Source organism: Pagrus major, chromosome 9 (genome assembly GCF_040436345.1).
Source record: "Pagrus major chromosome 9, Pma_NU_1.0".
NCBI classification, from domain to species: Eukaryota; Metazoa; Chordata; class Actinopteri; order Spariformes; family Sparidae; genus Pagrus; species Pagrus major.
Window position 1 is genome coordinate 4,654,089 of NC_133223.1, and position 144,179 is coordinate 4,798,267.

At 40.6% G+C, this 144,179-nt stretch overlaps 8 protein-coding genes across 8 annotated transcripts; 4 read left to right on the top strand and 4 right to left on the bottom strand.

Annotated features, from left to right (window-relative positions):
* Nucleotides 1-1,882: 1,882 nt before the first annotated feature.
* Nucleotides 1,883-20,657, bottom strand: armc8 (armadillo repeat containing 8). Its single transcript, XM_073474150.1, has 22 exons — nucleotides 20,373-20,657; nucleotides 18,748-18,824; nucleotides 16,324-16,395; nucleotides 15,604-15,746; nucleotides 15,395-15,492; nucleotides 14,063-14,155; nucleotides 13,873-13,953; nucleotides 13,675-13,750; nucleotides 13,396-13,486; nucleotides 13,250-13,310; nucleotides 12,951-13,151; nucleotides 11,479-11,574; nucleotides 10,190-10,272; nucleotides 9,692-9,773; nucleotides 9,435-9,521; nucleotides 9,243-9,335; nucleotides 8,843-8,992; nucleotides 6,577-6,672; nucleotides 6,180-6,275; nucleotides 5,951-6,023; nucleotides 3,366-3,459; nucleotides 1,883-3,277 (listed from the first exon to the last, which is right to left on the bottom strand). The coding sequence occupies exons 1-22, from the start codon at nucleotides 20,415-20,417 to the stop codon at nucleotides 3,244-3,246; spliced, it is 2,022 nt and encodes a 673-aa protein (XP_073330251.1). The 5' UTR covers nucleotides 20,418-20,657; the 3' UTR covers nucleotides 1,883-3,243.
* Nucleotides 20,658-20,947: 290 nt separating this feature from the next.
* Nucleotides 20,948-28,172, top strand: dbr1 (debranching RNA lariats 1). The gene is made up of 9 exons (XM_073474151.1): nucleotides 20,948-21,079; nucleotides 21,643-21,980; nucleotides 22,062-22,186; nucleotides 22,276-22,356; nucleotides 23,408-23,493; nucleotides 23,645-23,869; nucleotides 24,021-24,098; nucleotides 24,190-24,335; nucleotides 26,388-28,172. The coding sequence occupies exons 2-9, from the start codon at nucleotides 21,784-21,786 to the stop codon at nucleotides 27,151-27,153; spliced, it is 1,704 nt and encodes a 567-aa protein (XP_073330252.1). The 5' UTR covers nucleotides 20,948-21,079; nucleotides 21,643-21,783; the 3' UTR covers nucleotides 27,154-28,172.
* Nucleotides 28,154-36,441, bottom strand: rab5b (RAB5B, member RAS oncogene family). The gene is made up of 6 exons (XM_073474152.1): nucleotides 36,357-36,441; nucleotides 35,154-35,449; nucleotides 34,434-34,585; nucleotides 33,202-33,324; nucleotides 32,515-32,608; nucleotides 28,154-30,533 (listed from the first exon to the last, which is right to left on the bottom strand). The coding sequence occupies exons 2-6, from the start codon at nucleotides 35,317-35,319 to the stop codon at nucleotides 30,418-30,420; spliced, it is 651 nt and encodes a 216-aa protein (XP_073330253.1). The 5' UTR covers nucleotides 35,320-35,449; nucleotides 36,357-36,441; the 3' UTR covers nucleotides 28,154-30,417.
* A 209-nt stretch (nucleotides 36,442-36,650) lies between these two features.
* Nucleotides 36,651-43,961, top strand: lcmt2 (leucine carboxyl methyltransferase 2). Its single transcript, XM_073473691.1, has 15 exons — nucleotides 36,651-36,845; nucleotides 36,946-37,061; nucleotides 37,742-37,866; nucleotides 38,382-38,463; nucleotides 38,610-38,790; nucleotides 38,923-39,079; nucleotides 39,475-39,664; nucleotides 39,869-39,976; nucleotides 40,107-40,194; nucleotides 40,347-40,574; nucleotides 40,828-41,073; nucleotides 41,185-41,282; nucleotides 42,898-43,085; nucleotides 43,230-43,365; nucleotides 43,561-43,961. Exons 2-15 carry the CDS (start codon nucleotides 37,014-37,016, stop codon nucleotides 43,723-43,725), a joined length of 2,040 nt encoding a protein of 679 aa, XP_073329792.1. The 5' UTR covers nucleotides 36,651-36,845; nucleotides 36,946-37,013; the 3' UTR covers nucleotides 43,726-43,961.
* A 120-nt stretch (nucleotides 43,962-44,081) lies between these two features.
* On the bottom strand, nucleotides 44,082-45,761 carry crygs2 (crystallin, gamma S2). Its single transcript, XM_073473883.1, has 3 exons — nucleotides 45,750-45,761; nucleotides 45,132-45,374; nucleotides 44,082-44,354 (listed from the first exon to the last, which is right to left on the bottom strand). The coding sequence occupies exons 1-3, from the start codon at nucleotides 45,756-45,758 to the stop codon at nucleotides 44,082-44,084; spliced, it is 525 nt and encodes a 174-aa protein (XP_073329984.1). The 5' UTR covers nucleotides 45,759-45,761.
* A 2,041-nt stretch (nucleotides 45,762-47,802) lies between these two features.
* On the bottom strand, nucleotides 47,803-55,043 carry tbccd1 (TBCC domain containing 1). The gene is made up of 9 exons (XM_073472986.1): nucleotides 54,956-55,043; nucleotides 54,234-54,297; nucleotides 53,878-54,144; nucleotides 53,455-53,613; nucleotides 53,234-53,350; nucleotides 52,281-52,530; nucleotides 51,888-52,074; nucleotides 50,962-51,492; nucleotides 47,803-50,009 (listed from the first exon to the last, which is right to left on the bottom strand). The coding sequence occupies exons 2-9, from the start codon at nucleotides 54,294-54,296 to the stop codon at nucleotides 49,796-49,798; spliced, it is 1,788 nt and encodes a 595-aa protein (XP_073329087.1). The 5' UTR covers nucleotide 54,297; nucleotides 54,956-55,043; the 3' UTR covers nucleotides 47,803-49,795.
* A 355-nt stretch (nucleotides 55,044-55,398) lies between these two features.
* On the top strand, nucleotides 55,399-63,478 carry dnajb11 (DnaJ heat shock protein family (Hsp40) member B11). Its single transcript, XM_073474023.1, has 10 exons — nucleotides 55,399-55,582; nucleotides 56,053-56,209; nucleotides 56,846-56,943; nucleotides 57,943-58,075; nucleotides 58,745-58,887; nucleotides 60,370-60,452; nucleotides 60,536-60,593; nucleotides 60,720-60,831; nucleotides 61,021-61,180; nucleotides 62,337-63,478. The coding sequence occupies exons 1-10, from the start codon at nucleotides 55,509-55,511 to the stop codon at nucleotides 62,399-62,401; spliced, it is 1,083 nt and encodes a 360-aa protein (XP_073330124.1). The 5' UTR covers nucleotides 55,399-55,508; the 3' UTR covers nucleotides 62,402-63,478.
* Nucleotides 63,479-102,408: 38,930 nt separating this feature from the next.
* On the top strand, nucleotides 102,409-139,434 carry satb2 (SATB homeobox 2). The gene is made up of 13 exons (XM_073474089.1): nucleotides 102,409-102,580; nucleotides 108,309-108,494; nucleotides 116,813-116,939; nucleotides 118,379-118,502; nucleotides 119,162-119,264; nucleotides 120,803-120,853; nucleotides 120,940-121,526; nucleotides 123,678-123,890; nucleotides 124,074-124,160; nucleotides 124,975-125,127; nucleotides 128,690-128,884; nucleotides 138,588-138,791; nucleotides 138,940-139,434. The coding sequence occupies exons 1-13, from the start codon at nucleotides 102,409-102,411 to the stop codon at nucleotides 139,432-139,434; spliced, it is 2,697 nt and encodes an 898-aa protein (XP_073330190.1).
* Nucleotides 139,435-144,179: the final 4,745 nt, after the last annotated feature.

A 144,179-nucleotide genomic window follows, 5' to 3' on the forward strand; every position in this document is an offset into this window, starting at 1 on the left:
CTCAGGACTTCTGTACATATATTTGCTTTGGTGAGGTGCTTTGTGCACCAAATGTTACTTGTAATATAGACAGTCAGATTTCTGGTTTCTATTTTCTGTAACGGGAGCAGGGGAGGGACTACCTGGACTCTTTACACACTGAAATAGATTCACTGAGCAGAATTCACTGTGGAGTTCTGGTTCTGTGGGTTACTCTGGGGTGGGGGGTGGGGTCTTGGGTAGACAAAAGGGTTTTTAAATCAAATGCATGTCACAGCTTTTTTGCATGAGGAATGTGCCTGCTTTTGAGTTGTAGAGGTCGGAGGGCTGATGGGAGTAGACTGACCTTGCCCTATTAGAGGCTGTTGGGTTTCAGATGTGTTTTATTAACAACTGCTGTTACATAAAAACTTTACCAGGATTACATACTGTACAACAATAAAGAAGTGTTGTTTTGTACAATCTCTGACTCTTTTGTTGCTACTCTAGGGAACCATTAACCCCAGCTTGTGCTGAGCATTACGTCACAGAGGTAAGGTATGTTCTCTGAAAAAGAAATACGGGTCGTATAGCAACACTTAGTGGTGTTCTCAAGATGTTTTTAGCCTCTAACCATCTGGATGAAAAATATTATGTCTGCTCCTGGACCAAAAAGTGATGTTTGACCCATTACCTGTATCCCAGTTGCTGAAAATGACTTGGTCTTTTTGTGAATGCAAGACATACATAAATGCATTAACTACCGTATTATAAAACATACAAGAAATAAAAAGTAGCAATATAAATAAATATGACCAACAGTAATTTAACTTTTTAGTTAAAATTTTATAAATTAAGCAAAGACATACTGTGGGGTCCAAAAGTCTGAGACCACTTTTAAAATCTCTATTAATGTCACATACACCTGGAAATTATCAAAAAATATGAGGAAACAGAAAGTAAGTGAAAGTGTCAGAAGTTCAGGGGGCAGTGCATGGAACTTGACTCGTCATATCCAAAGCACGATCAGGCAGACCCAAAGTGACCACACCATCAGAAGATCAATACATCAAGCTTAGTTCCCTGAAGGATAGAATATCACCTTCATCACAGATACAGAATTTGCTAAATAAACAATGCAACACTCCAAACACTTGAGGTGGGCTAAGAAATACCAGAATTTGTTGGATTCACTGGATTTACTGATGAATACAAGTTAGAGATTTATGGCAGTAACACATGGGCGTATATGCGGAGATGAACAGGAGAGAGAATGATACCACAGTGTTTCAAACCAGCAGTGAAACATGGTGGTGAGAATATTCAGGTCTGGAGCTGTTTTGCCTACTCTGGAGTTGGGCACCTGCTCCAAACTGACTACACTCCGACCAAGGAGAAGTACCACTAACTTCTTCAGACATGCTCCACCCTCTCTTCACCTCACTGAACATTTATGGGGCCCTTGAAGACTGAATGAGCCAAGCATTCTGTGACATCACAAGAAGCTCTGTGGAATATCATGCTGGGATAACATGATTCAGCAGGTTGAGTCCATGCCAGCTCAATATTATTTTCATTTTATTTTTAGATGTAATTTACTTTTTTATCCAGGTTGTTAAATGAATGTTCTGGGCATGGTGAACTACCCTCAGAACAATGGTAACTGTTGTATGAAAAGTTCTCATGGCTGTGTTTATTTTTTAGACAAACTAATTATCTTCGTCACCCAAACTCAGTGATGAAATATGAGGCAACGTGAATCCTCATTATAAATGACAGCGCATCAAAAATTAAACTTTGGATTTTTATCCTTTGATAATCTGATTGCTGTGGCTAAACCCCACAGTCCTCTGCTTTATGTAAACTGGTATTTAAGGTGAAACATATTGTAACAAAGAATAAAGAAGACGCAACACAGAGGAAATCCTTCTTCAGGTCTGCATATATTTTCCAATGGTAACATTCATTCTATCAGAGTTTCCATAAGGTTTGAAATCTCAGGGAACAACACTTTAGAAATATCCTGATGGGAGAAGAAATTATATGATAGAGGGATCAAACACAATGTAGCACTTGTTTCTGCTGCAGTGGGTGCACTTTTTGTGCCCTACCCTCCAGGGGCCAGTCTCAAATTGTTCTTCCTTTATTCCTTACATCTACTCTGTCCTCGCTCGCTTCTCAAAACACATCATAGGAAAGAAACCCAGGAGCTTTCATTTATCCCTTTTGACAAACACACACAGAAGGAGGGGGCTGCAAAAAACAGCAACAGACATTAAATCTTATTCAATAGAGGTGTGAGGATACATGATTCCTCCCATCTCTGGTGTTCTGTGTACTCATGCCTGTTAATTAGTAACTGGGCAGGTCAGAGTGAGCACTCTGGAACTACATTTCCCATTGGGATCATAAGGATATTGGACAGAAGTGACAGGCTCCAGTGCACGCAGAACCACAACAGTGAGGGAAAAAAAAAACATGTGGGAAATTACATTTCTTTTCCTTATTCTCCTGTATAGACCATGTTCACCGTCATATACATACTGAATCAGACTGCAGTGGATTCACCCTACTGTGCCAAGAATCATGGTTCAGAGAGAATGAACGAAAACAAATAGAGGGTCAGGGAAAAATAAAAATCCAAAAATATATATTTATGTTTATATTTATATATATTTATATATTTACGAGGTATGTATCCACAAAAAAGAAAACACCCATTTCAAAATAGGCAGTCTGTGTTTTTCCAAATGTGTCCTTGCTTGTGATGCCTTTAAAGGAAACATTAATATTAAGAGTAATATTATTTAAAAAATTTAAAAATAAAACTGGGAAGCTTTGCTGTCCAACAGCCCGGATCTTGTATCAAACCTTACAGTCCGGTGCTCTGAGACCAGAATCTCCACCACTGGGAGTCCAAAAGCACCAAGGTGGCGCTGGTTTCAGGCTGCTGCACTCCAAAAGAAAAAAAAACAAAAACACAAATCTCAAATCACAAAGTCCCAAAGGAAAAAAAATCACTTCATTGATTTCCCGACAACCGCGGTCTCAGAGTCTCCAAGATGAGGTTTGGAGGGAACAAAACTGTTGAGGCTTGGCTGAGGTGGTAGTTTTGGGTGGTGGGTGGGAGGTGAAGGGAGGCCAGCCACAGGTCCAAAAAAGGTGTCTTTGTGCAACAAAACAAGCCTCGACAATAAACAAAACGAGAAACAAAAGGACCAATGGCAGGCGTCCTCCTGGCGATTGTTAGTTAGGCTGGCAGTAGGGTATCTCTCTCCTCTGTAGTCATGCTAGGTACTGCTGCATCGCCGTCTTCGCCCTGACAGACACATACAATCAGTCCACCCTTCTCAGCAATTTTAAAAATGAGAATCTTATGTGTTTTATGATTCATTTTTCTGACTCACCTGTCACTGAGGTTGGGGTCAGAGGCCTGGGTGAGTTTGTGCAGGATGTCCACAAAGCCCATCTCCCTCAACTTGTCCTGACGCTCCTGAGAACCTGAGAACACACATGAAAGCAGATGAGAAAATTCAGTCATTCCAACATTTCCTAGTGTCTGCCAACATCTTAAGTCCCATTTAAACTTTGTGCTAAATGATTGGAGTTCAAAAGGGTTAGTGTTTTGTAGAGTTCAGTTTGCCTCTGTAACATATATCTCATCATCATCATCCAGAGCAGAAGCCACACCATCTTTTTGAGAGCTGTAAATATGAATGGTTGAGAAACAGTATCTCAACCATTGTCACTCTCAAGTATTGATACATTGCTGTGGAAAAACAGCTTTTCTTGCGAACGCCTCAATCATCATTGTGTTTAAAGTGTTTTTGCACCAGCTCTGTGCGGATTTCAATCTTGTGTTGAGTGGAGTGGGGGTCCAAAAGCTCACATTTGTTGAACTTTGACCTTAGCTGTGCTGACCTCTGTGGGTGCAGCCAATCACTGTTGACCACTGCTTTGACAAAAAGATAAACGAAAAACTCATTGTGTTTCTGAATGTCTGGAACAGTACAATAATACGTTGAAGACTGAAGCAATTTAAAGTTGAATTCCCCTTTTTAAACCTGGACACTACATTTACATGTTTTGGTGTGCAAATGATTCATGCTTACCAAAAGTTTTGGAATCGGTCCAGTCAATTGCTTCACCTTGCAGCCGCAATACAGCTGCAATGTAATGTGTAATGTGTTTGTGGCAACTCCAACTGTCAAAGTTGCGTCCTCTAAAAGTGCTTGTTTTTTGCCACTGACAAGCTGAGGTTGTGGTTCTAAGTGTCTGACAACATTACAGAAACAACTCCGACAGGTAGACCTTTTTGTGAAATAAGATCCAAGTCTCGTTAATGAAGAAGTCTCACTCAAGCTTGTTGCCTCATCTAGACTGTCAAAATCAGTTAAATATTCAGCCATGACTGAGACTAAAGTCTTGCTGGCAGTTCCTCTAGATAAAGCCCATACTCCACTCTCCAACTCTGACTCACATTTCCATCGTCGTCTTCCTGCAACAACTCACCTCTCCTGAGTTGTCAAAGCAATATTTCTCCTTGAATGAGACTTGTGTTTGTGGTGACAAAAAGGATCTTATTATATAACACAAAGGTCAATCTCCGTAGGAATCATTTCTGTGATTTTGTCAAACACTTGGACAACCTCAGCCTGTCAGGTGAGGCAATTTACTGGACCGATTCCTAAACTTTTGGTAAAGTCATGTAAATATAATGTGCAGGTTTAAAAATAAAATAATTCCCCTTTTGGTAAAAGGTATTAAGTGTGTTTTTTGGAAGAAATAGCACACAATACTGACATATATTATTCAAGTGAATAAATTCCTGACAGAAACATGCTGTCTTCATTGAGAGACTATTTTTATGGAGGAGTACAGAGGACTGATGGAGAGCTTCATCACATGGTGCAACAATCACCTGAAAATCTGTATCAGCAAAACCCACGAGCTTGTGCTGGACTTCTGCTGTATGTCTATTAGTGTGTAAGTTCATCGAGAGAAACCAAAAGAAGGTCAAATTCCTTGTATGTGTTCACATTTTGGTCAATAGATCTGATTCTGACAGAACACAAAGAAGCTACAAATTCTAAAACGTGGATGCTTCACACACATGTTGAACCTGCTGCACAGATCTCTACATTCAGCATTAATTAAGGAGACTCTGGTGAGCCACACACTACTGGGCACTACTAGCTTGCAGTCAATCCCTCTCCAGTCTGTTTGTCTGTCTTGTAATCTTGTCAATATATAGTCAAGATGGCACTCAAATTTTAAAAAACGATTATCTGGTCTCTCAGTCACTGTTTAGTTACAGATCAGGACTAATAGGCTGCAAGATTAAAAGCAATAGATTGATATTGACTTTTGACTATAGCTTATAGGCTTGTGTTAACATTGTATAGCCAGAGCTGTGCAGTAGAGTGAATTGTGAGGACTGGACTAATCAGCTGGCAGCAGAGCCAAAGCTTAGTGTTGTAGTGTATTTGATTTTTTTCTACATTTTATATTCTCCACAGTTTCTCATTTTATGGTCATGTTATTTGTGAGATAGCCTCTTAATTTTTCTCTCAAAGTGCACCAGATTGATACATTTAACTTTAAAATGTGTACATTGTCCCTTAGAGGGTCCAAGGTCACACACACTTTAGTCTCACGAAACACTGAGTATCTGACTAAATGTGAAATATGGTCAGAATCTCCCCTTCTGTTACCGAGTTATGGTGTTGAATAATGGTGAGAAAAGTGTTTTTGTGAAAAACAAGTGGTTGTGAAATTTGAAGAAATTCCCTCAAGGCAAGAGATATTGTGTTCAAAAATAGGATGGATAGATGGAAAACCAGAACACATAAAGCCTCCGGCCACTGCTATTGCCAGCGCTAATGTGAATACGCTGTAATGTGAACACACCAGACCTACAACGTTTCATCAGACATGACAAAACTTCAGCTTTCCTCTCAGCCTCCTCCCACTTGTGTGGTGTGCCCCTTACCGTCTTCTTCATTCCAGATAAGGTTTGAGATACAGAAGGTGGCAGCGAGCTGCAGTTTCACATTCGAATGCCCCTGTGGGAACAGCAAAAGTCAGACAAAGTGAGGAAAAACAAAACAAAAGCCACATGGTCTCAATGAGATGTTTAACTACTAAATAACACAACAAACAGTGTGATCTAATAAATGAGAACAAGGGTGAGTGACAGTAGATGGTATTTTATACAGTACCATGTAGTATTTGATTTTCTGGAGCATGTCATCATTGGTCATAATGAGTTCCTTGGCTGTGTTGCCATCGGCGATGTTGGCTAGGATGCACAGTGTCTGACAGATAAGACAAGTGTGTTACGTCACTGCTGCTATCTGATCATTTTGTTTTTGTGATACACCAAAAAAAATCTAAATTGCCAACATTCTTTCTGATGAGCTTCTAGCTCAACAGACAGCACTACACCAGTGAACATGCCCAACTGAATAAAGACTGACCCCAGGTGGACAGCGTATCATCACACCTGCAGAATGTTAAAACTACTCTGCAATGCAGGCTTTTCATGTAGCTGGAGGATGAATTCTGTATGACAATCATTCGTAAGCATTTGCAAGCATAAGCAGAGAGCGAGCTCACCTGTTCTTTGACCTCTATACTGTGCTCTGCTTCCAGGATGAGGGTCACTGCCTGCATTATCTGCTTCCCATGAGAACTCATGATCTGGTCTATGTGCTGACATCATGACAGTTAAGAAAAGAGAGTAAGCAGGAGAGAATCAGTATGCATGCTGTAGATTTCTGGAGATTTTATGCAAAAAAAAGCTCATACCGGTGTTTTAATATCTGCAGAGTAGGTAAGAAGGTAGGCAGCATTCAAGGTTGGTGCTCAGGTGTATTACTACAAATTTTCTATGCCATGCCATTAAAGTCCCCATGGAACATCTCTGACCGCAGTACTGAACAGAACAGTTCTAGAAGCAACCTGCAGACCGAGACCGTCTACACTCAGACCTGTTACAGCACTGGAAAGAGTGCTCATTTGCTCCTTAGGGTGCTTTGTTTGTGCACACTACTGTAGAATGTTTTATATGAGATGGATTTGTAAAGTCCCTCTGGGCCTGTCACTGACTACATTCTGAGCAGTATACACTGTATCTAAGGAGAGAAGGATCACAGTAACCAGGGCAAAAAACATATGTTGTTTAAAGGTGTCATTTTAAAATATGGCCAGAATTCATAGGTAGCTCCAAAACTATAGTGGCCAGCATATCACCTGAGTATCCGACAACTGCTGCTCTCTGCTAGCTATCCTTGGCTGTAGCTAGCTACGAATAGCTAATTAGCTCATAGCTCAGGTAGCCGTAGAGCCAGTTGCCCTCAAGTTTGCCATAACCAACACCTCAGATCACAGGGAGTCACCAATGGGGTTCAGTTCAACTGGATTTGGCAGGCTGTGAGTGAACATGATCATCAGTTTGAAGACAGTTCGAAAGTGATTTACAGCAACTCTGACCAGTGGGGCTTTTCCATACACGTGCTGGCTCTGCTTGACTCGGTTTGACTCGACAGGGATTTGCATTTCCATTACATTACTTTACATTAGATTACATTACATTACATATCTTTACTGATGACATGCTTGTCTTGAGTAGTGGGCAAGGAAGCGGCTGTAATTACTCTTCCTCACCTTGAAAGTGAACATGATGAAACAGTAAAATACAGCAGAAGTCTGAAAGTACAAACATGGACACTGGAGAAAAACTACATTTCAAACCACAGATATTAAGAAAGAAGCTACATAATTGCCGGGAGCTGAACAGAGACATTTAAAAACGTCTTTCTCTCTGGTCTTCTGCACAGACATGAGCTGTGTTTTGCAACACACTCCTGTTTGAGGGGGTAACGGGGGTCAAAATGGGTTGGCCGCAGTCGTGAGATGTCCCCATGCTTTGGACCCACTCTGGAGAAGTTGATCTCGGGAGTGGCTTGGCTTAACTTTTCGGGTTAAACTGGTAATGGAAAAACAAACCACAACGGCACAGTTTGACTCAGCGCAGCCAAAAGTGCCAGGATTGTGACTCTGGGGACTAGAAGACACCACAGGCAGAGACATGAAGAGGGCGTCCAGTGGGAGAGGAGCGAGAGACAGTCAGATATCAGCAGCAGCTGAATACAGCATGTAAAGCCAGGATATTTTCACATCTTACTTAGTGAATTGATAATTGAGGATGAGTTAATGACGCAATTAAGCTCGTCTTAGTTCAGTAAAAGAGAGGAAACTTGAATTCAGAATGTTTACAGTTTTATCTTCTGTTTATGAAGTTTATTTTGTTCATTTATTCCAGTAAAAGCTGACAGCTCCCAGCTGAGACTACAGGGGCTATGACCTCTCAGTGTTCCCCGCAGAATGGCTGTGTATTTGTGGCAGGGGCAAAAACAATGGCATAAGTAGGCCTATATTAAATAGGAGAGGTCGGATCACAATCAGTGCCATTACTAATCGAATGAGGATGGCGTTGTTCTCTCAGATGGAGAGGAAAATAAAACTATAAAATGCTAAACTGGGTTGCCAAATATACTTGGGCGGGTGTTAATATATGTAACACTGTGATGCTACCCTCTCACTATTACAAGACACTGCACCATCAAAATTATTTTGAAGCTGTTATTTTAAGGTAAAAAAGTTACATAATGTTGCTTTAATACATATTAAAGTCAGATTAATATCACATCTACCAAGACACTAATATTCTTGCAATTCGATGATCAGTACACTCATTCATTCAAGTCTATTAAATCCTTACTTTTCCAGAGGATTGTCCATACAGTACGAACACAAGGCAGCACTAATGTAAATGTTTACTGTGTATTAATAATGTTGTGAGTATGTGTGTGTCTCTCACTGGGCGTGTTGACAGCAGATTGCGCAGCAAACCGAGGGTCTTCATCAGCACATTGGTGTCGGGGTCCGATAGCAAGCGGAACAACTGTTCTGTCCCCAAACACCGAACAATCTCTCCCTTCACCTTCTGATCTGCCTGGAACGCCATGTTCTTAACACACACACACACACACACACACACACACACACACACACACACACACACACAATTGTAAAACTGCAACCTTATACGTATAACTTAATACACAGTTTGGCAGTACATGGCAAAGAACCAGAAAAAAATCTGTTTCATTATATCCAAACTTGTACAGTGTTGGAAAGCACAGATTCAATTCACTTCCCAGGATTTTGATAGTTGTAAGAAGCCTACAAGTGTAAAAAGTGTAAACTCATCTTCTTACCATCAGGGCCCAGATCCCATTGACCCTCAGTGCAGGACTGTCACTCTGGGTCAGACTGCATAGTAATTCAATCACCCCTGACTCCAGGATGGGCTGTAGATCAACAAGAATCAAATGTTCTCAATTTACAAGTGATAAAATCAATTCTCTTTGTTGTGTTACATGTAATTATAAGTTTGTGTGAGTGTGTACCTCTTTGCTGGGTGAGAACTCCAGCAGTAGATTGCATAGTGTAGAGGAGGCCATGACCAGGACTTCATCTGGTGCGTTCTGCAACAGCTACATACAGCAACAGCAACACACCATGTTAATCAGTATGCTTTTATTTTCACATTCAAACACCTGCAGATACAGTATGCAGAAATATGTGGTATCCAAATACAATCTCTTCCCCTACAAACACGTAAAGAGGTACTCACAAAAACTAGCTTCATTCAAACAATACTGACCTTCATGAGGGGTTTCCACACCGCATGGTCATGGAAGCTGGTCCTCAGCTGCTGCACCGACCGCGAAAGACTGTGAAGACACCTGGACAGAAAAACAATAATGATTGGACACACGCAAACACAAGCGGAGTTTAGTTACAGCTGCATATTTATTGAATCAAACTTTATATTTATTCAATTCAACCAGTTAAAAGTTTGGTTTGATGCATCATCCAGATTTCATATTATCTTAAAATTTGAAAAAAATACAAATGAAAAAGTAACACACAGTTATTAAGACATTCAGAGGAAAGCCATTACAGCACAGTTAAAGTTAAATATAAAATCAATGCTGATCAAATTTTGTAGAACTTTATTTCATTTCACACGTCAGTTAAATCTTGGTACAGCGACTAGAAGGAACTTATAATGGAACAATTCACAAGTCATGTCAGTGCAAGTGTGTCATCATCAGCTAGGGAAGCCAAAGCAGAGCATGAGACTCGCTTCACACCATACCTGACAGCTGCCAAACGGACTTTAATGCTGGATTCTGATAGACCACTGACTATCCTGTCCATCATGTTCTCTGTCTCTGTGATCTAAAGAGAAAAAAGGGGGATATTCATTAGAAACAAAAAACATGTATGCTAGGGCTGCACGATTCATATGCAATTATCATGGCAGATAATATGATTGCAAGATTATTCAGGAATAGTGGGAATGTACGGAAGCCCTAAAGGGCCATGCATTCATACATTTTATTTCCTCCGTTTTCCCGTGATAAGGAGTTAATTTCATTTGTTTTCTCGAGATCTCGAGTTATTATCTCGAAATAACTACTGCCGTTTTCCCGTGATAACGAGTTAATTTCATTTGTTTTCTCGAGATCTCGAGTTATTATCTCGAAATAACAACTGTCGTTTTTCCCAAGATAACTGGATCATTTTCTTGAGATCTCGAGATAACGAAACTTTGTTTTCCCGAGATAACGATATAATTAATTCAAGATCTCGAGATAATGACTGTGATATGATAGGCCTGAGATTATGGAGACGCCCGGGACCTCGTAGCTGGTCAGCTATGTAGTTAACGACGACATCAGGCTCACTTAGATTGCGCCGCTGATATAGCTGAAGCCTTGCTAACCGTCTTTTTAAGATTACGCACATTAATGTGTATATTATCTGTAATAGCAAGGCATAATGCTATTTCAGCCTGTGTCAGGCCTTGATTGAAAAGATATGTGACGTGGTGATCAATGTCAGAGGAGCAGGAGCATATCGATCACCACGTCACATATCTTTTCAATCAAGGCCTGACACAGGCTGAAATAGCATTATGCCTTGCTATTACAGATAATAGCTCCTGCTCCTCTGACATTGCTACACTGAATGATGTTTCCTGCAATGATTTAATATACTACACTATCGTTTTGTTATCTCGAGATCTCGAATTAATTATATCGTTATCTCGGGAAAACAAAGTTTCGTTATCTTGAGATCTCGAGAAAATTATCCCGTTATCTCGGGAAAACGGCAGTTGTTATTTCGAGATAATAACTCGAGATCTCGAGAAAACAAATGAAATTAACTCATTATCACGGGAAAACGGAGGAAATAAAAAGTATGAATGCATGGCCCTTTAGGGCTTCCGTATGCAGCACTACCATACTTCATTATAATGCTGTTTGGTCACGCATTTGACCTTTCTCATAAAATTGCTGCTTTTACAGTTTGGATTTGTGCAGCCCTAATGTACGCTCACAATTATAGTTGCAAACTAAAATACATTGGAGGGAAGGTCACCTTTTTGCGGATGTCCTCGTCGTTGGAGCCTAGTGAGGCATAAAGTTTGAAAGCAGCTTGTCTCAGCTCATGTGCATGCTTCAGGTCATGATCCAGCTGCAAATGACAGAGTGGACAGAAAGTGAACTGGTGCAAAATGTCAGCAGGTGATAGAACCTTTTCACAAAAATGATGATAACTTGAACACTGAAAGATTATCTTGTCATAGCTGATTATGGTAGCACACTGGCCAAAGTGCCATCAGAAGGTCTGAGCAAAACAGTCTGTGCCTTAGAATAATTGTGATTATCATTTTTAGCCATGCTAGTTGCTTGGCTCAGTGTTCACGTTCAGTTTCTCTTTCTGCCACTTTGGTCCACACTGAAATATCTTAACAACTATTGGATGGATTTCCATGAAATGTACAGTCATCCATGATCCCCAAAGGATGAATACTACAGATTTTAATGATCTCCTGACTTTTTTTGTCACACCACCTTGGAGGTTGCCAAATGTGGTCTTGAGTGAAACTGATGCCATGGAATTTGCTACACACATTCAAGACCATCTCAGGATAAACTGCAATCACTTGGTGATCCTCTGAGTTTTCCTTAAGCGTCACAATCAGGTCAAAGTTACAAGTAGTCCAATACTTTGGTTTACTAAAACTTTGTCTTAATATCTGTGAACCTAATGATTGTTAATGCATGCTAATAACATCATCCAACATTGTGAACATGGTAAAAATTAGGTCCGCTTAACATCACTATATTAGCATTGTCACTGTGCGCATGTTAGCATGTTTCCATTAGCATTTAGCTCAAAGTACAGCCGCATAGTGAAGTTTAAGCTCCAGGGTTCTGGCCCTGACTCTCCAGTCACCGGTGGGCTTTAGAGATGGTTTAACAGTTGAGCACCACCTTGCCTCTGATCTGCAGCTTTTTGTCAAAGAAACAATCCAGGAGTACACCAACAACTCGCCAACATGTGGCAAACGCTTGCTGGAGATCGAGCAGGCTAAACATTTGGTTGACATTTTTTGTTTGTTTGTTTTGTTGTTTGTGTTTTTCTGTAACTGTTGTTGTGGCGCACTTTGTGACGTTCTGCTCTTGAAAGTTGCTATATAAAAAAACATATTATTATTATTATTATTATCATTATTATTATTGTTATTATTATTTAAATGCCGACTGGTTCAGGAAGCCAGGAACGAGCTACAGCCAATGAGAGCAAACCCTCCTCTCTGAACCCAGTCTTATCATGCCTCTATGTGTTTCTCCCGATTACAAGACAGAAAGTTGTGTTGCTTCAACAGTACAGCAATCTGACAACTTTGTAAGTCATGTAGTATGGCCAAGGCATAACATGTCCATAGACTCTTAGTCTTCCAAGTCTAACAGTACAGCCCAATCACATACATTAAACACCTGCCCCTCTTCATCTGGCTAAAATACTATTACATGAAATGGTCCTGCTCAGGCCCACTGACCCACCCTCTTGATGTCAGTGATGGCAGACACAGAGCTGGGGTATTTGAAGTAGTCAGCCAACATTGCCACCAGGTGGTCGGTGGTGCTTGCGATCCTCTGCAGCTCCACGTCGGGCTCCATCAGGTAGGCCAGCGTCTCTGCACCCTCCACCCTCTCTTCAAGCAAATGCTCTTTACTGCACATCCGCACGAGGCACGGCAGAGTCTGGATGAAAAACAGGAAGTCATATGAACTTGCATTAAAGAAGTGCCACTGATATCATATAGATATATATATACACAGCAGTCTCAGACAGGGCTAACCTTTAGGACTATGCAGCCGTCATCTGTCCTGATAGCACCCGCTCGACACATGTAAGTTAGACTGGGAAAGAAAGAGGTCACATTCAAGGAAGAAGTTTACAGAAAAATATATGCATATATCCTCAATATGGTTTTATGTCACTCACCATTTGGCTGCTGTTAGCTGCATTTCAATGGGTTGATCCCTTTGCATCATTCTGACAAATACCTGAGAGAGCAGCTCACCATCCACCAGCACTAGCAACAAAAACAAAAGATGGATGGGTTTAAAAGTAAAGCTCATGAGAGGAGAGGAGAGGAGAGGAGAGGAGAGGAGAGGAGAGGAGAGGAGAGGAGAGGAGAGGAGAGGAGAGGAGAGGAGAGGAGAGGAGAGGAGAGGAGAGGAGAGGAGAGGAGAGGAGAGGAGAGGAGAGAGAAATCCTCACCATTCACCAGTGTCATGGAGACCTGAGTGTTCTCATAGGCCAGGACTGAGAAACACTTTAACGCCTGCATCCGGACCTGGAGAGCCAATGGGGTTGAAGGAGGAGAGAATATAAACACAGGTTAATTAGTCCTAGGACGGAATGGTTGCATCATTGAATTGGGCAAATGCATATGCTTACAGAGAGACAGTCATATACCTTATAAGAGGGTGAGATAAGTAGAGGAGCAATGTTCTGGATGGCGCCGTGGTTGAAAAGAACTGTCTGGTGCTCTGGGGTCTGGACACAACAAATGTCCTGTCAACAATCAATCTTGGTCTGGCTACAAGTGTGATGGACTCCGTGTTTGTGGCACTGTGTTTGTGTGTGAACAAATACCAACAGATACCTTACAACAGTGGGAGAAGATCTGTGTGATGTACTCCTGGGTTCTCTGTGAGCGGCTCAGTAGAGACATTAGATGAGGAATCACAGTGGAGTCCTATAAAAACCATGAACATACACAGTGTAGTTTCACATAATTTCAAGATGGGAATGTTAAGAATTGACCTTATAATAATAGTAAAATTATTCATTAGAGGTACACTGAACTGTTTGTCTGAAACATCAATAGCAGCACTATTACAGCCTATATGTACCTGTACATTCATTTGTTTGTTTCAAATGCCGCAGCAAACACTTGGACATGTAATTTATGCAGTAAAATCTATATTATTCAATATTTTTGATATTATCATATCATATTATCAAGTTTTGATTGTGTAATATGGAAGGGTGGTTCACTGTACCATAAAGACAAGAATCTACAACTGAAACTTCGTCTCTTTTAGCTAATGCTTTGGTTTCACAGCTTGCACAATGACTGAACGACTGAGTCTTGGCCAACAGGTGACCAAAATTCATTGATGCAGCTTTACGTTTTTATTAGTGTACTACACAGGCTTCTCCATTGTTTTGTCAGATCTAAATATTTTAGATTGTTGACGCATGTGTTTTGTGATAATTACATTTACAAGTGTCATTTGTAAGAAGGTAGCTCCGAAAACTATAGGGGCAGCAGCGGGCAGAGCTGGAATATTTTCACATCTTATTTTGATTTAATTGAAATAAATCCTCAATTCACAGAGGTGATTGTGTAAAGACAAACCAAAAGTGTTTGGTGAGATTTATTTAGTTTAGGTCGAGTTTAAATGAAGTGTGTTTTATGATGAGTTAACGAGAAACTTGAATTCAGAAGGTGTACGGTTGTATTTTTCTGTTTAGTAAGGAAAATAGGTGTAAAAAAACATTTCCTTTATTGACATTTTGTGAGTTTAATTTGTATCTTATTATTAACGTGCCACTTTTACATCTCCCAGCTGAAACTACATGGGCTGAGACATCAGACAAATCCCCTTTGGTTGTATTAAGAGACATAACGGGTCTGGGCTAACAGGTTAGCTTGCTAAGTACAAAGATGTCTTTCATATAATGCCGACACTGCTGTTTCTTAACACTCTGTTGATAATGTAAGTTCATTTTTTGAATGTTTTAAACTAAAATTCTGGCCATATCTTACAAGTTGTCCCTTCAGTGGTATAATGACACTACATGTGGCTAATTACAGAAACATGGAGACTGGTACCCTGCACCCAGTGTGCTTGCTAATCAGACAAGTTATATCCAAAAACGTACTGGTGCTTATGTATATAGATGGCAGAATATGTACAAGATAACCTACAGTATAGAGCAGCTGCACAGGGGTGACTGGACTTATGAAGACCGTTCTGAGACATCTAAGACAAGCTTCAATGAAGATCAGGTCCGGACACAGGAGACCTATGAGCACAAAACACAGGTGTTGTATAGGTGTGTGTCTCTGCAAGTCAAAGATGTTGTCCCCCGCAGGAAGTATTTGCATGCAGGAGTATGTGTGTGTACCACCCCAACCTTGAAGAAGGGCAGGGATGATGTGACAGTCCACCAGGGACTTGATGTTGTTCTCGGTGCCCATGGCTAGGCTGCCTAGCACCACAGAACACTCTGTCCGCAGCTCCAGACTGGACGAGCTCTGCTGCAGCAGGTACAGTAACCTGGAGCCAACGATCAAACACACACACTGAAGCAAGAGTACTGTAAAGGGTGTTAAGTAACCTGTAAGGTAGGGCTGCAACTAACGAACATTTTCATAGTAGACTAATCTGTAGGTTAACAGATGAGTTGTTTGGTCTTGTTTTGTCCACAATACAAAGATACGCATTTTACTGTCACAGAGGAGTAAAGAAACCAGAAAATGGTATCGCAGAATTTTGTAAAAAATTACTCAAACAGGTAACTTGATTATAAATTACACTATTCAAAATAGTTGGTGATTAATCCAATATTTGACAACTGATCAATTAATTTTTGCAGCTCTACTCTCGGGTGCAGGGTAGATGATGCTGAAGTAACACCTGAGCTTTAACAGTTCTGCTGTATTTTTATTCCAGGTTGTTATAATGGCATTGTAATTTTTCATTTACTGTCTACTGAACAAAAATGTGCCATGTAGCACCAGTGTGCTGAACAAAGTGAGCGCACTTGAACAGAATTTTAATTGTCAGAAAATAAGAAGTAGGAACAAAGGCAAAGTGAGAGGTACTGGAAGTAGAAAGTTGTGCAGAGACATACCTCGGCACAGCTCCGAGGACAATCAGATTGGCCTTCTGTTTGTTGTTTCCTATGACTGCATTCTTCATGTCACTGAAGTAGAACAGATAAAGAAGATCAAAATCACCCATAACAATCTATTTGAGGCAAATGTGACAAATGTAACTCGCTATCATTAACAATGTTGGAGAGTCGACATGGTAATTCTTCAGATTATGGCTGGCAGCACGCATCTTAATTTCTATCCAGTTTACAGTGTAATCTCTTGTACAAACGGTGTGACAGTTCAGCATGTACATATTAAGGTACAAAGGAACAAGATGTGAAGTTAGGTAATAAGGGGTTAAAAGAATTAGGAATTAAGAAAAAACAATTTAAGCTAGGGATGCACAATACATATCGGACAGATAAATTAACATTAAGAGGGAAAAAGTCTTCAAGTTTAACCATAAAATCTTATCACAGCTATGGAATATCAAGTAAACCATCTTTGCCTTTCTGCACTCAGTTGTGCAGAAAAAAAAGCATTAAAATGCTGGTTTCTATTATCGGTTATTTTATCAGTATCGCTATGAGAGTCATCGGCTCAAAAAAATCCATATCTTGCATCCATACTTTAGATATAAATAATATGTGCACCTATTTTTATATTATTTTATATATTTATATTATGTTAAGTATGACCTACTTAACAACACGACACACTGAACTGACATCACATAAGCGACAACAACACTTGACTGTTGCACGTCGTCAGTGTCTCAGCCAAAAAGCTGCACAGCTGACGGCCAGCTAGCTTCTACATTCTGTGCCTGCAAGAGAGGAAATAACTCTCTGTCCCATCAGGTGGCAGTAGTCTGTATCCAACTCCCAACTCTCAACTGTAGGTATATAAAAGGTTTTTTTGAAAGAAACGGGAGTTTGGAAATTGGTCAGAAATTGGAAAGGACTGAGGTGTCCAGATTGGGTTTTTTGATCAGAGGTTGTACTATTGAATGCTTAAAGGTTGCTGGCACAACACCTGCAGACTGCTGTTTATAATCATTGGGATGTTTGGTCCTATAGTCTCACAAGTATCTTTTACAAAAGTAGGTGTAAGTACATACTGTAGTGGTGCGCCATACAAAATATTACACTATAAATTGGGTAGAATCATGATGTCTGTTACACAACATCATGTTAAGTATTCTGGTCCCTATATTTTATTAACACTTTATAATAACCATCCGTAATAATAGGGTAATTTATAGTTAATCAAACATGAGTTAATATTTATTTCAACATTAACAAACCTTTTAACTTAACTTATTAAGCAACTGCTCATTGTAAAGTTGCAACTGATGTTTATAATTCTTTGTAAATGGTTTATCAATACTGTGTAGTTCATCTATACACGTTATTTGGATAGCCATTATAAATTTGCAACTGATATTCATCAACCTTTGCTTAAGAAATGGTTTATAAAGTATTTCACTGTTTGGTAACTGTCAGATTACTACTTGCTAAGTCAAATTTTCTATAAATGTACCATTTAATAATGATGGTTATTATAATGTGGTACCTATACTTCTGCAAAAGGTGAGACAAAAAGGAACTTTTATTCTAAAAATAAGAAACATACTTTAAGTACAGCACATATTGTTTAATTATAAATGCATTTCCCCCAGTGGTGTCCTATTAATATAAATTAAGCTAATAGTACTCAGACAGTTCACAGATTTTCAGAGGGAGTCTTCAGCATAGCTGAGGTCATTAGCTAGATCATCTGAGAATTTACAAAGACACCAGGCACACAGAGGTCAGCCAGACCCACATTTCCAAATTGGGGAACAGAGGGTTTACATCAAGCAGATGCACCACAAGGTCTTGAGGAAAACAGAATGAGCCAATTCATTTGTATTCACTGCATTTAGTTTCCCATGCAGTGTTTCCTCTGCTCTGCAAGGGCCCCAGATGATATCAAATAGCAGGTGAGTGAGGCTAGTGGAAAAGTACTGCTACAGCAGGCAGTCAAATTAGTCAGGTGCTCCGCTAGTGGAGCGCTACAAGCCGTAACCAGAGCTAGTCTCTTCAGAAGTTAAAAATAACTATGAAATAGGCAGAGTCCAGGTCACTGCAGTTTAGACAGAGAGTGAGAGTGAGAGCGTGTGAGTGTGAGAGGGATACAAGGTGTAACTGAGGAGTGAATTGCATTTTGATATAGACGTCACATGAAAGCCTGAGCATGTAAACAGAGTCCATGCTCACTGAAGAACACCACATCAGTTATGTTTTCTACAGAGTTAAGTGTATGTTTGATATTCAAAAGAAGAACTTTTATCAGCAAATTTTATCAGCAACATGTGAAAGACAAATTGAACAGATTTCAGAACAGGACTGCTTATCAAAAAAAAAAAACTTTTACTTTACTACAATGTATGGAAAGGTAACATTTGCTGAACTTACATGACTCCCTGCAGCACTTTCTGTGGGTCGGGGTCGAACAGTCTGTCAACATAATGGCGACTAGTGGCAGTGACTTCCTGCATAAGGACAATAATTACAGAAACACTGGTGACATAATTCAGTGACATTTACATTTTTCAGCTCGGACTAGCTTGCTAGAAAGTTAATGAGAGTAGATCTTGCTCCAGCTCTCTCTCTCTCTCTCTCTCTCTCTCTCTCACACACACACACACACTCACACACACACACACACACACACACAAGAAAACAGCAAATGTATTCTGTAGATTTCAAAATAGCAAGTATCTAAAGGACTACAAAAAACAACAGTTTAGACGATTGGTTTTTGTTAATTTAACTATAACGAATGCTGTCTAGCTGCTTGCAGACACTGACAGACCCAGTCATGCACACTGACACACACAGCAGCATCCATGGCAGGGTCCTTTAAAGCTTTAATGGCACCCAGTGGCTCCATGTGACAGCAGAAAAACTTTGTTGATATCATTGACAGCTATAACCAGAACTTTCCACATGACCCTAGAGGAGCAAACCTTACAGAGCTGATTACATGCTGCAACCATTAGTTTCTGGTGCTTTCACGCAATAACAAGGCATATTCTGTACCTGCATAAAGCTGTCTTCACAAATATGTTGTTTATATTTTAGCTTCAGTGTTTATCATGCAAGTACAGTACACACAAGAACGCTTCTCCTTATGTTGATAAAGTGAAGCCGGCCTTATAAAACATAAGCTACTATAATGTCTAAAGGGTATAAATCAAAGTGTCCTTTCTGCATGTACCTAACGTGGGGGCGTTTCACTATTACAGATCCCCAGTATGCTCGTTTTCACTACCCAATAAACATAAGCTTTAGCCAATGCCTGCTAGGGTCACTTACTAAAATACATTACTATACCGTACTAATTGCTAGACTTTCGACTGCTGCCAAAGTCAATTGTACCCAGTCGGAAACTCCTCAAAAAGTAGGCAATAGGTAAGTTATGTTAGCTTCGCTAGCTTAACCGTATGCTAGTAGTTAGCTAACGTTACTTCGGACACCTATGTTAGCTAGCTTAACAACGTTAAGTTTGCTATTATAATTAGCAACATGCAGTGGGGAAGGACAAATATTATCAGATGGTTGGAATAAAAGCCCATCCCTGCAATTTAATTTCCACTGTGCGTTATGCAATATTTTAATCGTGTTTGGTTATTTGCTGAATGAATATCAGTGACAGCACTCTCACTCTTAGCAGTTAGCTGCTAACTCATTCCGAGTGACACTGACAGGTACTTCGTTCGTTTGATTTGAATTCCTTGATACGCCGACGGGCAGAACGGACACATTAACAGCATGCATCCCTTCACATTTTCAGAACGTTCCCGCCCATCCGGGCGAAGTCAGAATAAAAAACCGTTCTCATCGTCAGCTATGTAGGCGGACCGCTACAGTGCTACATGTTGCAAAGCCTTTAACTTAGCTTGCGGGCTAACAGAAGACATAAACCCTTGCTCTTAGCGTCCTTGTATTACTGATCAAATTAAACTAACAACTCGCTATTGGAGTGCGCATACTGTAAATTTGACAATCATACTTGAAACTATGACAGTGACACTCACAGACAGCACACTGATGCGGAGAGGGGCCTCCAACAAGCACGCCATCTCTCTTCCCCCGATCGAGCGCCCCAATCGGCGCAGCACTTTGCAGACTCTCCGCCCCCCAGAGCAACTGTGAGTGGCTTTTAAAAAGTAACTGCAGCTAAATCACGCCACCCCTCACCAGCGTTATAATAAAAACAGGTCACTATATTCCGCTGTGGGCTCGGCTGCAATCAGTAGCAGTAGATATAACGTTACTACAAAAAAAACAACACAGCTAACTTGGAGAGAGCTCTCTGTCAGACCGTGGATTTGTCAATTAAGTAAATTGTGAATATAGATGTGACGTAGTAGTGTTTCTTTGAGTCAGATTCGACACGAAAACTTCACCAATACGAACCGTGTAGTGAATACAGACTCAAACAGAAAAATACAGACTATGCAACAAAATGCACCAACAGTTTCTTTGAGTGTACTAAACAATACGTAAACATAAAAACTATAGTCCACAAATATTTCGTGGAATCTACCGCCGATGATCAAAATCGGTTTGCTCAAATATGGGACGTTCTGCGCATGTGCGGTGAGTGGTGGACGCGAGGTGGGAAAATTCATCCTGTCGTGTCTCTGCGAACCTGGAGCGTAAACATGATTTTCAGAAAAAGTTTGTAACTTTTCGGAGTATACAACATACAAACACACTCTTCAGTTATTCATTCGTCGCCGTAAGTGCACAGTTTGTTCTCAGCTTATCTTGTTCTGGTATGTAAGACATATATAGTTCCCTGTTTGCTGTTGTAACGTTAGCGTTATCTTACATTAGATGAACAAGCTAGCTAAGTAGCGTGGCTAGATATTGCACGTTTTGTTTTGTTGCTAATTTTAGGGGGTAATTTGCTGTTTGTGTGTAGTAAGTAGACGTAACTGTCGGTACACAGAGAAGACAAAGGATTGAAAAGGCCTTGTTGACACGCATAAAAGGTTAAATGCCGCAGCCACATTTGTCAATAATAGTCAGGTTTACATACATGTTTACTGTCCGGTCACCACGTTTCTTTTGTGTTCACAACAACTGTGGAACTAAAGGTAACCGATTAAAACAACTGTTATGTCAGCTCGTTTTACACTGACTGGCAGTACTATTGATAAGCAGCCTTGTGGGTAGTTTTAAGTCGTTGTCCCGTTATTGTTCCTCATGTATATTCCACTTTTTCCCTCTCCTGTCGTTCCTGATACTTCATAGTGAAAGGAATAGCATCACCAATGTTTTGATGTTTTATCCCCACAGGTCATCAAGAGATTATTTATAAAGAAGCAGGCTTCAGCATCTTTGTGTGTGGAGGCTGACAGCCCCTTGATGAGCACAGAATAGCCTGCAAGCCAAGACTGTGGTTTTCTCTGGGACTGTGCAGCTTACTTGTTGTGCAGCATGAAGATTGCAGTAGAAGGGTGTTGTCATGGGGAGCTGGACAAGATCTACGAGACAATCGCGTATCTGGAGAAGAAGGAAGGGGTAAAAGTGGACCTGCTGCTTTGCTGTGGAGACTTCCAAGCAGTGCGAAATGAAGGAGACATGAAGTGCATGGCAGTACCAGCCAAGTACAGAATGATGCAGACCTTTTACAAGTTAGTTCTTCGGTCCTTCTATGTCATGTTTCAAGAAGTGCAACAGCATTTAAAACATTAATATAACTGTCTTTGTTGCAGATACTATTCTGGAGAAAAGAAGGCTCCAGTCCTGACTATTTTCATTGGAGGGAACCATGAGGCTTCCAACCACCTGCAGGAGCTGCCTTATGGTGGCTGGGTGGCACCCAACATTTATTATCTGGGTAGGGAACCATACACAGTAGTTGTGATTATCCTGTCTACCTGTCTGTCTATTAATTCCCACGCCTGACTTGAGTAAATATTTTTCTAGGTTATGCTGGTGTTATTCGCTACAGAGGGATAAGAATTGGCGGCTTATCTGGAATCTTCAAATCACATGACTACAGAAGGGGTGAGGTTATTTTTTTATTTTGAGTCTGTTCAAGTACAGGTGTGAACACCCTCAAGGTGCATTGAAGACGTATTTGAGATCCAATTGCTCGGACCACATTCAGAGGTGGTCTGGGCTACATGTGAGCACATTCTGTTAGCAGTGTGAACACATATATGTCCTGGGCCACATCAAAGGATGGCTTACTCAATTGATGTCCCCTGTGATACAACACCAGACGCCACAACAACGTGAAGAATGAATTACACACAGTCTGATTTCCATGTGTTTCACTGTAATGCAAACTACGTGTCGGGGCTCTCGTAACCTACCAATGTTAGCAGCAGATGTTTGTGAACACACTGTCGGTTTCAACCAACCATTGAACGAGAAACCCCAATATCTCTAGACTCTGTTACAAATCAGGTGATTGTAAGAGAGGTTAGGTGAGGAGAAACTAAACAAACTTTGCCAAAAGTTGCTACGACAAATTCTGAATTATTCACACATTCCTGTAAATTCAACATTAAATTAAACTTAATCATGTACACTGAATTTATGAAAGAATACAACATTTTATTGACAGCAAACAGATTTTACAAACCGTAAACCGTAAAACCAGTATAGGCTACTTCTTTGGTACCCATGGAGAAAATCCCCAGACTCTATGTAAAAAAATTAATTTTAAAAAAATGCAAAATTTTGTGAGTTGTTGTGTTAGAAGAAACTTTATAAACTTTGTGAAACACGGACTAGAACACCTTCGCAACTATTTAGGCCTTATTATTAATTCAGCAAACATTATATATGAAGATATTTCTTAATTGTGTAAAAAGCATTGCAGTGATTTCTAGCAGTGATGTATGTGTTTATTTGTTTATAGAGCAGGGAAGTGAGATCCAATATCAAGTGGTAACTTAAGACGTACAATATGTTGAGTTTCATGCTAATGCCAGGTGTGAACTGATGGGAGTAGAGCTGTCCACTTGTAAAAATGTGAAAAGCCTCTATGTTAATGTTTAAAATTTTACACACTATGCAAAGTGTTTACAAGAAATATGTGCTCTTTAAGGTCACCACGAATTCCCTCCATACAATCCTGATACCCTTCGAAGTGTATACCACATCCGAAATATTGAGGTGTTCAAATTAAAACAGGTAAATATCACAGATTCAACTTGTTCTCTTGCATACAATTTTGAAGATCATCATCATCATCATTATTATTATTATTATTATTATTATTATTATTATTATTATTGTTATCTAAACAGTGTATATTGATTCATGAATGTTTATTTCCACTAAGATCCAGATGCCCATAGACATTTTCATGAGCCATGACTGGCCTCGTGGAATCTACCACTATGGAAGTACAGGGGAACTGTTGCGAAAGAAGAAATTTCTGCGTCAGGAAGTAGAGTCCAACAGTCTGGGAAGTCCTGCTGCTGAGGAGCTCCTAGCTCACCTCCAGCCCAGCTACTGGTTCTCTGCACATCTTCATGTGAAATTTGCTGCCATTATGCAGCATCCGGTAAGAGTGACAGTTTTTCTGGACCAACTGTATTGTTGCTATTTTCAATATTAGCTACTGATACATTTTAGATTGTGATTTTAATAACTGTGGGTACCAATCTAATATACTAAATGTATTACACAAACCCAGTGAGTTCTCTTGTCTTTAGCCCAAAAGTAATGCTGCCCCACGTGTTACCAAGTTCCTGTCGCTGGATAAATGTCTGCCTTACAGGGAATTCTTACAGGTGAGAGAAGGTTTTATTTTTAAAAGTACACGGTGTAGTTTGTGGTGAAGGGGTGACCGTTCGGAGCATGAAAAGTACACTTGTGTTGCAGATTGTGGATGTTCCAGAGAGACCGGGTTCATCTGAGGGTCTTGAGTATGATCCAGAGTGGCTCGCTATTCTGAAGGCCACCAACAGCCTACAAAGAATCACCCCACACCCCTGGAACCCCCCAGAGAATAATGGCCTGCACGAACGGTACACAGACATTTAAATATAAAATTGCAGGCAGAGCAGGTGCAATTAACTAAAAGTGAAAAGGACAATAAACATCACTATATGATATACTATATATGAGTTTACATTGTTTCAAACTCTAAAGTTTAACAAAACCAAAAGACAAAAGAATTAAAGCAGTAACATAGCTAGACTGTGATTGTAAGCCTGTCATTGAGAATAAGACTAACTGTTACATTAGACTTGGCAAAATGTAGCTGCTTAAATATACAGCTGACATTACACACCAAATGAATGGTTACCCTTTATACCTGTATGAGTGTATACACTGTATATACAGTACGCAAAATGAGTTAGGGTTATTAGGATATTTTAGTGTTTCACTTGATTGTTTATTCTGTGACATATCTTAATGTTTATTTTGAGTTTTGTGAATATTTATGGTCTCCAAAAATAATGCAACACATTTCATTTGACTTCTATTGCATATCCATGCACATGCATATATGCACCCATATCCCAATAGCGCTTACAAATTTTGAGTATTGTATATCTCTGAGCATTGCACAGGAATATGCACACAGATTCCTTTTAGTGAATATAGCATTTTTATTCTACTTTATCTTATTTATTTGAGTATGTTTTTAAATGATATTTTATGTCCTGTTAGTCTCCTACCTCACGCTGCTACTCTTTATTGTTTACAGGGGGGTTAATAGAGGTACATCTTATGTATAGAAGGGAATCATACACCTTCATTGTGCTGTAATTATCTGCTCTTGCTATTGCACTGATTTGGAGAGGCTGGATATATTTGACTATTCTAGGGATACAACAGTTGTCATTATTGAGTAATTTGCATATTCATTTCTCAATAATTTTATTGACTAACACTAGGGCTGCAACTAACAGTTGTTGTCATTGTTAATTAATCTGCTGATTATTTTCATGATTAATCAAGTAATCGTTTAGTCTCTAAAGTCAAAAAATTGTTCAAAGCGCAAAGACTCTTTATTTACTGTCATAAATGACAAAGAAAAGCTGCAAATCTTCACCTTTAAGAAGCTGGAAAAAGATAATGTTTGACATTTTTGCTTGAAAAATAAATATAACATTTCATTGCTTATCAGAATAGTTGAGAATTAATTTTCTCTCGATCGAGTTATCGATTTTTCGTCTAATCATTGCAGCTCTAGCTAATACTAATACTAATAATGTTGTCGAACGCACACCCATCCAACAAGACTATCAAGGATCTTTTATTAATAGTGACCACAGCAATGCGTTTGGTTCAGCACTTCATCGAGCTCTTGAAAAGATGCAATTGACCACAGGCTTAAATATGCACACAGAGTTTGCGTAGTGAATAGTATACAGGTGTGGCTTGAACGTCTCAGACGATGTAAGTATAAAAAACAATATACAAAATCAAAGTAGAGAAATACTCTCTGGAAATAATAACTCGATAAATAAAACACGTTTTTTAAGTTTGTTTTTTTCTTCTCCTTTTCATTAGCTGTTAATCTTGCAGTTTCCAACACCTTCAGCCCTGAAGTACATGCTGTGAACAAAGCTTTTTCTTCTTTTTAATACCAAGTTTATTGTCTTTAAAAGACAAGACCAGCTTGAAACTGAGAGTATTGGGATTGATGCTTAAAGGAAAAGTTCAGCCAAAAATCACAATGCAGTCGTCATCTACTCACCCCCTTGCCAATGGAAAGTAGAGTGTTGTAGTCCACAGAACATTTCTGTAGCTTCACAACAAAACGGCGTTGCAACATTGTCCTAAAGAACTGTGGTAGATGTAGTAGATGGACTTGTTTTAAAAAAATTAAGAAAAACTTCACCTGACTTCCCATTAGATGATTGTTGATAATGACTGTATTTTCATACTTAGGTGAACTTTTCCTTTTAAAAACATAAAAATAATTTCTGTCTTGAATTGTCAATAAGCTGACTGAGTAGCTGACATTTCCCTCTCATATCTTTACAGTTCACTTAAACACAAACCTGTTGTGCTAATAGTTTCTGTTCATGGTGTCTTTTCTAATATGGACTGTCTATACCCATCAGGTGGGACTTTAGCGCGTCAGAAGCAGATATGATGCAGGTGATGGAGGATTTGAGCGGTGAACTGGCCATCCCAGACAACTTTTGCCAGACTGTGACACCCTATGAGCCCAACAAGCCCCAGCACCATGCTACTCCCAGTTGTAACACCAACCCTCAGACGACAGAGCTCTGTGCCACGCTAGGTCTCACAGACATCTACGCCCAGGCTGGGCAGGGAGGTGATGGGTTTGGGAGAGCTCAGGGCAATACTGGAGGGGAGGAGGATGATGAAGATGGAAATAGTTTAGGAAGTGTGGATGAGCCCAGTGAGTACCCAAGCGACACTTCGGGATTGTCAAATTCATTTAATCCGGATGAGATCACAATAGAGGATGAGTGGGAGGAAGAGGAGGGAGAGAAAGGAAAGGATGATGTCAAGGACAGGTCCAACTCAAATGCAGCGGTAAAGGGACATGTAGGTGAAATTCACACCCCCAGTCGTATGGTCCTGCCCGATCCCAAATCTGATACCTCACCTACTCATCTGTCCCACATATTGAACCTGCCACCTCCCTCCCACTCTACTCCAACAGTAGCCCGCTGTCAGTCTGTAGCAGAAGGGGAAGGGCATTCTGAGGGCGATGATGAGGATGCCACAGCTGTACGCATCCTAAAACGCACCAGTGATGAGACAGGGGATGCTGGCAGCAAAACCACAACTCCCAGAATCAAACGCAGGAACCAGGTCATCTATACAACAGTAGAGGATGAGGAGAGTGAGGATTAGAGGTCAGGGAGAGATCAGGTGAAAGTGGAGGACTCAATCCGTATTATTGTCATGAAGTGTACAGTTCTCCATTAGTTTAAATTGATATGAAAAACCTAATTTACTTATTAACTGTCTGCCTGAGATATGGCATTATTAAAAGGCCTTAAAAGCAGACTGTACACAACAAAATAGTTACATTTCTGCATTCCATTTCTACAGAAAGGCAGTAATAGCCATGGAAATGTTGTCTCTTTATTAAAGGATAAGTTCACCCAAAAGTAAACATTCACTCATTATATACTCTCCTCCATGCAGATGGAAAGCTGGGTGAAGTTTTGTAGTCCACAAAATATTTCTGGAGGTTAACAGCATGACATCATCATCATCAGCATTCTCCCAAACAACTGAACTAGTGGGGGACTTGTTTTAAAACCTAAAAAAACAAAAGAAAAATATAAAATGACTCCATACAGCTCATCCAACATAATCCAAGTCTCCAGAAGCCCCGAGATCCAAAATAGATCTTCACTGTAACTGCTAAGTTGAATGCATCAGTCCATCAACTCGACTGCGAGTCAAGGGCATAAATAATGTTAATTGTAAATAAATGTTAATTATGTTTTCAATCAAGTGCCCAGTCATTTCAGTTGTTTAGGATAATGCTATGATGCTGTTTTGCTTTGAAGCTCCAGAAATGTTTTTTGGACTACAAAACTTAAGTACATAATGACTGAATCTTCAGTTTTGGTTGAACTTCCCCTTTTAAAATATGTTTTTATTATTTTAATCAAACCAAACATTTTTTTAGAAACCGATCTTTGCTTTTTGTGTTTTTGTACTTTGTATGTAATTTCAAGACAAGAGGCTAGAACATGAAAATACCCTTTTTTTAGAACTGAATTAATGACACCATGCACCATTGTAAAACTCTCAAAAGGAAATAATAAAAATGTGACTGTTGGTGTCTTTTGTTTCACTTATCTGAGGCACGAGGCAAGTGAAAGAAAAGCAATCAGCATTCTGCACTCAAAGCGCCATTCACAGCTTTATTGAACACTATACATACTCTAGGAGCTGATGGAAAAATCAAGTATTAATTTAAGTGCACAGAACACTGAACCTACTTGTGATCACTGAATAATGAATAAGTAAATGCTGTTCAATGTATATAATGAGCTGAGGAGCTGTTTGTGTCCTGGGGGGTGGGAGGTGGATGAATCATTTTTGCTTGTATTTGAATACTGAATGAAAATGGCATTGTAGTTCAAATCTTTTTTTTTTTTAATCAAAATGCCTAAATATGCAAGCTGAAAATACAGCAAAGACTTTCCTGGACACAAATATTTGTTAAAATCAAACAGATTTATAACATTGATTAGAGTCCTTTCAATGATTCATTCCAGGTTCACAAGTGTGCTCTGCTAAAGTCAACATACTTTCATTAAAATTAAGACAATATATAACATACAGTGTATTCAACATGAGCTCTTTACATCCATACAAAGAGCCAATACAATATAGCCTAACGACAGGGTGCCATGTTATTGGTTTATTGTACAAGCCGATGTCAGGGAAATGGTTCCCCTGCACTTTACCTAAGAAGCACACACTTAAAGAAAGCTCCAAACATGATTCACAGAAAAAGAAAACTGGGATTAGGCACTTCTGTTTTTTTGTGTTTTCATCAATTCCTTGCTCATTTTCTTCAGCCAAGCCTTGGACAGCCACCAAGCACACAACTCAGTTTAGAGCATCATATTGAGTTAAATAAATCAGTAAAACCATTTAAGATCACAATGATTTCATGTCCACCAACAACTTAGCCTAAGGACAAGGGACAGGAGGGATACATTAAACACGAGATGGTAGATTTTCTCCTACAGGGCATGGTACAGGTTTATTACATATCAGCCCAATATATCATATACCATATTTTATCATTTATCAGATGCCAATCATTTCATCTGGGCAGAGATATCAATGGACGACCACATTTCCTGCTATTCCAGTTAGACCCATCACTCACTCTGATAATTGCAAGGTGAGATTAAGCTAGTAATTAAAAACAGGGACTTAGTAAGTCTTGTATTTGATGCAACACTAGTCTTTGGGTTTGGGGGATAAGTTCTCTGCTACAAGTATGTCATTAGTTAGAGCTAACCGTTCCCTGCTTATACATAGGACTAAGTATACTCCATATCAGGTCTATGTTGTTGCTGTAAAGAGCTACAGCTCGTGGTGCTTCCCTTATAAGCACTCAAGCATTGAAACCAAAAACATTCGAGGAACACTGCACTTCAATCTTTCATCAAACAAGCAAGTCTGTATCTGAAAAACAATGAAAATCATCATCCTTGTGAATACAATCAATCTCTTAAATCTTATATCAGAACTTTGTAGAAGTTTGAATGTTTCCCTCACATAATTAGTTAAGTTTCTATCTGTTCAAAGGGAGAGCAGTAATGTGAGTGAAAGCATCACTACCAACAGTCAACAGAAGAAAACAGCGGACAATAAATACGTACAGATTGACTTATGTTGGGAAACACTGTGCCATGGGTTGTATTGGATGTGACTGGACAGTGCCAGTGACACCAGGGAAGGCCAGGCAGGACAGAGGGGGACTTCAAATTATGGGATCAATCCATTGGTACAATATGTGGCAGTATTCACAGCAGGATGTGATTGAATCAGGACTAGGAGGAAGCAAAGCAAGCAGGCGCAGGCTCTGACAAAGGAGAAAAAGAAAGCAGCCACAACCTACCCATTTGGCTTTTATAATTTAATGTCTTGACCCTTTTTTCTCCTTTCCTTTCTCGGCTACTTGCCAGCATGTGCTGCTCATTTTGTGCATCAGGATTGTGACTGAAACGATGCAAGGTAGAATGAAAACAAAATAAAAATCACAATTAGTGCTAAATACTACAACAGGCTTGCCACTGTCTTCCACATTCTTTATTTCCCTCCTCTCAATCTCACTCTTCTATACCTCCCCTCATAGTTTCCAAATGCAGGAACTCAGTGACTCAAGAGACACAGATGTGGAACATTGTGTCTTTCTCCTCCATCTCCTTTTGCGCTTCCTTTCCTCTGATTCTCTCCTTTGAATTTCTGTCTCTGATTTTCTGTCTGCTTGGACAGGAGGATGAATGGAGGGTAAGGGGGTGAGTGGATACTGGGTTTCCCCAAACCAGGCCCACCACTGTAAGTTGGTTGAAGGAGACAGGATGGTTGAAGGGCTGTGGTGGTGTGGATGGTGGAATACTGGTGAGTTGTAGAGGTCTAGTTTCCACCACAGCAGGCTCTGGTAGAGTGGGCATCTGGGTCCTGAAGGTTGACTCCCCGATGTCGCGCTGCATGTGTCGGGTTTTGGGTGTCTGTTTTTGGCATCTTTTTTGCTACATTAAGAGGACAAAGTGAAATATTTTGACATATCAGTCATAAATAGTTTATCACAATTAACAATAGACTCCACTTTCTAGCTAGAAAGTACTCAGAGCAATAGGAAATCTTTTTTGTTTTAAAATCAGAGATCTGAATCTGCACTGAAATCATCAATGACCAATCTTTGGATACCATCACCTGACATTTTTCATCAAAGTAAGTACTTTATTCAGGAGGAATTTCAGAAAATGTATTTAAAAATAATTATAAATCACAATGTCTAATCACTTGTTTATTGGTGTATGGCTTAACTTCCCACCAACAACTCCTTGTTTTGAGCCTTTTGACCACTGAGGCATTAAGCAATCCCTAAATGTTTTAAAATTTCTACCAAAAAAGTTAGCCACAGACCAGTTGGTTTGCTACTGACATGTTTTTGCTATTCCCAGAAGCAATGTCACCATATGTAGTCCCCATGTAAGACGAACTTGCACAGAAAATTTTTCATTTATTCCAGTGAGAGAGAAACAATCAGATTTAGTGTTAATAAGGTAATTGGATGCATATATTTTCCTATTGAACAGTCTGGATCAGATCACTCTCTTCTGATTGAGGTGGTTACATGAGGCATTTTTATTCTGATTGAGCTATTATTCTGATCATAAGTGGAATATAAGGGTCCATGTAAATGCAGCTAATGAGAAAAACGGCACAGAACAACATACAATTGATTGTTTCATCAGTGAGGCCCTCAAACAGAATCAGAACAGCTGTCATTATGCACTGCAGTGGCTATTTATAGTGCCTGCAAATGTACCTGTCAACCCTCATTGTAGTGATATCTCAATCATCATTATGAAACATTAGAGGGATGATCAATGATTAATCTATGAAGCTCATATTGAAACAGACTTCACCCCAAAGGGCTTAAAAAATCAGGATCAAATGAAAAGATAAAATAAAGATACAAGATATTAAAAAGAATGATAACATTTATCACTCATAAATAATTCAAAATTAAGTTTTTTGCCTAATCCAATATCAAACTCGATAGCCCTGTATCACTCTGAATTTGAAACCACCCATAACTGCAGCTCGCAATGTCAAGAAACAGAGTAAAAATCCCTGGATCCATCCTTTTATCCAGATTTCTTCCGCACCAAAAGTTAATGGGGTCTGTTCTGGGCTGAGACCCATCCCCCATCCAAGTTTTGTGGAAATGTGTTCTGTAGATTTTCTGTAATCCTGCTGATAAATTACCCAACCAACAAACAAACAGACAGACATGGGTGGAAACATTTCCTCCTTGGCAGAGGTAACAATCAGTGAAATCGGCTAACTACCTCAAGAATGTTTTACTCTAAGGTTACATCTCTCACCTTATTTTCATGTCCACCTCATCATTATACCCACTGCTATCTCTAGAAAACGTGTGTACACCTGGTCTGAAGTATGCATGAGGTATGCACATTCTTGGGACATACTTTTCCTTAATAAATACCAGTTAATGTCTTTGTCTGCATGGTTTTTGTGTGTACACATTGTTTATACATCCAGCTCATGGACCTTTGTTGCCGGTCCATCCAATAATGTCATGTGCTTTCTTTAACTCCATGTTGATGTGTCCAAGTACAATGAACACACACAAAAAAAGATTACGGCTGCAGATTTCTAAAAAATGGCAGCTGAAATAAAATGCAGTGAGTGCTTGACCAATCAGAAACACTCAGCTCTGCAAGCCCAACCCCCAAAGTTCCTGTACTTTTGGAAAGTACTACCCACCAAGCATGGATCATTCAGGGGTAAAATAATGTCCCCAGAAGATGCTGGGCCCTGCGGTGGAAACATGCCAAGTTCCTGCAAAGGTTCCTAGATGCCTGAGAAAGCTGAACATATACTCTCTAACACAGGAGTAATGACACCTTTGGTCTAAATTTAATTGTCTTCTGATACAAAACAAATTTTGAGTTCTAATGTAAAAGAAAGGACACTCACCAATGGCCAGGAAGAGCTCATTGACGTTCATGGCTGTCTTGGCAGAGGTCTCCATAAAGAGTAAGCCAGTGTCTTCAGCATATGTCTGGGCTTCCTTTACCATACAGGACACAAACAAATACAAATATAACATCAGCAGTCATTTGAAAAACGTCAAACACTAAAAAAAAGCCTAAACCTGATGAGAACTAAAAATGTTTCTTATCTACAAATAGCAGAAACTCAGTAGAGCACAGACTTGACAGCACTCCACAAATCTGTGAGCATTAAAGTGCAGCCTCTGCAACAACTGTTCATGCTGTGTATTCAAGATTTTCTGACAAAATTGCTCTTGAATGCAACATTGTCAGGTAGCAGCTGACTGATAAGGTTTTTTCCACCAGTATTTGAATGTAGCCAGATTGGTTTGGTAAAAATGTATTTATAGTCCAGGATATGGACATCACAAAATGTTTGACAGATCCTTGCGCTCTATTCTAATCCTTTTGTACATTGTTCGCACAAGCATGAGCATGAGAAAAGAAGTGCAATTTCTCTTGCCAGCCGTACCCATGACTGTGGCTACTTCTAACCACCCAGTATTCATTAATTGATAACACATATGTAACCTGTCATCAGCGGTGATTACCATCCACCTTCAGATATGTAAGGTTTAGTTTAGACTATAACCACAAACAGTGGTGTTACCTCGTACTCTACTAGTCTCCTCTCTGCCAGGTCAGCCTTGTTCCCAGCCAGGGCAATAACAATGTTAGGACTGGCCTGCCTCTGTAGCTCCTTCACCCAGGCTTTGGCTCTCTCAAAGGTTTCCTGCACAAACACAGCACCAAGGTCAGATAAACCAGCAACACAAAGACCACAACCACAGGAATTTATTCATCACTTAGGAGACAAACTGTTCACCAACTGAAGCTGATGTAGGCATAGAGCTGGACAATATTCTGCTATAATAATATTTAATATTTGTGGCTCAGGATATCTTTTTATCTAATACTGTGAAGTAGGTTCTGTGTTACAGTTAAGTAAATTGATTTCTAGGGATGCATGAAATGTTCTTTTTTTTCAGCCGACACCAATTACCGATACTGAAAAAATAACTGATAATTTCAGATTTTTGTATTTTAAAAAGAAGTTCATGCTCTGTAGTTTATGCATACTTGAGGAAAGAAAGACTAAGTGTAGTGAACAAAGATGAACAATCTAATATTCTATAGCTTTGAAAAGATTTGTTGTGTAAAATCTTGTACACTTTCTCCCTCCTCTTGAAACCCTTGAGGCATAGTTATTGTGTTCTTCATTTTGTTGATTGGTGGATTGCAAACAACTACAAAGTTGAATACCACCACCTACTGTGTCGGAGCGTGTTGATGCCAAGCTCAGTGTTGCCAGATTGGTGTGATGCTTTCCAGCCCAATAACTGCTCAAAATCCAGCAAAATTGATTTAAAAAATGCCTTAATATTATCTAGAATAAATGTTACAAATGAATGCAGAGACAAAAGCAACAGTATGGCGGTTCATCACAAATTTTCAGTGACAATAATATAATAATACATTGATTCAAGTGCATACAGTGCACTAGAACACAGCATACAATTCAACTCTACAACTATTTTCTATTTCTGCCCTCTGCCTTAAAAATTAAGGACAGCTCAAGTAACAAAACTAATAGGTTTTATCTAACTTAGTGAAGTGCAACAGGCATTGACAGTATAGCCTAAAGACCCCCCCCCCCCCCCCCCCCCCCCCCCACACACACACACACACATAAAGGAGGAGAGGAGAGAGAGCGAGAAAAAGAGGAGAGGAGTACCCATCCCATGCTGAGAAATAAACCATAATAACACTTAGGACAATTTGTCAAGATTGCCCAGACCTACATTAACAAATGAGTAATAAATGACTCTGTTTATACTGTACCGGCTTGGTGATGTCAAAAACAACGATGGCAGCCTGAGCACCACGGTAGTACATGGGAGCCAGGCTATGGTATCGCTCTTGCCCTGCAGTGTCCCAGATCTCAAACTTCACTGTGGTATCATCTAGACACACTGACTGAGCCAGGAATGCAGCTGGACATGAAGAGGATAATGATGTTGTTAAAACATACCATCATGCACCTTTTTGCTACCCCTTTGTCAGGGTTCAAATTATGTGGGAGCCTGTGGGAGCTGAGCTTCTATAAAGACGGGTCTGAGCTCCCATGAAAACTAGGTAAGTCATTCTTCTGTGCGGGTTGCTCATACATTACCTTCTACATCCAACTACGTTATTATTTTAATCCCAAATAATGCATTTTTCGAGTTAATAAGCATGTTTTATGTTAATGATACAAATAGGATAAAAGAAACATTGTGACAATATTGTAGGTAGTTCAATGAGATGTTTGATAAATAATCATCAGTAATGTGGATATAATGACTAAGTGGGTAAAGGCAAGTGTTACAACAAGTAGAACAGTCTGGTAAGTTCTAAAAATGACACTTTACTGTAATGCATCCTTTAAAACCAAGAAAAAGACAACACTTATGTCATATCACTATATAATCTAAGATGATATAAAGTCTCATATCATGATAACCATATAATATTGACATATTGCCCTGCACTAACACACAGTCTACATGTCCCAGTCCTCACCTCCTATGGTTGTCTCCTGGAACTCGTCAAACTGTCCCTTGACGAAGCGCAGCACCAGGCTGGACTTGCCCACAGCCATGTCGCCCAGCAGCACCAACTTGAACTGGCAGATCTTGGTCTGTGGTAGTGTGCCGTTGGAGCGGCCTCCACTCCCTCTGGAGCTCATACCGGCCGTGTAGGAGACGGCAGGGGGGCTGGGCCTCCTCCCTGAAGCAGAGCTCTTGCACTGCCTTCCAAACGGAATGTAGTCAAGTCTCACTGTTGGTGTCTTGACCTCTCTTCACTCCTTGTTTTGTCTGAATGAAGAAGTGAGAGGTTTTTTTTTTTTTGGTGCAAGATTACATCATGGCTTACCTCATATACATCCTTCTTTCTCAAGGCAACAAAAGCTTTTTCCAGCGCATCCATTAAATCTAAAGATCATATGTTTTATGAAGAGGGATGGAGATCTGACATGAATTCAAGGAATAGGAAGACAAGTTTTCACTGCAACTGCATTACTTTACATTTACCAGCCCTGAATGTCTGCTGTGCTCACAGCTTACCCTGCCTCACACACACACACACACACACACACACACACTTTTCTTTTCTGTCTCAAGGCAACAGCAACCCCTTCCTGTACACCCAGACTCTGAAAAATAGGGTTTTATGAGGAAGGGTGGATATTTCCTTGGCATGAAACCAAGGAATAGCGAGTTTGCCATGCTTTACATTTCCCAGCCCTGCATGTCTGCTCCATGTTCACTGAACCAGAGCCATGTCTGAAAATATTGCCCGTCGTCAGCTGTGTCCCAGTATCCTGCAGTGAAACTTGAGCTAACAGGGATGCTGCGCCTCAAATTGCTGTCTCCCACCTCATAGACAACAATAGTCAACATCCATCACTGCAGCAAATGATTCATTTGAACATTGCTGAAACGTCAACGTCATATAGTGAAGAGTGTGGACGGAGAGAAGCTGGCATGCCTACACTCTGTCACTACTGGCGTTAGGGTTACTCCCACAATAAATGTTATCAGGTCAGCAGCCCTTATCTTGCGTTATGTGCTAACGTTAACGGGACACCGCTCCGACCACTCAGGTCGGACGAGACAAAACTGAATCAAAGCTTTATATTTCGACGCCTAATTAAACATACCAATACTACAGGTCCATGTGAACAAGACATGACTACTGAGAGGGACATGGAAATAATATTACCGTTTATCTGTCGTTTCAGCAGCGCAGGTATCGCAGGCTTAACTGTTGACAATTTGGCTATCAGCTGGTTAAAGAAAATGTTAACACTTCCTGTAAATTGGCGCAGGCGCACTAAGTGCCGCATTGTCAAACCGCATTCCCCAACGGTCCACTCAGTGACTGTTCACATTTTGACATTGTTCAGCTCCACTTCGTTTTACTAATGTTCACAATGTGTATCATCTTGTTTTGGCAGCCGAAGACAAAATATAATAGAATTTGTATTTACAATAACGAGTATGCATGGTGAATAATGATTTTATCAAGAACAAGCTGAGCATATTAACACCGCGATTGAATATCTTTGGCTCATGAACATGTAGAAGCAACCAGAAAGAGCTTTTTAGAGAACTAACACTGACCAAGAGCTTTGTTATCGTAGACTGTATGCTATATGTTTATTATTGTAGCCTCCAGGCCGCACGGGGGCGCAAGAACGCAGATATGAAGGTACCCGGAAGTCTTTACCACGTCAAAGATGTTGACTTATTTTCATCAGTGAACTAACTACCGGCAATACTGAAAATCTGTTAACACGTATTTATTACAGTGTGCAGTGTGTGATGGAGTGTACCTGCGGAGTGTACCTGCGGAGTGCTGTGACAGCTGGCTGACATTATGCCAACCACAAACAGAAAGAAGCAGAAGCAGGGGAGGGACACCGCAGTAAGTCCTCATTTACTGCAACTTATCAGCAAAACCTGTTATGTCAAGTGTGTTAAATCAGTGATGGAAGGAAATTAAGTATTGTACTTTAGTACTTGAGTTTTTCCATTGCATACCACTGTATACTTGTTTATTTCAATACAATTCCAATGTGAGTACTGTATTTTTACAATTATTTAACAGCCTAAATTACTGTAAAAAATGAATATTCTACATGTTAAACATTTGGACCTCATGACCTATGAGGAATTGTTATAGATTAAATTAACAGTTAATAAATGCTTGAAAAATAAGCTTCATACTACAATAGCTCAATGCTATGTACACATTACTGTAGTACAATAATGTAATGTATGATAGTGTAACACTCAAAGGGGGCATGTTTCTGCATTGACTGCTTCTACATATGATAGTTTGATAAAAATGACCAAAAATGTCATTACATCATTTCCAAAAATGTCTTACATTTTCAATGGAGGTCAGTTATTTTAACAGTTGTCATAGTCAGTACATCAAAATGGTCACAGGCTTATTTATTTACATGTGTGATGGCTCTGTTTCATGTATGTATGTATGTATGTATGTATGTATGTATGTATGTATGTATTTATTTATTTTGCTTGTTTGTTTGTTTGTTTGTTTTCAGTGCTTTACTGTTGCTCAATGGTTTGTTTCTCCAGGTACAGGGAACCAACGACAGCAGTGTGGTAAGCAAAGTGTCTGCTGCAGCGCAGGGGTACTTTGAGGATGTCTTCCTCCAACACTTTGTGTGCAAAGTGGCCAGGAGAGCTCCACTCATCAACAGGTCAGGTCAGCAGGGATCTTGAGACTCGGTGATCAAGGTCACAATCACTTTATTTAACACACTAAATACATGTATATGTTCTGGTCTGTTTGTTTGTTCTTTTCTGATAATGGTGTCTTGTAAGCCCATCTGGGTTGGGCATATTATTTGTAGATGACATAATAATAAATCAGTCAGATCAAATCATACATGTACAAGAGTTGGACTTGTTTGAAAGGTGTGGTGTAATATGTTCTGCAAGGTAATAAAAACAGTGTTAACTAATAATAACAACAGACTAAAGGGAAATGATACAAAAGCAATGATAGTTTTTTATTATGGATTCATCTACAATTTGTTTTTCTCATTTTCTTGATTAATTGTTTCTTCAATAGAAAACAGAAAACAGTGAAGCATGTCTATCATAGTTTCAATAGCTGGTTCGATAGCTCAATATTATGTCCATATGTCATATGGAACAGGGTATATAGTGTATAATAATAGGAATAATATTGTGTTGTTTTTGCATGTTTTAGGGGCTACTATGTGCGCTGGAGGGCTGTGGACCACTGTGTGCGGAGATTCCTTCACATTACTGAAAACTGCCCCAAGAGACAGGTGAGTTAACAGTATATTGCCCAACACTATTTTGTAAAGAACGTTTGGATTCTAAAGGGTTGTGTATTTTATATACAGTCATTTGTCTTTTTTTTCTCCCTCTGTCTTTTTTCTAACTGTCTCTGTCATCTTTCCTCTTCTTGTAGATTTTGTCATTGGGCGCAGGGTTCGACTCTCTGTATTTTCGCCTACAGGCAGATGAGGCACTTGACAGGGCTGTTGTGTTTGAAGTAGATTTTCCTGATGTCATGCGGCGCAAGGCTACTCTGATCAATTCAAACATTACACTGAGGGGGATGTTAGACACCTGTTTACCTTCTCTTACAGGTTTGTACTTTCCTTCACACACTACATTCTTGTGTGCACTCAGATTCAAAGAGATTTTCTTTTCAGAAGGATAGAAATATGCACATGTCATAACTGGATATCATAAGCATATGCCTACCTATTTGTCTTTAGGACCTGTATATGTGTCTAGTGGTCAGTACCGTCTGCTGGGGGTGGATGTTAGAGAGCAGTCCCAGGTGGAAGAGGCTCTGGGTGGGGCTGGGCTCAACTGGGCCGCCCCTACACTAATTCTGTCTGAAGTGGTGCTAACCTACATGGAAACACGATGGTAAGGTTTGTTTGATCTATCTAGGGGACCATATCACCCCTTTTGTGCATTCGTATTATATAAGCTAGGACTTTAAAACCATGTTCTTTATTTTGATTTTAGGTTGATACAATAATTACACAGTATCTAGCAAAGTAATCAGGATTATGATCTTAGCTAGAATCGTACAGTTCTAATGTGAATGTTTGTTTGTAGTGGTTGTATATCTAGGTGCTGCATCATAGGCAACTGGACTTGTTTCAGTTTCTTGAAGATGTTTCACCTCTCAAGAGGTTTCCTCAGTAATCAGGATGATACAAGTCCAGTTGCCTCAATGCAGCACTTAGATTTACCATGACCTGGATGACTGAGAACCTTCATCAACACGTAGTGGTTGTATGTTGCATGTCTTCCAGGTCTGATGCTGTCATTAGCTGGGCGGCAAAGGTCTTGCCGCAGTCACTCTTTGTTATATATGAGCAGATACATCCACATGATCCCTTTGGCCGGATCATGCAAGATCATTTCCTGAAACTAAACTCAACTCTACACGCCCTCCGACAGTACCCAGACACTGCTGCACAGAGACACAGGTTCCTGGACAAGGCCAGTATTCACACAATATATACTGCAGACAATAAGTTTTAATAAAGTGGTATGTGTAACAGAGATGTTTATTTCTTATTCCCTGATGATTCAGGACACTCAGAGATGTATGATAAAATATGATTGCTCTGTTTTTTTGTGTGTGGTACACAGAAATGTTTGATCAGATATAGTGTCTCAATAAATATGTGTTATTGTGTTCAGGGCTGGGAGCAGTGTGTGTGTCTGGATATGAATGTCCTCTACCTTGGGCTGGTCCCTGAGGAAGAGAGATGCAGAGCGGAGAGTCTGGAGCCTTTTGATGAGTATGAGGTTAGCTGTTGAAACGTGTCTCCATCTTCTTATTTTGTGGAGTTCTGGTTGTCTCTCTGTCGTACACTTTATGAATCCTACTTCCTCGCAATAATATTGAACAGAATTATCAATACCTGTATGCGCTCAGGAGTGGCACCAGAAATGTTCCCACTACTTCATCCTCACTGCATCTCGAGGCTCTTTGACGGCACAGGCTTTACTCCCGCATGCTCCAGGTAGCTATCACTTTATTTCCCTCTCACAGAAATCCACTGTCCCAACTTCAAACTTACAAAACCTTTGAAATATATTTGACATACATGTCTGTATGTTTTTCAATGGCAACGGTTGCAACATTTATGTGATTGTGTGTGTTTGTTTGCCTCAGTATCTCCATTGCCATCCATTTGCCCATCATGGAGCCCCATAGCCCTGAGTGTGCAGATCATACCAGTTAGTATGGAAGGGCTGGGGATGGCCACCTCCTTGCTGAGCCCTAGGCAGGTCCTGCTAACAGGAGGCTCTAGCAGAGGAGGCAGGGGGGCAGTGCCTAGGATCCTCCTCAGGGATCAGGAAGGTTGGAGATCTGTCAATGTGGAACCATCAGTAGATTTGGGTGAGAGGGCTTTCTGCCTCTGATGTTCTTTTCCTGTCAGTAGTCCTTTTTTATCTTAAATTTTCTGATTAATCCATTAATTTCAGGTTGAATTTTTCATTCATGCAGGAAGCTGAGTGCCAGTTCATTTCTTTCGCAATCCTAATATAGTATAACCTTTACTAATATTATTTTCGTTATTATCATAATTGTACAAGTGAGACCAATCTAGCTTCCAGTGTGAACAGTTAGTTGTTGTGTTGCCTTCTTCCAGGTGTTCGACTCTACCACACAGTTATCTCTCTGCCTGGAGGAGGTCTTGTGGTGTACGGCGGTCGCTCCTCTCCACTCAATCCAATCAGAGGCCTTTTCAGACTAACCCTGGACCCCAGTGATCCATCTGGTCCTCGTGACTCAGAAGACCAAGACACAGTGAAACTTTGTGTAGAGGAGATCGTCTGTACAGGTGATCCACCACCGGCAAGATGGAGGCACACTGCTACTGTTGTCAGTCACAAAGGTGAGATTAAACAGGAAGTCGTAGTTGATTCTCTCTCTCTGTCTATCTCTCATTTTCTTAAAAATGTCATTATTTATACTATACAATAAAGCCTTTTCATTTTTCCTGCAGGCAAAGACTTTCTATTCGTGTTTGGTGGAAAGAACCAAGCAGAGGCAGTTCTGGGTGACGGCTACTTCCTGTGTATGGACCAGCAGCACTGGACTGAGGTTTGCTTAGTCCCTATCTATGTGTTATCTTTAAAAATAGGTGTTAAATTGCACACACACTTGTAGTATTTATATATTGTTGTCTTTCTTTACTTTAAATTACACTGGACCTCATGCAACAACCATTCATACCAACTTATTCTTTAAGTTCCTCCTTAAAGAATAAGTTCACCCAAAATGAAAATTCAGTCATTATCTCCTCCCCCACATACTGATGGAAAGTTGAGTGAAGTTTCATAGTCCACAAAACATTTCTGGAGCTTCACAGCAAAACAGTGTTGCGGCATTCTCCTAAACAATTGAAGAAGCTGGGGACTAGTTTGAAAATGTAAGAAAACAACCCAAAGCATGATATACTGTGGGTGTATATATTGTCAAACTTATGGGTTCTCTGCATTGCGTTCTATGATTTTCTACTGACTTCATACAACTGCAGCCCACTGTGCTGTGTGCTGTTAATTCATCCGTAAATATTAGCGGTTGGCGTGATTTGAAAGCCATACTCCACCATGGAGTCATGTGGAGGCATCACTGTGATAGGATCGACCTGGGGCCTGCTGACCACCTGCCTCTCAACAGAATGTACATGAATGCATAAAATAACAAATAAAAGTAGCACCATTAGTAGTGCCACTGTATCCATGTGAGACGGAGTAAAAGTAACAATTTTTCTCAAAAGATCTACTCAAGTAAAAGTAAACTGCATTAAAACTACCCCAAAAAGTATAATTTACCCCAAAAAGTTACTCAAGTGCATGTATTGGAGTTAATGTAACTTGTTACTAACGCCCTCTGTCAAGCTTGTGCACCCACTTCACAGGATTTGGGCTTAAAAACAGTGTAAATCTTTTCAAAAAACTTTTTTTAAAAGAAGTCCCCACCTACTTCCATTGTTTAATGAGAATGACAATCTGTTTTGCTGTGAAGCTCCAGAAATGTTTTGTGGACTACGAAACTTCAGCTGACTTCCCATCTACATGAGGGTGATTAGATAACGACTAAGTTTTCATTTTTGGGTGAACTTGTCCTTTAAATGACACGTACGAGTGATTGTAGACAAATTGAGTAAATGCAGCAACAGTTTTCTCATACTTTGAGTTTTCTCTTCAGCACAAACTACCTGTCGTATGACTCGTGTCTAATAAAGTCTGCCTCCCATTACCCTGTCTAATATCTTAATGACTGACAACATCCCCCCTTAACCACCTCTCTTATTAGTCATGGATGCCTCGTTTGTATAAGACATTTAGACAAACAAGGCATCCATTTATGTCAGACAGTTTCAGATCGTCTGTTACAGCTATTGACTCTGTTAGACTTGTTATCATTTGTCCTGCTGTTTCTTACAGCAGGACTTAAAGCTCCACAGTGTGAAAGTCTATGTTTTCATCTTTGCTAGCATTTCCGTCAATTACATTAATATGGTATTTTTAAGGGCCTAGTGAGGAGATCTCACAAACACACACCTCAAATAAACAGGTAGCATTTTTCAGGCAGAGAGAAAGTTATCATAAAAAGTCATTTACAACAAATCTGTCCAGTTAAGAGAGTTTGTAAATCTGACTTGTATGAGCTAACTTGACAGAAGAAAGTGTTTGTGTGTTATTACTTACAGATGCCAGTAGAGGGTGCAACTCCGGAGGCCCGCCATTCCCACTCAGCATGCTCATATCAGGGAGGTGTGGTGGTGTTTGGAGGACTAGACAGAAGAGAAGTGCCACTTGGGGACACAGTGGTATTAAAGCCAAATGAAAGAGGCTTCTCCTGGGAAAGAATAGAGTTGCAGCCGTCTCCTGTTCCCAGGTTTGTTTTTGAAAGCCACAGACAAAGCTTTCACATCATTCAGTTAATCAAAATAAAACTCATGAGATCATGTCCTCAAGTTTCTACTAGAGAAAACCAGCTGCTAAAGGGCAGTATGACCTGAAATGATTTGCTTTGCTTTAGGTACTCTCATTCTGCCCATATGATTGGTGACAAGCTGGTTGTGGTTGGTGGAGTTTGGCTGCATTCAGATGGTGTACCAGGTGGTGCCATTATCAACCTCACCACACACAGCAGTGTGGAGTTCAGTCTGGACACGGTAATTTTACATGAAATATAATGCCACATACTGTGCTGATGCCTCTGCCTCAGGTTGATACTGCCTGGGTTTGTTGCCTGAAAGGCAGCATCAAGTGCTTCATATAAAGTCATTTGTCATTCATATTCACTGTTCATGTACATCTATTAGACAAGATACTGAATAATGAATCCCTGTGTGTCCTGCCATCTCTAGACCCCAGTGCCCTGGCCTCTGATGCTCCACTCATTCTGCTCTGAGCTCATGGACCCAGAGGAACCAGAGCTGCTCCTGATAGGTGGAGGAGGAAACTGTTTCTCCTTTGGCACTCACTTGAACCTTCAGCCTGTCACTGTGGACCTCAGACCTGTGCTGGAATGAAGTAGCCTAAAGTGAAAGAAACTGTTAAGAGGCTCAAATCAAAGACTCAAACTGAGGAGGTTCTGTAATCCAAACTCTAACCATCAGACGTCTCAGTCAGGATGAAATGGTTAAACTTGGACTATCATTATCAGTGTCATTGTTTTTTATCCTTGAAGTGTGGATGTTTACTGTAAGTATGGATGAGCACAGCAGGTTCAAACAACATTAAACAACTCATGTATGGAAAACCCAAAGACATGTTGTCAGTTTGCTTACTGGGCAGGCTTTTATTTGTGAGACCTCAGTTCAAAATCACAAAATAGTCAAATTGACATAGCAGGTCTTTTTCTTTAACATTTTGGATGGAGGTTAAATCATTCAGTGAAGCGCCTGAAGGACTGGACTGTCGGACTGACGGCACCCCAGTCGCCAGGCTTGCGGTATTCACCCTTCTCCAGGAAGTACTGGCGCCCACGGTAGTTAGGGTGCTCGTAGAAAACCCACCAGCCGTCGAAGACTTTGCAGGAGTTGACCTCTTTCCAGCGGAACTTCTCCAGAAGTGAGGGACAGTCCTCTGTGGCCTCGAAGACCTGACCCCCGAACTCTGCCTTCTCATACAGCTGCATCTTGTACAGTGTCCCACTGGTCTGGAGGGTGACAGGAGGGAATGAGGGAGACGGTGGGGGTATGGAAGTAGATGCCAGGGGGTTAAAATGGAAGATGGGTGTGAAGAGGTAGCAGGTGGAGAGTGGTGAATGAAGGGTGGAGGTGGTAGTTAGTGCAGGGGGTTGGGAAAGGATGGGATGTGGGGTCAGAGAAAAGGGGAAGGGGGGATATATAGGGAAATGAGATTTGTATCTAACAAAAGGAAAATATGTTAGTAATACTGCACCACTAGCCTTTGATTGTGCCACATCAATTAGATAACTGACTTACATCAAACACCATCCCTCACTGTTTGCATTCTGTTTGCTCATTTAAAACTGTACACACAGCTTGTACCAACTACATTGATTTTTGTATGAGTGGCTTCCCTGCATCTGCCTACAGGCTGTGGGTCGGTTGGACCAAAGCCTAGTCATACAAATGGACTGACCCAGGTATTGGTCTACATTGAAAATGCCCTGCAGTCAGTGTTAACATTAACACCATAGCATGACCTCTTCGATATGTCCATCAGTTGGTTTTGCTCTCCCCTGCACTCACTGAGGCTTTCAGTTAAACTAATTCCTGGCTGATTCATGAAACTCGAGTTTATAACCCACCAAGTCTAGCTCCTCTGCTTCTCAGCTGAGGAAAAATCCTACTAGGAGTCATATTTGGAAAGGTTAGTGGTTGATCAAGAGATCTGCAGCACATTCAAGAAAAGAAAAATAGATCTAAGAATCAGCAGCAGACAAGATCACAGGCGATGGCTGACTTACAAAGTGGATCATCTTGCAGGAGCTAAGGCGGTCATTGAGGCCCATCCAACGCTGGTACTCTGGGTACTCTCCCCTGGTCAGGACATACTGGTAACCCATGTAGTTGGGCCTCTCGTACACCACCCAGGCTCCACTCTCCACCCGGATGGAGTTGCAGCGGCTCAGGTAGGTGTGGAAATCAGAGCAGTCGCTATCGCACTCATAGCGACGGCCCTGGAAGTTCTTGTCCTCATAGAAGACAATCTGTGGGACGACACATGGGAGTCTTAGCTCCCACCCAGATTTCACACCATCTGCGATAGATTTACTCATGGGTGAGCCTTAGAAAGGTCACATTTTCCTGAGCAAAGATACACTTTACACCATTTTTTTCTAAGATTGCAAAGCCTTGGGAAACATTCTTTTGTCATGCTCTCAATGTGCAGCTTCAACGTCTAGCTGACTAAACCCATCAACACCTAGTGCTGCAAAAAACACTTGCCTCACCTGCAAGTGAGGCAAGTGCAAATCCCAATAATCCCCACAGAGAGACCTTAACCCACACATTCATACTTCACCTACGTATCACAGTGTTAGCTGACTCTATGTCCATGCTAGTCCCACTTTGTCTTAACTCACCCTGCCCATCTTGGATATAAGGTGTGGGATAGCCTTGGTGATGTTAAGTGATGGTTCCCCTGAGGTCTCGATGTTGCACTGGCCCCTCACCAGTCCCTTTTATATCCCCACTTTACCACGATTATAAACAGCAACAGTGGAGGCAATAGGGGAACAATCGCTTTGTCATGAAAATGAGATCCAAAAATTGAGTCAGTGATTCTAGTGCTATTCAGTTTTTCCAGAAAAGCGAGGAAGGATTACGGCATAATGGCCGGGCATGATAAGCGTCTATTGACCCCACTTCTCTACTGGCTGGGTTCAGTGCCCAGCCCCCGCTCCAGCTCTCGTACCATGCTACACATGCCAGCTCCACCAGTTTGCCCCCACCTGGTGAGGACCTGCCAACTCATGACTTATTTCTGCCTTATGGATGAATCCAGATACAGCAGTGTTCAATGGTGGGAGAAGTATTCAGACCCTTTATTCAAGTCAAAGTAGCAATACCCCACTACAAAAATACTCTACTACAAGTAAAAGCCCTCCATTCAAAATCTCACTTGAATGAAAGTACAGAAATATAAGATATTAGTATTAGAAGTAGTCTTGCAGGAAACGGCCCCCGTTGGTTATATTGTCATGTTATAAATTGCATATATTTTATCAAATATTAGATTATCGCTGATGCATTCATTTTCAAGCAGCGTTTTACGAGTTGTCTATAAATATGCATTGTATTTTATGTCATTTACATTTTGTATGTAAGGTGTGGAGCAAAGCAAGTTGTAAATATAGTTGCAAAAAAATGTAGTAGACTAATAAGTGGAGGTATACAGTGACATTAAAGGTGCAATATGTAAGAATTTTAGTTAAAAACCATTAAAAAATGTACTAAATTTATCAACATAATGTCAAGAAATAACAGTTTTGACATAATGGCGTCTACGTATTGTGCTGCAGAGATACTAAAATGAGCATACCATCCAGTTAGCCCTGTCCCGTTCTGGTCCGAAGGTCCCATGCTAGCAGTGCAAACACAGACACTCCCCCTTTGCTCCTCGCTCCCAGGCTGGACTGCTAACTGCACAGCTAACAGAGCTAAGTAGCTAACAGTAGCTACAGTTAGCAGCAGTTAACGGTTATGCTGTCCCCTATTTCTTTTAAGTATGAATTTGACAGGAATCCAATTCTTACATATTACACCTTTTAATGGAAATACTCAAGTAAAATACAAGTAACTGAAGGAGCTCAGCCTTTGCAAATGTTACTATCACGTTTTTCTAGGAATCAGTCCGTCAGTGAATCTTTTAAACTTAGTATTTATAGTTTGTGTTTGTCCTGCCAAAAAGGAATACAACAATCTGTAAACTTCTGATAAACTCTGCAACTTCTATTTTTGTTTGTTTCCCTCAAGCTGCAAGCTATGTGTGTCTCTGGCTCTCTCCCTGTTTTCTCCTCCTACTCCTTTTTTCACTCAGGTTGGACCATAGGCTGCACAGGAATCTCTCTCTCGGGCCTCACAGAAATGCCGGATCTGAGTTGTCGTCCTCTTACTGTAAGACCCCCTCGGGGATGGGATGGAGAGGAGGTCGTGTGGCTTGGGGACCACACGGTGACACCTCTGCCTGCTCACTCATCCTTCTGGATCCACGCTCTTCACATATATTGTATATAATCTACTTGTGTCAGATATTTTGTCACTCAATCAATATATATATATGCATTTTCCCTGTGACAAGGGTTTTTTTAAGGATTTTTTCCTCACTTGAATCGAGGGTCAAAGGATAGAGGATGTAATACATTGTAAAGATTGTAGAACCCACTGAGGCAATGTGATTTGTAATTTTGGGTCATGTAAATAAAATCTGACTTGAAGGTTTACCTAAATATGGTACTTGTACTTACCACATTCCACCACTGAGTGTTGAATAATCACAAATGCAACAAATAGCACAGTTTGTAAATAATGATGCATTTCAGTGTATTTCTTTATTACTCAGATGAACTGGTTCCCATCATACCAAAACTGGACATTATGCTGTTTCCAAAGGACTGAAGAGACAGAATCAAAATATCCAAAACAAATGCAGGAGGTGATCCTGTCAAAATCTTTATTTATTAACGATAATGATCAAAAACTATATTGTGCTCTTCATATAGTACCGGTAGAGGAGCGTGTCTTCAAATCACAGGGTAGGTGTTCAAGGTAGGCAACAGCAGTAAGACATTTAGTGTCATCACTTCCATCTTGAAAATGAAAAGACACATCCCAGCATTTTGAAAACTTTTACAGTGTTCTCTAATATGTAACATTTTAAAAGTACTGTTTTTTTTATCAAGTCCATCTTTCCTTATTAACTCCCCATAAGTGATGCAGGTCTGTTGTTTGTAATGAGTTTCCCTATCTGTGAATAAGAGGAAATTGTAATGAACCAAAGTGTACAAACAGGAAGCTAATAGCCTGAAGTACACTTGGAGGTATGGAATGCTATAAATGGTACTGTAGGCAGGGTAGATTTAATAAAAATAATCTTATTATAATGCTAAAATATACATATTCATAAGGGTGAATTCATCCAAAAATGATCATTAGGCAACATCTGGCCACAATTCTGCAAACTCACCAAATGTTATTTTTTCCACATTTGGCACAATAAACAGCAAATCAGCTATTTAGATATTATTGAAGAAATTCATAATAAGTCCACAACAAAAATTGCTGCTTCACTGCTCATGTTGTACTTGTACTGGCCACACTGCAGTCACTGTCAGAGAAAATATTTCCTTTTGACCGCTGGCAAAACACCTACTGTGATATCAATAATTGGGATGTGGCAAAAAAAAATATAACACACATGAACGACTGAGCCCCTGAACAGCAGGGTAGCTATTGTTGACTTACCCTATGAACATACAATATGACAGATGGACGGTGCAGTAACATACCTACAATAAATTATGTTAATATTCTTTCTTTACCTCCATTCAGAAAAAACTTGATTGCTATTTTTAACATTCTATTAACACAAGAAATTCTATGACCTGAGTTACTGTAGGCGCACTAACATGTCTTTAATACCCAAAGTGCTAAATCATTCATCTACATTCTCCAGCTTTAAATGCATGTGTCAACTTCCCTTACTTAAAATATACTTTTTTACAGAAAATAGCATGTAGTTACATATGTGAGCACAACTGAGAAGAAATGGTGACACTTGCTCTGGACTGTATGGAAGAGAACCAAAGTGCTTACAGCAGTCATTGTTCTCCAGGAACCCGACCTCAGTTCAGCAGCAGCCAATCATAGGTGCTTTAAGTTCCTCTAATGGTCGCTGCATGCTGACTCCAAGACACAAAGTAAATCACTTTTTTACACAAGAACAATGGGTGGTAGGTAGTTTTCAGTTCTCAAACTGTGTCTTAATGTAGGTGTTTTGGAATGATTACATATTAAAGATCTATTAATGCTTCAAGAGAACAGATTTTAGGGCATGTCTGCCTGACTGTCACATTCCATCAGTACCTTGTCTTTATTCCTCCTCAGCTGCACCCACTGCCTTTAACCAAATTTAGATTTTCTGTCTCCAAAAGATGACGTTCAGCAGTAAACCAAAAACTAGGCTCTCTCACAATGTCCCTTTAAACGTCTGTGGTGTCTTCACAGATGCTATGTTTATTTCAGTCTACAGCTCCCCTCAAAACAGTGTTGCTTGGGATGTTGTTTTACAACATGCCAATCCACTCCCTACTTGGCTGAGACAGGTTAAGGATTTAGCTGCCTTTTGTTAAGAGGAACTTAAAATGCAGCCCATACCAGCCTTCCACTCAAGAATGAGAGGGACATAAGTTGCTATAAAAGCTGCATCAACAGACTTGACAGATTAAGGTGCAAATAACCATGACCATACTGCACAATAATACTGGCAGCTAACATAGTAATGAACTTACGGGAGCTCCAAATATCAGTAAGACCATATGGAGCCTGGATGTGCATTCTGTTATGCTACCCTAATTTACAGGTACAATTATCCTGCTGGCTATGACCCAAACAAGACTATCCTAACAACTCAACAAGCCATAGGTGACTGTCCAACTGCCCGCCCAGTCCTCACATGTTTGGCATCATTAACTTGGGGCATGTCCATCGCAGGCCCATTGGAGTACTTTGAGGAGGCTATCGTGGGTGGAATAAGGCTGTCAAGTTCCTGCCTGTGCCCCGTTTCCAGGAGCCACTCATGGAATTTGACCTCCACCAACTCCTTAAACTGCTGCTTCTGCTCCCTGGAGAACATAAATGAGAAATCAGTTACAACAGAAAAATGAGAAAACAAGAAAGAGGAGGAAAGAAACCGGAGGTGGGAGAGATTAGTGTAAAAACACTGTAATATAGAAATCAATCAGGCTCTTTCCCTCATGAAATGGCATCCTATGATGATTTCCCTGTTGTTCCCTGTGCTGTCAGGGTCACATAAAGTGCAGAGCCCCTCAAGCAAGTTTTGTGACACCAATGCCATCATTGAACTCCATAATATCCCACTAGCAGAGTAGCTAACTCACATTCTTATTGATTTTTGGAATGGCTGTTCCATTATCACCTTCCACTAATTAAAATAGCACACTGGACAATGGAATAAAAAAAAATCATTTACATACATGCATAGATGACCGATTGTTAAATTACTATCAGATATATCTAATTTTTTTTTTAAAAGTAACTTCACCAATTTTACAATTTACAAGTCTTGGGGAGTGAGACTGCGTATGTGATAAAAGTAGTATCAAGCCTTTTGTGGCTCCAGAGGAAGCTGCTTGTAATCTGCTAAATTGCCGCTAGTGATGTCACTTAGTGGCTACGCTGCATTTTGGGTAATGTAGGCACCAGGTTTTGAGAAGGAAGAAGAATGTGTGGAGGTGATATCTCTGGTTCTGCTGAATCGATTTTGATCTTTTTTTTTTAAACTGTCCATAATGAGTCCAACAGTGTTATAGTAGTACAATGCTAGACCAGTGGACTGCATTTCAAAACCTTGTGCATACATTACCTATAATGCAACTGCTAGTGAGATCACTGGAGGCAATTTATCAGATTACATGCTCTGGAGCCACACAAGGCTTTACGCTACTTTTTTCACGTATGCAGTAGTACTCCAAGACCTTTAAACACACTTTAATGTACAAAGTTGGCGGAGTTACCCTTTAATAACAGAGAGATGAAGACCTGACTGCCACTCACTTGTTTAGCCGGGCCTCCATCACAGTCTTCTGCCACTTCTGTATCCTCTTCTCCTTTTCATCAAGTGCTGCCTGATATGGAGGAGGTAATCCCCCAGGCACCTCACATGTGTCACCCTCCATCTGGAAAGGCACAACCAGTGTGTGAAACTCAGCTGGGGGCAGCAGGCGGTAGCAGACAGTGTCTGGGTTGGACGATGCGTTGAGAGAGGTGTTGACGAGGCCCTCGGTCCCCAGAAGCAAGGGTCGATCCCAGGCACTGGGGACTACTGCCAGCCCCACACTGGCCATATGATCCTCCATGGAGGGGTAAAATGTGTGGAAAGGCCCCAGTGTAATGTCTGTGTTTCCAGGTAGGAGCAAGGGGCGGGTGGGCGTCAAGACGTGAATAGTGCAACATGAGGAGGCTCCGACAGCGATCCTGCCAGCCACACACACCACCCGCACGTTCTGACAGCTGTGGATGTGGACGCTGGTCTCAACAGGACCTAGAACCACAGTGCTGTCCCGGCATTTGTCCACACTGACTGATCTGAAGAAGCAGACGCAACAAAAAAACATGACTGATGAACTGTGTCCCAAATAGTCCATAACACAACATATATTAATGGTAGCTAGGGCGGCACAACTAATAGAAATGTTATCAGAATCACAATAAGGCCCAGTCAGCAATATCCAAATCACACAACCTACCTACAACGTACAACTCTTGTTCTCCAGATGTAAGGGAACATGCTTGTTTGGTACAGACCCCAACACATGTCACATCATCATCATCATTTCAATGTTTTTTTCAGTGAAAATGAAAATTTTGATGCAAAAATAATCATTCCCACTAATCATGAATCATATTGCAATATCTGCCAAAATAAACACAATATGATTTTTAGTCCCTTCTCATGCAGCCCAAATGGAAGTTAATCTCACCTTAGAGGTGACAGAAGGTATATGAAGGCATCCGAGCATCTGTGGATTTTGATGTTGGCACCAGTCAGCTTGTCTGAGGTTTTAGCCAGGGTCTGTTTGAACACTTGCGACATCAGCACCATCTTACTGCCTGGTGGAGCCATGTGTGTGTTTCGGGCTATTTTAGCTCTCTTCATGGCCCCCTCTACTGTAATGCAGAGAAAACAAGTCGACAGTCAAAGAAATGATGATGACTGTAAAGGAGCACTTAAAACACACACACACACACCACACCTTTACAACACTGTATTCCTGACTTTTAATTATTTCCCCTCAGAGACAATGTTCTAAAACTATGGTACAGACTTCTAAGAAACTGCAATATAAAACCTGATTTAAGAACATTTTAGATACCTTGTTGAGCCCAGGCTAGCTTCTTGCCTGAGCGCAGGCAGGCAGTTATCCCAAAGGGGTTGAGTGTGAGGCTCTGCTGGAGGCACGACAGTAGCTTGTGCAGGGGGAAAGAGTGGGTCAGTGTGGAGTAGCCAGCTTGTGTCTGGAGTGGACCTTTGGTCAGCAGCCTGTGGATAGGCTGGACAGCTCTGCCATGACAAACTGAACCCTCCAGGAGCAGGCCCAAGCTGCGCACCGCCTCCAGGGATATCTGGCAAAACACAACTGAAGAATCAGCTACAGTGCATCTTTTGATGGGAATGGTTATTTCTTTTAGAGGTTCATTTCAGTCGAATTTTTAAAAAAGCACAGGTGAATGTAGCTGCAAAACATACTATTCTGTAAGCAAAGATTTTTCTTGTCACTAGTGTCAAAGATATTCGTGATTATCCCGATTTATGATTATCTTAGTAATAGAAATTCACCATGATCCACTAATGTTTTTAATTTTGCTTATGTGTTATTATCGCAATCCACAATAAAATCCTTTAATGTCCCATCCCTTATTGAGTCTGCCTTCTACATTTACATTTACATTTAGAGCATTTAGCAGACGCTTTTGTCCAAAGCGACTTACAGTAAGTACGTTTGTCACAAGAAAGAAACCACAACATAACACCGTCACTTCTATTACGTTCTGAGCAGGTCGTGTACAGTGGGTTTTTTAAGTTTTTGCCCGCTGCAGCCAAAAACAACACTATGAGAAATAAGGGTGAACCAGAACAGTTAAGTTGAGCCGGACAGCTAAACAATGAGCTGAAACTCTTTATAAAGCTCTGTAAAGCCGAGGGGAGCTGCAGATTCAGATGAAATTCTCTGCAAGTTCATCTCTATGAACGACACCCTTCACATTGTCATTTGATACATTTTTATTATGAAGTCTGTTGCTGTTGTCGCAGGATGTGTCCACATACCTGGCAATCTCTAAGGGCCTGACCAGACTGTGACAGTTGGCCTGGCTCCACCAGCAGCTCCAGAATCTCAGCTAGGTGACTTTGTACAAATGACAGGTGGGCCTGGTCATCCCAGTTCTGCTGATCCAAACAGAAACAACAAAAGAACTGTGAGTGGCTCGTCTTGAAGAGACATTATTGATGTTATCAGCCTGTCTTTTGTAGTTCACAGTTACAGTGACCTTGTTCTGAGAGCTAGTCTTGGCCTCTCGGTCTGATGGAGAGGGCGAACGAGTACGATGACTGGGCCACTCTTCACCAATCAGAGAGGTACGCAGAGACACACGGTTCAGCTGCTGGATGTAGAGGAAGAGGAGGAACTGCAGTGTGTCCACAGACAACTGAAATGAACAGGAGAAAAAGAAACAAAGGTGCATATCAATGTGTAGCTCCTCCTCATAGTTAAGAGCAGGGCTACAACAACATACACCTCTGCCTGGGGCAAAATGCAACAATACAATGAGCAACACACCTTTGAGAAAGAGTCAGACATAATACAAAACAGCTAAGCGACAAGACAAGATAGTATTACATTCTGAGATAAATTGAGGCCTTTGGACAAGTAATTGTAACTAGATGTACTCCACCCCTGTCATTTTTTTTACCTTGTTCCTTTGTTGTTCAAGCTCAGTTTTTGAAGAGCACTGGGAAAGACACTCTGCCCACTCCAGCCTCTCCTCTGGAGTGTGGCCAGTAAGTAAGTCAAAAGTCTCAAAGTAGAGCCATGCGAGGTCTTCTGGGAGCTGGAGCTTTCCACAGGCGATATGTCTCCACATGGGCCAGCCCAAAATGGGGAAGCAGCCATCCCGTGTTCGGACGTAGCTCGCCATCTTGCGAAGATAGTGCAGGCTGAGCTTGGAGGGGGGAGCCACCTAAAATGGCATTAACTCCAGTTATTTTACAACATTTGCATCCACTGGATGATGTCAATATATTTAATTGATTGGGAGCGTATATTTACCTGCAGGGCACCCAGTAAGAAGGGTTCCATGCGTGGCCATATGCTCACCCTGTCTGCCTCCATCCTTAAAGACAAAGGAAACAAGAAACATGTCAGACACATGATACACTGGTATGTTTGGATTTCACACCATAAGAAAGCAGTTTACGTGAGTACAGTATACATGTCAGTTGTAATTTAAACTTTTGAATCACATGACATTACAGAGCAATTATTGCATTAACTATTAATTTTCTTAACAACGAGCTGTAGTGAGGCTTGCTCATATTTATCTTTATGTACAGCCCACGGACTGACCATACAAGTGCACCAACATGATGGTAAGATGACATGATGGCCGTTTGAAAATAGGTGTTTGTATGTCGTTCATTTAACACGGTGGCAGACACCTCCTGCAGCGCCCCTGTGACGCTCCCATGACAACTGGCAGCCAGTCTGCTCATGCCATCAACACCTGACTTTGCAAAATGATAACTTTGGCACGCTAACCAAGCTGACTCTTAGCTAAAACTAACCCAGTAAGACAGAACATAAATATGCACATAACTCATTTCTTGTTATGACGGAACCTTGAAAAGCAGTTTGATAGCTGTAGGACTGGCTGAACTGTTGTTTTTCTCAAAGTTAACTTCACCAAACTAGGGCTCGCCAGCTAGCTACAGTTAGCTAGCAAGCCTAGCAAGGGACAGAAGGATGGGAGACAACTGTGTCTTTGCCCTTACTTTCAGCCTTTGTCTTCGTCCAGGCAAAAGCAATACTCCGTGTCGATGGGTCCAGTTACTCATACGTGAAAGTACAGATAAGAACGAGTCTTCCCGTTGATGCGGTTTGTTGTGATTAGAGGCAGACCCCGGAGTCAGACGCACATCTGCCGTCCTTCCTATTTGGCGCCCTCCTCTCTGTCGAACAGACCTGAACTGACATCTGTTGCGCGCAGCTCGCGGGGGCGCGCTTTAGCTTGCACTATGAGAACCACGTTTGGTTTCCATACTGTAAGAAAAAATATTTTTGCTGTAATTGAATCCATACGTACATTTTAAACACTTCCGAGAAAACCAGTGTCCATTATTGTTTGAAATACCAGATGCTGTAGTAGACGAAGAATGAGAAATGTTTCTTTAATGTTGGGCGGGGCTTTGACTGAGAGGCGGATATCCCGACATCCAGTGGGCGGGCTTTCGCTGACAGGAGGAAGGAGGCTTGTGACTGGCAGCGGGATCCAACCTTCAAAAGCCGGCTCTTCTTCAGCTACCTCCTTAAGAAATACTGGGATCTATGGCTGCCAAAGGGATGAATCTGTGCAATGTATGCTGCCTGCTTCTGTATATTACCACGGCGGTGCTTGCGGGGTAAGTCGCCTGTTCTGGGAGAGTACATTACTCGCACAGCGGTGAAACAGCATCGCCAGGTGGTACACATGTTTCACTGTGATTGGTCTAGACCTCTTCTACATGTGTGGAGTGTACTGAAGTAGGCTGTCACACTGAGCTAACTTGCTAATAAGTATTTGTTGTGTTGCGTGTTGTCTAGCTAAACGTTTACATTCAGCGACCGCCTCTCATTACTGTAACTGCCATTTCTGGGTGATTAGTATGATAGCTTAGCTAGCTAGGAGCTAGCTTTCATACCAGGGAAACTGAACCGGCTTTCTTCCTGGTGACTGAAGCTAGCTAGCTAGCCGGCTGTTTAAATAGCGTTATTCACTCTGTTAAGTACCAGCCGTGTTATTTAGCTACAGCTTTTTTTGTCTTATACATTTTGCTCTTGCTGTGTGCCTCTGTGTCGTCTATAACCTCTGTTACCTCCCCCACTCTTGTAGGCGAGATTTCTATAAGATCTTGGGGGTGACCAAGAGTGCATCAATCAGGGACATCAAGAAAGCCTACAGAAAGCTGGCTCTCCAGCTACACCCCGACAGAAACCAAGACGATCCAAAAGCTCAAGACAAATTTGCAGACTTGGGGGCAGCTTATGAGGTGGGTGTATTGCTATTATTGTGTGCCTGATGTCAGTGATGGCTGAGGAGAGGCGAAGTTAACTTCTTTTGACTTAAAATACAGTTGTATTTATATAACTGTTAGGAAATCATACTGTAGAAAATATGGAAATATGTGTGCGATTGTCTGCGGAAGCACCAGAGGCACCGATACAAAAGTCTTTGTACGCTGGCTATTTGGTTGTTGTTGGAAACGCTACGCTCATCGTGATTGGTTGACTATACCGTGTGGCTGCATCTGATTGGCTGTTATGCAGCACAGCTGGCATTCAGGAAAATCAGACGCTGAGAAGTGGGAGTGATTTCAGATAAGAGCTGCAGGTGTCTCCGTATCAAATTTTCACATTGCCCTTAACAATGACAAACGTGTAATTTAATATACAGTGAGTGATTCAGTATGCCAAATTTTTTGTTAGTACATTGGTATATTGACGTTCTGTTCAGACTATGTAATAGACGCATTGATGGTGTGTGTGTTTCTTTCTTGTAATGTAGTTGTATTTGTTTACATTGTATTGACAAGGTGTTTGTATTATTGGTTGCACACCTGTGTGAAATGTGACTTAAACAATGTAGAAATGAGTTGTCCTGTGACTGGCCGCTTGTTTATTTGTAGGTGCTCTCAGATGAGGAGAAAAGGAAACAGTATGACGCTTATGGAGAAGATGGACTCAAAGAGGGTCACCACGGCTCACACAATGATATCTTCTCCAGGTTGGTTTCATAATCACAGGATGATTAATAAAAAATAAAAAAATAATTGCATATGTTCTTTATGCAGCTAGAAGGCTAATGTGAGATCAGTAGGCTCAACTTAAAGGGCTGCTCCACCCAAAAGACAAAAACAAGTTTCCACTCTACCCTAGTACTATCCAGCCATTCAGATCGTTTGGTCATTTTTGCTGCTTCCACCTCTGTACAATTGAGGTGAATATAATTTTGTTTGTGGTGATCACAACATTGAAAAATTGTGTTGGCATGTATTATCTGAAACCATAACCACTGTAACCAGTTTCCACAGGCGCTACTTTTCTAACCAAAGACATAGTTCATATCAACCTTCTGTCATTGTGTCCTGTGGAACTGAGTATTAGGTCATGCTGACTGTGTGGGTCAGGGTTGCATCAGTATGATATTTAAACGGTACAAGGCTGCCTCGGCATGGTATTTTGGGATCACTGGAAAGATGTGGCATTTCAAAATAATTCATAAAATCAATATTCGATTGTACTTAATCAAGAGACAGGTTTTTCTAGTCACTTGTGTGAGGATATTCACGTTTACCCTGATTTACGATTATATAACTTATAATCCTGGGTTTTTATCACAACCTGTGATAAAATGTCATATTGTCACATCCCTAAAATGCACATGGTATGATAATGTCAATTGTATACCTTCATGGTATCCTAGCGTCAATGTGAGACTGAGTCTGAAAACAAATGTGGTTGTTTTATGTTTGTTTTTGTTTTTGTTTTTTAAAAAGCTAGGGGAATTGGTCTAATAGATTGAGATTGTTTTGGGATATTTGCTACAAGCATGCCCCAAAAAACATGGATATAAAAATGTACTGGCAATCCATTATAAGTATTTTTAGAAATAGAATGATGCTAAATAATATCAGAGATTAAATTGTGTGTTTGTATATGTCTGTAATTAAAAAGAAAAGTGTACTCATGCTATTAATCCTCTTACTCTGTCCTTCTTTTGAAGCTTCTTTGGTGACTTTGGGTTCATGTTTGGTGGCAACCGACAGCAGCAGGACAGGAACATCCCCAGAGGAAATGACATCATACTAGACCTGGAGGTCACGCTTGAAGAAGTGTACTCTGGGAACTTTGTAGAGGTGAGAAGAAAACTCTCTCAATGGCTGCATCCAACTCTCCAGCCACCGGACTTCAGTTGCATGTACTGTGACGTGTTCACTGTCAATAAGTCAGGTCCGTGAGGGCATGAGACCACAAGGCTAATATGAGCCACTGATGGACATCCCTAGACTACATTGATAAAATGCATGTGATTACCTCTATAGCCTATACTTAGAAATATTTCTGTATCATGATGTGGTTGAATATTATTTCTAGTCTACATGATTCAAGTATCGTTTCCATAAAGTAATTGTTTACACATTCATAAACGTTTTACGTCATTTCCATATTGCAATGAATTGTGGGCAATTAAATCAGTGAAGTCCGGTGACATCTGCACCCAAAGTGGACTCACTAGACGTCTGCAGAAAGTCCACTTGAGGGCCTTTCCGGACTGGATGAAAGCAAACGTGCCGTTACGTCTGTAAGAACAGTGAAATACGGACATGTGGATGCAGCCAATGAAAACTCTGCACTCATTATGCATATTTGAAATGTATACCACAAAGTGGAATTGCTTACAACTCCACTGAAGTTGTCAAACTAAGTTTTGCAGCCATTAAACTGTAACATCCGATTTACTCTCTGCTGCTTTACTCATGTACTTTTGATTTAATGATCTTTTCTAAAACCACTTTCTTGTGAAGGTTGTACGTAACAAGCCTGTAGCTAAAGAAGCCCCTGGCAAGAGGAAGTGTAACTGCAGACAGGAAATGAGAACGACGCAGCTTGGACCTGGACGCTTCCAGATGACTCAGGAAATGGTGTGCGATGAGTGTCCCAATGTAAAGTAAGTCACTGCTCGTGGTGAAACCAACTGTCATTGGCATGCTCAATAATGCTGGGAACACACATCACAATTGAAAATATGATTTCCACCCACACTTGATCATGGTAACTGATTTTACAGACTGTGGATAATTTAAAGTGCTTGATTTCAAGGGGTCCTCTCAGTTCCCAGAGACCTGATCCAGGATATTGAAGCAAGCTTGGTCCAAATTATATTCATTTTAATTGGGCCTGATAGGGTCCCCTTCTATTTCTTTTAAGTTTGTGTATGTCTGTGTTATATGTTTTAATAGCATAGTGTGCATCAATTCTTCGGGAGGGTGTGCTCTGTTTGTATTTGGGTCTGTTTAGCTTGACCAATGTAAAAAGATGGAAGTGTTATTTCATCCTGATACTCACATTCTAATGCTCTAGTGGTGCCAGTTCTATTGAAGCCTATGGGAGATACGTAGATGGAGAAGCACACTAATACCCAATGTAACTACATTGCATGACATTTGATGAAGAAATGCCTCTACCAAATGAAAAAACACACTTCAGAGAATAGCTACTGCCTTTTTTTTTTTTTTTTTTCCAAACTTGCATGATCGTTTATTTGCTGTTGATCTTCAAATGGTATCCAAAGATGATTATAGGCATACTTTACAGTGCTCATGGTGATTCAAATTAAAATGAAATTTAACAATATTGAGTTTTGGGTGAATAGATGGTGTGAACAAAATCTGTGTTCTTTATTTCCTCTCTTTCGCTATTTAACATGGATGATGGCTGGGAATATCACGTTTTCAAATGAAACATTTAGAAACCTCCTCTTAGCTATGAAATTACAGAGGATCAATTCATGGCTATAAGAAATGTAGAAATACTTTAAACACTGAAGCAATCTCTGCCTTGATTTAAAAACAACTCTGGTCTGGACTGTAATCCCATTAGGTTGGTCCCCTGCTGTGGTTGTCTATCTAACGCCTTCATCAGTTAACAGGCTCTGACTTAATTTAGTTAGGGTATTAGCACAGTTTAGCTCACTTACTAATGTTGTTCTGTTCTGTTACTAACTGTTCTGTTAATAACGCATGCATAGGAGTTCCAGTCCGTCATAAATCTAGCATGACATTAATGTAACTTGCATGCAAAATAAATATTTGAAAATGTTAGATAGTGATGAGCCTTCTTTGTTTAGTTTCCTTGGTTTGACCACAACTGTGGGTTAAATTTAGGGAATGGGATTGACTGTCCTCAGGTCTCTTTAGTTACAAAACAGAAAGGGCTATCGCTTCAACTTTAAAATGTTGGAGGATATATGTGTTTCTGTTTTTTAGCCTAACCTCACTGATATAAATGGTATTGAAAAATATAAAAAAAATAAATAAAAAAAAAACAGGCTAGCTAGGTAACTAAGAGGTATATTAGACGTGTAATTACATTTAGGAAAGGGTTTGCACAAACTGAATATCACAACACCTGTTTTCTATCTTAACCACAGGCTGGTAAATGAAGAGAGGACCTTGGAGGTAGAAATTGAACAGGGAGTGAGAGATGAAATGGAGTACCCTTTCATTGGAGAAGGTAAATCTACCTGAAGCTTAATATGAAGTATTTTTGTTTTCCAAATTTTATCTGTTGTGTTAACATCTTATGTGTGACCACAGGGGAACCTCACATCGATGGCGAACCTGGAGATCTACGCTTCCGCATCAAAGTGTTAAAGTATGAATAAGCTTTATTTACTGTGAAACTTCTTCTGTGGTGTGCAACAATATACCTGACACAGATATGAGATTGGTGGCATATTAATGTGATGTGGTGATTTTTATTTGTATTTTTTGTCTTTAGACATCCTGTGTTTGAGCGCAGAGGAGATGATCTGTACACAAATGTCACCATCTCCCTGGTGGAGGCACTGGTCGGCTTTGAGATGGACATTGTACATTTGGACGGACACAAGGTTCTGTACATACTTAGTATTTTTACAGAGCTGTCCTAGTGTGACCGTTTCATACCTCAGACTATTAGAAGTTCTTAAAAGACGATTTAAAGTTTCATATTTAATATTTAATATTATTAAACTAAAAAGAAAAGAGAAGTATGGGATTGACAGTTAAATTGAATGGTTGCATCTGTCTTTGCCTGACAGGTCCATATAGTGAGAGATAAGATCACTAAGCCTGGTGCTCGAATGTGGAAGAAAGGAGAGGGCCTGCCAAACTTTGACAACATCAACATCCGAGGTTCCCTCATCATCACCTTCGATGTAGAGTTTCCTCAGACACAGCTCGACGAACAGCAGAAAGATGGTGAGGATGAAGGAAGTGTTGAAGGACATCCTGGGACATCGGTCCTGACAGGATCTGTTTTGGGCAAAGCAACTTTACTTCATGAATTACTTTTAAGTGAAACGCCAACAGTTTGAAAGACACGGGCATTTACCAGGCAGATGCCTGCGTTATTTAAAATAAAAAGTCCCGTGATCAAAAGCTTGACCCATACTAGTGCCTAAAAGTCAGGATTACTCATCTGTACACTACAACATTTCTGGAGTTCACCAGTGACAAACACTAGTAGCAAATGTAATGTGTTAATTTTGATTTATTTATGAAGTAAATTCTGAGACTTTCTTACTCACTTAGATAACATGAAGTAGCAATATGGTTAGTTCTTTGGAAATGTGTTTGCATCAGCGTTTGAAAAAGGTGAAGGTAATGGGCTGTTTATCAGTAATTTAAATATTGATAAATGTTTTTGAAGCTGCCGTAAGCGTTGTTGTCATTTTAGATAACTTCCTGTCTGTTTTGCAGTAAGTAATCCCCTCCCTCCTCTGTATGTCGCCACATGTATGCAGAGCGGTAATCTCCAGTCATAGCAGCAAACAGCTTGTTTCACGAGCAGACGGGACCGCCTCTTTTTGGAGTTCTCTGTCCTGATTGGATAAAGTAGGCAGGGATACCAGAAAATTGATTTTTGTCTTGTACTGCATAAGCAGGAGGAGGAGGAGAGACATGTTTACTGGTTACTGATCAGACACTCTATTACAGTGATTACTGTTGGAATATAGAGCTATTTAATATTTAACACATTTAATAAAGACATATCACTTACATCAGCTTTAAGTTGTTCTTTAGAGAAAAGCCAAAAAATGTAGGTTTCTAGCTTCTCAAATGTGAGCCTTTGCTGCTTCTCTCTGATTTAAATCATTAATGAACCTTTTGGGAGTTTTGACATGTTCAGGCACATGGGCACCTGTGATGAGCAGTTGTCAGGTTTTAAAAAAAGTTCATTCATAAATTAGAATCATTTAATTCATTAATAATGATAAAAAATAATTAGTTGCCGCCTTAGTTATGGTGTGTACATACTAAATTATTGAAAATGTCATTAAAAAATAAATAAAGTACACTTGAAACATGTGGTTATATGTTGCTGTTGTTAACAGCTGTCGTTCTGTCACTGCAGGTATTCGGAGTCTTCTGAAGCAGGGCTCTGTACAGAAGGTTTACAATGGACTACAAGGATACTAACACTAGCAGACACAGCCTGGACTGAGTTCTTTGCCACACAAACACACACATACATCTTCAGTCATCAGGAGGATGCTCTGTAATTTTGGCCAGGGTGTATTTATTATTTTCAGATTGTTCTCAGGATGGCTTGAATCCAATTACTTTTTATTGCAGTGGCACAGTCGCAGATGTTTTATTTGAAGTGTATAAATGGAAAGAATGCCATGTCTTTGTTCTTTTTTGTCCCAACCCTATATTGTAATACAGCCTTTTGTTAATTTTTAAAATCAAATTCACAAACGAACGCTGTCTGCTAGTTTGTCGACAACTGTACCTTTCTGGAGAAGACAGTCTGACATTTACTGAGCTGCTGAGAAAACTGGACGGATAAAGACGAAGAAATTCCCTGCTAATTTTTTAATAACTTTCAACCTGTGCAAGACCAGAAGATGTTATGCTGTTTGTTTTCTGAATGTACCAGCTCCACCTGTTGAGTGATAAACTTTTCTTTCTCTGGTCAGATCCCTGTTCAGTAATGCTTTGTAAATAGGGAGGAACAAAGCTCATCTGTTTGTTGTGTTTTAGTTTTCCTAATTTATGTTGGTTCTTACTTCACTGTTTGCATTTGACACTCTGAGACAGGAGAACTGTCTGCGTTGCACAGCCCCAACGTTCACTGTGGCAAGAGTTGACCTCTTCAACAGTGAAGTTTTATTGTTGTGGAGGAATAGGGGCAGGTTGCACATCCTCCAGCACCACTGTAGACAAGTCTTTTTTCACACACCTCTGACGCTCTCCCCATCTGGGCACTGCAACTCAAAGGGACTTCAGACCATGAAGTGTAAGCATCCCTGTTGGGTATTGCTCTTCCAGACTGGCCACAGTTTACTTTGCAGGTACTGATGGCTGGTTTGGTTTATAATGTGTTTTTAGGATTTCCCTTCCCTCTGTTTTTACTGTCGACTGTAACGCTGCCTCCAAATTTTATGAAAGCGTCATGGCCTTAAATGTGAATTATTTGGCCATTTTTAATGAGTGTCCAAGGGGATAATGTACTTTTGACTGACTATAAATAAAGATTTCTACAAATTCTGATGAGCTGTCATACCAAAATTCACCAGCAGATGACATCAAAGTCTAGTTAATGGCCATGAGTTAAGTAAGGCTGATGTCCAAGGAGTGATGCTGCTGTTGGAAGGGAATGAGTGTTGGGAGAGATGGCGGGGACAATTTCAGTTGTCAGGTTACACTCAATATGGATCCAACTGGCATCTGGATCATGTAGACATGCAGATATGAGAGATATTTTACAGTTTAACTTTAAACTATATTATTGTCTAAAATGACAGTAAACATCACTGGCAATTTGATAATTATAAATTACCCTAAGCATCTTTTTTCCTGTATTATAGTCTCTTAAAAATATTTCTATTGGTGCATATATTTGAATGATTAACTAATTTGTTGAATTAGATTAAGTCTATCTGTAATAGTATATGAATGTACTGTATGTACAGTGCTAAGCCAGTGAAACACAAAATGAAAAACAATACAAATGCCCCATAGTTTGTGGTGAGCAGATCAGGGACATCATTTGATAAGGTCATTGTTCGGAGCTGAAAACCTGTAGGTAGGTTGGTGAAATAGTTTTGGTGATTGAACCCACCCAGAACATCACTGGTTCCCATGTACAGAGCATCAGTGATATCAGTGAAGTGAGACGTCTGCACGGAGCTCAAGATAAAGACAAAAGACAACACCCACCACAGCCACAGTCTGATAAAAGATACAGAAGTCTCCACTGCCATACCACCAGACTACAGAGCAGCTTCATTCTCAGGCTGAGACTCCTGAACTCATCCTCGCCACATCCACCATGAATATTTATTTCTTGTGTAGCATAAAGGTACAACAACTTACACTTTGTTGTACTACCCTGTGGTGTAGGATGACAATTAAATGACCGGGTTTCCATTAATGCAATTTTTTTATTATTATTTTAGCCACTTCGGGTGGAAATTGTCACCTCATACAGCCTATGTTAAATGCCTGTATACACATCCAGCAGACATTGAGCAACATGATCATTCATTTGGGGCTCAGTCTCTGGCTACTTGATGAATGTAAGGCAGATTTTGACTCTCAAAATCATCAACTCATCAACTACTTAAGGGAATATCTGTCTCTATAAATCTTAACTGATCCACTAAGTTAACTAGCTGGTCCCAAGCGTTGTCTGTCTACTGTTTGGTGCTAGGCATTTGCCATGACATGGGTTCATCTGAGCTTTTTTGCTGCCTGCAATATGGCTGAAATCGAGGTTACTAAAACTAAAACTGCAATTTGTGGGCCAAAAAACCCAAACAATGAGGTAAAAGATGCTGAAACACTCAATAGAGGGGAAATCCAATGTGATATGGTAATTGTTTTTAGGATTAGAATACAAAATAGTGATGTCTGCCTTCTCTTAAATATAATGGAAGCTGGCTTGTGGTGCTTAAAGCTTAAAAAAAAAAAATAAACATTTCAAAACTGTCTTTCCAGAAATCATGACCTGCTGAAGATAATCTGGCCTTGATGTGAGCACTTTCATGTAGGAACTATTTCTTTCTACAAAACTACACGTGCCAACTGTACCATATGCATCTACTCCTCCTCAGCTGAGCTGTAACGTTAGCTAGCTTAGTTAGCTATCCTCTCGTCCATTAATAAAGATGCACTCTTCCTTCTGCACTGTGGTCTGGAAAAACTATAGTTCCTACATGAACTCAACAAGGTCTGTGGATTATCTTTAGTAACCAGGTCATGATTTCTGTAAAGGGATACTGCTGTTGAGGTTTTCAAATGTATTTTTTTGGCATCTTAAGATCTTAAGAGCAGTGTATTCACAACACAAAACTGAACATCAAGCCTAAAGAACTTAAGTAACATATCTGTGATTTGTAAAAACGTACATTGTCAACTTATAGCAATGGCGGTTTGATGACAGATAAAAGAAATAATATATGTTGTTGATTCGGGGGTGAATTGTCTCTATGTCTATGTACATTGTGTGCGAAGAAAAAACCAAGTCAAATTCCTTGTTTGTGTTTCACATACCCTGATTAACAGTGAATCAGCCACTGAGCAGCAGTGTGCTGCTCAGTGGCTGATTCACTGTTAATCAGGAGCAACTCAAACAAAAAGTTCAGAATCAGAATCAGAATCAGCTTTATTGGCCAAGTATGTGAAACACAAACAAGGAATTTGACTTGGTTTTTTCTTCGCACACAATGTACATAGACATAGACATGAACATAAACAAACATAACAACATTCAACTAGAAGGAACAAGAACAACAAAGAACAGTGAGTTAAAAGGTGTTCAGAAGTCCGGACTATTATAAATATATAAATATATATTTAAGTATATTTATATTATATTATTTACAGTGTGGATATATGTTGTTCAATTATGTACAGGTAGAAATATATATATATATATATATACATATAAAGTGCAATTTGGTCTGTGAATGTAAAGACTATGAGTGGATGGTTTTGGAGTCAGGGGGGTTACTGACACTGGGTGACTGATCAAGTGTTCATCAGTGCGACGGCCTGGGGGAAGAAACTGTTCTTATGTCTGGTTGTTTTGGCGAACAGTGTTCTGTAGCGCCTGCCGGAGGGGAGAAGTTCGAACAGATTGTGTCCAGGGTGTGATGGGTCTGCAGAGATGTTTCCTGCCCGTTTCCTGACTCTGGATGAGCATAGGGCCTGGATGGTGGGCAGTTTAGCACCAATGATTTTTTCTGCAGACCTTATTGTCCGTGTCAGTCTTTTCCTGTCCTGTTTGGTGGCTGATCCAAACCAGACGGTGATGGAGGTGCAGAGAACAGACTGAACTATTGCTGTGTAGAACTGGATCAGCAGCTCCTGGGGCAGGTTGAACTTCCTGAGCTGACGCAGGAAGTACATCCTCTGCTGGGCCTTTTTGATTATGGAGTCTATGTGGAGAGACCACTTTAGGTCCTGGGAGATGGAAGATCCCAGAAACCTGAAGGTTTCCACAGCAGACACGGAGTTATTTAAAATGGTGATGGGGGACAGTATAGGGGGGCTACTCCTGAAGTCCACTGTCATCTCCACAGTTTTGAGCGTGTTCAGCTCCAAACTGTTCTGACCACACCAGAGGGCCAGCTGTTCCACCTCCCGTCTGTAAGCAGACTCGTCACCATCACGGATGAGGCCGATGACCGTTGTGTCGTCTGCAAACTTCAGGAGTTTGACAGATGGGTCTCTCGAGGTGCAGTCGTTGGTATACAGGGAGAAGAGCAGTGGGGAGAGCACACATCCCTGGGGGGCGCCTGTGTTGATAAAGTTGTCGATATGTCAAGTCACAGGCAGGCCTATTTATCAACTGATCATTACCTGAAAATTCACTTATATAGTATCTCCCAGTCTGTGCTCTAGTAACTCATCATCTACTAACTCATCATCATCTATTTCTAGTATCTGTGAATCAAAATAACAACTACTTTCTTCATGAGCTGTTCCAGATTAACATAGAATTGGCCATGAGCAGCACAAACTTGTAACCGCTAATTTATTACACATGACTTAATCATTATTTGCTCTTTTTTGTGCCCCTTCAAGTTAACTGTCATGGTTTGGGTTCTTTTTGGTTTGTTGATTTCCTTTTTTACTTTGTAGTTACATCACGTGTGTGTGTGTGTCTTGTCTCTTGATGTTACTTTGTACTTCCTTCTCACCTGTGTTCCCAGTGTTCTGTTCCCCTCCTGTGGTCCTTTGCACCTGCCCAGTCTGATTGTTCCCCCAGGTCTTGTTAGCCTGTGTTGTTCCCGCTTTGTCACTCTTTGTCAGTTTGTCTTTTATGTTTTCCACACGCCCATCCCGCGTCTCCAGTGTTCCTCATGTTCCTTGTGTTCCTGCCTGTGTTCCCAGTGCTTCTTTGGTTTGTACCTTATTTAGTTTTTTTATTTCTCTATTTAGTTTTGTTGGTTTTGTTGTTTGCTTTTTGGACTTCAGATTTACATCAGTTTAGTAAAGCATGTGTTTTGTTTTCCACCTACCTGCCTTTAGTGTTTTGCATGTGGATCCTGATTTCTTAACTGACAGTAAAGTGACACATCATATTAATTATCTAGGCTACTAAGTGGCCCCTCCTAACCTTATTATAACTTTGCAATTACTTACTCTTTTAATTACCCTCAAGGGCAAGTCTCTTCTGCAGTTATTCATCATTGTCTAGGCTACTATATCAGAGTTATTCAGGAACTAGGATTTACTAATTATTAGATTGTTCTTCACTCATTAAAGTAAGTAATGTAATACTGTATTGTAAAGTGTTACTAGCATTTGTCATAAAAATATTTTGTTAATGCAGATTTAAGGTCAAGAGCTAAAGAATGCATTATGTAAATGATGTAAGTGTACAAGTGTAGTCTAAAAATGTGTGTGTGTGTGTGTGTGTGTGTGGTCCATGTGACAGTAGCACAGCCCCTAACATGTCCTGACCCTGTGACCCCCTCAGTGGCTTAACTCCTCTGTCTGTTTTACTGTAACAGCTGCCATCTGAACACCAGTGGTTCAGTGTCACAGACATCAGGCACGCCACTCTATCCTAGGCCCCGACACATACACACACACACACACACACACACACACACACACACACACACACACACACACACACACACACACACAAACACACACACATCCCACACCTTGTGGGTGGAGGGTTGTCGGGGAGTCTGTCTGCATGGGTGGGGCAGGGGATGTCCACAGAAACATATTCATGATGGTTAGTTTATAGTGTGGTGAATGGTGTACACATCTGCCCACCACGTCACACACTGTGAGTGTGTGTGTAGTAATCTCCCACAGTATTGCATGTGTGCGTATTGTACATAGAATATGTGCTTATGAATGAGTATGTGTGTATTTTGTGTGCATGTGTGTCAATGTGTGTGTGTGTATGTGTGTGCATTCATGTGTGTGGCCAGTCTGTGTTTATAATGAACTCCCACAGAGATAGCAGGGTTGTGGTAAAGGGAGTTTCCTCCCGAGCCCACCACACATCCCGGAGTCATTTTCAGACTGTAGAGGCTCCAGAGAGGAGAAGAGGAGCTTTGTGATCCAGCTCAGATAAAACATCTCACTGTTCCACCTCCAGCTATTACACACTAATACGACCAGGGAGACTCAGACCTTTTGAGGCCATAATAACACACAAAGCGGAAGTCTGTGCATGAGCTGGGAAAAACTTCTCAAAAGACGAGCACTTATGTCAGACTGATCCTGTTATGTGATTTATGAAACACAAAACTTAATGTGTTTCAGGAGGACTCACCAGGACATCACCTTAACTAAACAGATGTCCATGTGATTCTGCGTCAGCTCATGTAAGTTAGCATGAGGATCTGAGGGTCCAGTCAGGGTGTAAACTGTAAACTATATTATTTGACTGCTTGTGAACCTCTCTGTGAGACGTCGTTCTGAGAAGAGAGGGCAGTGTGAGTTATGTTGGGGATTTACCAATCATCCACAAATAATCTCTTTTAACCACTTGTAATTACAAATTGTAGAGCACATGAGGGCAGCATTGCCTCTTCAATCAAATCCCTCCCTAAATCACTTTTTATTACCCACAACACTCAGCAGAGGTCTGTGGAGTTTGAATGAGTGTGTGTGTGTGTGTGTGTGTAGAATGTGTGTGTGCAGAAGAACGCCTGCACTTGCCAGTTGTTGATGCAGATAAGCACAGGGATCACACTTGACCCTGAGTGTAATGACTTATAAGCGTAGCTGCGGGGTTAAGAGAGGCACAGACTAAAGGAGGGCTAATTGAGCAATCTGTGTGTGTGTGTGTGTGTGTGTGTGTGTGTGTGTGTGTGTGTGTGTGTGTGTGTGTGTGTGTGTGTGTGTGTGTGTGTGTGTGTGTGTGTGTGTGTGTGTGGTGGCGCCAATGGGTGTTTTGACCTGCTCTGACTCGGCAGTGTGCTCAGTTAATGGTGCCTGACCTGTCAGAGGCAGAGTTTGTAGAGAGAACAGTCTGAAAACGACACCGGAGTGTTACTCAGAGCAGAACACATTTTATTTGTTTCCTCAAAAATGATTCAACCTTTGACCTTTGAACATTTTGTTGTTTTATTATGATATTTAGTATTTCAAACAAAAATACATTTGCTAAAAATCTGCAGGGAGATTAAAAGCAAATCTAATGCATCTAGTTTATGGTAAAATGTAGCTGTTTGATGCCACTGTTGGTTTATGTAGTGAAAAGTAATCCACTGGAACTGCTCTTCTTTATGGGTTCAAATATTGATCAGGAGGTGTTTTCTTTAGACCTTAAATGCACAGGGGTCACTCATTATGAGTTTTTTGTCTTCATTGTTAAACAACCACCATTACTGATGAGAGCCGGGATAAGAGTCATGCTAATCCACATTGGATCTAAGGGTGCTCCTGGCTAATGTCACAGGAAAATGAAATGGACAAATAGGACAGAGGCTGGCCAAACAACAGGAAATCAGAGGCTGTTGTGCCCACATCTTTACAGAGACCTGTCTCCACCAGAGGTGGACTCTTATAGCAATCAGAGTGGATGGACAGTGTTTACCTGATGTTGATCTTTTAATACGATGATGCCGACCACGTTGTCATCACCACCTTGTTGCTGCTGTTTACATTCACTCAGACGCAAATGAAAAGAAATGCACTAAGTGTCTACGTATATATAAATAACTCCATGATATGTTTATGCAGCATGAAGGAGTTTACAAACTCTCATTTCGTTATGAAACCCTCTGTTTTATAATGACAAATAAATCACCTTCAATCTTAAAAATCTATCTGTCGTGACTCGAGCACAAATGTTTACAGATGAGGAATTGTTTTCAAGTTTTATTCAAGTTGTATTTTTAGGCGAGTTCACGGACTTCCTTCCTCACTCTTGGACTCTTTCCCATTAGACTGACAGGCAACTAAATGAAATGCACTGTTATGTTGAATTAATTAAGAAAGTACGAAACTCAACAAGAAATAAAATAAAGGTCCAGTTGTTTTATATGTTTTCATGCTGAAATGTTACATATTATGTCTTTAAAGAGTGAATCCAAAATGCAATTTAAAACCTACATGAGAATTCTGATGACAGTCCGTGTCATGTATATAGTATATATGGGTATAGTATATGTATAAATAGTGTATATAAATATATAGTGCGCAAATTATGTAATGATAGTACTTTGCTGTTCTGAGATCTATACAAATGCTTTGGCTTTTATGCTGTTTTTGATTAACTGACACAAAGGGGTGATGTATTGATGACTTTATTCCTTGTTCTCCAATATATTTCATGATTGGCTTTTGACCAGTTCCATGTAATTAGATATTTCTGTACTTACACATCAAGTTGTGCGAAACACATTTCAATTTACTTTTGCAGGGTAACAATGTAATTCTGACTGTTCTATCACATTTAAATTCCATAAAAAGTAGAAAAAACACCAGCGAAAGCTTCTGTAATGAAATAGAGACCTTTAATAGGGAGATATGAAATTGGAAATGTCATAATGTTCTTTAATCTGTGTTGAATTTGATAATTCCTGAGCTGAGCAGGGCACTGATTGACATGTTGCCCCCTTCCCCTCAAGCCCCTGCAGAGCTGCAGCAGGATGAATTAAACACACAACAAAAAGTAATCTGACTGTTTTCAGTGTGTGTGTAGTGATCGCTGGCGTGAAGCAGCAACACATGCCGAGGCCAGGGAGGACAGCGAGGGGGGGGGGGGGGGGGCAAGGAGGAAAAAAAGGACTCTGCCTGAAATAAGAAATGTTGACGGACAAAGCCTACAATTTGCGGGATTTGAGCATAAAGCAAACAAAGGGCAGCTTTTGTAAGGAATAATGCATGTCAGCCGTATCCTTATCCCGCCACAGCTTTGAACACTGTTGGGGACGTCCATTGCTCCACTGTGTATGTCGTGTTGCTATATTAAAGCCAGTCACCTCAAAGGGAAAAGCCTCAACTATTCAACAATTGAATGGTGGGGCTCTCATTATGGCCAATGTGGGCAGGAAAAAGTGGCTTTGGGGGTTTTCAATTCAGCGACTTAAAGCCCTCCTGTTAGCTAGGACGAGCTGCTGTTTATCCCAATGCCTTTCTGGGGGCTAAACATAGTCAACTGTCATTATGGATCTCACTCTCTCTCCTTCTCTGTCTCTCTCTCCTTCTCTGTCCTCCCCCTCACTAGCATTTATTTATTTCTCTCCCAATTTTGTGATCTAATGACCCGTGTTGTGTTGTTGTTTGAAGGGGCTGATGGCTCTCCGGTCTCCCACATCCTGAGGAAGAAAAGGGGTGGCTGGGATAGTGGAGGGCGAGCGCAGGACAAACAGTGCTGCAGACCACCTATATGGATGAAAGCCACAAGTATATGGACAGCATTCCATAGGCAACATAAAGCCGACGAGGCAGCACGGTACATGCCTTGGCTGTATGTGTATATACCCTCCGGTAATCCTTCGTAAAAGAGCCACCTTCACAGTTGTCCTTTACAAAAGCATTTTTAGTCAGGTCATCAGTGTCAGGGGCTTGGACAGTTGGTGGAGCAGCTTCCCAGCAGTTCCAGCTCCACATGAATAGGGCCATATTAGAAAAACTGTATGCACAGTACATGAAATGATGTAAATATGTATTAGTGGGTGTGGGGGGGTCAGGAGGGTAAATGGTGGAGTGCAGAGGGGACTGTGTAGCGAGGTGAAAGCAGTCTTTGTGTTTAGAGCAGAGCCCTCTGGTGGACCCTCCCCTCAGCGCGGGGTTGCCCAGGCCCTGTGGTGGCGGATCACAGTTAATAACTGTGCGGTGGGCTGTCAGAGGCACTTAGCCTGACGCTGGGCAGGCCGGGCCAGACTGGGCCCGCATACACAGCCGCCTCTGCCTCCTGAGCCTGGACCAAAGCACTCAGCCATGAAGGGGAAGAGACAGAGAGGGAGAGAGAAAGAGAGAAAGATTGAGACTTATACATGGACAGAGGTTGGAGAGGATGGGTGCACGACTGAGTCAAAACAAATAGAAATATTACAGGAAAACATTCTGTATGTGGGGATTTTTTTGCAATGTTTAATAAGCATGAAGAGGCTAAATAACTGGGACAAGACCAAGTTTTCCAGACAGAGCTCAAGTGTCTTCCCTAAAGAACTCTGCCAACCTTAATGCAAGAGGAGAACTCAGTCCAGGATCAAGCAGAAAGGATAGGGTCACATTTTAATGTCTCTCTGAAAACAATACTCACATGCACATACGTACATAGTAACAGCTTGTGGTCACTGTAAATGCTCTTGTAAATGTCCATACTGAGGAGATCCTTTCTGTACATTATTCCAGTGTGAGGGATAGGGAACAAATTCCAAACCCTTGTTTTGTGCAAAAATACATTCTAAAGTTAGTCTAATATGAGGCTTCATCACTCGGACGAAATCAACTTGGCATCTCTCAAAGTTACAGTGTGCAAAAATAAGTACAAAATCGTTGTGCAGCTATCTCTCAGTTCAGCTCAGCAGGAAATCACAGAAGAAACACAAAGAGGGACAGTGGTACTAAAAAGATTGGATGTTTGGAGAATATCTACTTGAACTCATACTGCCAAAGCAAATGAGCTTCAGTTGAACTTTTGAACACTGTGGATTTTGTCTCCCATCTCCTATATTAGATTGCTGATAGGAAAGGATCTTTTAAGGGCCAGTATGAACAGGAGGAACAACTACAGTTACCAAAAACAGTTTTAATGTACATTTGGGCATGTAAGTATTTCTTTCAGTTGAACTTGAAAAAATGTGACCGTATCCTTAATTAATAAGAAGGAAACACATCTACCTTACACTTCCAACATACTTCACTGGGCCCTGACAAAACAGCATGTTGGTCAGTGCTACCAAACCTTGGACTGACGCCCATCTAATGCAGTTGCTTGACAGGGACAACAGCACCATCTCCAATGATCAGCACCAGACGTTATCTGACCCTCAACAAAGACCCTCCACAAACTCTTATCTGATCCCTGCTCGTAAAGCTTGTACTCCAAATGAGGACCGTCACGGCAATCGACCAATGAAGTCTCGTCTGATCTCGAGTTGCGTTTCAAACAATACTCGTGAACAGACTGCCTTGTCTGTCTGCGAACTCCAAAGTCCAGCTCATCCCTGTTGACTAGATTAGATAACCCGGTTTTAAAGGCAGGGATACTGTTTGCTCAGTGACTCCTCTCTGCCCTAATAGCATCTGATCTAATGAGAGATTGCAGGCTGCTTGTTGACAGTGGAGACCCACACAGCGTCATGGCAATGGCCAAACAACACAGGGAAACAAAGCAGGGCTGAGCTTTAGTACCTGTAATTACCAGATAAATATCAGCCTCTTCGCTTAAAACCAGCAGCAATAAATATTATACGCTGCCGTAAATACAGCTATTATAGTCTGTATTGGTTCAAATATGAAGGCTTCATGGAGACTGGGCTAAAGTGGGTTGTTATCCTTATTTTGGTGGTTATTCATTAAGTATATATAAAGTACACTTAGTTGCCACTTTATTAGGTACACCTAGCTCAAACTAATGCAGTCTAATACACAAGTCCTGATTTAAATTCTGCTTTCAAGAAGGTTATAATGTTCAGGTTTGTGAAAACTGTTTTAGAGAGGTGTTGATTCAACTTAGTGATCATTTTGAGGGATGCAGTTGGAGAATGGGGTAAGATGAGATGCTTTTTACATTTGGTTATTTTACTGCAAAAGTATATTTGTTTCAAGTATTAGTTACTATATTATATACTAACTGAGTTATATATCTCAGGTTATTGTGTACCCATAGAAATTAAAACAAGTTCTTATTGTAATGGTTTCAGAACAATGACCAATCAAAAAAAAAGAGGGGTAAAATGAGCCCTAACCACCGTTAAATACTGATACATCAAATTACACAAAAACAAACAATTTTGAGATAATTTTGAACTTTAATAATGCCACTAATTTAACAAAGGCAAAACTCATACTTTTAAGTAAAGCTGTACATATTTGTGTGTGGCTTAAACTTAACATTAGTCAACAATTAGGTATTTATTACATCAACATTGTAAGACTTGTAACAGTCATCAAACATTAACATGAACTTGTAACAGTGACACACAGAGGTGTGTGTGTATGTGTGTGTGTGTGTGCGCGTGCGTGCATGTGTGTGCGTGTGTGTATGTGTGTGTGTCCATTTCGCTAAAACTGTTTCACACATTGGCTCAGATCAACAATTATGCTTTTTATGACCTTGTCTTGTGACTTTCACTGACTTAAATTAACATTTAATAATGAAAATCCATGAACAAAACCAGGATTGATAACTTTGGAAACTTACTTGGCGTGACAATATGAATATATATTTTTTTTTGCTCTGGTGTGCTTACCACTCTCTCCATGTGCTTTAGGCTTGACTTACTCCGTTCTCCCAAAGGACGTTATATTAACTCTGGACACAGTGTTGGAGGCAGAGCCCCATTTATTCCTATGAAAGCTGCTCAGTGGCACCTTGAGGCCAAAAAAGCTCAACTTCCCACGAATGAAAATACCCGGATCTTCTGGCTTGTGACTCTCAAAAAAAATGTATCCACCATTTCACAGACACTTCTTTCATAATGGCTTGTAAGCTTATAGGAAAAAATCTTTTGGGGCTGCGATGCGTCACGTGATGATGTGTTTACACGGCTTGGCCACTACGAAAACTGGCTTCAAGGCCTGGCTCTCTTCCTGGTGGCTTGATCCTCTCCTACAGAGCTGTTTCTATTATTTAGCCTGCCCTCACTGATATAATGACCAGATTCATACTAATTGGGTGATTGCTTTAAAACTGTGGTCATAGATTTTATTGGCCAATTAGTTCACCTTTAAAAGAAATAGTTTGACATATGGGGAAATACACTTATTTGTTTTGTTGGTGAGAGGTAGATGACAAGATCTGTCGCACTTACCTTATACCTAGCCCCCATGATACCTTGCACAAATGATGGTTTTGGTGCGTCCTGTCACTTTAACGTAACCAGCGTTTTCCATGGTAATAGGACGCTAATCCTCTTTCTCAGAGCGGTGCTACGACCTATCATTCTTTCATAAAGATTTAGGTTAGCGTCTGTATCATGTGAATGCTACTAACACTATACTGTATATACTATATACTATACTAAGCTATTATTGCTTACGCCACTTAGCTAACATTTCTAAAGCCTTAAAAGTGCTAGTGACAGAAGTGCGTCAGTTATTATGATACCTTGTTAGTTACGCTAGTATCACTCATAATCATTTACTCTGTGACCTCTACAGTGCCCTCCCCCCGTAAAGGTAAGCATGAAGCTACAGCCAGCAAATGGTTAGCTTAGCTTAGCAGAAAAACTGGAAAGTTTTTTTTGATCTGCAGTAAAAACTGTATTGTAACATATCCTTGTTGCAGTGTTACAGGGATTATGTGTAGGGCTATCTTTGACAGAGGGCTCTGTAACTTTATGGAGTCTCTGATGGTTACGCAGCTACCAGTAACTGTCAAACACGACAAGACTCCAGAAACTTTCTGGAAATAGTCTAGCACATAACCCCCCTGCAACCACAATGTGCAGTTTCATAAAAAAAAACAACAAAAAAAAAACTGTGTTTGAATTTAAGTGCTGAACTTGTTAGCAAACTGTTTCTCATTTAAATACTGAGTAGATATTGAGCAGCATTATCATTCTTTTGGAGTCACGTTTCCTGCTACCTGATGAATGTAATTACAAAATTCTGTGTTTGGTCTATCTGGCTCTTTAGCTGCTGAATGCTCCACTATCTTCACCACCAGCTAGTTTAGTTAATTTTGTTTGTCTGCGGTTCAGTACTGTCTACGGAAGCCCTGAGAGGCAAGGGAAGAATTTCTTTTTTTTTTTCTTGATCCATTTCCTAAGTCTGATCAAAATTGTTTTCTCTCCTGTGTTTATGACTTCAGAACTGGTGGGAAAAAAAGATTTGCCAGAATAATCTTTCTAAGTTCCTTATTTTTTTCTGTCTGTGAAAAAATCTGAAGAGAACTGCATAGTTGGGTGATCTTATACAACTAGTCACGTGACCCATTGTTGATCCAATGAAATATTGATTACAGCCGGTTTAAATCAAATGACTTTGCACTGGGAACTTGAATGTGAAACATAATTCAAAGTTTACCTGTTCCTTCCTTCCATATAGTTTCAGTGTGAGAGAGAGGGAGGGTAAGTGGTTCTGTTGCTGGCGTCTCTGGTGCTCTGTTTAAATCATCACTTCCTGTTCTCAATCCCTGCGTCTGCTTATCCATCATTTCATAAGCATGCATGTGTATGTGTGTGTTGATACGTCTGGAGTCCTATTGCACCTACTCCAGCCTCCCATGGGTGGTGGTGGTGGTGGGCGAAAAGGGGGCTGCTCCCTCAAATTATGGCCTAATCAGTTAGCCCCAAGAGCAGGCCTTCCACAGCTCCCAGACAGACAGACAGACAGACCTACAGCAACCTCATCTTACCCCCCTCCTCCAGCCACACAACACTGAGCATGGCCTTGTCCCTGTAAAGACCTCTCTCCCTCTGTCTCTCTCCTCACACTGAGATAAAACAGGTCCAGCTTCGGTATGAGAAAAGTGTCGGCTGCTCCTGTCCCTCACTTATCCACTCCTCTTGTCTAGTCTTCCTGGCCCTTTCACCTCTTACACACACGTTTCCCCCTCATTGACACACATATACACACTCTCTCTCTCTCTCTCTCTCTCTCTGTCTGTCTCTCACCCACCCACCCACCCACACACACACACACTGTAAAAAAAATCAGTTAAAAAAACAGTAATATTCTGGAAGCTAGAGCGCCAAAAAACACTGTATAATAACAGAAAATAGCTGTCTGATAAGAACACAGTAATCTTCTGAAATTAGAATAAAATTTTACATTTTGATTTTACATGAGATCTTGTTAAAAATCTTGGATATTTAATCAATGTGATAAAATGACGTACCACCCTTAAAACATTTACATTCAAAAATATGTCAAAATACTGTTGTATAACTGGTAGTGAGATTCAGTATTACAACAATGTACTATTGTTTGACAAGATGATCAGCCAATGTTGTCCTGTCACAGACACATCAGTATTAGTGAATCTGTTATCACATACTGCTGCAACAGGTAGCAATTTTCATATACACTTCACAGCTGAGCAGACGGTGGAGTGAAGTCGAGCTGTCTTTAAAGCAAAGATGCTGGCTTGTAACAAACATGGCTACACAGTTGATAAAGAAAACACATTCATTCAATGTTTTTGTTGCGAAAACACACAAATCCATCAAACAGAAGAACCAATACTTTCTTACTTCATTTAAATAAGAAATAAATATTTGTGAAACTATGCTAAATTTGTGCAATAATTGTATGTGGAAAAAGTACATTTCTTTTGGAAAAAAAAGAGGAAATATTACAGTTATACACAGTTACAGATTGTTCATGTTATTTTACACTGTAACATGTAAGTTCACAGTCTAGTTTTGTAATTGTAATGCAATATTCTTTTTTACAGTGCACAGCCATACACAGGCATACTGTAAGCAGTAGTAGATGTAGTTTCTGTACTCTGTCTTTTAGCTGAACCAGCATATTTGATCCAGGAAATAGATCCAGAGACATTGTGATCTCTGCTGCCAACTTAAATCCTCATTTGTTTGTGCTTTTCACCTTTTTTCCTGACTCAAATGGTTTCAGGCTCTTTTAGGAGTTGAGTAAACTGCCTGGACTTATGGTCCATGAAACCAACTCCAAACCCATTGTATAATTTCAAAAAGGCATATCAGGTGGTCGGATTGTAGAGCATATTTTGTTTTTGTTCCAGACACTAAAACTGAAAGGTTTCACCATGTTGGATTTCATTTGTGGCATGAAACTGATCAACTGAATTATATTGTGCTTCTATTTTAATCACAATCATTTCTATGACAATGGCCAAACAATTGCTGTCTTGTTTTTCTGTTTTATTATTTACTGTTGCCGCAAAGTGTTCTGCATGAATCATTTTGCAAATACCAGTTCCAAGACAGCAGTCATAATAACGAAAAATAGCACCGTGAGAATAAAACAATGTCAAGATATCAATTTGGCATCTCACTATATGTCAACAAGTATCTGGCTTTTCCCTGGGTCATTAATCTACACACACACACACACACACACACACACACACACACACACACACACACACACACACATGCCTGGATTCACCGCACTAATGTGATGCTTTGTCAACTAAATCATTGCAGCTCTACACGGTTAATCAATGGCACATGGCAGGTTCTGGCAATGTCAGACCTTCACTGACTCCATCGCACCATTCCCGTCATCTGCGTTGTCATTCCCATTGCTCTATTACCCCCCCACACACTATCTCTCTCTCTCTCTCTCTCTCTCTCACACACACACACACACCATGTGGCAAACCAGACCACTCACCGTATACACTAATGCTTCTGTTCCCTCCGAGCAGCTCCATCCGTCATGTTCACCTCACTTAGGATTCCCATTTGTTTTCATTTCACAGCTTTCGCAAAACACCACACACACGCAGGCAAATATCTGCATATGAATGTGTGCACAAGAGCATGCAGGCATTTATGCATTAAAACTCATATTTGCACACATCTACTATCACCTTTCCTGACCTTTTTTGTGAGATATCCTGTCTAATGCAAAAGCACCAAAAGAAGAGTGCAGAGGGAAGCAAACAGGTGCTGTGTCACCTCAGAAAAAGAATAAATACTGGTATTTATCAGCAAAAAGAGACATAAATCTGTAGGATTTTAGGAAAGAATTGGAGGACTGAGATGGAGGAAAGGACAGAAGGATGTGAAGGGGAGAAAGGCAGCAGCTGAGGAGGAGGGATCCATATCTAGTATCTGTGCTGTGATTATTTGTACTGTAGCAATAAAGCATGAGGCCTGGCCCTGGTTCCTGAGCATGTTCATCTAAAAACCTCCCTGGACTAAAAATAATGATGGATGAAGTGGATACTCTCCTCTTCTTTCTTTCACTCGCTTGTCTGTCGTACATGTCCGGCGCTCTCACCCTCCGTCCCCCAGCATGTTCTGTATTAGTGGGTCTTTGTTGAGTGTTTGAAGTATGAAAATGAAGAAGGTGGGTGGGCATCTGACCACCAAACTCAGAGGAGACCTGTGACGCACACAAAACTATCCTCTGACTCCATTAGCATACCTCTGCTGGCAGCGCTACAGTCAGCACAACTGCCTCTACGGCCCTCTTTTGTGGCTGCTATTATATTTGTATGGAGGCTACACCACAAAAGTATCTTGAGGCTAAGGCCTGTCGATGAAATAAAGCCTGTGATCAAACCCTGTCAGACCTGTCACTGTGCTTTAAGGACGTCCACATACTGTAATTGACCAGCAGAATCCTATTCAGTAGGTTTTTAGGTATTCAGGTAGACAGAAAATAGGCCATTTGTCAACGTTTTGATGAAATAGTAATGGATACCTGAAATATGCAGGATTTTTTCAAATATACAGTATGTTTAGTCATGCTTCACTGTTTATTGTTCAGAGTTTAACTACTTATTTAATTTAAATGTATTTTCCTTTCTATAAGCACTACGGCTGCTAGAGGTTGTCGCCTAATTAGAAATGTAACTATGGGTTGTAATAAGCTGCTGTCAGTGTGGACTGATATGGTTGTTTTTCTGATGAGGATATTCTGGACTGAAAAACAAGAAAAGAAAAAAACAGAAGGAGTTTTGCAAACACATTGGAGATCATGGAGGTCCTCATAGGAATGAATGGACTTTTGGTTGGCTTGCATACATACACTGAGCTATGAGGAAACAAGGTGTGAAAAACAGAAATGATATACTACTATATATACTGTTGGTTTAATGTTGCAGCCATAAAGCAGGACATAGGTTAGAATAGTTCACTCGCTGTAAATATCAGTTACCTTCAAAAAAGGTTTGAAAAAGCAAACACAGAATGTAGAATAGAATAGATGTTTATTGTCATTGTTTCAAAAATAACGAAACATGGATAGCAACTCTTAGTTTGACAAATAAATATCAAATATAAACAAGTATAAAAAAATAGATAAGAATAGTAGTAAAATATATACAACAAGATAAATAACACAAGATTCAAGTGAATGTGTACACAAGTGAGTATGTAACTGAGGTGTGTGAGGGGTGGTTGTGGTAGTGGGGGGGATATTGCACTTCAGTTCTAGGGTGGGGGTTTATTGCACTGGTGTAATAAATGTAAATGTACATGTGATGCTGTCATATTATTACATATGGTATTTTCGTACTTAGAGGGAAATTGAAGGGTTAGGGTTAGGGGGAATAGGAATGGGAACCACTCTGTGTCCCATTCAGCTGGAACTACTGCACATTTTGTGCTGGGAACATGAGCTTTCAGGTGGTAAAGCTGAGATGACTTGAGATGTGAGATGAAAATGTGTACTGCCCGAAGGAAATATAGTGAAATATTAAAGGAAGTTAGAAATCAATCCCTGCAAACAATACTTTTCAACTCAAACATATGAAGCCATCTGAGCTCCACAGTAACATGCTAGATCTCCCCATGCTTGTTACCCTGAACATTAGGGACATTAAGGAGAGCAGTAGTGGGGCTCCTGTCCTCCCTGTAGTGGGATAACATTTCACCAGTTTAGATTAGTTCACTCAGGGCCCATCAACACATGTGGAAGTGACCCTCAGACGCCTCTCACAGGCTCACTGACTGAGCAGTGTCTGCGTGTGTGTGTGTGTGTCAGAGGAAGTGCACAGACCAGCTGATGCAGTGTGTGCTATGTTAACCCGTCCAAGGGCAGCATAGCAATAACAAACACAAGATCACAGCAGTGAGGTCACCTCTGACCCTGCACCCTCCACACAGCCGGCCAGATCATTATCGCTCTGACAGCCACTCAGGACCCAGCCAACACACACACACACACACACACACACACACACACACACACACACACACACACACACACACACACACATGCAGACATGCAGACATACTAAATACTCGACAGGCCAATATGGGTGTCCCTCAATGCATGTTTTTAATCATTGACTCTTGGAGAAATCACGGGGGTTTACTTTGGGAGACAAAGCTTCCTCATTGGTGTCTGACAGTAAATGATTGACATTTATTCTGGATGCATTGACTCCACCCACCCAGGGGGGCCTGCAAAGTGAAACCATCCACTCTCCCGCACCCTTGTTTACCCACAAGGCTGTTTGCTTGTCTGTGTCCTAGTGGTGAAAAGCTGGAGGCGAGATGTTTGGGAAATTAGTGACGGCGAAGACGACAGCGGACGACACGTATCCAGAAACCCAGGGGACCAGCATGCTTCATGGTAGGATCTGTGTGTGTGTGTGTGTGCGTACGTGCATGTGTGTGTGTGTGTGTGTGTGTGTGTGTGTGTGTGTGACGTGTGTGTGTGTAGGTTTGTTGGCATGTGTCCTTCTTGTCCTGGTCCTGAGCTCTTGTAATAATATTTTCTTACTTCTGCTGATAGCAGCATCTGCAGCTCCACCTGTGACCTCTCTTCAGAAAAATATAAAATGTGTTTTCGCCTTTCATCTTTTTCCCTTCTCTCATTCTCTCCTCTTTAATATCCTTAATTTCGTCTGCCTCCTACCTCGTCCACCAGAGCAGACGCTTTTAAACCGTATCAGTTTGCATTTCCTCCAAACATCAGCCTGCCCCTGACATGAGGCTCTCAGGTATAAGAGGTTATTAGTCCAGACAGCTTGACATGAGGAGTGGATGTGTTTGCCAGGGTGATTGTGTCAGCCTCAGAGAAATGTGACCACCAGAAGTGGAATGGAGTTGAATTTGGAGTGACTTCATGGTGTGAGTGTAGCCTAAATGGTCTTACAGCCAGAGAGCATTTTATTTTACTGGCAGGCTGTGTGTGCACTGGTCTACAGACTGTCCTGTCTGTAAGCCTGCTCATGTGCTTCATTTAGTATTTTCAGGAGAGAAACCATCATGGAACGTGCATTCTATAGCCAGTTGACCAGCAGACAGAGAATTTCATTTTATTTCTTTGAGGTTGAATATTAGGGGCCAAGTTGCAGGATGAATTAGGCTCAGCGTTTTGATGAGTTGACCCCATTTGTCTGGGGCACTTTGAAACACTCAGATTTCCTCATTTCTTAACAGATTTAATACAACTTAGGTAGTTGGTAGTGAGTGCCTGGACAGCTCAGCTAAGCCTCTGGCACGCTGTCCATTTGGAAGACAATCTCTCTGGCAGGTCAAGTAAACCCTGGCCCCCAAACACTGAACACACTTTCCAAACCTCATTACAGAGACCTCCGCTGTTTTGTTGCTCGTGGGCCCCAATCAAATTCTCCCAGCCTCCCCCTTTGCCTCCCTCTACAATTCTTTTCAAATGAGAATTGAATTTCTTTTTTTTTTGTTCAAAGTGTTTATGTTATCATTTGTAAATCTTACCAGAAGTGGACCATGAGGCACAAGAGGGGAACTCATACACAGTTTAATGAAGTATTTACAGATAATTCCAACTGTCAAATACTTGTGCCCAATGACATAGTGCAGAGTGCTGACGCTCACAACTGCCTCTCTCCCTCCAACTCGCTCCCTCCTCGTTAAGCAGGCGGATTTGATTTCAGGTAAGAACTTATTGGGAGGAAAAGAGGCTGCAGGGGCTGCCAGCGAGGGCCACGGCTCTTACCAAAAGGAAAACAATCCTGTGTGTGCGTATCAGAGCTCAAAGGGCCAAGACGGAGAGAGGCTGAGATAGACAGGAGTATTGACATATAGCTGCTGTCTCTGATAAATTTGCTCAGAAAATATAACTCCTGAAGTTTGTAAGGTCAGCCTGTTACTGTCGAGTCTATTACACACTTTGTGCGTCTACAAAGGAAATCTGAGATCATGAATGTTCTGTTGATTAATCCTTGTTTAACAGCAATGCTGGAAAAAAGATGAGATATGAAAAAGATGGTGCCACTCTCTAATAAGGCATGTTTTATAATGTTAGCTATGAATGGTTACTTTATAATATCCATAATTAAAAATGGTACATTTAGAGTTAATTACATTTTAGTTAATAGTTAGTTCACTGTCAACAAACATTATAAAATGCTTTATAAACCATTTATTAACCAATTGTTTATTTTAAAGTAGCAACTGATGTTTATAATCATTTTTGAATGGTTTGCAAATACTGTGTAGTTAATCTATAAACGTGACTTGGACGTTACTCTAAAGTTGCTAATGATGTTTTTAAATCTTTACAATAGCTTGATAAATGGTTTATAAAGTATTTCCCTGTTTGTTAACAGTGAAATAATTATTAACTAATGTTTAATTAACGATAAATCTAGCATTTAATAATGACTTTTATAAAGTGTTACCAAAAGCCCTGTGTTAATCTTGTCTATGTGGGTATATAGCTGCAAATGTTCATATTCTTTCAATATATGCTTAATTGTTAATTAATGGATTTTGGTCTAGATCCTTAATCAGTCAGGGATTATTCACAACCTGGCAACCCAAAAGTTTTCTTATTAACGGCGTAACGTAAGTCATAACTTTTACACTTTTTATCATTTGTGTCTAATTAGAAAGTGGTACAGGTTGACTGCAGGTACATAGTTTGAAAATCAGGGATTATCTGCAACCTACATCCTTTATTACATTTTTTAGTTTAGTTTTAGACTTTTCATTAATAATGTCCTGTATACTGTGAAGTGGCACAGGGCAGCGGTAACATGCAGGTCAGTGTTGTTGGTCAATGTTGACTTTTTTTGATGTATTGAAATAATAAAAATATATCAGGTATTATACTTATTATTAAGAAGTTGTAATGAATGTCATTATCATTATTAATATTACTAATTGACAAAATAATTGACATAATAATAATGATACGAGTTATTATTATTATTATTATTATTATTATTATTATTATTGTTATTATTATTATTATCATTGTTATTATTATTATCATTATTATTATTATTATTATTATTATTATTATTATTATTATTATTATTGTTGTTGTTGTTACTGTAATTATTAATATAATTATCATTGAGTCAAACATGTTTTCAGAGGTAATAATCAGTCATTAAATAAAGTCTAATCTGTATTAGTCTCAGTCTCTTCAGCGGTCTCAGGGCAGAGTAAAAAGAGCGAGCCAGTGTGAAGGAGCAATAATGGAGCGGTGAGTCGTGACCTCTGTATGGAAGCAATTTGGGAAAGGTTGAAAGTGAGGTAAAAGACAAATTAATTCTCGACGGAAACGAGATCCATCCTTTGAAAACAAGCCATTTAAACCGCTGTGGCCCATCAGGACTCTTTCATTGAATTAGAGGGATATTAGAGCACAAGGGCGCAATAATGCACATGAGCTCCATCATTTATTTGCGCAAATGGCCCTTAAATCTGTGCATTAACGGATAGAAAAAACACTGAAATGAGTGAGCTCATAGCCTTTTAAGCTTCACATATCAAATTCGCTCCAATCAAGTAAACGACAACAAAAATGTGAAATAGGTGTTCTGCAAAATATGTATTTATTTTCGCTCGGGTTTTTGTTTAATAGTCTGCTTTGTGTCACGCGTCTGTTGGTCGTTATGCGTTAGTTACTTTCGTTTTCAATTAGACGTGATTCAAACCATCAGCGTTTCATCCAGCGGGAAACTGGAACAACGCACACATTAACAAACCGCTGCGTCATTCATTCACAATGCGACGGTGATAATAATAATAATAATAATAATGATAATAATAATAATATTAATAATAATAATAATAATAATAATAATAAGAAGAAGAAGAAGAATCATGTGGGTTCCTTGTTAGTCTATTTAACTTCAAAACATTATTATTATAATTATTTTTTATTGGCTGTAGTAAATAAATATTACTGCCATGTTATTGTTGTAATTCAATACTACATGATCATGAGTTGGCAACACTCAATCCATCGTTGATATGAAAAAAAAAACATTATTGAGAACGGCTCCATTTATAGTTAATTAAACTTTAGCTAATAGTTATTTCAGTGAAATGTAATTATTAAGCAGCTGTTAAAAAAGGTTTATAAACTCTAAATAATGTTTACAGATCAGCTGCACACACAGTATTTATTGACCATTTACAAAGTATTATAAACATCTGTTGCAACTTTACAATAAACAATTGCTTCATAAATAATTTATAAAGCATTTCATTGTTTATTAATAACCACCAAAGTTTATTTAACTATATATTTAACATTTATTAACGATGGTTATTATAAAATGTTTATTTTTGCACGTTATGACTTGTCCCACTCATCATGTCGTCCCACACAAAGCCTGTACGACCAGCGTGCACATGAATAAATGATGCACTTCATGAAGTGAAATGGCGAATGAGAAAGCTGTCCCATCAGAAAATGCCGAGGAGAATTCAATGAGACTGATTCCTTGTTTCTAAAGCACCTGAAACCGAAAAGACGAGAGCTGTGTGATGTGTGATGAGCGCGGAGCTGTCAGTCACTGCACCGCCTCGTGTTGTGTTCACGGACACTGCAGAGGAGCGCTGTTGGCATGGTCGTTCATCACATCTCCTGAAAAGTATTTGGCAACATGTTTTAATAAAACGTCTCTCTTGTCACGTAGGCTACATGTAATAGACTTCCTGTCAGTAGTGTCAGTGTGTAACGCTTTCAGCAGGTTGACGCCCCCTCACCTGTTGTAGGCTAAGTGACAGCCTCTCTGTTATCCTCAGTCTGATCTGAATGATGGGTAACATTTTGGATCAAATCATTTGCATCCAGTCATTGTTTAAGATTTTAACGCCAAGCAGGGATCTGAAAACACATTCCTCCCTCTGCTGAAGCAAATCAAGAGTCATCCTGAGATGTTAAAACGTCTTTAACGCGACTTCAGAAGAAGAGTCTGGTGCCCTGGCCTTGACTTTCCTGTTTGCTCTGTTGTCTCTGCCTTTTCCTCTTCACCACACAGCCGCGCTGTTTGCACAAATGATGCTTCTGGTTTCCTCAGCGCCACACTTACAAGGTGCAAAGAGACGGCTGAAAATCAGACGGAACAAACCCGCTTCCACATGGCAGATCAAGCCGCATGGCATGACCTGTCGGGGTAAACGAAACGCGGAGAAGGAGATGAGTTCTGGTCAGTGATGATCAGAAGACCAACAAGCACCAATACAAAGCAAACAGTTCAGAAAAGCACATTTGTTACAATTCAGTTTAATTCAAGAGGCTCTATTGACAGCGTATGATGTTGTCAAAGCACATTAACACCAACTACAGTGAACACAAATAAACAAAATTAGACATTAATAATGCGAGGTATAAGCATACAATATACAACAAATAAATGATTAATAAATAAAGATGAATTGTTAGTCATGTGGGACAGGGCTGCTACATCTATCTGTCAGTCCACACCAGTCCAGTCTGTCTCCCAGCAGGACCAGTGTCTCTCAGAGTCGCTTATAGATGGAGGAACTCTGCAAAATATTGACCTGTAATACTGTGGTGGGCCGCGGTGAGTTGAAGGTGCAGCTCTGCCTCCACACACTTATTTCTTTCTTGTCCTTCAAAGAAAGACTGAGTTTTAGTCACCAAGATAAAAGTAGATAAAGTCTATATTTAAGAAGTACATTTAGTTGTTATCATGCATCCTTTCCTGTGCTTTCATAACGTACATGCAGGGCTAAAACTAACTATGCTTATTTATTAATGTTTCATTTTGCTTGATCCAAGCCAGATGCATTCTTCTCTAAATTATTCTGCTGACTTCTTGAATTTTAAATGAGGTTTGTGCCGGGGGCCGGCTCTGCTTAAAATCACAGGATCACTTTCTATAAATTGGTCTGGTCCTCGGATGTGAAATATGTAAAAGACTGTTATTGTTTGCTTTCTATTGCGTCTTTTTGGAGGGGGTTGGGCGGGTGAGTAGCCTGGGTAGGTGGTACTCAGAGGAGGTCAGACAGACAGACAGACAGACAGAGAGGGGAGGCTGTTCATTTTCGGTATCGACATTCGTTCTGAGTGATCAGATCACAAGTGGACAGCTTTATGCCCGTCAGCTCACACATGCGTCTCGATGTGACCAGTCACTGGGACAAGTGGAGATTATGTTTTTTATACAAAGAAAGAAATATTTTAATGTATTAAGTTGGCCGAATTAATATGAAGGTCCAGATAGGTAAGAATGTGTTGTAGACAGCGTTTCATAATTTTGATAAAGTTTCTTATGACTCAAAAACTCACAGAACTGAGCGATTTTTAAAGGGAGTCTGGCGACTTTCGGGTGTCAGAGAAGTAGCCTATATTGGTTACTGTTAACTGTAGGCTAAATGTAAAAAATGTACATGTTTACCGTCATTGATGAAATCACTTGAGGCACACACACACACACACACACACACACACACACACACACACACACACACACACACACACACACACACACACACACACACACACACACACACACACACCACTCACCTATGCGATAAATGTGTTCTCAATAATTCTAACTGACCCACATTACTCTCCAATCACTATCATGTTTTACACAAGCTTTGGGGACGCATAGATCACGTCAATTATTCACAGCAGCCCTCTGACTTTGTTTTCCATCGGGGCTATTTCAGGGATCAATATTTCATTCCACTTCATGGCATTGTGGCGCTTTTTACGCTTGTTTGGGCTCGTTCCTAGATTCCGAGTTCCCCAAGAAATGGAAAATAGATAGAGGGAAGGAGCTGGTAGGCTAAGTGATGCAGCGGAGGGGCTCTGCAGGCAAACGGTTCCCTGCCGGGCTTCAATAATTTAAGACGCCCGCTGCAACTGAATGTCTTTGCATGATGAGATGAAATGCACATGAAGCAGTTAGTTAACAGAACATTTCCTTGAATAAATATCGTGCAGTGATGTTCACAACCCGCTCGGTCCCTGCTTCATTTTCTCCTCCCCAAGATACAGACACAACTCTGAATTTAACTTGACATAACAAGGCTCCGTTCTATCCGTTCTCCTCATCTGAGATAAATAGTTTAAATGTTTAAATACAGGGAGAAAGTCTGTCATTTACTTCATTTTCTTTATTTATTTTATTATTTTTTATTTTTCGTGATATTTTAGTTGTTTAATTGTATTTATGTAAAGTGTACATTTTACTTGATTTATTTATTTTAACTGCAGTGATGAGATATTTAATCCTAAATAAATGTTGGTTGAATACACTGGATTTAACAGACATTAACTACATGACAGTCGTCGCATCTTCACCTCGTAAAGACACAGCTTAAAGAAATATTTATGGGAACTCATCAGCAGTGACAGTAAGTTAATCAAGTTTCAGACAGCGCAGTTCATTTAAAGATAATTGTCTTTTATAACTTAAAATAAACTACAAATGCTACAGGTTACATGGGTGTTGGAGGGGTGTTCTTCTCCTCGAACGAAGGGGAAAGTTTGGAGCTTAATATCGCCTTATCCAAAAACCGCAGACACTTTGGGTTTAACGGCCTGGATGGTGAAAATGAAAGCTTTAAATGGATTTGAACGCTCTAATTTCAACCTCTAACGAGCCCTTTACGATGAAATTAAAATAACTGCAAGAATTCTGCAGACTTGTGTCCCCGAGCAGCCTCCAGACAATCAGCGAGATCAAATCTGTTCATTTCTGTTCTCGTTTTAGAAATTGTTTAATATCATTTTTTTTAAATAAATGTATAACTCCTCACACACACACACACACACACACACACACACACACACACACACACACACACACACACACACACACACACACACACTGTTTGTAACAGGCCCGCGGTTACCAACAGTCTCACCCGCACGCATCGAACTCATCGTCACCGTCATTATCATATTTAATAATATTGACGAATGAGCAGCGAGGAGCAGACTGGCTCTCAGCCACCGTCTGTTCCCACTTAATCCTGACTCCTCTTCTGTGGGAGCAGCAGAGCTGCCAGGTGTCCTGACGCTGATAACCAGACTTCATTCAAAAGGTGAGTAAAAGATGCGGTGTTTAGTAGTTGCTGGTTTCAGGTTTTGGTACAGTGTTGATGACGATCACGCTCCTGATGCAGTGCACGAGAGTACTGCCTTAAATATGACTTTAAATGTAAGGTGGTAAAGAGTCAGACTGCTTCAATCTCACTCTCCAAAGCTGCTCAGGTTGTGATTAAGACCTAACAGCTTTGTGTCAGTTCAACTGCTTCAGTTTATGTTGATTTTCAGTTGTTGTCATTTACTTGAATTCTCACACGACATGCACAATTCTACCTGATACTGATCAGGAGCACTAAACTCCCCCAAACAGGCCTGCGCAGCCTTAAAAAGAAGCTCGAGTCTTTCCTGGAAGGCTGCGCGCAAGACCGTCGACGCACTGTTTTTTAGTGGACCCCACCAGCTCTCCATCCACCCAGAGGCCAGCAGCGCGCAGTAATCCATGGCTCCTCTCACTGGTGCCTGCCGCGGCTCCTCTGCGCTGCAGCCAACGAGCCTGTGCGCATTTTACGCACAGTCACTGTGTCCCAGATGTTGCAAACCTGTGGCTTCATTTTTGTTGCTCAATTCGGTTGCGCATGCTCTTGTTAAAATGTGTATGAAAGACTCCCTTGTTGCAGTTTACCGTAAGGCCATAGATACAGTGGTGCATGTAAATCTGAGCCTCGGTAACTCCGCTGAGACAAGAAGGACGACAAGAGTGGAATAACGTTTTTTATAGCATATCAAAAACGTAAAACTTTTACTACTAGGTTCATTCACTTAAATACTCACTCAAAAACATTTTTTGTGTCAAATTTCTGTCGAAGTATGTTTACACATGTGGCCACTGGACTTTTGTTGGTGGTTTAAAGAAATAAGACTGAAGCAAATCATCATTTCTATTAAAAAATAAAGTGTCACTTTCTTCATGACTCCATGAAGCTGATATTTTCTGTATACATGTTTTATTTTTTTATATAAGGTTACCATCAGCACATTAAAATAAAGTAATGGCTGTACCTGTCATGTTGCTGGTCTGAGAACAGAGGCTGTCTGGATTGGCTCCTGTTTGTGTCCAAGTGCGCACACACCTGACACACAGTTTGTAAATGAGCACGTTTTGAAAATAAGTACTTCTCTGTATTTTCAGTAACTTAATACCTCTTTAACACTTTGTATGTTCGGTAAAACACAGAGAGTGGACCTGCTGTGATGCACGGAACTGCTCCCGCGAGCGTCTGGGCGTTATGACCAACACCATGATGCCTTGGGATGTTGTGTTCACTGTCTCGGGAAGCATGTTAAAGATTCGGTCTGAGACTGAATAAAGTATCCTACTTTTGGAGACATTTGTCACCTGGTCGCTTCCAAACATTCCCACATCTCATACTGGGGGCCGTGAAGCCCACAGAGATTAGCTTTATCATTGACAGGGATCCCACCGCTGCTGTATTGACCCAGGGCATCTAATAAAGACAGTGAAGGAGAGAGCTCATCTTTGACTTATTATTAGGCTACTTATTAACATGTATCAGTGCATGGACTTCAGCTTGGGCGGATTATCTGTGGGACGATACTGACGTGTGAAAGTATTAGAGGGGAGCTGATAGCAGCGCGATAAGTTCCTGCTGCGTGAAGCAGAAATATTCTAATCGTGAAAAAGACACAACGGAGCGCTCTGTCGTCCCTCTTTCTAATGTCAAGGTCTGTCTGATAGGAACAACACTTCAGTGGCACATGATTCAGACATATTACGCAACTGTTTATGAATGAATGCAACATAAAGTGTAAACAGGTATAATAATTTTTAAAAGTCTGAATGAAGAATTTAGTCTATCGCGAAGAAGCAGCGCGTGGTGCGGAGGTGTTTAGAGCCATCGGTCATCGTCTGAAAGGTCTGTTTATAAGGAAAAAAAAGTTTGAGATGGACATATTTAATGTGTCCTATAAGCGAGATCCGGCCCACAAAATGCTTTCATGGGTCAGAATAGTTTTCTGACGCCCCCACTGCTCCCTCCCTTCCTCTCTCTTTGTCTCTCCTCCCTTCTCTCCTCCCTCTATCAGTCAGTGCGCCCGTTGGCACAGGAAAGATTGAAAGTGACACACTTTGATTAGAGCCCGGTCCTCTGCACCGACACATCCCGCTCCTGCTGTGACTCACACACCGGGGTTTGCTTTTCGGTCAGGTCCGCGTTTTGTTATTTCCTCCTGCTTGTCCGTTTCGTCTCTATTTACGAGCGTTTTCCGGTTATTTTTGCGCTTTTTCTTTCTTCCGAGGATGAAGCCATGAGTTCAGAGGAGAGCAGACTGACACCAGTGAGACGCGCTGTGAGGTAGAAGACGGACGAACGAACGCGTAAAGGGAGGACGAAACAAAGTAGACACTGAATCTGAAATACCAAGTTAGTGTGTGCGCTCCGGTCCGACAGAGCACTGGTCTCTCTCTCTCTCTCTCTCTCTCTCTCTCTCTCTCTCTCTCTCTCTCTCTCTCTCTGGACTTCCTCCCAGACCAGCATCCTCCGTCCACCTCCCGCGTCTGTCCACCTCTCCGCTCACTCCGCTGCTGCTTGGCGCGCTGTCGTCACTCCACGCTCCGCCGCCACACAGTCACTAACTTTTCTCCTTGTGGCTCTCCGGTCCGCCGGCTCCGACGAGTCCAGCAGATTCAGCTCAGTACCATCGTGATCCGCCGCCGACGTGTGCCCAGGAGTCGAACCACAGCCCAGCCCTGGATTCACTACTCCTGATCAATGGACAGAGCCTCCTCAGCGGCCAGCAGCGCTTCAGACACGCCGTAAACAGTATGTAGTCATCAAACACACACACACAAATACACACACACACACACACACACACACACACACACACACACACACACACACACACAGTGCATGCTCTTCTCAGGAAATGATTGAAAGTGGCTGTAAATCAAAATGAAGTGAAGATAAATGATCTAAAAAATACAAATAATAAATTGATTTAATATCACAGACAGAAACTTTCACTGTAGATCATCGTCACTGTCAACTGAGTTAAAAGAACAAAAACTGCAAGTGTATTTTATTATTATTATTATTATTATTGTTATTATTATTACTGCTTTTAGTTTAATAATAATAACTGACATCCAGCCATTTTAACATTACAATACTAGTTAACAACAGTGATAATTAAAAACACTTACATTCTTAAAATAAGCCAGGGTAACACGAACTAACCAATGACCATCATTAATAAATGGTAAATCAATAGATAATTAAACTGTAGTTAATTGTTATTTCACTGTTAATAACAATGAAATGTCCCATTTATCAGCGAGAACAAATTGCTTGGTAACTGGTTTATAAATAATTGAATAACTATTAACTAAAGTGTGATTAACTATACATTTACCATTTATTAATGATGATTATTATAAAGTGTCACGTCAGCCCGTCGTTTATCCATTACAATACAGTCATTTTGTTCTGTAAGTCTTGTTTTGTAAGTTTTTATAAATTGAGGCATATTTACATGTTGAATTTGTCCGTGCATGACCCCGTACATTTCAGCTTCTTGGCACTTGTGTTTCTTGTAGTTACATGTATTTTTTTTCACTGTCAGTATTTCCTACAATATATTAACTGCAGTTTAAGTATTTAAATATGCACCAAGAACAATGTAGCTTAATAAAATAATATGTGAGTTATAAAAGAACCCAGACAATCCGGAAACATTGTGTTGAATATTTAGTTATGTGTTGCTTCTTATAAAAACTAACCATTGAATCAACATCATCACTGAAAGTTGTGTGTGTGTGTGTGTGTGTGTGTGTGTGTGTGTGTGTGTGTGTGTGTGTGTGTGTGTGTGTGTGTGTGTGTGTGTGGATTAAAACACGGGTAAGGTTGAAATAAATCGTTTAAGGAAAAAAGACTTACAATTGCGTCACAACACTTCAGTGACTGAAGTCACTGACTATTTAACTTTTTAAAAATAATTAATGAGCAGTGACTGTGAGAGATGTTACTCATGTTACTGTTTAACACATTAAAAAAAAAAAAAAAAAGCATAAGTCCAAACTGCGTATTCACCAGTAAACGGGACGAATGTTGAATAAAACATGGCGAGGGGACGGAGAGGTGTAGAACACGGGCCAAGTGTTTTCGGCAGCTACAAGGGCCTTTAACCTCCACAACACATGACACACTACACAGTCAACAAAGTTAGCAGCAGAGCTGAAGCAAGAGGCGGAACTGCTCACAAACATTCAGAAATATGAAGAGATGACAAAGCTCAGGTCTGAGCAGGACTATGAAGGCCTCCAGCCCGCTCTGTGTAATCAGAGGAAACTCAAGCCAAATGCGTTTGGCTACAAATGAGAAGCAGTCCTCCTGCAGACCGTCAAGTCAAGAGCAATAGTTTGTCCTGCACTAAACAGGAAAGAAGTCAACTACATCCTCATGTGCACTGGACAATTAATAGTAAAATTTGAATGAAAGCCTCACATTCAGGTGTAAAAATAAGACCGTTTTTTCCGCTTCTCATTTTTTAATGTGTTTTATTCCTTTATTGCTTCTCTACATGACAGTCGTTACACTGACAGCAGCTACTTTCAGCCCAAACTGGAGCCTTATTCCGTCCTCCCTGACCTTTAAAAAGCAGCAGGCTGCTGACTCACTTCTCTCCTCTTTCCCAAACCACCACGAATCCAAACAGCGCTCATGTTTACAGCCTTTTTCTCACACACTGAAACACGTGTGAAATGTCACTTAGATGCGACTAAAGTGTGGACGGAGGATTTAATATTTACAAGCGAAAAGTAACGTTTCCCACATATTATTAATTGCAATATAATGAATGTAATTAGAAAAGGCCCGGTAATTTATCAGAGAATAATGACGGCACCGTGACGCTGATCACGCAATACTGCGCGTCATTTCTCATTGGAATCATGCGTCCATCAGAGCTGACTCATTAGAAAAATAACATCAATAAATGTCAAAATTCAGAGATGTTTTTTTTTTTTTTTTTTTTTTTTGAGGCACCGCGAGGTAAAACGAATTCGTCTCAGCTGATGTGATGGGAGAGAGACTGTGCAGCCGCTCCAGGTTTGTGGCCTGCCTGTCTGGTTAAAGTTTGCTCAAGTTGACGGGCCGCGCCGCTCTGTGGGGACGTGACAGGAGGCTTAATATGTGAAGAGTCTGCATGTTACAAAGAGTGGGGAAACTCGTGCTTTCTCTGGCCCTGTGCAGGTCTGTCAGGCTCTTTTCATTCTGCCGTAAAGTGTGGCGCGGAGAAGGTTTGAGGCGCTCATGTGACGCGCACATCATTTATGTTGTATCATACCATGCATACATTCAAGTTTCTTTTTTTTTTTTTTTTAGCTTGAATTTGTAGTATTTTTCAGCAGCTGATATAATCTTTTATTTCATTAGTCGTTTATTTCTCATGCATTGTCATTTCTTAAAGGTCAGTGTTACTTTATAGTCTAATAGTACTGAAAATAATTATTAATACACAATTAATTTACACCAAGAAATAAATAATCCACTCAAAATCCTCCATTTCATTACTTCAGTAACTCTCTTTCTCCACTCTCCCTCCCTTCCTGTGTGAACCCAGCTATCTGTTCACACATAATAGTGGGTGTGTCTGCACGATTAAGCTGCAGATTAGATAGTGGAGAAGCTGTGTGGGCAGAGAGGAGCTTCACTAATGATGCTCATCTGTCCGCCTCTGTCACCGCTGCTCTGTGCTCTCACAGATCACTACAGTGTCTCCTATTCCGCCTTTTTCATCATCAGCTGAGATGAATGTTGATTTCCTTTAAAGCTGCTGAGACTTGAGCTCTCTGTTTTTCCAGTTTGCCCCCTCCCTCCACAGTTATTCCCATTCTGGTGAGGCTGGTGTGAGCTGTGGTGGATGGGTTTGGCACTGGTGTGTACATGTAAGGCTGTGTGTGTGTGTGTGTGTGTGTGTGCGTGTGTGGATGATACAGTAAAGTTTTACCTTGCAAACATTTTCATTGAACAGCATCAGCCTTCTAAATGTCTAACAGGCTGCTCTGTGCATGCGTGTGTGTGGACAGAAACACCTTAGGATGCAATCAAGATTTCCTCACACTTAAAAGCTGCACCTCTCTCCTACATGAGCGCATGTTATAACACTATTATTTTGTCCACCCCCCCTTACTGTATGCATGCATGTGCATTTGCACCTCATACTCTTATTTGTCCCTGCTGTGTGTGGCTGTATTCTGAGTCAGTGTGTGGTCCCTGGAAGTGTTAAAGCAGAGAGTCTGTGTAGCATGCTGGCTGTGGTTTGTGCGGCTTACTGTCTGTCTGTGTGTGACTCCATGTGTGTGAGCACGGGATGAGTGTGTTTAGGCACGCGTGTGCATCCTCTAGCTGGAAGGGCGAGGCTATAAATGCTCGCTGTTAACTCTTCATCCCGTATTATCAAATGAGATGTTTACGAGAGAGCCCAACATGTTTGCCAGGAGGCCGTCGTCTGGCCCCCTCACCCTGCTCATTTTCCTCTCTGAGTGTGTGTCTGTGTGTTTGTGTGTGTGTGTATGTGTGTTTGAGCCCGTGGACCCTCTCCAGAGCTACAGAATATAAGTTGTGTATTAGTGTGTGTGTTTGCCATAAAGGTCTTTCTTCCCCTCACACCAACTCTCCCCACATCACAACACTCTCACAGTAACACATCTGATGGCCATAAACGGCAAATTCCACAATAATGTAACCTTCCCTAACAGCAATCATTTCTCATAAACAACCACATAAAAAGTTTCATGTTGTTCCCATTTTGTTTTCAGACTTTAAAAAACAAATTCTGAGGAACATAGTTTTTCTCCTGACTGTTTTTCTGCCTGTTTTGCTGCATATTAAACGTGATAGAAGTGTAACAGCAGGCATTTCAAAACGTCCCATCCTTCAATATGCCCGTCCCTCCCTGTGCATACATGTATGTGTGCATTCAGTATGTGGCTGACGACAGCAGGGCTTTTAATATCACTCCCTCTCCTCCCCCTGCCTTCTTTTATCTGTGCTGCAGAGCCAAGCATTAACCAATAGCTTGATAACCCTGCTATAAAAGTGGATCTCGAACGGCCGTATCTGAATATTTTCCTATAGGTGACGCCTCTCCCAGTCTGCCCAGCTATCAGTGCTAATAATGCTCTCATAAGTTCTTCTCTCTCTCTGTCTGGTTTGCATGTTGAAGGCACAACCCTTCATTAACAGACACGTATCATAACGGTAAGAGAGATAGCAGGAAGCAGTTAGAGCAGGGCAGACTCAGAGGCAATGTAGGTTTGGCCCATACTCTCTTCAGCTCTGCACTGCGTGAGGTTAGTTTTATTTCTTACTAACACTTTGAGTTCAACTGGTTTCATGCATTAACCTATTGAACATCTTACCCTGCTGTTTGGCTTACTGCGTTGACTTTTCATCCACAACTACCCTGTTACTTTTACTTCTGTCTTCTGTAAAATCTCAGAGCGTGTGCGTTAGTTTCCTAGCTGCACTGTTTATTGCTCTCTGTTTCCTGTACACTTACAACTTATCACAATGGGATTACAATGGAGAAGTGTGTGTGTGTGTGTGTGTGTGTGTGTGTGTAGTCGTTGTGGAGTGGATCTTCAAAAACACACATCCACCAAGGAGCAGTGTTTACTCTACCTGTCCATCGGCTTTATTTTTTACATTTTCTACACGTCTTGCTCAATCAGAGGCCTGACATTAACACAGCTGGATGCAACTAAAAGTGTTTTTTCAAACTACATCCAGGTGAGGCAAACATAAAGGCACAATAGCAGCGATGGGAATAAAAAAATAAACTAAAAAAACAGTAACATTAGATGACAGAGGATTTAAAAAGTGGAAAGCAGCTTTTTGTGGACCATTCCAAGTTTCTCTGCTGCAGCTCCCACTTTACACTTTTTTACACCACTCATAATACCATATGTCCTTCAAATGGATGGGACTACCAATCAGTGTTTGTCAGCCGTCTGATTTGTAGAGTTTAGACTGGCTTTGAATTACATGTTAGCCTCTGTTTGTGTGTGTTTACGTCTTTGAGCTGGACATATTGTTTATAGGTGTGTTTGTTGTTGTGTCCTACTCTTCTATTTCTTTGGGTGTGTCTACATTTTTGCTCTGCAATCTTGTCTTTGGCCCTCAGTATGTATTTGTTATGTCTAGAACATGTAATAATGTGGAATTTGATTGTGGCTTATCATCAAAACATGAGGCTGTCCCAGTATCAAACACAATGCGGGACAAACAGAGCAGAGTGGGTTCTTTCTGTAAGTCTGACAGTCTCATGGCAAATGTTTCTTCTTATAGATAATTCTTAATAATGAATTGATGTGTTTCTCTAAGAAGGTGTGACAGTTAACCAGACAAGCAATTAATTGGGAAATATGTCATGACCTTCTCCTTATCAAAAAGACATTACATTTGGTCCCTGTTCCCATAGCAGATATGTAACAGCACCTCTTATTGCTTCTTTATTAACTGCTTGATAAGGTGTGTGATAGTTAATATCACACACCTTATCACACAATGCAAAGCAGATGGATTTCTGATATAGATGATAACAATCATAGTGTTCGAAGACTGATATCAGTGTTGCTAAGTCCATCATTTTAGTGTCAGTCAGAGCTATTAAGTACTATATAGTGTCACACAGTTATCAAGTGGTGCTCGCATTTGTTTAAAGACAATCTTTGGAACAAAAGGTTATTGCTCAACACACCCATAATAATAGCATAAATAGATTAGCATTTATCACTCTGTGACTGTGGATGTTCCTGTGATATCAGACACGCACATCCACGCCCACATTATTATTTACATGTCACTCAGCACTGTTAAATGGTTTAAGATAAAACCAGGTGGAAAATACAAGAAAATGATAAAATAACAGGGATGGACGAAAGTACTATTTTTCAATGGACGGACAATGAAATAATTCACTGCTTCACTGGTCTGCATGTTGGTTCTCTGATCTACAGGATACAGTGGCACTTACACTCAATATATTATTCAAAACTCTATATTGTACAATGTTTCACTGCTGAAATGAGATGCCAGTCATAAGAAATATTACAACCCACCGAGCTTACACATGAACAAAACTGTGATACAGAGACAGAGCTGCATTTCTTTTATGTAACTATTCATGTAACTGTATTGGAAAGAGAAATTGAAAAACACTAATATACAATAATAATCATCACAATTATTTGGTGAATTTATATTTAATTAAACTTTAGTTAATAATTGTACTGTCAACAAACCAATAAACCATTTATTGAGAAATTGTTGCAACAGATGTTTATGATAGCCTACTTTGTAAATGGTTAATTTTTTTTAAACCTTTACAATTGCTTCATAAACGGTTTATAAAGCATGCCTTTGTTAACAGTGAAATAACTGTTAACTAAAGTTTAATTATTTATTATAAATGTACCATTTATCAGTGATGGTTATTATAAAGTGTTACCATAAAATCCAAATTTAGGACAGAAAAAAATGTGCAGTAAAGTTGAATTGTATACAGGTGTACAAGGGTCAAGTTTCAAATAAATAAATGATGTGGTTTTGGATTAGTGCATAGTCGTGTGTACTCACTGATACCAACTCCAGCATTTTAGGCCGTATCTGAGGCAATTCCAATACTGGTATCGTATCAGAACAACCCTGGTGTCCACAGGAGGAATTAAGGTGCTTAACAAATACCTTAATAAACATTTACATACTACGGCTGCATAATATAATGGAACAATATAATGCTGGAGATTTCATTCAAGCCGAGCTTTGAGATGCAGCACTTGACAATGTGGTCACTCAGCCACTGTCTGTTGAGATATTCAAGGTATATGGTTAAAATTGTTGTACTTGCAATATATATCACAGAACACCAAAATATCCAATTTTCCATTATCATGCGCTTAAAAATGTGCGTTATCTGACGGGACATGACCTGGTAATCATTTGACGTGGTATTGCTTGTTGTTTTTAAGGTGGGACATCTTATCTCTGGGATGGCACCAAGTGAGCCAAAAAATGCATGGCACGATAAAATTCTTCATCTCTTGGCTTAAATACCAAATAAAATGTAATTGATGCAGGATGTGTTCAGAGATTAAGTGATTCTGGGAAGCTGTGAGTATCTGTTATAGTGTGTGTATGCATGCATGCATGTGTGTCACAGGTGAGATGGTGAGATGTCGCCGAGGCCAGGTCTTGATAGGGATCGTCAGTAGCGGGGGAGCTACAGCAGGTTGGGACCTGTCTTTGGTACAGACAGATTCCCTCTAGGATTACTTTAAAAGAATACAATAAATAGTGTTTGCTTTGGCCTCCCTGTGTCCCGTCCACAGTCACACTTTTACAAGGCAGGTAAACATACATGTAGCATCACACTGAAGAGCAGCGCTCGTTCTAAATTGCCTCTGACAGCAGCGAGTGAATTTCTTTCAATGTTCTGCTATATTCAGTTGTTTTTTATTGAAGCTACAACATTGTTAGTGGTTGGATTTATTTGCAAAGCCTCCCTTTTTCTCAGTAAGCCTCACACTGTGAATTATAGCTACCACTCTGCTCACATTTAAACCCATTGCTTTCCACTCAGTGTAACTCTTTGAACTTGTTTTCTTTTTTTAAGCCACTTTTATTAAACTTTGCCACTTACATTTTTGGCCTCTTTGTCTCCCACACTTTTTAATCATGCCAAAGCTAATGTTTTTAATTTATTATTCATTTTGAAATTTTGCCCAAGCTCTTAGTACTTCTCAGATTTAGAGTTTTTTTTCTTTTTGTGGTGGCTGGTGTTTTTGAGCTGTGTTGTTGTGTAAGAATGAGAGTCGGTATAGAAGGTAGAGAAAACGCGAGAGGGGCAGAAAGAGGAGGAGAGGAGGAGGAGGAAGGCAGAGAGACACCACCGAACAAAACATTGTCCTTTGTTCAGAGTTACGACAGCTGGTGCAGTACGAGCTGCAGAAATATTAAAAAGTGAGGGGGGTGAGGTTTCTAATCAAGCACTGTGGAATATGTCACACTCAAACAATAACTATGGATTCTCCCTCATTTGTTCTGCTGAATTGCTGGCCAATGTCACTCAGTGCGGAGACCCTCTGTGTTTTTCCACTGTCAAATCTGCTCACTAACTTGATTTCCATACTCCAATATGAAAAGCTCCCATGCTTGTTCTCTTCTCTCTCTTCACCATTTTTCCACAGGCAGTTTCTAATCTCTCTCTCTTCATTGAGGGTCACACATGCTGGCAGATATTGTCCAGGGGCTCGTATGTAAATAAAAGCAGTTCATTTGGCCTGAGCGAGTTGGCTGCTCTTTGATACATTGGCATGTGTCCCCTGTCTGGCCTGGCAGCGTTTCTAATGGCATTACCCTGTATTAGACATTTGGCTGACGCTCCTTTATCAGGGGACACCAACCCATGAGGCTCACACTCTCATGAATGTGTGTGTACATGTTGGGGGTTGTGGCCACACATGTTATGATGTATATGCACTCATACATGTTAAGCACAAACACACAAGTGATCCTAGCCTGTCATTGTCTAGTTTACGTACTCAACAAACACTGACAAGGACGGTCTCTCTCTGTCGTCTCCTCTGTCTCTGTTTCAATTCTTTACCTAAACATATAATATAACATTTCTGCATTCAAATGTCTATAAAAACAACTAGACCATTGTTATATCTGTTATTGAGTGGTGTGCTGCTTATATTATCCCAAATGTGTCCAACAATGTTCAAACACAGAGGAATTCACAAGTTTACTCAGGTAACAGTGTATTAATTCTGATCAGCTATTGCTATAACTTCCGGCAGAGAGTCAGAGAGTGAGGAAGGAAGTTGGCAATCGAGACTTAGCGAGAATAACTATTACTTTGTCTGTGAACATTTGTGACTGAGTCACATCAGGCAGATTTTCATCAGCAGTGGTGCTGTTTGCACCACCAGCAGCGAGTCTGACAATGGGATCATTTGTGTTTTTTTGTGTTACACTTGTGTGTTTTTATTCGCCCCAAACAGCCAGATTACTTTACTGTACATTAGCCTTATACTAGTGAGTGACATCATGCACAGAGGGTGAAAATAAATCCACTTTTTAATCCCAAAAGTTAAATAGTTATCTCTGAGCTCTCCTCCTGTCAGTGAACAGCGTCGGATCAGAGCAGAATCTAATGCGACTCTGGGTGTTTATTCCTCCAGAAGATCTGGCTCTGCACCTGAATCTCCTCCAGAGCTGACAGCTCAGCAAATGTCTTTTGTTAAGTTCTGATAGAGGAACCCCTGGTAAAATTACAGAAATTACATATTGTGTGTTTAAATCCTGCCACTTATTTGGAAAACACTTTTTGCCACTAAAAAGAAAACAATGTCCTACTCTGGCTCAGCTGGCCACTGTAGTTTATAGCATTACTCAAGCAGGAATAAAAAGTGCATTTGTTGGAGACTATTTTCAGCTGTGTATTAATGCATATTTGATACTCTCTTCAGTGTTACGGCAGCAGGAAGTGAGCTTGACTCAAAGTATACCATGTGTGTGTTCATGGTAATGATGAAAGATATAACTTAGTGCAACAGCATGGCTTATTGGTGTGTTTTAATAGTTTTTGGACAACAATGGAAGTCTATGGCACAGAGGAAGATATGATTTGCTACACAGACAATACTTAATTGGATCAATCAATTGTTGGTTTTGGTGTTTTCATTTAATTTGTTTACAATATAAAAATGTTCACTAACCTTAGTAGTTCAATTATACTCATCCATCCACTTGAAGAATTTTTGCTTCACAAAAAATCTGTTTCCCACATTTAGTGCCAACCCCTTCACCACTTTCTTCCTTTAAATGTTTTCAGACTCATTCTCTCTGGCTGGAGCTCCTCTCGGGGTGTGGAGGAGGATGGAGCGAGGAGGGGAGAGTCCCATCACCCAGGACAGTCCTGAGCGGAGGGGAGGCAGCCCAGACCTCAGCGGCCTGCCACCGCCGGGGAAGAAGGGCCGGTTGGAGCTCAATGGGAGCCCCACTGGGCCACGCACACGCCACAACGGAGCCCCACTCAGACCCCTAGGAGGTAAGCCAAATGTTGATAGAGAGATGCAAACATGTGGACTATTAGAAGAGTGAAAATGTCTTCATCTTAAAGCGTTCCCACCCCCTGTTTTTATGTGCATTTTCAAATTTCAGGCTTACCTGAGGTAGAATAGTAAATGTATTGATAAATGCAAAAAACATGCAGTGGAAAGAGACTCAGTTAATAAATCATGAGGCACATGAATTGTGTGAGTTTAATTACCACTGAAGAGATGAAACAGATGAAAACATCTGTGTAAAGGCATGATGTGACAGTAATGGTCCTCATATCAATACATGAAACTTCTCAAACACATTTTGGCAATGTTTTTGCTTGTTTGAAGTGTGACTGGAGCTCTTTCAGTACATCAACTTATTGCACCTTCCTCTGCAGTGCTTTATTGCAGTGGCTCAGAGGCTGAAAAAAGTTCATGCCCCACACAAACAATCATTAACACTGATAGGGGAAGCAACTAATAAAAAAGGATCCAAGTTGGATTTGAGAGCAATAAAGGTCAGCAAACTCTTCTTTGTTTATTTTCCTGACATAAATCATATCCATTAAACTTAGATATTACTCCATATTTTTCCACTAGCCATCTGCGCCCCCTCCTGCATTGCTCTATGCCCCCCAAGGTATCCCATAGCCTGGTTTCAAAACCTCTGGTTTCATGGCACCAGACTGGAGAATAAGCGGCAACAACTGTAAACCTTAACGAACCAACTTCTAATACAACTTTTACACCAAAATGAACGTGTATATGCAGGTTTTAAAATGCAGGTAAACCCATTAAGAATAGGCAATTGACTCCTTTCCCATTGCGAGGAGACCAGTTTTTTTCTTCTTTTTTGTCACAAACAAAAAACAGGGAACAGTAGAAAGCAGCAGATCACATTCCTTATCAAACTGAATCCAGAAGATTTAAACTTGTTTAAAAAAATCTTAATGTACAAAAGTCTGAATTAGACACATTGTGTTTTCGAGGGCTGATGCTGGAAGTTGCTAAGGAGTGAGACATCTCACTTCTTTCTTAGTTCTGTTGAGAGCGGCACATGCTTAGTACTGATCAGGCAGCTGAGAAGGAAGTCACTGACAATGTAACAGTGGTTTCTTTTTTAGTGTCTTTGACTTCAGTCTCTCTTTCAAACTCAGCGCCAGCTGAACGATGTTTAAGAGCTGCTTGAACTTCGACACAGTCATATCGTCGCTCCTGACAAAGGGAGAACATGAGTGTGTCCACCGGTGTTGTGTTTTTATCAGAGCTGATGAGAGTTGGAGCTGATAAACACTTACAGTCATTTGAAACAGGAGTAAATGTTGATGGTACCAATTTTCGTTGAAGACAAATTCCAGATGTTAGTGGGTATTGGTTGGTTATTTGGTTACCAGTGTGAAAGGGGTATAGTAGTCCCATAACAGTCCTGAATAGAAAGGCACATCTTCTGTAAATTTGGTGAAGATTTGCATTCAATTTGGATCCAGACAAAACTTTTCTTTATGAAAGGTTTTTGGATACATACATACCTAAAAAATAAAATAAGAAGTGAACAAAAAGGTAAAAAATCACTTTTCCAAATTGCACTCAGACTCTTGGAATGCTGAATTTTGCTTAAATAGAGAAAGCTGAATGACAGCATGTCAAACAGGTCCTGCCACTGCACCCAGGTGTCAGAGGTTTTGGAGCTCTTAAACCCAAAGACAGCCTTTGGCTCTGCAGTGAACCACATCCTGGGGTTGAGCTGAGTTTGGCTCAGAGCGCTGTGTTGTAGCCGGCAGCACTGCTGGGAGAACCCAAGCTGCTTCTGCACTGTTAATCTATAAGTCTGGGGGGAACTGTATAATACAGGCTTTCCAAATAAAGGAGATTGCTCCATATAAACAAGATTTATACAACTCACTCTGGGTTATCGATCCCTGCACTCATTGTGAAAGTTATTTCTTGTTTATGTGTGTGTGTGTGTGTGTGTGTGTGTGTGTGCATGTGTGTGGGCTCTTATTCCTCAGTCTGGGTGTTTGTGTTCCCACATGTTTACAGAAATGTCTTAGGTATTCTCTTTAACTCTAGATTTTCCTTTAACCTTCCTTAAATATAGAAAAAAAGAATTTACACTATTTGATGTAAATGATTTTACACATTTTTACAGTTTACGTTGTTTGACAAATTTGCTTTCAAAGAGCCAAGGATTTTAAGGCTGCCCTATTAGATCAAACAGAAGTATTGTAGATATTATGTGCATCTTTTTTTATTTATTTTTTTATTTTTTTACAAATTTCACCTTAAATTGATCATTAAATATTTCTGCAAGACTCTGGGATCTTTGTAAGAGTAAGAAAAAACTTTTTGCACAGTGCCTGGCAGCACGTTTTGAATCAGTGAAAGAGGTTAACAAATTCACAAGGAGCTCAGATTTGACCACAGAAGAGAAGAAAAAGCAATGGGTTGAAATGAGACTGAATAAATGTTTAAATGTAAAGAAGAAGAAAACACTTCAGTGTGAGAAAAGTGACGAGGGATGGAGGGAGGGACAGAGAGAGGAAGGAGGAAGGAGGAAGGGGTTTCCTGTGCTGAATGGATGGTTGGCCTGTAATAATGACGGGTTGTCTTTGAAGACAGGAAACTCGACGTGTCTCCTCCAAACCACACTGCTGCCACGAGGAGGGGGCCACACACACACACACACACACACACACACACACACACACACACACACACACACACACACACACACACAGATTTACATTCTCACACACACCATATGTCCACATTCACAAACTTGTACGCTGTGACTCTCACACCCAAGAATTGCTGCCAAGATACACACCCACTTACACTCCACACACACACACGCACACACGCACACACAGAGAGCACACATATCTTATTTTAATGTCCCCGTTCACTCATCCCCATACATATTAGAGGGATTAGAGGTTTGAGGCAACATCGTATCATCCAAACCAGATCATACAGTCAGTGGGCAAATCACAGGACACTGGATATAAGAGAAGACAGACTGAGGTGGAGCGAGCAAGTGAGAGAAAGAGAGAGAGAGAGAGAGTGAGAGAGAGAGAGAGAGAGAGAGAGAGAGAGAGCTGGTCAGAGGGAGCTGCTCTGTGTTGACAGTTATATTTCCCTGTTGGGGGAAATTCACTTACTTGAATTGGCACGGTGCTCCAGTGTGTAATTCACTCCATGAGAGCCTGGAGGACTGGGAGCAGAGTGATTAATGAGGAGGAAATAGAAATATAGGAATTGACTGATTAAAACAACGGGTGGGATGGATCTGGGTTGGGGTGGGGGCCTAATGCTGCATGCACCTCATATCTTTGTATGGAGGAGTGTGTGTTTGCGCACTGGGAACAGGACTGTGTGTGTGTGTTTGGTATTGTGTGGTACCCATGCGGTAAAACACATTGCCATGCTCTGTATTATTAGTGCTGGGACGCTGCCTAATGCTCTCACTCCATCATTTCTTCAGAGAGCTTTAATTAATTGCCAGTTGACAGGTGGCCCAAAACCAAAAGGCTTTTAGGAAAAAGCTGATATTGGAGAGGAGGGATTGATATTAGTGCAGGGAGCCAAAAGGACACGGATGCTAGGAGAATATGTTGGAAGTGGATACTTAATGTGACCAGCTACTGAAAATACTGAGGAGGAACAAATGCTTGTCTCTATTTAAATGTTTAACTGCTCTATTAATAATGTAGAGCTAATGGGGATAAATAATAAATAAATAAGCAATAATGTAATAAACAAGCTAGAGGTGGAGATTGCTAAGATATAAACGAGAGGAGTGGCATTTCATGTACATGATTAGTGCCTCAGAGTGCATTATCGTGTATACTGCAACAAAAGAAGCACAACATAATATAACATGGCCAAAAATGCAGGATTGTTTGTAGTCAGATGATTGGTTTCAACTGTGATTTACCTGGTAAATGAAAGCTGAAGTTGATTTCTATGACAGCAACAGGTCATTAAAATAAAGTTTAAAATACAGAAACAAAGCAAAAAAAAAAAAAAAGAGAAAAAGCTGCAAATCCAAATTTGCTCATCCAGAGTAGGCCACTGTTAACTCTGTCGCTGAAGAGGAGGAATATTTTACTTTGCTTATTAAATGTGTCAGATATGGCCAGAATGTTTTAAATCGTTAAAAAAGGAACCAACATTATCAACACAGTGTGAAGAAACAGTGTGGATGTTATGTTGAAGACATCTATGTTCTGTGTTGCAGAGATGTCTACTGAAGTTAGCATGTTCTGATATACCCTCTAGTTTCAGCTAGTTTAAGCTGAGAGATGTATATGAGCGGTGAGTTTGCTACATTTCAGAAGCTCTCATTGTTTTAGTCTAAAGAATGAACAAAGTAAACAAACACAATTTCAAGATACAAAATATTTGTACATCTATTTTCCTTAATAAAAAAAGTAAACAAGAGCTGAGCCCTAATGCCTGTGGTGACTCCCCCTGTGATCCGCATTCTCTGTCCAGTCAAGCACCAGGAGCACTAGCTCCACGGCTAACTGAGCCATGAGCAATAATATAACAGTATTACAATAATATAATGAGCTAATTAGCTAACAGTGGCTAGCTAAAGCAAAGGATAGCTAGCAAAGAGCATCAGTTGTGGGTTACTCTGGTGATATGCTGCCCCCTATAGTTTTGGAGCTACTTTGAATTTTTGCCATGTTTTACAGTTTATATCTTTAAGTTACACATTTTAGCTATAACATGAAAATGGAGTTAAATTAACATGATGAAATTAAATTTGGATATTGGTGTTGCACTGTAAGACAACTGCCACTAAATCAGGAATAGTGTGGTGGTTAATAAGACTGTCCTCACCAGAAAGCACTGATCATTTGTTCAACCAGTTAAACTGACTTATGATTATATTTTCTGACAAGGAACACTTGTGGTCTTAAAATTATGCAATTTCCCCCACAGGATCAATAAAGTACTTCTGATTCTGATTCTGATTCTGCTTCTGAAAAAAAAAAAAAAGTCAGAAGTAGCATGAGACTGTACAAAACTGTGAGTTTGACACAGAATGTTGTCCTGACACTTGTCCAGACCCAATAATTTAAAGATTCTCTGGATTTACTTAAATTTGTTGCAGTTAATAATTAATATAATTGTTGCTGCTGTGAATTGGTCAGGGTTTTTGCCCTGTGTGTGTGTGTGTGCTGGGAGAGCTGCAGTTTGCTTCATCCAAACCCATCTGGCCTAAAGACTCACAGTGTCAGTGTCATTCTTCTGTATTAACATTTATTTACATCATTGAAATTAATATTATTTTATATTAAATTATTTTATCTGTTTATACTCTAATGACAGTAGCAGTCATGTCAGTGTGAGTTTTTTGAAATTTGTATATTCTTTGCATATCTATCAGTGGAGCCATTCTAATGACTGCCTATCTAATAGGCCGTTAGATTAGATGTCTGGAAATGTCTGGTTGACAGTGAACAGTACTGTTACAGTCCATTTAGGAATGCATATCATTTGTTTTACATCTTTGCTTGATTGTAGCCTATTGAGAATTTCAGGTGTTGCAGTATTCAACAGTGTAAAACAAAAGGATGAAGTGATTACAAACCGTACCCACAATAAATGCGATCCACATGTCTGCTGTCTATGAGGGATTAACTGTGTTGGGATCACAGACAATAAAATCCAGACATTAAAAGAATCTTCTTGTTGTTTTCTCCTCTTCCTTCTCCGCAGGTCTGATGATTCCAGTCTTCTGTGTTGTGGAGCAATCGGATGGAGGGATTCAGACAGACGGATGTGAAGGAAGAGAGGAGCATGCTGAGTTTGTTCTGGTCAGGAAGGATATTCTCTTCTCTCAGCTGGTGGAGACGGCTCTGCTGGCCCTCGGCTACTCCCACAGCTCAGCCGCACAGGCCCACGGTCAGTCAGAGAGACACTGCAAACACCACAACACCACTACTGTCACATCTCTTTATTCTTCACATACTTTTAAAGACATTTTAAATCAATCTTATAGATTTTCAAAATAAATTGTGATCCACCCCTAGCTTTTTATCTACTTGAAATCTTTTAAAACAAATACATTTACCATGCTACTACATTCTCCCCACTAACACTAAGGGGGAACCAACTTGTATGCTTTCTTTCTGAGAGTTTGAGGAGAAGATCAATATCACTCTCAAGTTTATACAGTAAATATGAAGCTACATATGAAGCCAGTTAGCTTAGCTTAGCATAAAGACTGGAAGCAGGTGGAAACAGCTAGCTTGGCTCCATCTAAAGGTAATAAAGTCTCACTTCCAACACCTCTAAAGCTCACTAATTAACAACTAGGGGAGACTTTAGGATGTTACTGATCCCTGCTCCTGTTAAACAGAGATATAATGCATGAATTTGTGATCTTTAGAGGTGTTGTTAGGCAGATTTGTTAGCATCAGACAGAGCCAGGCTAGTTGTTTTCCCCCTGTCTCCAGTCATTATGCTAAGCTAAGCTAACTGGCTTCATATAAAGCTTAATATTTAGTGTACAAATGTAAGGGGGATCTTCTCTTATCATCTTCTCATATTTCCCCTTGTCTTCAGTCTTTATGCTAAGCTAGACAGCTATATATTTACCGTACTGACATGATAGTGGTATTAATATTCTCCTTCTATATTCTACTTCTGCCAGTGAGCGATGATAGTAGAGATACCATCACAGCCAATAAAGGAGTGCCACCTATGAAGTCAAACCTCAGACAGAAATACCATGCCAATGGACTTTGCAGTTGTGGACATGGAGGAGGTGTTTAACAACAATGATGCGTCATGAATTTATAAAACTTAGTTGTAAAGATGATCAGCTTTTTAGGTTTGGCAGAGAAATACAGAATACCAGCATTCTTAAAAAAAAAAATGCTATTACGCTATCATTAAAAAGCTAAATATCTGAGGTCAAGCTGCCTCTTTTTGTTAGTATGAAGATGGCTTCATGAAGACCATTAATAATACCCATGATTTTCTAACCACCAAGCGTCTCTCACTTTGTAAACTATGGCACTATGACTCAGAATTAAACAGCATGCAGCTAAAGGGTCAAGACGAGAATGATCTTTGAAAGGAGACGCTCCCTCTAATCAGTGGCATGAGAAGAAAACTGGATGTGAGATGGTCTATTTCGAGCAGACACTGTACTGTTACAGTGGCAATAAGCACAGGAATGTTTCAAAAACACAACTAAGACACAGACAGAGCCTGTAAAAACTCATTAAAGACACAACAAAGAGCTGGACAGGAATGTCTGCGCAATACAAAAATACATTGTGTGTTTGTGTGTGGGGTAAGCATGTGTGTATGTGTGTGTGTGTGTGAACAGTGTGTGTGAGAATGTTTATGAAGCAGAGGAAAAGAAAAACTCTATAATTTATTGTTGCACACATGGTAGTCATCTGCAACAGGACAGTGTCATTTACTGCTGTCTTTTCTCAAGTATGCAGAAAATTCCATCTGGGGAAATTGCCTCACAAATGGTAACAACCCAGCGACAGTAAGCAACATGGCTATTGCAATAGACTGAAAATGGTGGGAGATCCCCATCTGTTTGAGATCTCGCTCCAGTGTTAGCGTGTGTCTGTGTGTGTGTCATCCCGTCAGGTCTCGTTCGAATTAAGTCTGCAGACCCATGAGGATGCAGACATGGTTCCAATGTGTATTCAGTGTGATTGCACGTGTGTGTGTTTGTGTGTGTTCTCTCCATCTCATAAACACTGCCACAGGTAATCCCTTTACTGCCTCAAGGCCAACAGCTCTTATCAGACATCCAGCCCACCTGCAACAGGCCGTGTACTCTCGACCTCCACCTCCCTGTTCTCTCAGCTCACGTCCAGCAGAGCAGCATGTCTCCTGACAGTGCCCCCATTTAAACTATAAGCATACATTTTAATCTACTGCACTTTCACTTTTCTGAAGAGGAAGATTTGTAACGAAATTCATCCTGCAGTCTAGTATTATTATTTCTATTATAACCAAATAAAGTGATAAAGATAATCTGGCTAAATAGTTTAGCCGAGTTCCCATATCTGAAGAATTGCTTACTTATAGCCAACTAAAATAAGACACAGATTGTAAATAAAAACTAAGGCAACATCAGTGCTAGAATTATCAGAACCATTAATGTTATTAGAATATTGGGACTGGAAAAGCAGTGCAAGAATTAGGTAACATAACATGAACATACAAAAACACAAAAATATACAAAAACACTCAAATAGAAGTAATTCCAGAGAGACTACAGATCATTTAATTGCCACAAAAATGGCTCTTTTAAAGGATATTTATATTGAAGATGTCTTGGAAACCTGACAGTATACTTTTAAGGAGGAGATAATTAGGGAACGCACACCGATGTTGGATAGGTGCTGGCCACGATGAGGGAATAGGTGTTGAGGAAAATAGTTGCACACTCAGCTATGATACAAAATAAAGTTTTAAAAAATTAACAACATTTACATTTACCAACAGTCTTCTTCAGGGTATTAGGGGACGTAACAGCTGAATAACAACTGTCATGTCCCTTAAAACCCTGAAGAAGACTGTTGGTAATTTATTAAAGCCTGTTTTGACATCATAGCCATCGTCCTGCCACTCAGCAGCCATCTTGGCAACTCCCCAAGGCAATTATTTTCAGGCAAACAAGACCAGGCACCTATCTAAATGAATGAGGAGAGGGCCACAACTTCAGTGGTCACTGGGGCATAAAATTTGCATCATCTCTGCTAAAAAATGCTCACAAAGTTTGGTGACTTTGCAGACGCGACACTGTCAGCTAATCGCACCAGCGCACTCGAACAAATACATGTTCAATGCCCAATGTTTGGACGTCATCCTTCTTCTTAATCCTGTGCATTAGTGTGATATCCTCCTCTTCCATTCTTATTAGAAGTCTGTCTGCAGCCACAGACAAGCTCAAGTCAATGAAACAACATATGCTGATATGTTTCCTGGCTGGCTGTGATAAAGCGGACATTTGGCTTTTGGGGAAAAGGAGCGATATGTGTCACACAAACACAATTTCCGACTTTACTATTCAAAATGCTTAAAGTGGTTTGTCTACTCTCTTACTATTAGTAGTGTGCAGCTGTTTTCCTTCGCACGGGTCTGTCCCGTGTAACCATCTATTTATTAACTCATTCTTATCAGCTGGTTATGTTGTAGATCTTTTTTTGTCTTTTGGTTGTAAAATTCAGAACTGCAATTGACAGCCTGTTAAAGCGAGTTAGAAAAAGACACAACACACAGATGCATATTTATCCTGCTGTGATGGCCTAAAATAGCCCACTGAATTCTATGGTGAGTGTTTGCTACGGTTTTCGCAGATGAATGCCATTAGTTGCACTTTTAGCCAGTGTTTTTGCCAAGTATCAGGGGAGGTCTCTGTTTGTCTGTCTGTGTCATCAGTGTGTATGGAAAACAGCGAGCCACATTGGTCCCCTGTCCACATCAATGCTCTCCCCTCTAAAAGCACCACACCAGGGGCTTCAAAGGCAAGACCAAACGGGACATCACAACTCAACACAAACAAAACTCTGAGACTTGACTTGACCACTGTTCACTCACAGTGTGTGTATCTGTGCACAAACACACACACACACACACACACACACACACACACACACACACACACACACAAACACACACACACACTTGTAAACTCTATTTAACCCATGCAAGGATGCATTTGCTCACCCTAAAGCTCACATAAACTTGGTTTAGAATCCCATGTAGTCATGCAGTATCACGGACAAAACACACAGACACACAGACACACAGACACACACACACACACACACACACACACACACACACACACACACACAGCTTCTTTCAAATGAATACTTTTTGTTTTTTAAAACAAGCGTTTATGTTAAATGAATAATTTCTGGCTTAAATTATACATTTTTTCCCCTGCGGTCCACAACCAAAATTACACAGAGTCCCAGCTATTTTCTCCCTGTTTGAATTGTGTCCTGCATTCTTGTGTCCCAGCGGTGTATTTAAAGTCCCCGCCGAGGACCACGGCCTTTCTTTAATTAGCTCAGCCCAGTAATTAACTGGGAGATATTGTTTATTTCAATTATAAGGGTCTGAAGGCTTTTATAGAATGGATGGGAGCAGACCTGTACTTTACGGCTTTAGTCAGTGAACAGTTAACAGTGGTCAGTGGGGGAGGGGGGGGTAGAGAGAGCATTGTTGGAGTGCCACGTCTAAAAGGCCACAAAGGGTCACTGCTGCAGACCAGGTCAGCAATGTACTGGACATCTGAGCTCAGACCTTCTGTAAATTGTAGTCTTGGTTCTGTCAGCGTGCTGTTGCATTTTTGCCACCACTTACTTATACGACATTCTTATTTGTTTAAGACAAACTCACTTATTTATGTATTATTTTGCTAATTTCCAGAAATTTGGAAATGCTATGCTAAATCCTACGATTTTGATAATGCAGCCAAACAGCATCATTTGTTTGACGATGCCTGGTAAATTTCTTCATCTTTCAAACTTCTGACACCAGTTTGAAATTCAGCTTTTTGTTAAGAATTAGTACTAAACCCCATCCTCATACCATGGCACTGTTCCCAAAACAGCAAACAGGGCAGGTGTAACAGACCGTCATCATACACGACACTGTTTGGTTAGGTTGTGGCACTAAAGCTACTTGTTTAGGTTGACGAAAGCATTGTGACTTAGGTTAAAATAACTACTTTATGTATTTCACTTGAGTTACATGTTGTGCTGGGTAGTAAGTTAGAATAACTCAACATTCACCTTCACTTCCACTCTGGACACGAACAGCAGTCTCCTGGACAAAATTCCTGTGTTTATTTGCCCCAACCATCTTCCCCATCCTCCAATAACAACGTGAAGCTCTTTATATGTCACCTGACTTCCTCGTTTGCTGCTGTAATAATTACTACAGCTGTAGAGGTCACCGCCTAACAAGAAACGTAAATACGGGTCTTAAGCTGCTTTCACAGTTGACCTATATAATCATTTTTCTGATCCCCATGACATGTAAACTGAACTTCATGAACCTCTTGGTTCAACATTGATCTGTCATACTTATCATTGTTGTGTGCACAGTTTATGTGTGCAATGGAGGATTATTGCCAATGTTCTGGGTGTGCTCCCTCCTGTTTTTAGCTCAGAATGAAGTGGTTTAGATCATCTGTTGGCCTGTTTACAGCCTGTCTCATTGTCAGCACACGTTTTTTTTTTGTTGCCCCTTCAGACTTTGTTGAAGTGCAACGGGCCACGAATTCCCTATTTTAAAATAAACATACAGGTATGAGGCTATGAGTAAAATCTACTGCTCAATGACACATTAAATTCAGCTTTATAGACAAACTTAAACAACATTTCATAAAGTTTGCCTCATTAGAATGTTGCATACCTGTTTTTAGTATTTTGGATGAAGTGAGTTTTGACTTATACTAAGCCTTAAACTCATTGCTGCTATTTTTCTGCTCCCCCCATGAAGGGTTCGACATCTTGCACACTTTTTCACAGATAAGCTTTTCAGAAGCGTTTCAGCAGAGAGGAGCACTCCCTGAAATGACAGCATGACAGATTTTCATCAAGAGGAGATCCTTAGGGTGCAATGAAGGATGATAGGGGTGAGTCAGGCTTATGGGGTTTACCTCAGTGTGTGCCAAGGGTGGAACCTGGAACCAGTTTGGAAGAAGCCCCGCATGCGTGTGCAGGCTGCTGCCACCATTAAGACTTATTCTACCATGGGACAATGGGATTACTGTGTGTACTCGTTTATTTGTGTGTGTGTGTGTGTGTGTGTGTGTGTGTGTGTGTGTGTGTGTGTGTGTACAGGCATCCATGCATGCAGGCCTGCGTGAGTGTTGATGAGAGGAGTCAGAGACATCAGTGTGTGTTTGTGTATGGATTTGCGTTTGTGTGGATGGGCACACTCAGACATGAGCCAAGCCACCAGCCGGCCACATAAAAGCATGTCTCTGGGAGGTGGAATTTTAATGTGGAAATGGGAACAATGATTTCTACTTTTAAATGTGGACAAGAAGCAGAGCCCATTGAACAGCAGACCAAAAATGATGGATCAATTATTAATGCATTTACCATCACACTGTGAGCGTGTGAGTGTGTGACTGTGTGTGTGGGTGGGTGTGTGCTTGCATGCAAGCTGGTACATGTACATGTCCACTTCTCAGTGTGCTGTCATGTGTCCTCTGTGAGTTTGTGTTTGTCTGCTTATTCACGCGTTTGCTTCCACCCAGTTTGGCATTAGAGAAATTGTTATGACTTATTTTCAGATGTGTGGATGGTGCATGCTGAAGATAGCTGAGAGAAAGAGTTTCTTTGTGTGTGTGTGTGTGTGTGTGTGTGTGTTTTAGTGTCTGTCTGTATGAAAGAGAAAGAGACAGAAAAATAAGAACAAAGAGAGGAGGATGTGCTCAGTGTTTTCCTCTCTGTCATAAAATGATTTGAGTGTTTTATTTCATCTCATTAAAAATCTTCTCTTACAAAAAACTTAAACTTTTTTGCATGTGAAATTCCTGTTGTCACACTAACATATTTTATTTCACGTGTAAAATAGACAGTGACCACCGAGAAAAACAGATGTAATTTCATGATTTCATGTGACAATTTCACACATATATGTGAAAACGTTATGTTATATGACATGTAAAACTGTTATGACTTTAATTTAATATGAACAATATTTGAAAATCATTGCCTTAAAATGTAATCTCCCAAAACCACAGATACATTTTTCACATGTGAAATGGAGCTTCCTATATGATAAACTCACATGTGCTACTTTTCTGTCTCTTCTTGTGTAGCATAAAGGGACTACAACTTACAACTCGTTGTGCAACTGTGTGTTGTAAAATGACAATTAAATGAACCTTTGAACCTTTAAACCTTCAATAACAGTTGAAGAGTTGAAGATGTTTCCCTCACATAAATATGACATTGCCTATATAGGTTGAAAACTACGCTTTCATATTGGAAAAATAAAAACATTTTCATGTGCAGCAACTGTTATAATAGAGTTATCTAGTTCAGTTTGGGTTCTTAAACGTTGTCATGGTGGTCTTAGGATCCTCTGGGGTTCTTCTCAGCCCTGAGGGGTCCAGTCCATTCTGTTCATAGTGGATTAAATGATGCTCCCCCCTGTATGACCGGATAATTAAGAACACAGCTCGGCCTGACTGCAATCAAAGATATAACTGAGATATAAACAGAGTGGAGGAGAACAAAAAGAGGGAACAAAGAGAGAGCGAGAGAACAGAGTGGTCCAAGGAGAAGAGAAATTTGAAGACAGGAGGAAGAAAACGAAGGAGAAAGATATGGGGGGAGGGGAGGTGGTAGGCAGAGAGTGAGGAAGACGGGGACAGAAAGAGAGGGAGAGAGAGGACCCGTCTGGATCTCATTTAGAGGATAGTAATGCGATTAGCTTTGTTTAGTTTTCACAGCTCCAGCCAGTCCTCAGGAAAAAACCTCTGTGAGTGTGTGACTGTGTGTGAACGAGTAGGTGAAGTGTGGTAGTGTGTATTGCGACCTGTGCCTGCATGGTTTTTGAGTCTGTATTCTTCTATACCCAGTTTCAGTAAGTAAAAGTAAAGATGCCATCTATTTTTTTAAACTTTTCAATGCTTATAGCAGCACAAATGAACAAATGACATGAAAAAAATGTTTTTTGTAATTAAGTTGAACTGACCTGCGTATTGCTGATTTTTTAACTGTCTTTGACTCTCTGCTTTACCATGAGAAGGGATGGACTCTTTAGTGACCAAACAACTAGAGTGGCTCAAACAACCTCTACCAGAATCCACACAAATATCACGCCAGCAGGACTTACTGAGCAGTGAAACAGGGCTGACACTAACAGGTTTATTGTAGCAGCTGGGCTTATTAAATGTAACTGAAGAGCCAACATTTAACAGGGTGTACAAAGTGCTTTTTAGTAATGACGGAATTTTTTTTGTAAATTTAATAGCCAGGGTAAATAATGTCCAACGCAAAAGCAGCAAATCTGACATGATTTTCTAAAGTATATTACGGGTACAACACGTTAGAGAGGGTACAGGGTACTAGATAACAGAATATAAATGGATATTCCTGTTTTTATCTTGCAATGACAAATGTGTACTATCTGTGTCTTTGTATTATGTCAAAATGTTAAAACAAATTAAAACTTAAATGACAGAATTCTTTTATGTCTCCGTCCAGGCATCATCAAGGTGGGAAGGTGGAACCCTCTGCCCATCCACTTCCTGACTGACGCACCAGAAGCTACAGTTGCTGACATGTTGTTGGAGGTCTACCACATGGTCACACTACGCATCCAGCTGCAAAGGTCAGAATGAGTCAGATGTCACAGGTTACAGTTTTCCAGACATATTTGGATCTAATTTACTGGATTTTAGATTTATTGTCTGTGGCATTTCACAGACTTTCAGTGAGAAAGTGGAAATGTTTACATTCTAAATCTGGGATTTTCCACTCAACAACACTCCTCTATTGAATATGAAACACATTGGAATGACTACATGTCCATATTTTATGGACACAGTAAGGCTTTTTAACCATACACTGTGTGCGGTTGCACTGAATCAGAGACTTGGTCCGCTGCTGCTGATGTCATTGCTGTTCAAGAATTTATCATATCTATCAAATTTGAAAGCTGCAGTATTGAAACACTAAAGCTCCAGTTAAACAGCCCGGTTGGGGATTTATCTATTATCTGTTTCTGTCGGGAAGAGTACGTGTGCCAGGAAATTCTAGTTCCCTCGAATAAGTGAGGCAGGATCTTGTGATGGACAGATAAAAAACAGATAAACTCCAGATGAGAGGCTTATTATTGTTATTGTCTTGGCGCATACCAGCCAGGTTTGTTTACGTGTTTGTGTGTGTATCCATGGCAATGGCAGCGTTTCGGCCCACTTAGAGCTCAGAGTTGAAATGATTTATCTGAGGTTAAAATAAAGAAAGAAAAAAAAACAGAGTGATTGTGGGGAGATACTGTAGGTCTAAACAGGAAGTAGTGTATTGAAGTTGAGGTCATACAGATATTTGAAAGATCAGTGGTTGGGGGTTAATTGAGGGTTAAAGGTAAAGTTTAACATTTTTGCAAGTATTCATACTTGCTTCATTGCCAATTGTTAGTGAAGATTGACACCATTCTTATGTCTGCACTGTAAATACGAAGCTACAGCCAGCAGCTGGTAAGGTTAGCTTAGCATAAGGACCAGAAAGGGGTGGAAACAGTTTGCCTCGCTCAGTTTGAAGGGAACACAATTTGTCTACCACCACCTCTAAAGCTCAATAATGAATACATCATGTCTCAAATATGTACATAAACTGAAGTGTACAAACAACAAGTTGTGGTTTTAAGGAGGGTTATGTGTCTGACAATTTCTTGGCCAGGAGAATTTGCCACGTTCTTGGTATGTTGTAAGAGATTAAAACTGACGTTTTAATCTTCTGTGCTGGGGGGTAGATTTTGTTACTTTGGGACAAAAGCAGGCTAGCTGTTTCCAGGTTTAACAGGTTGCTGGCTGCACTTTCATGTTTAGTGTGGTATCAATCTTCTCATTTAACTCTTTGCAAGAAATAGATAGCACAGGTCCCAAAATGGCAAACTACTTCTTTATCTTTAATGAACATCAAAAATAAACAGATAGAAACACATAGAATTCAATTCTTAAGTTTTGTTTTTATAGTTGGTCCATTTGTGTCTCAATACATTACCCAAAAATGTAACTGAGTTCTGTGTGTTGTTTTGGCTTGTTGTAGTTTCTCAAAGCTGGAGGACCTGCCCTGTGAACAGTGGAACCACGCGACTGTCAGGAACGCTCTCAAAGAGCTGCTGAAGGAAGTGAACCAAAGCACTCTGGCCAAAGAGTGTCCTCTGTCACAGGTAACATCTGGCTATTGCTACACAAAAACACATCGTACCTCAGGCTCCTTAACTTCACCTGGTCCTCATCAGAGAGCTCCTTTTCGATTCAGTTAACCTTTATATCTACTCTCAAAGAGGTTATTTTACACTGTCAATTTTCAGTCTCCTTCACTGACTAGACAATCACATGTCCTGCCCAAATCCTGAAGTTGTCAATAATCATCAATTACCATTATATTTTAATCAAACTCAACCAAAAAAAATTAAGAACTTGTCTCCTCAATTGTGTGAATCTCCCCAGTTGTATGTTTGGCCCACTGTCCTGGTCTCATAATGACTGGTTTGTGAGACTGTGTGTATGTGTGTGCATACTGTGTTTAAATGGTGGGGGTGTTGAATGCAACAACATCAATTGCAAACGTGTGTGTGTGGCTGGATATTCTCGCTCTGCACTGTACTGGCTCAAGTTTCCATGGGTGGCTTCCAATCATGATTAATGTTTATCTATGTCTATTGTGTATGTGTGTATGTGTATGTGTGTGTGTGTGTGTGTGTGTGTGTGTGTGTCTGTGTGTGTGTGTGTTTATGTAGTGCCATGCCATGTGGTTGTAGCGTGAGTGTAAGCATTTCATATTATGCTGGTTATTAATTATCTTCCCCCTCTCTTTCTCTCTCAGAGTATGATTTCGTCCATAGTAAATAGTTCCTACTATGCCAATGTCTCCACTGCCAAATGCCAGGAGTTTGGCCGCTGGTACAAGAAGTATAAGAAAATCAAAGGTGAGCCGTACAGTAAACAGTGGTCTAACTTCTATGGATGTGGTTGACCAGTGTTCCCATAATCCAGGTTTGGACCCCAACAAGGGGTGAACGTAAATGGTGTATTCACTTTTTCATTACAACAGGGAAAACCATCTGCTGACAGCGCAACGGTTGTGTTACTCTGGCGAGTGTTTCTTTGACCCAAACAGACAGATAACTCTACTATACATTAGCTATAAGCTAGCAAGCAATGGCAGTGAGTGTGTGCGTCTGTGCGTTTTAAATTCAGTGAACGTCTCACTAAACTCAGCACTCACCAGAGATTCTGATTCTGACTGTGGGTGTGTCTTCCTCCAGAAGATCTCTCAGTGCACCTGACCCCCTCCTCCAGAGCTATCCGGCTAAGCAGCGCCTCCCTGCCCTGCCCGGCCCTCCCCACACACACACTCGACAAACATCTTTTGTTTTGTTTTGATAGAGAGACCGTTAGCGGCAGAAATGACATATTGTGCATTTAAGCTAAACCGAAAGTTGTGCAAAAGGGGGTTAAGGCGTAGCTGCAGAACCTATGTACATAACTGCGTAGTTACGCTAGAGATTATGTGCACCTAACGTTTCTCCTACAAGCTTCTGAATGCAGATGAGACAGTGGAAAACAAAATTCAGAAGTTGAAGACAGCTCAATAGTGCTTTTCAGTAGCATCTAGCAGAGACATCACTGCAACATTTCTTCCTGCCATGCTTACCACTCTCTCTCACCATGAAAGAATGAAAGTAAAGACAGCAATTGTGTCTCAGTAGTCTCCTATTCAGACTAAAGAGTCAAGGCTGTGTGTATGCAACCCACCACAGGCCTATATCATAAAGTAAACAAAGTAATGTAAACACATTTAACTGTGGGGGATATAATTCAAGTGCGGTGTGGCTTGATCACGTATGATACATTCATCTAATGCTGCATTGGTGCTTTCAACGGCTGAAATCCGACCATGTAATTTAAATAAAAACTTATGCTGTAGGCATCTATGACGGGACTTCCATTAACCCCTTGTATCAAGTATAAACCCAGCTCCAGACATGCTACCTGTGATGAAGGGTAGAAGTAAACTTTGCTTTGTATAGAATGCTGGGAACCCCTGCAGTAGACTTAACAATGCAGCCTCATGGTCCTTTGACTTTCCTCAAACGTATCATCTGTAATGACTCTTCTTTGCCAAACGTAACTTGATCGTAACATTCAGTCATGAGCCTCAGACTTCACTCTCTGCCAGGGAAACAGCAGTTGACAAATCATCCACAATTCAAGGTCGCTCCATCAGCAGATGGAGTTTTCCCTGTTGTCATGGAATTGTGATGTTCAATTTCCATTTTTTTTCCCTGAGCACCTCAAGGAGGTTTCATTCACTTTGGCTTAAAAGTTGAAAATCAAAGTTTTCTGTTCATTATATGGACCTTGAGGTGAAATTGTTTTCAGCTATTTTGGTCATGTAGGTTTAGGACATTAACATTAGGACCTTCCCTTCTGACTGATTTTCTGCATTTGTTTGGTTGAACAGTTGATTACCTGGAGAAGATGTGGTCCGGACGAGATGCTACTGACATCAAAAGTAAGAAATCTTCTCAAATCCTTATTACACGATGTGAATGTAAAGATGTTTCTTTGACCACAATGACTGTCCCTTCACCTCCCCAGTCGAGAGAGAAAACATGGCAGACTTCTGTGTACTAGGCCAGAGACCTCCTCCTCACTTGGCCGGCCTGGCCCAGCTCAGTCACCTGGGAGCTGGCAGTCCCCTCCTCAAGGCGGGATCTGGAGATCCGCAGGCACCATCCCAGCCGCCTCAGCAGCCTCCTCCACCCCAACAACAGCCCTCGCCCCATGGCCCCCTCCACCACAGCCCTCCTCTCCGTACCGGCCAGGTGCCTCCTCCGCCTCCACCACCGCCTGGTGCCCTGCAGCCCCTACTGGGGCCAGGTGGGCTGCTCTCCCCCCAACTCTCCCCACAGCTGGTACGTCAACAGCTCGCCATGGCTCACCTCATCAACCAGCAACTAGCCGTTAGCCGCCTGCTGGCCCATCAACACCCCCAGGCCCTCAACCAGCAGTTCCTCAACCACCCGCCCATCCCTCGGGGTTCATCTAAAGCTGGCGACCACCCTGGGAGCAACCCCTCGGCCGCTGAGGTCTCCTCTGAAATCTACCAGCAGGTCAGAGACGAGCTGAAGCGAGCTAGTGTCTCCCAGGCCGTGTTCGCCCGTGTGGCTTTCAACCGCACACAGGTAGGAAAACAGGACAGACTGTGGCCAATAAGGTTAGGAGACAGTAGGGAAAGTGTGGTGGAAAAATGATCAGAGGAAGAGGAGGACCAAGGTGATGTGTCAAGGATGGCAGAGGGTAGGATCAGATGGCATGAAGACTAGGTCGAGGACGGAGATCTATTCAATCTAAAAATGAATATATTGCATCCTGTGGTGGCATTGTGTCAGGCAAGACCAAAACATCCCCCTCCTGCTTATTGGGCTGCGTTTTCTCACAATAGACGGCTCATAATTCTCATTCACAACATCTCAGGTGAGAGGAGGTAATTGCCGTATTTGAGTGAAATAAATGGATATTGACGTCATTGAGACTATAATTTTTTCACACAACTTTCAGCTAATTTTGTGTTCACCCACCTCGTAGTATTTTCAGTGGGATTAGCGGAAGCATGGCAGGGTAGCTTGCTGGGTCATTGAGTCTCCTTACACGCCCTCACAGCAGCACAAACACCTGATGCATTCAGGCTGTGCTAAACTGGTTACTACACGCCCCATTAGATTAATGTAATGGGAGATGGCTCATAGACCGGTATAGAGGCCAGGTGTGTTTTAGTGACTTTTGCATTTATGAGTCTCTGTAGCGTATGTATTTGTGAGAGCAACTTACATGCTGGTACTCAATATCTAAGGTTCTAAAAGTTAGCATGCTTTGAAGGTAGCAGGTTGATATAAACTGATTTTTACCTGGATTTTAAAGAGTGGTGAAATGTACCTACATTTACATGACTACTATAAGTACACATTTGAGGTTCTTTACTTGAATATTTTCTTTTCATACCAATTTATACTTGGAAATATTGTACTTTTTATTTCACTACATTCATCTGACAGCTTTAGCTACTATTTGCGGGTTAATATTTTTTTTAAATCTATTTTATAAAATATGTTGATTTACTATACCTAACACTATATACAAGTAGAGCTAAAACAATTAGTTGATTCATCAACTATTAATTGGTAACTTTTGATAATTATCTGAACCTTTATTAATACAAAATTGCCAAACATTTCACAGTTCCAGCTTCTCAGAATTTGCTGTTTTTGCTCTTAATTATTTAATAGTTTAAAGTTATTTACTCAATCAACAACAAATCAAACGTAAGGTACTGCTGATATTATATACAAAAGAGTACTTTTACTTTTAATACTTTAAAGGAGAAAAAAATATTTTTGAGTCTCACGCCCAACTCATCAAAAACTGGCGCTTTGGGATGGCGGCCGACCCGTCCTACAATCCCAAGGTGTCATTTTTTGATGGGTTGGGAAACCGAGAGCGTCATTATATGACGAAGTGGGAGTGAGAATGCATTTTCTTGATTATACTTACATACTGTTACTTAAAGTGGAAATCAACTTTCACTCCTCCTAGTGTTTCCCTGTGGTATTATTGTTGGCGCCACTGTCACAAAAACATTGTTTGCAACATGGCTACTGCTAGCACCCAGACTACTGTGCAAAGCGAAAAACAACTGTAAGATTACCTGACCCCGATGTCAGTGGTCTGAAAAGACAGAATAAAACACCAGCTTGTATTGATAAGTAGGCAGATATTGTTACTAACTGATCTAGTAGAAAGAACACAGCTTTTAAAACATCTCAAGTCCTGCTGGTATGGACTGAATATCATTGTAAAAAAGCGAGGCCTATAGGGAAGTACGAACTGTATGTACTTCAGAATAATTCAAGCAAAAAGTTGTTTATTGCCAGTTTAAGTAACATTTTTATTGCAGAGCTTTTACTTGTTGAGGAGTATTTTTACAGTGTGATAGTTATACTTTTACTTAAGAAAAGGATCAGAAATGAAGAAAACTTTAAAAGAGCAATTCATTGAATAGAATCCCATTATGTAAGTACATTTTAAAGTTTGCACCCCAAACAGTACCATTTTATCAAATGTTAACCCATTTTTTAACTATAACTACAAAATTGAACAGTGGAAACGCACATTTCACCAGCCAAATGGCTGCAACTACCCAATCATCCAACATTTAGAAGAAAACATGCATTGGGACAATTCATGACTATTAGTTTTCATATCTGGAATAGAGACATAAAGCAATAACATATCCTTCTTGGAAAGTTCATAGTGCAGTGTGTGTCTTTACTATCCAGGGCTTGCTGTCAGAGATCCTGCGTAAAGAGGAGGACCCTCGCACAGCCTCGCAGTCTCTGCTGGTCAATCTGAAAGCAATGCAGAACTTCCTCAACCTGCCCGAGAGTGAGAGAGACCGAATCTACCAGGAGGAAAGAGAGCGCACCATGAACCCTTCAGTTGGCCTTCCTGCCTCCAACTCCTCCAACCCCGGCACTCCACGCCTCTCACAGGTTAGTGCACCTTGTAGTCAGCCGTGCCAACAGTGTTTCTACACTAGCATTTTCAAAATGGTTGCTTATATGGGAGCAATGAAAGAGCCGGTAACAGTAAGGTTTGTGTGATGGCTGCATGTGTAATCATAGTGATGCAAACATTTGATTGTAACATGCCGTGTGTGTTGTGTGTGTGCATAGAAAGTGTGGGAGAGGAGTTTGGATGACCAGATAACCCCTGATACCTGGGCCTCCATCTGGAAGAACAAGACTAAGATCTCCAACTCGGTGAGTTATCTACAATCTTGAACTTGCCCTCACAAAGTCGACTGCGGCACGTCATGTATTGTGTCTTAAAACCTATTCTGGGATTTCAAGTTTTATCATAAACAAATTCCATTTATAATGGAAAAACAGCTTCAAAGCTATCATAGCAGGATATTGTAAACAAAAAGGACATTATAGACTATTTGGACATTTCTTTCCATCTGCACAGAACAAGTTAGCGACATCAGTGATAAGACGTTCTCTCTGATGTCAGGGCAAATGGCCATTCATGGCTCTGGGTGAATTTGTGTGCTATTCTTATTATGTCTATGTAAAATTATCTCAGCATCGTTTACACTGAGGGAATGTAAGCTTGCTGGTCTCTACATGTCTTGTGGATGACTTCAAACACTGTGTATACAAGTGCTCTGAGAGCCAATACATGTTCATTCAAACAAAAACAACAAAGAAAGACAAAAGAGAAGGACTTAATGACTTTGATCTGTAAACAAAATTCATGTGGAGACGTGCACTGCAGATGTGCAGCTGATGCTCATACAGAGACCACTATGTCTGTTCTCAGAGCAGCTTGGCCTGATCATCAGCTGATAACCTTTACTCATATGTAAACACAAGATTTGCTTTTGTGGATGAGTCTCTTCATGGGTTAAGGATATATATGAGCCCTTTAGAAATGCAGCAGCTTTAAGTAATAGATGCCTTTATTTTATTTCCTTCCATCAGACTTATCTGATAGCTTCTCCCCGTAAAACATTCAGCATTCAAAGGGATTTTCATTTTGTTTGTTATATCATGTGTTGATCCTCTCTCCCAGCCAAAGCCGTCCGGCCCGGCTCCTGACCTCCCACTGAAGCTGGAATCGCTGGTTAACATTACGTCCGGGATCTATGAAGAAATTCAGCAGGAGATGAAGAGAGCCAAGGTGTCCCAAGCGCTGTTTGCCAAGGTGGCCGCCAACAAGAGCCAGGTGAGGGAAACAGTGGGGAAGAGGAAGCCATTAAAGGTCAAATGTAACATCGCTCAGTTATAAATCAATGAGGACTTTAAATTAAGAGTGAAGGAGCATTTTTCTTTTCCAAAGAGTAAGTCAATACAATATTTACTGCTTGATAAATATGTATATTAAAACAGCTTTGAAAGGCTCATAAAACCACAAAACTTGGCGAAAACACCCGAGTGCAGAGACCAAAGTTAGAGCCCAGCCGACGCCTTGGTCATCTGCCACAGTGTACACAGTCAGTCATCAGCTGTATCACCTGTCACTTGGCTCATGAACAGTTTTGTATTGTTTTGTTTTCTCAGAGCTCTGATAACATGATATACTGTGGCACTAGAACTATTTGAATGCCAGCTATTGCTGAAATCTTTTTCCTATTTTCTTTATCATTTCTAAATCTGAAATTCTACATATATAATCCCTTGAAACTGATATTTTCGATGTACAGCATCACATAGAGGCACACATATACAGTGAGCCGCTGTTAACTGCGACAGAATGTTGCATATTTTATGGCTGATCAACTTGTTTGTCGAATTTGTAACTCTACTTTATTTTCTCATTTAGGGCTGTGTAATATGACAAAAAGCTCATATCCTGATGTAGGTCATTTCATAACCACATATCGATAAATAGGCACGGCAAGTTTATTCATATATCACCTTTCAGCCACAAGGCAATTCAAAGTGCTTTACAGGGGCACAGGAATACATCATACATATTACTAAAATTAAAAACCTTTTCATTTGAAAGACAATGAAAACAAAAGGCAAAAATAGGAAAAATTTTAAATCATACATTTGACAAATAAAAGTTATTAATCAAATTCGATGATTTTTATTTTTCGGTTTTGTATTGGGTTTTTGGGTTCTCCTTTTTAGAATGACCCTTTTCTGTGTCGCGTTCACTCCCCTCCAAGTTTGCCTTCATAGAGATTTACCACCTGCATTTGTGCTGTGTAAAATAACACAAGGCAGTGTCCAAATGATGAAAAATATTGCTGTAGAAAGTGCATGTACAAAATAAATAAACCATAAAATGAAACAATAGACATTTTTCTATCATCGCATGATATATATCATCATACCACACAGCCCTGTTCACATTGTTAAAATACTTTACACCAATTCTCTCCATTTATTAATGGACTTTTAAAATAGCCATTTCATTTTACACTCACATTTTTTTTTGTTAATTCTATAATATCCTTACAGTCCTCCTTACAGTCCCTTCACAGAGAGGATCTGTTGATTGGTTGGTTGATTGACTGATTAGAATTTTCAAAGAATTTACCAGAAAAACAAGAATTCATTCAAAGGATATCATACAAAACGTCACACACTGGTGTAATTAATAACTCAAAAATTCATTTGAGTGTTCCAGTAAGTAACTCCATCCACAGAATTAGCAAACCTAAATGAATCTGTTTAAGGTGCATTAAAACCAGAACTGGTGACACAGACGTACATGCACAATGTTGCAAGCATGTGGTGCTAACTTGGCTAGCAGGATGGCTAACTTAGCTAGCAGGATTAGAACAGCGTTCAATGAATTAAAACAATATATTTTATCCAACTTTGGGCCTCTAGAAATGGCCCCTGAGCAATATCACAGGGTCAGTAAAGGATAACGAAGTCAATGCATGGTTTGCACCCAGCCTTGCCAACCAGGTAGCTTCTCCTCTCTGTGTTTACTAAGTTAATATGCCTATATAGATACTGTATATATGGATATACAGTAAACATCACCCCCATTCTAAACTTGAGGAGAGGAGATGCATGCTTGTTTCCCTCCTCGGACCAAAAGGAGAAACATGGACCAAGGACTTATTTAGAAATAAGAACATATGGAAAACAAAATAAACCTTTACATCTTAAATATACATAGTTTTAAAGAGAATAAAACACACATGACTCAGTGTTAAACAAAGGCAGTGGAGGAGCGAAATCCTAAAATGTATGTATATAGTCCATTCAAACACAGCCACATGTTGCTGTGAGTTGCCAGGTGTAAGCGTGAGAAAGGTAATATCTAGAGATGTATGCATCATGTATACAGTATGTGCATGCTTGGCGTGTGTGTTTGTGTGCGGTTAGCGAGGTCCCCCAGGTTGGTGGGTCTGGGGGTGGCAGAGGGTCACGGCTCAGTGCACCCATCTGCTGCAGCTGGCCACAAGGACGGAGAGAGAGAGAGAGAGAGATGATCAGGCTATTAGCGGTGCATGCTGCCCGAGGTGGCTGGTTGAACACAACAGCTGGTGTCACAAACTGAACCAGTCTAGCAGATATAATTGAATCTTCTCCTTCCCCCATCTTCCTTTCCTACATTTACCTCACACACCCTGCGCATTTTCAACTTTTTCAACTTTTTTCTAAATTTAATTCTCACTGCGTTATCTCCAGACTCACATTGTCTGTGTCTGTCTTTTCCCATCTTCTTTTTCACAGAGTATCATCACTAGTAAGGTGTTGGTTCTCTGTGACTCTACAGCTGGAGCTGGAGAGGACACATCAAACAGCTAATAAAACAGAAAATACAAGAATGTCCTACAGAATTATTCCTTTACGGGGAACAGAAGCCTCCCCTTCAAAATATATGTGTAAACTCTCACGTGTTCACTAAATATGAAGCTACTGTACATCCAGCAGCAGATTAGCTTAGCAGGAAAAACAGATGATATTTTGCTATCTTTGCGACAAACAGCAACTTTATTGACCCGAAAAATTTTATTCTTTAAATTCTAAAACATCATATGAGTAAATAATGGCACAACTCAAATGGGATCAAAAATGTATTTGTCTCTCTCCATTGACTACTGTACACATTTTTTTCCATAATAAGGTCCCATGAGATCCACTGGAGGGTGTGTGACTTCAATAAATTATCATTTCAACATTTCCTGATTGATCAACAACTGAAAAGACAATTGATAATGAAAAACTTGCTGGACATTGGGCTGTAGTTCAAGGTGAAACAACTGATTTGATAACCCATTCCGTTAAACAACAGCTAATGTTAGTATTAAACCCTTTTCTCGCTATTGTTACTGTTTGATTGTGTTACATATTAAAACAGAAAAGTCCTGAAGTGTAAAATATTAACGCACGTCTCGGACACATTTGTTTAAGCCTGGAAGTAAAAAGCACTGGATGTAATCAAACAGTAATGTTTGCCAGAAAGTGGTTGAATGCTAACATTAGCCAATGGGTTATCAAATTTGATACTTTACTTTGAAATATGGCTGAATGTCCCTCCAGATTTTCACTGTACATCTTTCCCATCATCATCTTTCCCGTTGCTGATCAATCAGGAAGCTGTGAAATGATACAAATTTGCCAGATTGCCCCATTTATATGACTTGCAAAGTGGAACACAGCAGCATAACATTATCCAAGCATTTGAGCTTCCCACCTTGAGTGTGATGTCAGAGGAAAATGGCCGCTGTGTGAATATGTTCTATTACTGCACCATCTCCACTTCTCTCTTTAACCACTGCCTTCTTTCTCCATGTCTGTCTCTGTCTCTTCTCCAGGGTTGGCTGTGCGAGCTGCTTCGGTGGAAGGAGAACCCCAGCCCAGAGAACCGCACTCTGTGGGAGAACCTGTGCACCATTCGAAGGTTTCTGACCCTGCCACAGGGGGACAGAGACATGGCGTACGAGGAGGAGTCCAGGCACCATCACAGTGAGAGGCTTCACACTGTCCTCCACCTGCCACAGGACACACAGGTAAGAACCAGATATGAAAGAGTTTACAGCTGGTTTCAACATCACCTCATATCTCCATGTCCAGATGGACGCAGACATTAGACAGAGAAAGGCTGGCTGTGTACACACGATGTGCTAAGATTAGCTAACCATCTGTTTTTATGTAGCCTTGTACTGAACAGGCTGACATGAGAGTGGCATCTCCCCCAGAGAACCAATAATTGTATTTCCCAAAATCTCAAACTATTCCTTCAAACATATCTGCTTTTTTTTCTCCCACACAGATAGATGTTGGGTCAGGTTTAAATATCTTCAACAACACCTTTATAATGAGAGCACTATTCAACACCCAAACACAATCATATACAGTCATGTCCGTACTGAAAGGTTGTCACCAATGATGGTTATTATTATTATTGAATATACAAACATATTTAACCATGTGTCATGAGTGCCCACACTTGAAACTGTATAGACCGCACCTGTCGTAATTAATTCCTTATTATATCCGTTCAGTATAACTATGTAGTGCAGTGTTTGATCTGGTTGTGTGTGCTCATGTGTTTGTGTGTCTGTGCGTGCCCCAGTGGAATCGAAGAGTAAACAGTGTTGCTGGGTGGTGTGGCACTGGAGGAAATGCCCCATTAGTTTTTGAGGAGGGAGGTGGAGGCTGAAGGAGGGCTGAGGGAGATCGATGCAGGAAACACGCTGACGTGTCGGCCTCTGTCATTACTGTAACCCTCCCACTCTGACACAAACACTCAACCCTGTCTATCAGCCTGGTAATATTTATAGTCCAGCCAAGGACTGCAAACTCCTGATTATGTTCTCTCTCTGCATCGATGCAGAATCTTCCACGTTCATCTTAGCAACTTCAGCAGGTTAACTTTTATGTTAACATGGAGGCGAAGCCTGTAAGCAGCCAGAAAAAATTGGAAATGTATAATTCCATGACTCCTGCTAATCTCTGTCTGCAGATGAACATACAGTATGATACAATATGAAGCTCCAGAATCAAAACTAAACTGATCTTGAGGGAAGATTGTCAACCTCATAATCGCAGTGTCATTTTTGAAGTGTCCTAATAAAATCACTGATACCAGCCAAGAAATAGTCCAGCACATAAACCTTTGATTAATACAGATTAAACAACAAGATATAACATGTTAATTAGGAAGATTTCGAGGTGCTGTTGAGTGAAATTTTGAGGCAGAGCCAGGCTAGCTGTTTTCCCACATTTTCAATCTTTATTGTAAGTTAAGCTAACCGTTTGCTTGCTCCAGCTTTATATTGAACTGACAGATTTGAGAGAGGTATTGATCTGTGAATAAGCTTTTACTCCAAAATGTTGCACTATTCCTTTAAATCCAATGTGATGGAATCTAAGCAGAAAATCTGTTGTTTTTCTACTAACCGACTGCACTGTGAAAAGTCAATCAAAAGTATAATTAATCAAGGTGAGCCACTCCGACTGAATTCACTGTGGGCTCAGACACATTTCAGCAGGACAGGCCTGAGCACAGGTCCTCTGAATGAGAGATAGTCTGTACAACCACCAGCCCACCCTGCCCCCATGCAAAGCTATTATATACCACATATAGTATATACCATATGCCATAAATCAAAAACAGACAAATGCTCAAACTTCCCATTTAGCATCCCGACATAAATCCTATGGGTTATTTTGCGGCTCCACCCACCTCTTCCCATTTCAGAGCTCTGTATTAAAGGCTGATGGGAAGACGGGCAGGAAGCTGTGGTGGCACCATTAACACATTCCTCTGCTCCTCTCCCACTCTCAGCATAGACTAAAAATAAAGTTCACCCTCATAATGGCCATTCTGTAACCTCTCCACCACTAACACCACCAACCCCCACCCACCTCGAGAGACACCGGGAGATGAACTGTGGTGAAAAACTGGTGATTTATTAATGGGAAATGAGGTGTGTGTCCGTGTTGGTGTGTGTGTGTGTGTATAAATATGTGTGTGTTTGGTGTTGTTGTCTTCAGACCCCCCTCCGTCCCACATGAAGCCCCCACCAACCTCAGGCTCCAGCCAGCCTGCCACCACAGACCACACATGTGTCCCATCTGCCACACATGCAAATACACAATCTCACACTGATAGTTGGTAATGTGAGTACTCCTTTGTGTTGTGGACAATAAGAGGGTCTCTAAAACTGTAACAACCAACCACACAACACACATGAAAAATGAATGCAGTGCTGAGGCATAGCTGTACAGTTGATCCACACACCACTGATGTGCGTGTGTGTGTTTGAACCGGACTGCATGTTTAGTAGCGTGAGCCATGTCTGCATGTTGGGGCTCTGGGAGATCTCTGACTGTGTCACAGTGTGTCTATTAGGTCTGCAGGTGTACGTGTGTGTGTGTGTGTGTGTGTGTGTTTATGTGTGTGTGTGTGTGTGTGTGTGTGTGTGTGCATGTCAGTAACGTCAGCAGCATCACATTTCTTCATGAGTGACACGGTCCTGGTGCTCGCTCTGCAGCTCTCATTCATACGGCTTTAGCAGTTAAGTGCGTCCCACAGCTAATTTGGCAGAGTCTGCCCTTATAAATAATTTCTTTATTGTTTTTGCTAAATTGATTTCTGCTGCAAGTCAGGGGTGTTTATGTGTGTCTGTGTGTGTGTGTGTGTGTGTGTGTGTGTGTATGACCGCTCACCGTGGCTGAGACCCCAGGAGTGGTGGACTAGAACAAGAAGTAACAAACACTGCGCCCTTCCTCCTCTCTCTTTATAGTATGCCTCACTTTAATCCAAAGGTGCTTTACTGGCAGCACATACAAACGTGCTTATTGCCAAAGCAGCAACAAATCCTGTCAAGACTGTGAAAAACAAGAGGTGCCTGGTAAATGCCCATGTCAGTCACACTCCACACCCCGATTTTGTAATCCAGACTTTCTGCTAAAAATGTGAAATCTGCAGGCCCCGGCCAAGAAAACCCTGATGACATCATCAGGTATTATTTTCCCAGTGTTTGGAAAGTTCCCACCACTGCCATTACACAACTGTTTTCACCAGTGGAGTCGTGGTTCTCCTGAAGAACAGTGTTGTATAAAGTATAAAGTCATACTTCAATAGAGTACTGGTTAAAGTGAAAGTCATCCATATGAATAGTACGTGAGGAAAAGTCTTAAAGACCAAAATACCAAGGAATAACAAGTACAAATAAAAGTCATTATACATTCATTAACATGTATGTATATGCTGTATGCTATGGGTAAACCAATTATCGGACCCTGTAAAAACATTGAATTGATCCTTCTAACAGGTACTGTGTGTGTATCCAAAGCCTGATATTATCCCTCTGTCCCATAGACCTTCATTGTCCAAAAACTTTAAAAACTCAGTGTTTAAATCCACAGTGTAAAATGGTCCCAAAAAAATTTGATCTTTAGCAACATTTGCTAAAAGTGACAGTGCCCAGAAATTTGTAACCTTTTTACAAACTGATATTTTACTGTTGGACACTGTTGGTTCTGGTCTTTTTTAAAGGACATTCTGCATGTATTCTTAGTTTTTAAAATCCTTAGTCTCTGTCATTGTGACAAAATGAGCTGTTGTCTTTTTTTGTTTTTTTTTTACACTTGACAAAGACTGTCAAAGTTACAAAAACTTGTTCTTCATTTATTCACTTTAGAGGAGGTAGCTGCCTCTCTGGCAGCGTTTCTCTCTCCAGTCCTCAGTATCCCGGTGGCCTCTTATTCATTCTTGCAGGGTGGAGTTTGGGCTTTTTGGTAAACCACAATTAAGTTAATTGTTTAATTGCTGATAAATGGAATGAATACCACACACAGTTTCAACGAAAAAAATATGCAACACACAAGCATGTGCATGTGCCCACACAAACAAACACTCACGCACTCACGCACACACACACACACACACACACACACACATACTTAGCTGCACTCTCAGCTGGCCTCAGTAACGTTATGTGTATGCAGTTTTTCATCAAAGAAACATTATTTTACAGAAAAGGAAATGTGCAGTGACTCATCTACTCCCATTGCCTGGATTCAGTCCTCAAGATTCGCAGGCACACACACACTTATTTGAATACCAGAGTAGGAGAAAGAAACAGACAGACAGACAGACAGAGACAGACAGACAGACAGACAGATGGAGAGAGAAAGAAAATTTTAAAAAACACACTGATTAACAAGAAAGGTGAAGTCATGCACAAAACTAACAGAAAAGTGATTTTTCCTTCATTACATATTTATCTCTGTGTTAATGGTGTCTCTGGTGGTCACACGCTGCACCCCCACCCCACCCCCCTGCCCCCACCAAAACACACACATACACAGACACACACACACATAGAGAGAGTTAGGGGCCCTGGAGGACCAGAGCTCATTAAGGAGAAGATGAATATTTCATGTTCTATAATTCTTTCATAGTTCTGCGCCGTAATTTGCCTTGATTTACGTTTAAAAGAAAACTTTTTCATTTTACTGCAGTGCACTCACAGCACTGCCAGGAGAGAGAGAGACAGACAGACAGAGAGAGTAACAGAGAGAGAGAGAGAGAGAGAGAGAAAGGGAAAGAGTGAGACGGACTAAAGGAAAAAGGGAAAAGAAGAGAAGTTTTTCAGGAATATTGAATCATGCCATGAGAAGAGCTGGTCTGGCCGTGGGGCTCCAGTGCTTGTGGTTTTGGGAGAGCAGGGCTGTATTGTGTTGCTCTGAAGTGACATGTAGTCTCTTCCAAAGTGTAATGGTCAGAGATGGGAGGAGTGAAAGGCTGGGAGGGATGGATACTGTAAACTTCAATTTGCATTAGCTAAGTTGTTCAGAAAATAAATTACATGAATGACGAAGTTTTTGTCACTGGACTCCTCACAAGAACTCCTCTGACTTCAGAGGAAAAAAATGGTCATAACATCAATCTTAAGTGGACTTAAGCCTCCCAGAAAAGATACATTAGTCACTTAACACAGCGTTATGAGGCCACATTCAAAATCTTATTTGAGTTAAAGAAGTATTATCAGCTAAATATACTTACCAGTTTAGGTACTTGTTCTGCAAAAAAGCCCCTCAGCCATTTCTATAATGTGTTGTTGTATTTCTGTTTTAGATGTGTTAATTTTCAATCTGCATTTTACTGTTGTAGATGGTTGAAGTAGAGCTAATTTTAAAGGGTCACTCCAATTTTACTCATTAAAGTGTATTGAAAGGTATTGGGAAATACTGCTGCATATGTGAGAGAAGTAGTATACAGCCTTTTTTGCATTCGGCGGTGTCACTCAATGACTAAGTTGGATTGTGGGTGAGTCCACTCGTCTTGTATTGCACTCCTATAAAACTACTGGACTTGTTCTGGACAGTTTAAAAACAAATGATCAAAATCGATACAGCATAACCAGAGATATCACCTGTTTTATTATTATTAATAACATATTGTTATTATTTCTTTTCAAACCACACTGGAGGCAATTCATTGGATTACATACAGCTTCCTCTGGAGCCACAAAAGGTTTTATACTACTTTTTCACATATGCAGCAGGACTCCCCAAGACCTGCAAACACATGTTAATGTGTAAAATGTTTGGTGGTACCAAACATGGATTTGAGTAAAACTTGTAGAAAATTGAAGTATTCAAGTAAAATACAAGAACCAAAAAAATGTATTTAAGTAACATACTTTGCGTAAGTTTTTAGTTATTTTTTTTACGATTACAGCACTGGTTACATTTCAAATGTCCACCATTGGTTGTTTATTCACAGCAATGACAGCATTGGTTATTTGTTTGAATTCCTAAAAAGACTACAGTATGTTTACGTTTACTTGAAAAGCACCTCTTGTGGCCATATACATTTTGATCTGAGGAAGGTGCCTTATGTTATCATAGCACGTCAGAAAAGGTGGAGGTTAGGTCTGTTTCTTGGGTCAACAAAGCATGACTTTGTATAGTATATATATAGTATAGCATAGTATAGTATAGTATAGTATATAGTATGCTTTTTTTTCAGCGATGACCATGATCTTTCTCTAACTTTAAACAAGTTGTTTCTATCCATAAACCTAAACAAGCCTGAAGGTGGCAGGTCATATGCACTGTGGAAGGGACTATAAAACAATGTTGTTGTGCTGATGGGTTCACAGGATCAGAAAGTAGCCATATGACATTTGGCAATGACAAGTGACTTTTTGTCATTTGGTTTGGAGGACTTGTTGGCAGTGACATGCAGTGATGTGGCCACATTTCTAGATAATTGCCCCAGTAGGTCTACTCTGCCTGACATGACTCACTGTTTTTTCATTTTTTAATCATATTTACCGAAAGGAGCAGATCAGTTTAATGAGTATCACCTGGATTCTATGCAGCCTCACACAATAGTCAACAACAGTCGCTGCAAGATGACACTGATTACCACAAGTCATTTTGCAATATTGAGTATTCAGAATTGTCTTCCTGTAAGAAAGTGTAGAAAGACTTAATTGCTAATTATGTACCAGCTGTGAGATTGTTGCACCATTATTACCAGTTTATTACAGCTATAGGCAGTGCAGACTTTTGAAATATTACATTTTTAATTCACCTAGTGTCTTAATAAAATGAAAAATGATAAATCTCATCTTAACTAATGTCTGTTTTGGAGAAATACCCAACAGGCAATATCTTTGACGATGGGAGGGACAGCAAGGAGCAGAGAGAATGGGATGGAGGGAGGTAGAGGTGGAGGACATAGTGAGGTGGGGGTTGGGGCTCCTGGCGTCCACCAGTTCAGGGCTGATTTGGATGTGGAGTCATGTTGGCTTGGCAGAGGCCCACTTCATTAGTGTCCCAATGCATTAGAACTGAGGGGAGAGGGAGGAGGAGGAGAGAGGAGGATAGTAGAAAAGGAAGGAAAGACACTAAAGGGAGAAAAACTTAAGGTATGAAAGTGTGAGCACAGGAGAGAAAGGATGGCCAGTTGAGGGAAAAGAGAGACAATGAGTCTTTGGAGATAAAGTCTGAAGGAGCCAACCGGCCTGTGTGTTTGACTCTGCTCTCTGACATCATCATTAGTGCATGAGGGAGACCAGGCCCCGCCATTGGTGCATGCATGTGTGCGTGGCGATTGATCCAGGAGTCCCTGCTGTCAGCCCAAATAAGAGTAGAAATGATGAAGGTATGTGAATGGGGTGGTGGGGGTGAAGGGGTAGGCTTCGCAATCCTCTCCATGATTTACCCTCAATTTAGTTATTAAGTGTCTCAGTATGTTTGCATGGGGGATGTTTGTGGCTGTGTGGTCCTCATTAGGGCAGGGGTAGATATCTTTTTTCGGGCCGGTGTCTCTCTCTCTCTTTGCTGGTGGTTTTCCAGCATTCTTACAGTCTTTTCTTAATATCTAAAAGCATCTCTGTGCGTAAAAGAAACAGAAGACTGGCGGAGGGAGAGAAGAAATGACAAAAAAAGGAAAAACCCTCTGAATTCCTGTAAATTGGTCATTCCCCCCCTGAAATAAAGCCCCTGCGAGTGAAATCGGAGCAATTTCATGGTCTGGCCTGCCCTCAATATTATTTAAGTAATACCCTGTTATTATTGAAGAGAGGGAGAGAAAAGCGAATGACTATTATCTTTATGTGGGTCCTTTAATTTTAATGCGCCACAGATTTATAGCTGGGCATTCCAGTGGGGAGGCCCCTCCCTGCTCTTAAAGCAAGCGGGCGGGACACGACCGCAACGTACTCACAACAGCCACTACCTTCTGACAAACAACCAAAGTCCCCACTTTCCCTCCCAACACTTCTGTTGAATAGCCCTCAGCTGGTCCTGACTCCCAGCGGGTCTGTCTGTGAGAGCTCCACCCTTCAGAATAACAAACATATTTCTACACCTAACCTCATTGTCTCTATTTATAATTTCTATTTATCTCTATTCATTCACCACTTTTTACACTTTCCTAGCAATTCTTACATGTGCTTTTTTAAATCCTGTGTATAAATCTGGCTGACAGGCTGTTAAACATTGAGCTCCTTGCGCAAAACTGGTATAACCTGAGTTAATAAGAATCCTCACTGAGTGTTCATCCTTTTCTAGTGTAAATGTGAACTTACATAAAATTCTTTACCGGCAGCAGTGAGAGTAAACTTTTGTTGCCCTGGGTTAGTAAGTTTTCTCAGGCAGTGCAGCTCAACTAGCAACCATTTAAAAAAAACAACAACTATCATTTGTTGTACAGGTGACAATGTATAAAAATACACCATAATGAAGTTTGATTTAGATATTTGAATTTTTTGTTTTCTCACTAAAAAATGCATATGAACATTATTTCTCTCTGTGCCATTAAGTTAAATTTGATGTGCAATAATACAATAAATAAAACATTAATCAGTACTGTGGCTTTGAAACCTGTAAATCTCTATTTGAAAAACAGAAAACATAATTGAAATAGTAATTAATCATTTAAGGCCAGAATTTGTTGTATGTATTTAATATATTGGTTAAACAAAAATAATTATTAGACACACTGGAGTTCTGAATTCGGCCAAATCAAGTTACTACATGTTTGACCAAACAAAAATGACTGGTGGCGTTCCTCAAGGATCGATTCTTGAGCCTTTTCTGTTTAAAATTGACATGTTCCCAGTAGCAATGTGTTCCTTTCAGCAGTGCAGACAGTTCTCAGATTTGCATTGCTATGCTATCAAGTGACAACGGTCCTGTAGAACTGCTAAACAAACACATTGAACAAATCACATTTAATATGCCTAAATGTTGTACAAATGTCAACAATACAAAACTAGAGTGATTGTTTTGTTGGTTTGGTAGTTTTCAGTCGTTTTCATTGTCAGATCTGCACTAGATGCCGCGGTGTCATGGGATTGATTTTGACATTTTATTACTTGTTTAGAAAACACCGAATGGTTTTGATCTACTTTCACAACTATTGTTTGTAGACTCAAGGCAAATATATAGATGTTTTAGTGCATTTTGAAGCCTTATGTGGAACAATTAAAATTGTCCTTTTCATGTGCAGTGTGCACATAAATTTGCCTCGTTTTATTTGTGTGCAGCCTAACCTCTGAAACTAGACATATACTTGTGCAGTAGTGTTAATTTAATAGATATATATAAGCAGTTTCATTAATTCTTCTCCGTATGTTTGCATTTTTCTCTTTATTCCACAATTAGAATTGAACCATAGCAGTTAGTACTGACCAATGATTACATTACTTTGTCCTCGGCATCTTGAATGGCTGGTTAAATAGTGATGAGGTATCATAAGTTTGTAAATAAGAGACTTCCTGGCAGACAGGTGGTTTGCGTTTTACTAGAGCTAATCTTACACACATTAGGTCAAAGGTATACTGGACACAAAACACTTTGAATGCCAGCCTTGGAGCAGGTTAATAGACCGTGAAGCTCTGTGAGCTGTGAAACACTTGTTCTCACCCTCTGTTCACCCTGCAGCCCTCGCTACTGTGTGCTGGAGGGGGAACAGGTTACTGGTTGTTTCATAAGATTTGTTGCAACATGCAGGGTTACTGACATATATACAATATAATATTTTATTTTTGATGAAAGATAAAGAAGTGAGTATGCACTGTAGCACAAATGCATCCAGACGTTGACATCAGACTGGATTTAGGTCATAGGTATTTGTTGCAGAAGGAACTCGGTGACATGGCTGTCATTCATTTCATTATGTGACTTTAAATGAATTCTTGCTGCAGTGTTGATCAGGGGTCACTGTGCCCCATTAATCAGCTCTATTGTCTTTCACGCCAGGCACTTCACAGGCCACCACCAGCCCCAATGAAGGAGCACCGCCTGTCTCCGATGCGAGAAGAACAGTTATCTGCCCCGGTGAACGAGGAGGGGTCACAGAACATGGGAGCAGGAGTTGCAGGTGGATGTCCACCTGGCACTGTTAGCAGTGGGAGCAACAAGAAGCCCAGATCACGCACTAAGGTACAAAATATTATTCTGCTTTGGCTGTTCAGGATCATCATCAGGACTAATAGAATGATTATGATGCATTTTGGCACATGGGTCTGTTGGTTTTACTTCACATTCTCTATCAATGTATCCATGCTGAATCCTGGCTTTGTGTTTCTAGATTTCCCTGGAGGCCTTGGGTATCCTGCAGAGCTTCATCCAGGATGTTGGACTGTACCCAGACCAGGAGGCCATCCACACCTTGTCAGCACAGCTCGACCTGCCCAAACACACCATCATAAAGTTCTTCCAGAACCAGCGTTACCACGTCAAGCACCATGGCCGCCTCAAGGAGCTGAGTGAGGGGGCTGCCGCAAGCGGAGGTGTGGACGTCAGTGAATACAGGGAGGAGGAGTTGCTTTCAGGCTCAGAGGACCCAGAGTCTAGTGAGGACGGAGCTGAGGAGATCTTCCAGTCCACAGAGGGGAGTGGTGGGAGCACAGGGGGGCTGAACCAGCCTCCGGCCTCCTCCAGCTCCAACTCAAGCCAGTCGTCTTCAGGGACCAGCATCATTCAGGAGGAAGGCAAGGACAAGGGGCATGGCCGACCTGGTGGCCCTCTGGCCCCCGGGAGCTCTTCATCCAGTCCCAGAGAGCAGGCTGACTACCAGAGGTAGAGACTGACACACAGAGAGGAGAGAACAGAGGGAGAGAAAACAAGACAAAGAAAAGGTCTATAATAATTAAGTGAGAAAATGGTCATGAACTGAAACTGTGTGAGAGGTGACTATCTATGTAGGCACAGATTAACCAAGAAACCATTAGGCTGAAATACTGTACATCAATAACATGACCAGACAGACTCTTGATAGTGACTCAGACAGACATTTGTGAAAGTAGGTGCAATTATTGCTGCTCATGCCTCCAACCTACAAACACAAAACAAAATCTCCACAAAATGATCCCAAAATGGTCTCCTAAACAACTGGCCAATTGCCAGAAAAGACACACCAAGGAGGCAGGATTTTATCAAGGTTGGCCATAAATTGTTCCCTTTCCTCCTCCTAAAGTCTGAGCACAGTCACATAAGACCTACTCTCTACAGGCTGGGTTGAATTTGCCCAGCTGAGTGACGTTTATAGACTGGATCCTGGGGCTTTACAAGACCTCTACATTCCTATAAATCCTCAGGACACACTGATGTTACTAATGCTGTTGCCTGCCTGAGAACATGGACAGATGGCACTCGCTGTTCATCTACGAACTTCATTTCATCGTGGATAAAGGAAAATGACCACTCCACATCCTGCCCTCGCCTCACCGTCACACTCTAGAATCACTACCAGTCCTATCTAGCACTTACTGTTCACAAAGACACTGACATTTTGTGGATGTGATGTACTCTTGCCTCCTTCCTTTTGTCTCTCCTCTCAAGGCTCACGAATGCTGTGAGGTTAAAAAATGACTCAAAAGAGGAGCAGTGGACATTCTGGCAGGAGGACAGCGGGTCGACATCAAGAGGATGTGGCGTGGAGGGACAGTCGGGCCTGCGCACCCACGACTCTGAACCCTTTCTGGCACCGCCCCCGTATGTGTGGCGAGAAAAATGTCAAGAAAGGAAGGACAGAGCGGAGATTCAGCAACCAAACAATCAGTCACTTTATGTGCGGTAGTCCACCCCTTCCACTCTTCCTCTCCTCTCTCCATCTCACTCTCTCCCCCTTTTCCTCTCTCTAATTGGTGCCCACAGTCTTGTGTTTCACCACACCTACCCGCACTTAAACTTCACCAACCCTATTTATTGCTATCTTTATCCATGATTATTATTATCATTATTGTTATTATTGTTGTTATTATGGTTAGAATTGCTGTCATCACATGCTATTTTTAGTTTTTATTTCCATGGTTTTAAATATTGGTTTTCAAAACTGGGCGGTTGTTTGGGTAAGAGACATTAAGAGTGCTCTGCCCTGAAAAAGAGGAAGAAAAGGAGGGGAGAGTGAAAGGAAACAAAAAGAAGCAGTTACTGAGTGTTATTGGGTAAAAAAAAAAAAAAAGTTCTGTCATGTTGCATTATGCCAATTTTTTATGTCTGTTTCCCAAAAATAGTAGATAAGACTTGTTGAAATGAGGAACAGTTAAGTGAGAAGCTGTGCTATTTTGCTGCAGTTGATGACAATCTACTTTTTTGAGCCATTAAAGAAATGTGGCAGGTTTGACTCATCACTTTTGATGTCTGTAAATACCCAAGACGGGATAAATTGCTATTAATGAACTTGTATTTCTTATTTTGCTGAGTGACTTTAAATGTTTGAGCCAGTTTGGAGTACCAGAAGAGTGCTGTTTTTATTTGTTTTTTCATCTTTGGACAACTCAGTGAAATCTATTCATTTCATTGTGCCAGGACAACTCAATCACAAGAGTATTTAAAAATAATTCAGACTGTTTTTTTTGTTTGTTTGTTTGATGTCTGGTGCACTTGTGTACAAGTATACAGTATGTTCAAAACTATATCTGAGAATGGATAGTGTCATGTTTGACTATCCTGATTGGCTGCTACACTCAAACAGATGACTTGCCTTTTAATTATTACATCAACGCCAATCACTCCACATGATAATATTGTGCTTTTCTTTATGACAGGAATCAGGGTTAGACTCAAATGCAGTTCCAATGAAATGTTAGTTCATCCAGTGTTGAAGTGAATTAAAATTTGTGAATTCAAAAATCGTCTGTTTGTCATTTCAGCAACATTATTACACTTTTTGTGGCTCCTCACATGTGCACTTACACACAGACGCACATATCTGGGCCAAGCCTTTTTCCCGAGCCTATTAATTAAAAGTCTGTGTAAAGCCACAGTGGCTTGGGTTTCTAATAAGTGTGTGGGAAGTGACAGTAATACACTCAGAAGAGTGTCTCTCTCTCTCTCTCTGCTATCCCACAAGACTGAGCATCTGGAAGCTGCAAAGTTCTACCTTACCCAGCAGACATCAAAAATCAATGAGCCTGTCTGGAGACTGCCCCACTGTCTTCTTCTTATTATTATTGTTTCTGACAACAGTATATTAAAATGTACATGGCCCTGATGAGCAGTGGATTTCATATGCAAACAGACTTTAGATAGATGTCTCTGAAGTTTCTGACTAATTCTGGTGTATTTTGGGCAAAGTAAGACTTTCTTTTTATTTCTTAAGGAATAAGGTGGGAGATATTTGATATTTGTGTTACTTTTTTATTATCTGTGGCACTCCAGCCGCCAGCCGATTTGTTCCTTCTGAAGACATAAATTTGAAAAAATGGGTCAGTAATATGCAGTTTGATTTTTTTAAAAGGCCTTGGGGATTGATTTAAAATAAAACTATACTGTGTGCGTTCATCTTAATGAAGAAACATGTCACCCAGTGCAGTGGTGTGGCTGAGTTACTTTTGGATGACAATGGAGCTCTATGGCACAAACAACTGAGTATCAGGCTTTGGATACATAGACAATACTTGTTAGTAGGATCATTTTATTGTTACTTTTGGTCTTTTCAGTCAACGAGAAATATATAATCATCACCAGACTTAGCGCTTAAATTAAAGAACAGCTAGCCTAAAAAACAGTTCAAACAAACAGTTTCACTGTTTACAGGACAACTTCTGTGATGAGTTCAGAATTTTCAAAGAAGAAAATTCAAAATGTCCCTCAAGTCCTGTGATAACTAGCCATCGGTATATAGCTAATTCTTCTAGTTTAACACTTGCTAACTAGCATTAGACTAGTCTTAGAGAAGTACTGTACACAGAGCCTAACTCCGGTCTAACATAATGTATTTTGTGAAACCTGCCCCACAGTGTGGTGTTCTCATTCCCAGGTTGTCAAATATGTATCTATTGTCATAGCATCTGTACCCTATAACATCTGTATGAGACGCAATGTGACAATGACAGTACTCAGAGCAAGTCAGGTGGTGCAGTATAGAGAATAAGAGAGAGTGAGAAGTCTGCGTGGGGAGGAGGTAGGGGTGAATGATTGAGCCAAATACAGGACTTTCACCCAGGAGACGGTGCCATGCGTGTGAAACCTAAAGTCAGCGTTGACTTATTTTAACATGCGTACGTAAGTTAACTTACAAAAAAGTCATGTACGTAACATAATTATTTAAACCCAAACCATGATCTTTCCTAAATCTAATCCAGTAGGTCTTTGTTTTGCTGACTAAACCTAACCAAACTGCAGCCATTTTACAATGTTAACCACATGATAGAAAGGCTTTCTGGCAGTCTTATACAGATGCTAAAGGGCACTGAATGTGTCTGTATGAGACACTGAGGGGCAAAATGTCAGTATCTGATGACCTGGAATAGAGAACGGGTTGGTGGTTAAAAAAAGATAAACCTCGACTATTTCTTAAGACTTATATGCTGTTTACTCTAACTCAATAATAACTCTAATCAAATGTACAAACATGGCCAACCAAAAACTGATATAGCAGGAGTATATTGTACAGCCTGGAACTGCAGTATTTCACCTCCTGTAGCTCACTCCCCTACATTCTTTCTCAGTTGTTGTTTTATTATTTTTCACTGCCTAAACACAACTCTTACTTCAGGGATACTTCAGATATAATCATTTTAGGCATCAACATTGGACATCAGCCCTGCATGGCAAACACAACCTCACTCATTTGAATGGGGCCAGTCTGTCAGTGCAGCGGGGGTGCCAACACAGAGGGCTCAGGCAAAACAATGCCGGGTCGTCCCACAAAAGAAAGAGCACATGGTCAACATAGATTAATTTGTAAAATGAACACGTATTTCTACTGCTGACTTTAATCATCACAACAAAAGATAAAACAGTTGCTGATGTGATGACTTTTTCCAGAGTTATCCACAGCTTCCAGAGTATTTACCACCATCTTGATACAACTGAATCAAGATGGGCCATGTCACAGACACATGCACCAGCAGCCCGTCAATCATGGACTATGTGGTATCCCTAAAATCCACTCAAGTAAATGAGTAAAATAAAATAGCTAATCTGACAAGCTACCACAGGACTATCAGCGACACACACACACATACACACTCACACACACACACACTCACACACACACACACACACACACACACACACACATACACACACACACACACAAAATGCTTGACCCAACCCCTAGTGGCAGGTTAAACACTTAGATTGTTCTGCCCTGCCACACCTCATCAGAGTTGAAACTATTTAGAGAGGCAATTGAAGTAAGTGTGCGCGCACGCTGCTGGACTCCTTCAGTAAACAATAGTGCCTAAGTGTTGGTGATGAGCTGGAGGGTCGAGGTCTTCCTGCAGAAGCGTTTTCCACTCAGCTTGTCTTCTCTGACTGACTGAAGACAATCAGCTCAAGCTGTGACTCTGCCGCAGTGGGATAATTATACCTGCTCTC

Coding starts and splice junctions, on each gene's coding strand:
- crygs2 (XM_073473883.1), bottom strand. Junction 44,355..45,131: donor CCTGCAAGATGATCCACTTT/GTAAGTCAGCCA, acceptor GTCACCCTCCAG/ACCAGTGGGACACTGTACAA.
- dnajb11 (XM_073474023.1), top strand. CDS start 55,509: ATGGCTGCCAAAGGGATGAATCTGTGCAATGTATGCTGCCTGCTTCTG. Junction 60,594..60,719: donor TTCCGCATCAAAGTGTTAAA/GTATGAATAAGC, acceptor TTTTGTCTTTAG/ACATCCTGTGTTTGAGCGCA. Junction 60,832..61,020: donor TACATTTGGACGGACACAAG/GTTCTGTACATA, acceptor TTTGCCTGACAG/GTCCATATAGTGAGAGATAA.
- tbccd1 (XM_073472986.1), bottom strand. CDS start 54,296: ATGGAGGCAGACAGGGTGAGCATATGGCCACGCATGGAACCCTTCTTA. Junction 53,614..53,877: donor TTGAACAACAAAGGAACAAG/GTAAAAAAAATG, acceptor TGTTCATTTCAG/TTGTCTGTGGACACACTGCA. Junction 52,531..53,233: donor AGGCCCTTAGAGATTGCCAG/GTATGTGGACAC, acceptor GTGTTTTGCCAG/ATATCCCTGGAGGCGGTGCG.
- lcmt2 (XM_073473691.1), top strand. CDS start 37,014: ATGCCAACCACAAACAGAAAGAAGCAGAAGCAGGGGAGGGACACCGCA. Junction 39,665..39,868: donor GACACAGGTTCCTGGACAAG/GCCAGTATTCAC, acceptor TATTGTGTTCAG/GGCTGGGAGCAGTGTGTGTG. Junction 43,086..43,229: donor CAGCCGTCTCCTGTTCCCAG/GTTTGTTTTTGA, acceptor GCTTTGCTTTAG/GTACTCTCATTCTGCCCATA.
- dbr1 (XM_073474151.1), top strand. CDS start 21,784: ATGAAGATTGCAGTAGAAGGGTGTTGTCATGGGGAGCTGGACAAGATC. Junction 21,981..22,061: donor ATGATGCAGACCTTTTACAA/GTTAGTTCTTCG, acceptor TCTTTGTTGCAG/ATACTATTCTGGAGAAAAGA. Junction 24,099..24,189: donor CTTACAGGGAATTCTTACAG/GTGAGAGAAGGT, acceptor CTTGTGTTGCAG/ATTGTGGATGTTCCAGAGAG.
- satb2 (XM_073474089.1), top strand. CDS start 102,409: ATGGAGCGAGGAGGGGAGAGTCCCATCACCCAGGACAGTCCTGAGCGG. Junction 124,161..124,974: donor AGACTAAGATCTCCAACTCG/GTGAGTTATCTA, acceptor CCTCTCTCCCAG/CCAAAGCCGTCCGGCCCGGC. Junction 125,128..128,689: donor TGGCCGCCAACAAGAGCCAG/GTGAGGGAAACA, acceptor TCTCTTCTCCAG/GGTTGGCTGTGCGAGCTGCT.
- rab5b (XM_073474152.1), bottom strand. CDS start 35,319: ATGAGCTCCAGAGGGAGTGGAGGCCGCTCCAACGGCACACTACCACAG. Junction 34,586..35,153: donor CCAGGAGACAACCATAGGAG/GTGAGGACTGGG, acceptor CTTCATGTCCAG/CTGCATTCCTGGCTCAGTCA. Junction 32,609..33,201: donor GGAGACTAGTAGAGTACGAG/GTAACACCACTG, acceptor TGTATGGTAAAG/GAAGCCCAGACATATGCTGA.
- armc8 (XM_073474150.1), bottom strand. CDS start 20,417: ATGGCGTGCTTGTTGGAGGCCCCTCTCCGCATCAGTGTGCTGTCT. Junction 10,273..11,478: donor ACGAGGACATCCGCAAAAAG/GTGACCTTCCCT, acceptor TTTTCTCTTTAG/ATCACAGAGACAGAGAACAT. Junction 9,336..9,434: donor AGTTCTCACCCAGCAAAGAG/GTACACACTCAC, acceptor GTTGATCTACAG/CCCATCCTGGAGTCAGGGGT.